The sequence below is a fragment of the Staurois parvus genome, unplaced genomic scaffold (assembly GCF_062004578.1).
Source record: "Staurois parvus isolate SC_StPar_1 unplaced genomic scaffold, SC_StPar_1.0 ptg000152l, whole genome shotgun sequence".
Taxonomy (NCBI): Eukaryota; Metazoa; Chordata; class Amphibia; order Anura; family Ranidae; genus Staurois; species Staurois parvus.
Genome location: NW_028317948.1, coordinates 918,359 through 1,062,537, shown reverse-complemented (window position 1 = coordinate 1,062,537; position 144,179 = coordinate 918,359). Strand labels below are relative to the sequence as shown.

Here is a 144,179-nt window from a genome sequence, read left to right as displayed (position 1 = left end):
AGAACAGAAGGCGTAGTATACTGCATTGAATGTGAACGCGGTTTGCAATACGTGGGCAGAACAAAAAGAATGTTAGCTAAAAAGATACAAGAACATATAAGTAACATCGTGAAAGGTTGTGGGAAACATAAACATTGTGCAATACATTATAATAAGAACCCATCAGGACTTAAATTTTGGGGAATAGAAAAATATAAGCAACACTGGAGGGATGGTAATAAGATCAGGACCCTCAGTCAAAAAGAGTCCAAATGGATTTTCTATTTGCAGTCATTGGTACCTTAAGGGTTAAACATAGATTTTAACATCAATTGTTTCATAGAAGACTAATACAATGATGTATAGAGTTTTAGCACTATCAGGCACTTTATGGTGAGAAGTGGTTTGGGACCTACATTGAAGAATTATAGGTCAGGTGGATCTGGTCACAGGAACGTCTCTTTTTTATATGTTTTGAATATATTTTATAGTATATATTTCTTTGTGTTATGACATCTTAGTACTATCATAGGTTGGATCCATGTGTATGGTCTCAATTGAATAGATGGATTATTATGTATATCTGTTAATTAGTCTTGATAATGAGCAGATTTATGATGATTTTATAATGCACTATGTATGAGCAGTAAGAGGTGGGGTCAGTCTTTTTGCTATTTGCAGTAGATTTCCTACCTGCAGGTAGAGTGACCGGCAGAGTGCATCACTATGTATTGATATTCCTCACATACAGGAGATGACCAGAGAATGCTGACTCAGTACAGGGGATTACCAGAGACTGCAGACACAGTACAGGAGATGACCAGAGACTGCGGACACAGTACACGAGATGACCAGAGACTGCGGACACAGTACAGGGGATGACCAGAGACTGTGGACACAGTACAGGGAATGTCCAGAAACTGCAGACCTTTGGGGAGGGGGTACCCACATTTGACAGGTACCCGCTCCCACTTCTGCGGAGTTGTCCTCCCTCCCCGTCTTCTGGGACACGACAGGTCCCAGACAACTGCCGGACCATTCACAAAGCACAGCCCTTCTCGCGCATGCGCAGTGGGCACCTGGCTGTGAAGCCACAAGCTGTCACAGCCGGGTGCCCACACTAAAGATGCCGGAGGACAGCGCTGGACCAAGGAACAGGTAAGGTTCTGCTCCAGAGAAGAGCTGAGCAGCCAGCCCGGTATTCTGACACGGCGGCGGCGGGAATACCGGGCCGGCCGCTCCATATTCACTCCATAAGACACGCAGACATTTTCCCCCATTTTTTGGGGGAAAAAAAGTGCGTCTTATGGAGTGAAAGATATGGTGTATTGTATATGTGATATGTTATATTTGCACATTGGTTGTTACATGTACTTTATAAGGAGGATTTGCACAGATGTTATGCACTATATACTGTAAGTTTTTAACACTGTCCATAGCACATGAGTATTGCGCTGCACTGTTTGTTAAAGTTTATTGCTCACTGTTGTTATTAATCTATCGATTGGTCCAGCATTGTCCATTTTCTGGTATGGGCCCATCACATAGTTTGTTCTTGTTTCTTGCTTTTGTTTGGAGTGGTTTGCTTTGAAGTGAATGCCCAGGTTTCTAAATTTGTCCACATGATTGTTGGCATTGTTGTCTGTCAAAGGGGTCTTAAGGAAGATAACAGTATTTTATTGAGGCCTTATGAGGTTCATTTAAATGATTGGCCCCAATATTATTATATTATTATTATTATACAGTATTTATATGGCACCAAAAAGTTTGCTCAGCGCTGTACATTGTAGTGGGGGACAGTACATGAGACAATACAGTAACAATACAATACACGAGGGGTTCGAGGGCCCTGCTCTTTGGAGCTTACAATCTAGGAAGGAGGGGGTAGTGGTACAGGAGGAAGTGGCTGTGGGGGATGGAGTGGTAAGAGGAGTGGAGGAGATCGGCTGTTAGGTGAGGGCGGGGTAGGCTTCCCTGAAGAGATGGGTTTTCAGGGTGCGCCTAAAGGTGAGGAGGGTAGGTGACAGTCTGATGGATTGGGTTAGTGAGTTCCAGAGGATGGAGGAAGTCCTGGAGAAATCCTGGAGTCGGGCATGGGAGGAGGAGACTAGGGAGCTAGAGAGTAGGAGATCTTGTGAGGAGCGAAGAGTATGTGTTGGGTGGTATTTGGAAATCAGGTTGATGAGGTAGTTTGGGGCAGTATTATGAATAGCTTTGTACGTCAATGTTAGTAGTTTGAATTTTATGCATTGGGCAATCGGAAGCCAGTGGAGGGAATGACAGAGGGGGGTGGCAGATGTGGAGCAGTTGGTAAGGTGGATGAGTCTGGCCGCTGAGTTCAGGATAGACTGAAGCGGGGAGAGTCTGTGATGAGGTAAGCTGGTGAGAAGGGAGTTGCAGTAGTCGAGTCGTGAGATAATAAGGGAGTGAATGAGTTGTTTAGTAGTGTCTGGGGTTAGGAACGAACGTATTTTGGAGATGTTGCGGAGGTGGAGCCTGCATGAATTTGCCAGCGATTGGACATGGGGTTGGAAGGACAGATTGGAGTCTAGAATGACACCTAGGACTTTGGCTTGCGGGGTGGGACTGATGTTGGCATTATCCTGATGTCCAATATGTTTAATCTCAGCATACAATCTGGCGTTGAGCAGGTGCTGACTGTGTTGCAGTGCTCGTCAGTGAACCACTGACTTGCATATGATGGTTTTGACCTTGCCAGCAATTGATGCTGCTTTATAAGCTATGCCCTGAAGTTAAATTCTGGGGTCAGTCTAATGCTTGTCTGGCACTGATTCTAAGGACAGGCCTCTTAGACTATGCGAGTTTATGTTTTATGGGTGATCACAGTATAACTGGCTGGCATTGTTGTTTGGTACATTTGGAAAGTTGTTACGTTTGGAAATTTCTTGCCCTATTTCCAACTTAATCAGCTTCCATGCCTCTTTTGGGGGCAAGGTATTGGTGTATTAGTTGATCATAAATAAGCCTATGTTTCTCAGAAGTCATGAAGGCCTCCTGAACCTCCTTTAGGGAAAAGGAGCCTTGACTGCTGGAAGCATGGTATCATTGTGGGTGTGAACCTAAAAGGGTAGTTAAGTGGCACCCTTAGGATTGGCTACAAAGACCTGAGGTGATTGGGTGGAGCCTGAACTCTAGTAAAAGGCTACACTAGAGCACATCCAACTGCTCTGAGGAGATTCAACTGTCACAAGAGTTGTCCACCCTCCTTCCCGCTGTGAAGTTTTGTCACAACTTTATTGGTGACCTTGCCAGAAATTGACATTGGTTTACGGGCTATGCCCTAAAGTTAAATTCTGGGGTCAGTCTAATACCTGTCTGGCACTGATGCTAAGGACAGGCCTCCTTGACTATGCAAGTTTTATGGGTGCTCACAGTATAACTGTCGCTGGCATTGCTGTTTGGTACCTCTGAAAAGTTCAATAAAGCTGTGGCCTTGCCCTATTTCCAACTTAATCAGCTTCTGTGTCTCTTTGGGGGGGCAAGGTATTGGTTTATTAGTTGTTCATGAATGAGCCTATGCTTCCCAGCAGTCATGAACACCTAATAATAATATTAATAATAATGTACATCGAATGTGGAAAAGAAAAACAATTATACAGCAAATGTAGTACATCTAACCAATATGATGTGTCTGTTTAATATGCTGTTGTGTGTAACAAGTCCACTTATATGCATGCTAATAAATCACTGTAATGAAATTTCATGAGGAACAGTAATAAACATGAGATTACCAATATAATGCTCTGAACAATATTCTTTTTATAACATGGACACAATAGTAAACTCTCCTCATACCAATTACCCTGCATTTATGAGGTTCAGCATAACTACATAAAGTAAGTAATTTGCATATAATGGGAGACAGGATAGCAGGTTAAAAATAAAATCTAGGTATCTTTCTGAAGGTCATTGTAGGTTTACCACAGCTAAATGCAGATAATAAATTCCTTTTCACGTGACAGTCAATTAAGCAATCAGCACTAACTAATAACAAAACACCAGTATAGCCCCTGTGTTACAGAGCAAAAAAAATAAAAAATAAAAAATTTCTGCAGAAAGGGCCAATTTTTTACTTAAATGTTGCCTATAGATGAAGTGCATTGATGTCAATGAGCAAAATTTTGGTGTTTTGATATGTTTTAGGTGATTTAAACCTTATGTTTTAATTAATAACATGTCCAGTCATAAAATATGAATGGGTGGAAACCTACTCATACTTCATGAATGGTTTTGGAATCCCATTTATTAAAATCTGAAAAGTCTGAAAAGTGAAAACTCTGGCAACCAGGGTCAGACTGACCATTTGGAAACTTGGGCACTGCCCGAGGGCCCAGGGTCAGTAGGGGGCCCCAGGAGATGCCCCTGGTACCTTTTTCATAGACTTTTTTGAGTTTGGGCAAGGACACAGGGGCCCTATGATCCCCTATTGCCCAGGGGCCCCATGAGTTGTCAGTCCGCCCCTGCTGGCAACTTACTTATGTACTCACTGCTAGCAAAGATTGTACAATGGATGGGTTTTGTCTACAAACGTAAAGTTCATTTATGGGTGGAGAAGCATAGCAAAGGCTCATAAAGCTACAGGCAGTGACAATGCCTTTGTGCTGATTGTCATGGTTCAGTTAAAGTCACGTCAGATGGTGATCAGTTTTTTCTAAGCTCCCTGTTTATCATATCATTATTATTTGTTTCCTTTTGACTTACAGTTCTATACGGCAGAATTGGCACGGGGCATTTGAAAAACTTTTCTGACCTCTGGAAACTGACTGCTAAAAAAAAGTAGGTTAAAAACGGCAGTTCAGCCATGTTTACCTACCGTGTTTATGTGCGCTTAGCCGCATTTATGCGCGTTTGCATTTAGAAGCATTTTTAAAAGATCAGGAGACCCTCCCAAATGCCCAGAATGCACTGAAAAATAGTAAAATAATTAACTATTTCAGACATTTTGTGAGAAATAGAGACAGCAGAAGCAGAGAGAGCAGTATGTTTTGAGATGACCTGTCTTTTCTGGTTGTATTCACTATGGATCCCATCATGAGCATAAGTGCATTGATGTTCTACCATTTTTTCCTGCACGTGAAACCTGGAACTGACTGCACTGGTGTACTTTTTGATGAAGGAAGAAAGGCTTTGGACAGCCAAAAAACGTGTATAAACGCAAACGCGCATAAACGCATCTACACGTGATTAAAAGCGCTTGGCGTTTGAAACGCCAGTAAACTCTACTTCTGCGTGCAATTTTTGTGCTTTCAAAAAAATGCCTTTAACCTCAACTGCCTGTAAACTACTGTAAATCGACTGTACATGGACACATAGGAAAACATAAAGGAGAGTTCAAGGGCTGCTGAAAAAAATGCACAACTGCTCCTAAATTTCAGTTTAGCAGCTGCAGTGTACATGACCCCTTAGAGGGTGAATTTTGGAATAAAGCCTGAAAAATAAAGTTTGAAAAATCATATCAACACTAACATTCATCACATTGCAGGTAAAAAGAGGGAGAGCACCAGAATGGTATGCTATATTCATGTTTTATTTTTAAAATAAAACTCCAATTTCATTAAAAATAATATAACATATACAATTGCTATTATCCCAGCCATTTTGTAATTTAATGATTTTAAAAAGTAACCTTTGATTCCAATCTGCGAGATACTCCGTAAGGCTAGGTTCACATATGTGCGGGTGGGGCGGATGCGGATCCACACTAAAATCCGTGCAGCTGCACCACCTGTACAGAGGAATGCGGACTCGCAGGCAGGTGCCATTAGTTCTAACTGGAAAACGCAACCGTACTTGGAACTGAGGTTCCTGCGCAGGCTGCGTTTTCAGGCGAAGTGCAGGGACTTCTTCCCTGCGTGTCACGGGGCACAGGATTCAATTCAAATGAATGGGCTCTTGTGCCCGCGCAAAACGTGGCCTGCATGGCCGCATATATGTGAATCGGGGGTAAGAGTAGAGGGATGCAGCTTTCCTTAATAAAACACAGAGAGTGCACCAGGTGGTCATAATGAGGCTGATCCTTGCATTTAGGAATCTGAAAAGGATTTGATGAAATGAAAAGGCCTGCAACAAACTTTGTTAAAGTCCTTGCAATGTGTATAGATCACCCCAATGGATTGTTTTTGTTATCTTAACCAAAGTAGAGCTACACTTTAACCACTTGAGATGCTGAAGATTTGAACCCCTTCCTGACCAGGGCATTTTTGCTATTCAACACTGCGCTACTTTAACAGGCTATTGTGTGGTCATGTACCACTGTACCCAAATAAAACATAACATTTTTTAAATATAGTTTTCTTTTGGTAGCATTTGCTCACAGCTGGGTTTTTTATTTTTTATTATATAATTGAAAAAGACCAACCATTTTGGGGAAAAAAATTATATTTCTACTTTCTGTTATAAAACAGAAAATGTTTGCCTATAGCAGTGCAATTCACTGCTATAGGCAATCATAATGTGTAAAAAAAAAAAAATACTGATCACCTCCCCAGAGTAGTACAATGTTTAAATATATACATTTTTATATATATCACCAGTCAGTGTCCCTGATCACCGCCACACCAGTTATATGATGACACTGTACTGCACTTGTGACCATATATATATATATATATATATATATATATATATATATATATATATATAAATATTTATTTTTTTTAAATGTCTTCATTTTCCAAAAAATAATGAAAAAAAAATTACAACTTCAAAAAACTCACCATGTTTTTTACTAAATACCGCAGACTGTCTACTTTCCAAAAAGGGGTAATTTGGGGGATATCTGTACTGTCTTGACGTTTTTGAGCCTCAAGAAATGAGATCGGCAGTCAGGACATCAGGATTGATCAATTTGGGCACAGCTGATCACATATTGAGGTAAAAGGCCAATCACAGTGGCCCTTTACCATGTGATCAGCTGTGTCCAATCACAGCTGATCACACTGTAAACACACTGCGTTATCAGCAGTCCTCTCCTAAGGCTGACAGCGCATGAGGAGAGGAGAACGGATAAGCGGCAATCCACAGAGGGGACAGCTACACTGATAATCAGGGCACTGATGTACTTCCTCTCAGTGCCCATCAGTGTCTCCTCATCAGTGCCGCCTATCAGAGCCCATCAGTGATGCCTATCAGTGCCCATCGGTGCCCATTAGTGCTGCATATTAGGGCAGCCTCATCAGTGCCACCTTATCAGTGCCCATCAGTGCAGCCTATCAGTGCACATCAGCGTAGCTTAGTGTAGTTTAACAAAAAAAAAACAGTGATGATTAAATACCACCAACAGTAAGCATTATCTCTATAAAAAAAATTATAAACATTTTGTTTGGGTACAGTGAGCACAAAATTGTAATTCACAGTGTGACAGCGCTGAAAGCTGAAAATTGGCCTGGGCAGGAAGGGGGTGAAAGTGCCAGGTAAACAAAAGGTTAAAGCATTTGCACATTTCTATTGTTTCACATTAAGTTTTGGAAAAACAAATAACTGCTCCTGGCTAGAATGGATTTATTAAACATTTTTTTGCATTGATGCATGGGCAGTGGCCCCCCTCCATGCTATTATTTTTAAACTCCCTTGCATTTAAGTCCAGACAATGGACTCTTTTTTGACAATTGGCATTTTTTAATGCAACAGATTTAGCTCCCCTTAATTTCAGTAGGGATCAGGTTTTAGATGCAAACATCTGACATTTGCCAAATCCTGCTTGAACAAAACCTAGGCAGTTCAGCTCACTACTACTCAGGAGATATTTAAAGCCAATTCCACTCTTCAAATACAGCAAAAAAACCAAACAAACAAAAAAAAGTGGTAGTAAACTTTTTTTTTTCTTTTTTAACCTACGGGTAAGCTTATAATAGAGCTTACCTGTAGGTAAAATGAATATCTCCTACACGTGCATCATTTAGGAAACATTGTAGCGGCAACTGGTGATGTCACTGGCGCATGCTCTCTGAAGGAATGGCATACCCGTGCCATATCTTCAGAGCCGTGTGTCGAAGCTGAGACTCCCGCGCACAAAAGCCACAGCCAGCAAACTTGACAGGAAGACTGGGTCAAGATGAAAGCTTCCTTAATAGTGACAGTGCGCCGCTGGAGGGCTTTGTTTAAAGGTAAGTCTTTCATAATGTGCTAATATGCAAAGCCAGGTGTCCTGGTGTCCTGGCTGGTCCGTGTGGCTGCCTGGCAAGAGGTCGCCAGCAATCTAGTAGAGTGAGCCCTCGGGTGCAAAGGAACTGAAACTCCTGACTACTCATTGAAAGGATCTAGATAACCTCCATTTTGTTAATGTACGCCATTTTAAGTATTAAGTTAGCTTTTTGCAGATATATTAGAAGCTTAATGAAACTGTTTTAGTTGTTCAAGGATGTATCAACAGAAGCTAACATGACCCTGACAATGTCTTTGTCTGGTTGTTTCTCAGAAAGTTAGCCAAAACAATTTGTACCAAGAAATGTATATGTCATGTTTCATGTAGTTAGCTCATGATAGAAATTTACAAGTTACAGTTTTGAAACTCGCTCCCCCCTCCCTTATTTTATCTGTATCCTATATAATCTTAGTAATGTCTAATAAACTTTGAACATCTCTGAACATAAGCTGCCGTTATTTCCGTGTTCAAGGGGTGTTCCCAGAATTCTGCTGATAAACCAGGAATCTCTCCACAGACTGGGGGTCTCTGAGGGGATAAAGAAAATCATCCTTTCACTCATAAGCTAAGGAAATGGTTTGTCTGATCCATCTAGTTATTGCTGCTTGCTGTCCCTTTCTCAGGGTGCTAAGCAAAATCAAAACTTGACTCGACTTCCTGAAGTCACCTACTCTATCCAAATATGTCAGCAGACACCGTCTCACATCTAAACAATGAAAACTCTTTTCCCTCTCATTCTTAGGGTTTTGACAAAAGGACAGTAAGACAATCTCTTGTGTCCTTTGAAATCATGATGACACCTAGGACAAATAAAGATGATCTTGTCTAAGCACTACCTTGTCCTCTAGTACCACCAGAAAGGGTTCCTTGATAGACAGGCTCTGAAGGTCACAAATCCTCCTTGCTGTTGTGATGGCTAACAGGAAGGCTAACTTAAAAGACAATGTCCTAACCGAAATCTGTGCCACTGGCTCAAATGGTGGCTTGGTTAACGCCCTTAGGCTTGGTCCACAGCCTCACTCTCACTTCTGGTCCTGTGCCACGGATCCCAGGCTTTTTACCTGCCTTCTTGCAGGCCTCTGCAGACCCCACTGTGGCCACCCCCTCCCCTACAGGGGTGCGCCGCTCGATTCACCTGCCAGCCAGTATTCCCATAATAAAAAAAAACAAAAGAAAAGTGCAGCGCTAAAATCAATAAATTAAAATACGGTACATAATGATACATGAATAAAAGTTCATGGGTGATTGTAAGTGTTCGTAGAGATACTGTATTCATAGTACATATATACAGTATATATATAAACTCCTGATGTCATCAAAGGTCATCCAAATGGGGCAGAAATGGGGTGGAGATCCCTCTCCAGGTATGTGGGTCCTGGGGCTTCTGATGTGGATCAAAAGGGTGCCAGAGTTCCCTTTAACCACTAGCCTACAGGGCACTTATACCCCCTTCCTGCCCAGGCCAATTTCCAGCTTTCAGCGCTGTCACACTTTGAATGACAATGCAACACTGTACCCATATGAAATTTTTTCATTTTTTGAGACAGATAGAGCTTTCTTTTGGTGGTATCTAATCACCTCTGGGATTTTTATTTTTTCTTAAACAAACCAAAAACCACTGAAAATTGTGAAAAAAAAAGTTTTTTCTTAGTTTTTGTTATGCAATTTTGTAAATAAGTGATTTTTCTCCTTCACTGATGTGCGCTAATGAGGCTGCAGTGATGGGCACTGATAGGCTGCACTGATGGACACTGATAGGTGGCACTGATGGGCACTAATGAGGAGGCACTGGTAGGTTGCACTGATGGGCATTGACAGGCATTACTGATGGGCACTGAAAGGTGGCACTGATACATGACACTGATATATGGCACTGACTGGCACTGTTAGGCAGCACTGACTGGCACTGTTAGGCGGCACTGACTGGCACTGATAGGTGGCACTGACTGGCACTGATAAATGGCACTGATTGACAGCACTGATAGGTGGCACTGATTGGCATTGATAGGTGGCACTGACTGGCACTGATGGGTGACATTGAAAGGCAGCTCAGATGGGCACTGATATGTGGCATTGATGTGCACTGGTATGCACTGATATGTGGCATTGATGTGGCACTGATGGGCACTGGCACGTGGCACTGATGAGCACTGACTGCTGGCACTGATGGACACTGACAGGTGGCACTTCTGGGGCCACACTGATCATCAGAGCACACTGATCATCAGTGCCCTGATGATCAGTGTGCATGTTCCCATCCGCGGAAAGCCAATTACCGGCTCTCCTCTCCTCTCGAGCTGTCAGCGTGACAGCTCGAGAGGAGAGAAATACCGATAACCGGCAATTCCGTGTTTACATGTGATCAGCTGTGATTGGACACAGCTGATCACATGACGAGCCAACATCTTCGGCTCTTTCCATGATCCATGATCCACTGTGTCCGAGGGACACAGCGCACCGGCGATCGCAGCGCAGAGCATGGAAGGACGTCATATGACGTCCTATCAGAATGAGAGAACCACCTTGCGCCCGTCATTGTACTATATGGCGGGCAGAAGGTGGTTAAGGGATGGATGGGTGCAGCTCAACAGTTATACAGGAGGCTCCCTCTCCCCCCAAGGGAGTTAAAGTAGAAGAATACCCATAGCGTAGTAATTACTTGTTTAATTAGGTAAGATAAAACATCCAGATAAAACATCAGACATCCAGGTAAGTTGGTGCAAGTGAAACAGAGCAAATCGCTGCGTACAGTGTGTGCAAATGGGACTAACCGTCCACAGTCAAAGATGGCCAAAGTATTCCCATACCCGCGAGAAGAGACCTTGTGGCCTGGTCCTCTCCTGGACATGCCTCTCCGCTGTCCTGGAAGAGGGTGGAAGGACGCTCTTCCCTAGAACACCAGACACACCTGCCTGGGAAGCTCCAATACATCGGGACCCTGGAGTGGGTAAGAGACCCTGGTTACTGCCTGCCCTCTCTGGCTCAGCTGGAGGGGGGACTTTCTAGCCCCAGGCCTTAGGTCTGTAAAAAACTGCAAACATTTCCCTGCAGGGAAACACAGTCAAAAAACTGAGGAGGGGAGGAAAGGTCAGGAAATTTAAACTGTGTCAATTTTGTTATTGTGTTTCCTATTAGGTGGAGCTTGACATCTCTCAGGTGTGTAAGCCTGGAAGATGACTAGAGAAAGGTCCATTCTATTTTGTATGTTTTCCTTCAATAGTACACTGTGTTCCAAATTATTATGTAAATGATATTTTTCTCATTTACCTAAATAATTGATGTAAATAACAGTCAGCATAATTCTCATGTTATCAACTATTAAGAGTACAATTCAAATTTTATTGAACAAACCTCCTAATGATAGCAATATTTTTGTTACACATAAAACACTTACAATGCACTGTTCCAAATTATTATGCACAGTAAGTTTCAAAACACTTTATAGGTTGTAAAGAACCGAAATTGTCATTTGTTGTGTTTGCAGCATATTTACTGAAATCAAAAGCTATTTCAATCAAACTTTTAACAACATTTTAACAGGTCTTGTTACATTGTAACATAGGACCCCTTATTTGATAGCAGCTTCACAAGTCTTGCTGTCAGGGCCTGGACTTGAACCTGGGACTTCTACTGTGTCAGGCAGTAACTCTACTCACTGAGCTACCTAGGATGCTGGACAACACTTTGCCTCATCTATTGGATAATCCTGCCTTGTGCCTTGTTTGCTCTTGAACCTTGAACTCCTTGCTCCTCCCATGAACTTCCTATATAAGCCATGTCCTTGGACTTCCTCCTTGCCAGATTATTGTGCCTTTCCAGCCAATATCCTGCTACTGTTCCTGCTGCTGTCTACACCTCCGCTACTGACCTTTGGCTTGTTCCTGACCACGATTGATCTGCTACCATTTGTGACCGACCCTTGGCTTGTGACCGACTCTGCTTTCGTCTGATCCCTAACCTGTTGATCCGCTATTGGTTCCCAGTCTGCTCATTCCCTGGTGGGGTGATCCTGAGATCTGCGACCTGGTATTAACACGCAGCCCAATCCATCTCCACCATTAGGAGCTCTGGTGAATACCGGTTAATACTTAGACCCCGCACCTCAGGTGAGCCTGCGTCATTCCCAGGGGGATCCGCTGGTGTACCTATCCTGCTGGTTCCAGGTAAGCCTTTTACTGCTATAGCAACTGGTCTCTGAACCTGACCTTACACCGTGACAGAATAATCTGGCCCACACATGGAGGCCGCTATAGCAAATGCCATGGCTCCTGTCAGGCAGCAAATTTCAGAGCTACAAGAGTTTGGTGTTACCTACCAAAAGAAATTTGCTGAACTGCAAAGTGTAGTAGAGGGGCAACTGGAAGAGATCCATGCTCTGCAGACACGATTGCTGGACATGTGCTCCCGCGATGTTGCTAATACACGCATGCCTCTGCCACTCAAGTTCAATGGAGACCGCTGCCACTACAGGGGTTTCCTTAACCAATGCCGCATTTATTTCCAGATGCAACCTGCTGCATTTAATACTGAGAGGCAGAAGGTATTGTTTGTTATAAACCTCCTGACTGAGGAAGCCCTAGCTTGGGCCTCTCACTATATAGAGCAAAACAATGCAATGTTAAACAGTTTTGCGACTTTTGTGACTGCAATGAACCAGGTCTTTGATGATCCCAACCGCTGCGCTACCGCTGAAGCCAAGCTGCATAGTTTGAGGCAGGGTAGACGCCCTGTTGCAGAGTATACAACTGAATTTCGACGCTGGATCTCAGACACCACCTGGAACCCAGCAGCGCAAAAGAGTCAGTTCCGGCAGGGGCTCTCTGAACAGGTGAAGGATGAGCTCGCCAGAGGAGAGACTCCTAACGATCTTGAGGAGTTCATCCAATTATGCATTCGGATTGACCAAAGACTGACAGAAAGAAGAAAGGAGAGATTGGGAAGTAATGGTGGCATGCGTTTTTCTGCTAATCAGTTCAGTCAGAAGGATTTAAACATTTCTTCAGATTATAACACACCTGAACCTATGCAAGTAGATACTGTTAAAAGATCAATTTCTACTCAAGAGAAGGAGAGAAGACGTTTGGAGAATTTATGTTTATACTGTGGGGACTCTGGGCATTACACAGTCAATTGTCCTAATAAAGCCAAAAGAACAATTGCTGCGACTGATGTTATCCTGCCTGAACGCATAAATTCAATTACCCAGTCTATCTCCCCATTGATCGATGAAGAAAATAAAGTTGGTCCTAAACAGTCTCATTTTGTTGTCCCTATCAAACTTTTTACTGAGGGCCATGAAATTCCTTGTTCTGCTATGCTGGACTCTGGGGCTGGGGGAAACTTTATGGACGTAGATTTTGCCCACAATAATAATATTCTCAGGAGAAACAAATCTGCCCCTATTGATATGGAGACAGTTGATGGTTCACCTTTATCATCAGGACCAGTTACTCATGAAACAGTTCCTCTAGCACTCCAATTTCAGGCTGACCATTTTGAGACCATCAGCTTTCAGCTGATTACATCACCTAAATTTCCTGTCATCCTGGGCATCCCTTGGTTTACTACCCATAATCCCTTCATCAACTGGGGAGCACGGACCATAAATTTTAGATCCCCCCCCCCATTGTGAGGAACATTGTAGGAAACCATGTGCTACAAGTTGTCTACCAATCAGGAAATCACAGGCTGATATGGTAACTACACAGTCATATGACAATCTGCCTCCACAATACCATGAGTTTCGAGACGTCTGTGATAAGAAAAATGCGGATCAACTACCTCCTCATCGTCCATATGATTGTCCCATTGAACTGCTTCCAGGAGCAGAAATACCATTCAGCCGCATTTTCAATTTATCAGAACCTGAGTTAAAGGTGCTAAGGGAGTGGCTTGATGAGAATTTGGAGAAGGGCTTTATCAGACCCTCAACATCTCCTGCAGGAGCAGCCCTGTTCTTTGTTGAGAAAAAGGACTCCACCTTGCGTCCATGCATTGATTTTAGGGGCTTGAATAAAATCACTGTTAAAAACCGTTACCCACTCCCTTTAATCGCAGAGATGTTGGAAAGACTCCGCTCTGCCAAAGTCTTCACAAAACTTGACTTACGGGGGGCATATAACCTGGTACGCATGCGTCAAGGCGACGAATGGAAGACTGCCTTTAGAACCAGATATGGACACTTTGAGTCCCTAGTTATGCCTTTTGGCCTATGTAATGCTCCCGCGACTTTTCAGCACTTCATAAATTATGTGTTTCGAGATTTGTTGGACCAGTTTGTTATTGCTTATCTGGACGATATCCTCATCTTTTCGGACAACCTGGTGGAGCATCGCAAGCATGTCTGCACTGTATTCAAAAGGTTAAGGATGAACCGACTCTACATCAAACTGGAGAAGTGTGAGTTTGAACGAGCCCAGATCCAGTTCTTGGGATATATCGTTTCTTCAGAAGGAGTGAGCATGGATCCTGAAAAGATCAAGGCAGTGGTGGATTGGACTGCCCCTGGAAACGTTAAGGAAATACAACGATTTATTGGATTTGCAAACTTTTACAGGAAATTCATAAGAAACTTCTCTAAGGTAATAGCACCAATTACACAGCTGACAAAGAAAGGAGTGCCCTTTGCATGGTCAACTGAGGCACAAACTGCTTTTAGTAAGCTAAAGACTCTCTTCACATCTGCACCAATATTGGTACATCCTGATCCTGAGCTACCTTTTATTGTGGAAGTGGATGCCTCAGACTCCGCCGTGGGAGCTATCATTTCTCAGCGACGAGGAGAAAAAATGCAGCTTCATCCCTGTGCTTATTTTTCTCGTTTGATGTCATCTGCTGAAAGGAATTATGACATTGGGAATAAGGAGTTGCTGGCAATTAGGGAAGCCTTTTCCGAATGGAGGCATCTGTTGGAAGGGGCTAAGCATCCTGTGACTGTCTTCACGGATCATAAAAATCTAGAATTCATCCGTTCTGCCAAGAGATTGTCTTCTAGACAAGCACGTTGGTCACTGTTCTTTTCCAGGTTCAATTTTATTATCTCATATCGACCTGGGTCAAGAAACGGAAAGGCTGATGCCTTATCACGAATGTCGTCTGGGCCTCTCCAGGAGGACACTTCTGAATGCACAATCCTGCCTCAAAAGAACTTTCTAGGGGCCACAAGTCCTAAGGCATTCTTGAATCTTCTTAAAGAGGGGTATGAGAATGACCCACTTCTCAATCATCCACCTACGGACATTAACCTGACTTATAAGAATGGCTTTTGGATTCAAGGACATCATCTTTATGTACCTGAATCTGTTCGGGTGGAAGCTCTCAAGTTGGTTCATGATTCCAAACTTGCTGGGCATTTTGGAGTCGCTAAGACCAAAGAACTATTATCACGTTCCTTTTGGTGGCCGGGGTACAAGAAAGATGTCAAACGCTATGTGACCTCATGCTTGACCTGTGCACGCAATAAGATTCCCCGAGCCTCCCCTTTGGGGTTGCTTCAGCCACTCCCTGTTCCATCAAGACCATGGGGGTCTATTTCTATGGATTTTGTGGTGGATTTACCTCCCTCAAAAGGAATGACCACCATTTTGGTAGTGGTTGACCGTCTCACTAAAATGGCCCATTTTGTTCCAGTTAAGGGGGTGCCCACTGCTGAATTGATGGTTCGAGAAATTTTTAAACTGCATGGAATCCCTGATGATGTGGTGTCTGACAGAGGTGTGCAGTTTACTTCGAAATTCTGGAGAAGTTTTTGCTCAGCCTTAGGTGTTACAATTAATCTGTCCTCTGCTTTTTATCCCCAGTCTAATGGTCAGACTGAGAGAACTAATCAAACAATGGAACAGTATCTTCGATGCTTTGTCACTTATCTTCAGGATGACTGGGTGGACTGTCTTCCCACTGCAGAGTTTGCATACAACAATTCTAAACATAGTTCCACCTCTCAAAGTCCTTTTTACTTAAACGCCGGTTACCATCCAGTTTTTATTCCTGATCTCCCTATCACAACTCCAATCCCTGCTGTTACCGATAGACTAACTACATTGCAGGAGATTCAAGAGAAATTGATTGAGACTTTGAGGGAAGCTCAGGAGTATTACAAAAAGTCTGCAGACAGACACCGGAGAACACTTCCTACGTTTCATGTGGGTGAAAAAGTTTGGTTATCAACAAAGAATTTGAAGGTCCAGGTGCCATCTGCTAAGTTGGGTCAAAAGTTTGTGGGTCCTTTTCAGATTTCTGCCCAAATCAACCCAGTCACCTTTCGCTTACAGCTTCCGGATAGTATGAGGATTCACCCTGTTTTTCATATATCACTACTCAAACCGTTTCAGGAAAATCCTTTCCCTGGAAGAATTTTTCCACCTCCTCCACCTGTTGAGGTACAGGGTGAAGAAGAATTTGTGGTGGAGAAAATCCTTGATTCCAGGATCTTTAGGAATAAGTTACAGTATCTGGTTCAATGGGAAGGATATGGACCAGAAGAAAATTCTTGGGAGCCTGAGGAGAATGTTCATGCTCCTAGACTAACAAGAGAATTCCACCAGAGGTTTCCACACAAGCCTAGTCCGAGGACGTCCTGGGAGGAGGGGAGTACTGTCAGGGCCTGGACTTGAACCTGGGACTTCTACTGTGTCAGGCAGTAACTCTACTCACTGAGCTACCTAGGATGCTGGACAACACTTTGCCTCATCTATTGGATAATCCTGCCTTGTGCCTTGTTTGCTTTTGAACCTTGAACTCCTTGCTCCTCCCATGAACTTCCTATATAAGCCATGTCCTTGGACTTCCTCCTTGCCAGATTATTGTGCCTTTCCAGCCAATATCCTGCTACTGTTCCTGCTGCTGTCTACACCTCCGCTACTGACCTTTGGCTTGTTCCTGACCACGATTGATCTGCTACCATTTGTGACCGACCCTTGGCTTGTGACCGACTCTGCTTTCATCTGATCCCTAACCTGTTGATCCGCTATTGGTTCCCAGTCTGCTCATTCCCTGGTGGGGTGATCCTGAGATCTGCGACCTGGTATTAACACGCAGCCCAATCCATCTCCACCATTAGGAGCTCTGGTGAATACCGGTTAATACTTAGACCCCGCACCTCAGGTGAGCCTGCGTCATTCCCAGGGGGATCCGCTGGTGTACCTATCCTGCTGGTTCCAGGTAAGCCTTTTACTGCTATAGCAACTGGTCTCTGAACCTGACCTTACACCGTGACACTTGCATCCATTGAACTTGTAAGTTTTTCGACAGTTTCTGCTTGAATTTGTTTGCAAGATGTCAGAATAGCCTCCCAGAGCTGCTGTTTGGATGTAAGCTGCCTCCCACCCTCATAGATCTTTTGCTTGAGGATGCTCCAAAGGTTCTCAATAGGATTGAGGTCAGGGCAGGATGGAGGCCACACCATGACTTTCTCTCCTTTTATCCCCATAACAGCCATTGATGCAGAGACATTCTTTGCAGCATGAGATGGTGCATTGTCATGCATGAAGATGATATTATTATGGAAAGCATAGTTCTTCCTTCTGTACCAGGAAAGAAAGTGGTCAGTCATAAACTCCACATACTTTTGCAGCTCTATTCCCATGATTCCGGCCGAAAACATGACTCCACCACCGCCTTGCTGACGTCACAGCCTTGTTGGAACAGGGTGGCCGTCCACCAACCATCCACTACTCTATCCATCCAGGGTTGCAGGCACACATCAGTGAACAAGACTGTTTGAAAATTAGTCTTCATGTATTTTTCTGCCCAATGTAGCCATTTCTGCTTGTGAGCATTAGTTATTGGTGGCCGAATAGAAGGTTTATGCACAGTTGCAAGACTCTGAAGGACTCTACACCTTGATGTCCGTGGGACTCCAGAGGCACCAGCAGCTTCAAATATCTGTTTGCTGCTATGTAATGGTATTTTAGCAGCTGCTCTCTTGATCCGATGCATGGATCTGGCAGAAATCTTCCTCAATGTGCCTTTATCTGCACGAACCCGTCTGTGCTCTGAATCAGCCGCAAATCTCTTAATAGTGCGATAATCACGCTTACGTTTTCGTGAAATATCTAATGTTTTCATACCTCGTCCAAGGCATTGAACTATTTCACTCTTTTCGGCAGCAGAGAGATCCTTTTTCTTCCCCATATTGCTTGAAAATGGTGCTCTGCTTAATAATGTGGAACACCCTCCTTTAGTAGTTTTTCCTTAAGTTGGGCTAACCGGCCAATCTAATTATCAAAGGTGTCCGAGATTGTTTTCAGTGATCAAAACAGCCCTGACACACAATGCCATCCATGAGTTAAACTGAAAAACAAAATATTTAATCTTTGTGACACTTAAATAGAATTTGCATAATAATTTGGAACGCGGTGTATGTTGGTGAAAAAAATCTGAATTTGATTAGTGGCTGATAGGGTCCTTTCACGTGGGTGTTCCATTTTTTTCATCAATTCAATGGCAATTTTTTTTTTCAAAGTCAGAGCTAAACAGATCAAGACTTCACTTTTTACCTCCGTTTCCATATCTGTTTACATCCGTTTTTCCTCCATTTACATCTGTTTTGATCTGTTTACATCCATTTTTGATCCGTTTACATCTGTTTGCATACATTTTTTATCTGTTTCCAGTAATTGTTTTTACAGAAGAAAAATAGAGTTTTCTTCTGTTCAAAAAAAATGGATGTTAACAGATTCGGACTTTAACGGATATAAACAGATGATCATCCGTTTACATCCGCTAGTCCATAGAAATACATGGGTGTCCGTTTTTTCATTTGTAAACAGACAGATGAAAAACTGACATACTTAACGCCCGTGTGAAAGGACCCTAAGAGAATTACCCAGAGGTATTACCTAGCTAAAGGCACTTTTCAGATAATGGCAGATGCAGTTCTAATAGAATTTCTGGACTACTTTCAATTTATTGAAGCTAGTATTTTATCAAGACCTGGAAGAGGGAATAGTATTGGGAGCTTCTAAAAGTATTATTCCTATTAGAGAAAAAAATGTGTCAAGTTGCATAATACACATGGGTAATGAACACATTCATGAATCCTTGTCCTGATTGAAACGTCAATATTAGAGTAAACATTTATAATAGCCAGTTCAGCTCTCACAACCGATACAGACAATAGCAAATTTATACTTCTGGGTCTGTTTATTCAGCAATAATTGTGTCATTATGTAACCACTTCAATACCGGATACTTTTTCCCCTTTCCCTCCCAGGCCAGTTTTCAGATTTCAGCACAACCACACTTTGACTTTTTGACAATTACTTGGTCATGCAACACTGTATTCAAATGAAATTTACATAATTTTTTAGCCAGAGTTCTCTTTTGGTGGTTTTAAATCACCACTAGGTTTTTTATTTTTTCTGCTTTATAAATGAAAAAGTACCAACATTTTTAAAAAAACAAAATTTTCTTGGTTTCTATTATAAACTATAGCAAAAAAAATTTTTTTCTTCATAAATTTAGTCCATAATGTATTACATTTCTTTTGGAAAAATAACCCAAATCTGTGTATATTATTTAGTCTGTATGAAAGTGATTTGGTTGGGATCAAGCCACTTAAACTCAGGCTAGGACAGCAAACAGAAATTGTAACTTGTTAGTTTCAGAACAGTTCAGACACAGTTCCTACCAATCTTTTAGGAGATGACATTCTGAGCCAAATTTTAGATAATATAGACTATACTCCTACAAGAGTCCAAGTGGTCAGTAGTCTGTTGGGAGAAGTTTTAAATTCTGCCTGTAGAGTATTTTTAATCCAAGACTCCACTCCGCCTTTTCCACTAGAATTGGAAGTGATTCCCACTGAGTTATGAGCCACCAGCAAATATAATGTAGGGCTGATGGACTGCACCCCAATTATGATAAAAATCAAACCAGGAGCCCATCTCCCACAGAGTAAACAGTATCCACTGAGCATTGCTCAGACTGAGGGGATAAATTATCAAATCACTCAATTGAAAGCAGAAGGGGTTGTTGTGCCAGTTAAGTCCCAAGCCAATACACCCCTACTCCCAATTGCAAAGAAATCAGATAAGAAAGGTGGGCACCCTTATGGTGCCCAACCCCCTCACTTTACTAAGTGGAATACCTGCCTCCAGTACCTGCTTTACAGTGATTGATCTTGCGAATGCTTTTTTCTTAGTGTCCCTTCACCCAGATTGTTGGCATTTACCCACAACAGCCAAAATTTAACATGGACCAGATTGCCACAAGGGTGTGTGAGCAGCCCTTCTGAATATAATACTACATTAAAGCAATTATTGGACCGATGGTCCCCCTCACACCTAAACACAGTTTTGCTTTAGTACATAGATAATTTGCTTGTTTGTTCTGATACAATGGACATATGTAGCAGAGAAACAGTAAGCCTTCTCATGTTTCTCTACAACAGTAGCAACAAAGTCAACAAAGATAAGTTACAATACTGCCAAGAGAAAGTAATCCTTCTGGGTCACTGCATTTCACATGGAATTCGTCGCCTAACCCCAGATCGAGTTAAAATTCTACAAAAATTTTAAAAGCCAAGAAATGTACGACAATTACGTGCCTTCCTGGGGTTAGTAGGATATTGTAGGAATTGGATTCCAAATGCATCAGAAATTATGGCACCTCTTTATGAGACTTTCAAACTCACATGGGACAATGAATTGCAGATGAAGGAGTTTATTAAAAGTATATCAGAAGCTCCCACCCTAGGACTTCCTGACTATACTAAGAGCTTTCCATTGTTTTGTCATGAAGTCAATGGATGTAGGTGTACTCACCCAGCTACATGGAGACAAACAGAGGCCTGTGATGTATGTATCAGCCTCATTAGACCTTGTCATCAAAGGCTCCCCCCAGCAGTATGCGAGCCATTGCAGCCTGCAGTTTGCTGCTAGAGAAAGAGACTGAGCTTGTACTAGACTAGACTCTGCTCCAACCCTGTATGTGCCACATGCAGTACAGGAAATCCTGAATCAAGTAAACATCAGACATGTATCTGCAAGTAGATTTGACAAGTACCAGCCTGCTCTTTTTACTCCATCAAATTTAACAATCAAACTATGTGTTACTTTAAATCCAGCTACTCTTCTTCCTATAACTGATAAGGAAGATGCAACAAATGGTACTGATGCAGAATCTGAGAATTTTTCTCATGATTGTATGGCTGATGGAGGTAGATAGGTCATCTGTCACACCAGCAAAAGATGATCCTTGATCAGATTGTGACACACACCTATTTGTAGATGGTTCCAGATTTTACACTGATGATGGTCAGCCACACAGGCAGAGTTGTCAGTTGCAGTAATCAAAGCATGTCAACTCCTAGAAAATCAAAGGGGAAACATTTACACTGACAGCAGCTATGCTTCTGGAGTAGCTCATGATTTTGGGCCCATTTGGAAAGCATGCAACTTTCCGACTAGTGCAGGGAAGCCAGTGAAACATGCAAAACTTATAGAGTGCCTATTTGAGACCTTTCAGAAACCATCAGAAGTTGCCATCTTGAAAGTAAAAGGACATGCAAGGGGAAATGACTTGACAGCCAAATGAAATTATTGAGCAAAGGATGCTGCTCTTACGACACTTGGAGTCACACCCACTGTAGGGGTCGCACAGGTAGCAGGGAACGATTCACTTCATCAGAGTAGTGGGATTTGGAAACTTTGATTCAGTTTCAGAACCAAGATGAAGAGAAGGATAAGTGGATCAAATGTAATGCTACCCAAAATGAGAAATGCCTATGGAGCTCTGAGAACAGGTGGTGTTTACCCAGGAGTTTGTACAGAGTTTTAGCACAACTGGCACATGGTGTCAGTCATCTTGCTAAGGGCGCGATGGTGGCACTTATTGACGGCTATTGGACAGCACCTGGATTTAGTGTGTTTGCAGCCATGTTTTGTGCTTCATGTCTCACTTGTGCTCTGTACAATGCAGGGAAGCCTGTCCATGTTCTCCAAAAGCATTCTCCTATGCCAGATTTCCCCTTTCAAAGAATTCAAATAGACTACATTCAGATGCCCAGCATAGGCACCTATTGTATGCTCTAGTGTTCATTGACATGTTCTCAGGTTGGCCTGAGGCCTGGCCAGTAGCTAAAGCAAATGCAAAAACAACAGCAAATACATTTTTGAATGAAAGTTTGCAGATAAGTAGTTCCTGAAACTATTGAGAGTGATAGCGAACCCATTTTACAGGAGAAGTGGTGAAAGAGATAATGGAAGCCCTTAACATACAGCAAGCTTTCCGTACACCTTATCATCCACAAAGTAGTGGTAAAGTTGAGAGACTCAATGGAATTTTGAAAATAGATGTGCAAAAATAAAAGCAGATACAGGGAAAGGATGGGTGGAGGCTTTACCAATAGCCCTATATTCTGTTTGAACTACCTCTAAACAGCCACATAGGCTATCCCCCTATGAGATTTTATTTGAAGGTCCACTCAAAACAGGGATATTTTTTCCTCAACAGTAGCAGGCTTCTAACTCTAGTCTGTTAGAATATGTTCAGAATTTGCAAAGAACATCGAATAAAGTACATGAAGGTGTTTATAACTTTATCTCCAACCAAGATTCTGTTTCAGTTGTTCATGGAGACTGGGTGGTGGTCAAGCAACACATCAGAAAGCCTCTAGAACCAAAATTTGACAGACCAAATTTGGTGCTTTTGACAACAGGTTCTGCTGTCAAGTTGGAAGGAAAGCCCACCTGGATTCACGCCAGTCATTGCAAAAAAATCCTAAAGCCATAACATCCTTTGAAATAAAAATGATGTTTTGTTTTTTGTGAGAAATGAGGCATGGAAAAATAACCCTTTCATCCAAATGTTAAAATTGTATGCCAGCCATAGCAACGCTAGTAACTGCTGTGTGTATTCTCACTTATATCCCCAAACGGGAACAAAGCCCATGAGAGCAGTGCCTCTCAACTTCACTGATCTAAGCAGGATCAGAATAAATGGCTCTCGCATGGTATCCACAGTTAATGAACACAGATCAGTAACTCTGAAGGTTTCACAACAAATAGATACCCTGCAGATTTGTCTAAACACTGCATGCCCATTTAACACTAAATGTACACAGTTGGGCAATTCAGATTGCACTGCAGCAAAGATTACAATTTATGGAGGAAATTATAGTCAATATTACTGTATTCCAGATCCAGAGATAAATAGTACCCTTTACAGTACAAATTGCTCACAGTTTTCAATATGTGGACATCTTGGTTACCTGAAACTCCATGTTCTTGCATCTAGTTTTTTTAGGAGCAGGAATACCATCCATACGTAGAGGGCTATATTTTATATGTAGAGATAAAGCTTATGCCTGGATTCCTATAAATGTTACAGGTACATGTTATATTGGGAAATTATTACCTGCTTTGCCTGTTCGCAAAGATACAGTACAACCAGCTCAAAGTCCAGAATACCGTTTAGTGTTCAAAAGACAGCTGTTTACTGAAGATGACATGGCATGATCATGGTTCCCTTCTTGGACAGGATGGGCAATTGAAGCAATGAAAAGAATAAATAATTACACTAGAATTTTAGATGAGATTAATAACCTTACTACCATAGGCTTTTAAAATGAAGAAATAACTCAGCTTAGAAAAGAAGTATTAAAGCATAGATTAATGCTACATTATCTCCCTGCCGCCATACAAGGTGGGATGTGTAAGGTTATTCACACTGACTGTTGCATATACATTTCTGATAATGAAGACATTATTAACTACTTGCCCTCCTGAGGATTTACCCCCCTTCATGAACAGGCCATTTTTTGCATTATGATGCTGCGTTACTTTAACTGACAATTATGCAATGCTGCACCCAAATTAAATTTACGTCCTTTTTCCCCCACATATAGAGCTTTCTTTTGGTGGTATTTTATCACCAGTGTGTTTTTAATTTTTTTGCGCTATAAACAAAGACTGACAATTTTGAGAAAAAAACAATAATTTTGACTTTTTGCTATTGAACATGTTCAATAAAAAAAATGTTAAAAATCTAATTTCATCAAATTTAGGCCAAAATGTATTCTGCTACATGTCTTTGCTAAAAAAAAAAATTCCAATACGTTTAAATTAATTGGTTTATGTGAAAGTTATAACATTTACAAATGGCGGTATATATACTGGAATTTTTTTTTTAATTTTTCTAGTAATGGTGGCGTAAACCAGGACTGCGGAACTGCGGTGGGCATTCTGACACTGAGGGGGACTAACTTGGTGTCACTGACATCCCCAGTGACACCAATAGAATGATCAGTGCTAATAAAAAGCACTTACACTGTACTAATGGCACTGGGCAGGAAGGGGAACATCTGGGGTGATCAAAGGGTTAACTGTGTGCTCTTTTCACTACTTGGGCTGTGTAAGCACACTGCTTTGTATGGCTCTGCTATCCAAAGCTATACAGCAGTGTGCAGAAGCTGACAGGGGAGAGATCTGTGTTTTTTATACGCAGGTCTCTCCCCCATCGGAGATACTCGGCAGCACCTGGTGATTGACAGCCGAGGCCACGAATGGGAGCTCTTGCGCACTCCTACCAGGAATATATATATATATTGTGACAGGAAGGCAGGAAGATCTAAGGGATGTGTCCAGGATGGGAGGTATATTTGTCCCAGGTTCATGCTCTACACCGACTGTTTCTCCTTTTGTGCTGTGTAATGAGCCTGTTTGGCTCACTGATGATTTCATGAGCTCAGCTGTAGTGAGTTAGGGCTCTGGGCTCTATAAAACTCCCAGGCTGCTTAGAGAGAATGCTCCAACTTGGAACCAGTTTGCTGTGCAGGACAGACTGGGGAGCAACCAAATTATACTGTGGTGAGAGTAACTCTGTGTGATTTTGGACTATGTGAACACTGTCTGAGCTGCTGTATCCAGACAGGTAGATAGGAACCTGTGTGTTCAGTTAGATGCCCAGTGTGGCAAGGCTTTATTTTCTGTTTTTATTTGTTTTGCTGTTTTTGAATATATGCACCTTGTGTTCACCAGCCTTGTAAAAAAAGCACAACTTTATTCACCAAGATCCTGTTGTCGGGCTGAGCCTCTTTCGCCGTGCTCTGACTCATCCAGGGGGTCAAGCACAACCCGCTACTGGGCTAATCTCTCACAATATATATATATGATTTTGCACACCCCTGCCGCCCTGTAGCAGTATTTCTGCTATAACGTAGAGGGGGAGCGGTTAAAGGTCATCTAAATGACATGGACTTTCACTGTTTTGGTCCTTGAAGCACAAGAGACTTGCTTGCAATGTTGAAATGTGCCTTGTTCCCTTCACTTACAGACACAACAGACCTAGATGTTCTCTCTCTCCCCCTCTCTTCTTGAGGTTTTAGTTTCGTAACTGTTAAGCATAGCCTATAACATATGAAATGTGACATTATTCTATTTGCTCATTTTTAATAACTTCTCACACCACCCCCTTTTTATCTTCTGTATAAAATAGAATGTAATAATACATTTTGTCAGAACTAATACTTAAACCGTGGTGACTGTGTCCTGTGAATCTGTTCCTGCAATTGCAGTGTTAAACTTTTATTTTCAGTATCTCAACCAGAACTCTTCCATAACAAAAGATAGTCTACAAACTATGGTGTATATACAGTATATTTTAAAAATTGATCAACCATGATGAACTTACGGCCAGTCTAATTTCCCAAGTCCCTAAAATGCCAGGACAGCAAAAATACCCCCAAAATAACTCCTGTTTGAAAAGTAGATACACCAAGGTATTTAGTAACAGGCATGGTGTGTTTCTTTGAAGTTGTAATTTTTTTGTAAAAATTTTTTGGAAAGTAAAGAAATTGAATAAAATCAGTTTTTTTCCACAAAGTTGTAACTTTAACAAGTTATTTCTCACACACAGCATAGACATACTTACAAATACACAGCATAGAGGGGCCCAAAATCCAAGGTTTTAAAAGGAGCATAAATTATACATACAGGGACAATGTAACTGGTTTGAGGGTGATCAGGAACACCGATTGGTGACCATATTAAAAAACAAATTCTAATTACTTTTTACATTTTTTTTTTTTTTACATACTGTCACCAGAGCAGTACAGTGTCACCATATCAGGCACACTAACTGGGACAGTATGCAAACAAAAACTTTATATAAATTTTTTTCTTTATTTAGATTTTTCATTTACTTTTTTTACATACCGTCACCAGAGCAGTACAGTGTCACCATAGTGGCTATAGTGATCACCTTGGGGGTGTCTTTGACTTAACTATCAATGTAAGTCAAAGATTTGGCCAAATGTCAGTCTCATGTTTATTTCTTTCATCATTCATGAATATAACCCTGAGATAACTGATGTCTTACAGGAGGTTTCATGTTCCAAGAACGAGGCAGAAACACATCACTATTTTCCAAGGGAATACAGTGATCTCACCATCATAGGTAGAAGGTGACTGCTGTCCATATCTTGGGGTTTTAGGAACTCCTGGAGTGAAGGCACTCCATGTTAGTTATACAGTAGAGAACAAAGACAGGAACAGAAACATGGGCACAGTGCAGACTCACAGAAAAGCAAGGGAGACAACATAATAACATATGCCAGATGATAATAAATGTTCCTTGATGGGGAACAGGGACCATGAACACCTAGTCTTCATCATGGCTGCTGAAAGCACAGATCGATTTGCTTGGCAGGACAATTCAATTTAAAGGATTATGTAACTCAACAACTGCACAGACAGAAACAGAGGATGGAACCAACTCAGACAGATGCGCCATCATTAAATAAACATAAACATTGAGCAGGTTAGATTAGATGATGGATGGCTGACAGAACCGTCTGGATAGGAAAAACACACCAGAATTGTTTTGGAACATCTATTATTTAGAATGAAACACTACAAAGTTTAGATTTAGCAATGGAATCAAACCAACATTTTTATACAAAAGGAAACCAAAACAGTTTAACAGGAAATTGTTTTATTGGATTAGCATAGTTAAATGCGTAAAGCCATGGTAACATTTCAAGTTGTGTGTGTGCTATTTAATGAAAAGTAAATGTGAAAGAAAGTCTGCATATATTTAGCTAAAAAAAACTATTGTGCAGCAAAACAATATAAATTTGCACCTAAGCAACCAAGGTGAACAATCTTGTAACAGTCCTTAAAACAGTCTTTACCGTCTATATACTAAAAGGGTGAAAGGGTGTGTACTTAGTGAAAGACACCTCAAAAGTGAATCGGAATATTTTAACAAATGTCCTTTATTTACCCATGCTCCATAGAAAACTGGTTAATATGGATGTGATTTAATATTCATCCTATTTATCATAAGTTGTGACCTTTGAACCACTCACAGGAGGCTGGTCTTCAGCAAGCTTTGAGCAAGGCTGAGATTGACGTGGATCCTTCTGTAAAAACCTGAATTGATGAACACATAGGATAAGATTTTAGCATTCTGTTTTAAACAATACACACATTTTAATTCACTTTTACTCCTCACTCTGTTACATAATCTGAGTTTCTATTTGCACCAGTTATGGTTGTATAACTGAACTTTACCCATTTTTGGAGATCAAATCCAACACCTGGGATGTTAGCATTGTTAGCATCAAAAAATTAGTGTTAGCAACCATGACCACTATGGGGATCTAAGGGCAAAGGAGTAAGGTGTAGGATTCCACCCTTTTCTTTCTGATGGACAAATATTGTGCAGTTAAAGAAAGCTTCTATTGGTTCATGGGAGCAGAGTTTTTTTTCTTTGCATTTCATTTTATTCATACATGCTGAGTAGGAAAAGTGGCCATCCACATAATAGCAGGTTGACTTAGTGGGTCTGGGACCTGGGTAATAATCACAACCCTTCTAGCATTAGTTGCGCCAAGACAGGAGTGATGTCCCACTCCTTCTACGGGATTCTGCAGAATGCAGAGCAGCTCAAATCTTGCACTGGACTGCAGGTCTTCTCGGAGATTTGTGTTGCTTTGCAGTCTCCATGAATCTCACTGAAGAATAGCGTCACACCCTGTAATGTGGAGGATAGGGGTAAGGCAGATATAACATCAAATTGTTTTCCTTACCAATACCCTTTTTAAGCACTATCATGCAGCAATTTTTACAAGGGAAGCAAACCTTTCATTGCAGTTTGAAACAGGAATTTATTTTTATCTTTCACAATTTTTTCACTTGCATACAGCAGCAGCAGCCGGCAGGTGTTTTACTACAAGAATGAAGAGATCACAATCGATAAAGAAGCTTAAAAATGTCCAGCAGCAGGACAGTTTTATTGAGCAAGACTAGGCCAAAATATACTAGAGACATAGGGCACATGCAGGTGTTTTACTAAAAGAAATTGGAAGCTGCAGATGATAAAGCAATGTACACTTGGCTAGCAGCATGTCAGTTTTACTGAGCAAGACTAGGCTAACCCGCATTAACCTCCCTGGAGGTATTCCTGAGTGTAGCTCGGGGTAAAGTTTCAGCATCACAAGCGGTAACCCCGAGCTACACTCTGGGAATACCTTGCAGCTCTGCTCCGGAGTCCCTTCTGCACTTACCTTGTCCTGCGCTCCCGCGATGTCTCTCCTGCAGTGTCCCCAGAAATGTCCTCTGGCCAATGCCAGCATCTGTCTTCTGGGTTCCATCCCCTGCGAGCGTCGGGACGTACGGGGACGGAACGGCAGGAAATTTAAAAATGTGAAAAAGTGACATTCACTAAATTCACTAAAATCACATAGTAAAACATTACTGTATCAAACCATTTCACATACATTTTGTCCCGAGTGCTTTGTCCTGTGCCCTGCCTGCATTTTTACTATTCTTTCTGCCTGGAAACTGAGAATTGTCCATGGTGTCCAAAAAGCATCCCTTTAGGTTAAAAGCAGTTTTAGAACAGCGATAGTAAATTAGAACTACTTGCAGAATTGAGTGATGATTCGTGGGGAAATTTGTCATCAGACACTGAAAACGATTTTGCAACTTTGTTCAATGATGTGCGAACTTGGCGCTATATTTCAAATATCAGTGTTTTTGGTTTGATTATATTATTTAATTAAATTTATTATTATATTATAAATGATTATTTATTAAATTATAATTTATGATTTTGTGTTTCAACTTTTAACATACCCGGGATGTTTACTAGACTCTTGTTCGGACAGATATCAGTGAGTTATTCCTAAAAATTACAGGCCTACAATAAAAAAAATACATATTTCCATGCAAAAAAATGTACCGCTTTGAGCACAGAAATAATGACATAATCAGACCGCTAGGGGGGTTAAAGCACATTGCTTTACCAAACCAATTAATAGACTATAGCAGATAAGCAGTGTAAAATTGGCCAGTGACAGGACCATTATAATCAGAGGCCTAACCAGTCTTTTGCCTAACTTGTGTTTTTACTATGGTAGAAGGGGTGCAGTGAATGTGATATAGGTGAATGTAAGTGAAGTGATGTAGGTACACACTATTCTTGCACTGTGCACAACTTTATTGTTCTTTTGGCAGACTCATATCGAAAAGAAGGCTACAATCAAAAGTGATGAAGAACTGAGAGTAAAAAAAGAACAAACATCATGTGACATGAATCCAACAAGGTACAGAGGTCAAATATAAGGAACATATAACATAATGCCAGTGTGGTACAAGCAGTGCATCATTCATAACAACTATAACTGAGCTACATAAAAAAAGAAGGGGGAAGGGAATGGAAAAGCATGATTAGATAAAGTAGAGAAGGGGGGGTTTTATGGTGAATGTATTTTTCTTTAACCAGTCTCTGCCCATCCACAGTACATCTATTACGGCAGGGCGGCATGAACATGTTGAATCATGTGCATGATCCAGCCTCTTCTGGGTTAGGGGGGTGGTGCGGTAGACACAGCGGATTAAAATTACCAGTGACCAGGTACCGGATATCATACGATCGCTATGATTAGTCATAACGATCACATGATAACAATGTAAACAAACTTTCATGAATGGATTTCCATTCATGAATGGCTGTGATCTGTGATTGGCCCACAACAGTCACATGGTACTTGGCTACCTGTACCATGTGATTAGCTATTGCCAACATACAGCAAATATTCACTGGCCAGGACCTGGCGACTGACAGCAGAGGTTGCAAATAGCAGTACGGCTCAGCCGCACCCCTTACCCGGAAATTCTAAATCACGTATATATATGTGATTTTGCGCACCCCTGCCTCCCTGTAACAGTATATCTGCTATAGGGCGGCCGGAAAGCGGTTAAAGGAAAGCCTTCAATAAATGTTGTCTTTTAGAAATTTTCTCTGATAATCAACAAGAACTCTGATCCTAATTTTAGCATCACTAGTCTTTAAATGTATTCAGATTCATGAATCTTTATCCTGTTTTGTCCATCATTTTAGTGACCCGAGCTTCTGCTGTGGGGATCATGCCAGAGCTCTGGAGCAACACATTTGGTTTTATGGCTGACATGTTATAAGGCCACTTTTGGAGTCAGTGAACTCAGTCTCTTTTTCCTAAAGAAGATTTTTGAAATATGTCAGGAATATCCCACTTCCTCACCTTGAGGACAAGCTCAAAAATATAATACGTCATAGAATTGGTGAGACAAAAGAGACAGGGTTCAGTGGCTCTTTGAGGAAAAAGTGCTGTTAAACTATAGGCCTTGGTAACTACAATCTAATCACTATCCTAGATATCAGGTAGATCAGAAGATTTGAAGCTCATCACGTTCGATGGTGGATGATGACTGGAGAAGAATTTTACACTTTGCACTTTAATATTTCATGAACCTTCACTTTATTAACAGCTATTTATTTATTTGAATTTTGAAATAATGTGTATACATTTATATATATTTTCAATGTATTGTAATGTTGCAATGCCTCATGGGAAATGTAGTTCCACAACAGCTAGAGAGCCACAGGTTGCCAACCCCTGGATTAGGGTAAATGAATTACCCGTGTTGCTATAAATGCTGAGTATAATCCTGATGCTCACTAGAACTGAAAAAAACTGCTTGCAATTAAACCTCTTCAACATTATAAAAAAGTCCAGTTAAATGTGACCAATTATTACCAGAAGTACCATGGCCTGGATAAATGAGAACCTTTACCGAGGGTAAGATGTTGTTTTTTATTTAAAATAAATACAAATATTTTATTAAAAACCTGTATATGGGTTTATTCATTTATAACATGTCAGGTGCATAAGAGGTCCTTTTATTGTTTACCTAGGACAGGTAAGTTGTACACTACCTACTCAATTTCCTCACCACTTTTGGGCTGGTATTTCCGAAGGCACTTTGTTTTAGGTGGAGGGTTTTTTCATACATTTTCCAATGCTGGAGGACACACAAGTTAGTAAAAACATCAAACGGGGTATGAAAGCTATTAGCTTTCTTTGACAGTATAACCCATGTACCTGGTGTGCTTTGCTGTTGTAAATCTAACAGAATGGATCATGGGAGCAGATTCCGAGTTTTAGAAACTTTGCTGATTGATACAATGCTCCATCCAAATGCATGTACATGGTTAACTGTTATAAACAGATGCAAATCTATGTAAATTATTACATTCTACATAGAATCCCCTTTTAACTAATCTAGGCTACAGACATTGATAATGTCACGGGACACAGCACGTAAATTGTGTTGGGCATGGATGCTTAGGAATCTTACTGTGCTGTCAAGAAGACGTTTATGCATTCACTGTTTATTTGTATCGCCCTGCTGTATGTGTCTTATGTCAACTTTTTTATCTGTAATACCATCTTTTGTCTGACTTTATATTGGAGATTATAATGCAGCAATGAAATGTATCAACATGCACAATATCTAAAATAAAACATTTTTAAAAAATAGACGCAAATCCAAGTGGCAAGTATAGTCATCAAGCCAACTACTAGTGCTATAAAATCTCATGGGTCTCATGGTATGGGCTAAAGATTACCTGCCAAGTGAAAGTTATGGAACTGGAAGGATTTATTATGCAAGCCATTTTTTCACTCTTGCGATATGAGTCTGCCAAAGAAAATCTCTAGAGAACTATAAAGTGTCACACTACGCCTACCTCTGCAGGCTAATAGCACTTTAAATGTCAAACAACCATTGGCATACAGAATAAAGCCACAAACAAATGCCTTGTTCTTGGATACAGAATGTAGTGGGAATATGAAAAACTGCTCTTGTAAACAAGAGAGGGATTAAAGGTAAGTGTTGGAGATTACAGTTGGATAGAAGGGGAGATAATGTAAAATAAACAAGGCACACCTCCTTTTGCCCACTTAACTCTCACACGTGTCTTTGTATAATGAGTATATTCATTACTCCAAGTACAAGCCATTTTAGGCTTATCATCTGGATTTCCTACATGCAAAGCAAATATCAAGATGGGTTTAACAACAAATTACTTTAATTCAGCAGCTTGCATGTGGCCCAATGCACACTTTATTTAACACATTGATTTGTATAATAGTTTTTTTCTGTTGATATAAACTGTAGGCATATCGCTTAAAATAAAATTTTAACAAAATGTGCCACACTGCATTACAGGAAAATAAAGGGAAGAATTTGGTGGCAATTCAGTGTGTCAGTTATCACAATAAGGTAACCTTGTATTCAGTTATAAACACGCTGTCTATTAAAGTGAACCCGACTTGGCCTGTAATCTTTAGGTAGGCCCTCACATTACAATTTTATTAAATCTAAAGCAGGCATTGGAATTGCCTGTGTTATTCTTTAAATTGGCCCATGTTCCTCTAGAGCTCTTTGGATCCAGGATGTACAGTATATGGAGCCATGACCTCTGTCCTAGTCAAGAATAACTCATGCACCTTCTGGGATTCAGCCCATTCTCTCTCATGCCATTGTTAAGAACCAGAACTTCAGTGGGCATCAGTGGTTGTGGTATTTTACAGCGGAGTGACTGGGCTTAAAGCTAAGTGCAATGCTTCATTCAGGACCGCCGACAGGGGGTACCCCAAGTCCTCCTGTAGGGGGCCCAACACACATGGGGGCCTGGGCAGGGATAATTATCGGTGTGGTGAAGTGGGGTTAATAACAGGAAGAATGCCCTGTGTGGCTCTCCCTGCAGCAGCTGAAAGACGATTTCTCCCCCTCCTGCAGGCTTTCTACTGCAAAGGGGAGAGAAACACAGGGCACTGTCCCATAATTAAATCCCAGGGCCAGGATTGAAATGTAAATTGCCCACTATTTATATGTACATTACATGTGCATTTGTATGTAAATTAGGTTGGCATTTTAACACCTTCCAAGATTCACATGCAAATCATGCCCCTTCTCTGCATGCCACCCACCTAGAGGGCCTAAATAGGTAGTTTCAGTCCTGCAGCAGAGGTGAGTATAGTGAGGGGGATTATTGCTTGGGATGCAAAGGTGAACAGGTAGGGTGCAGAGGTATACAGTGAAGGGATCATCATTTAGGATACAAAGGTAAGCAGAGGAGGGGTTAGTATGCCAAGGTAAACATATTAACATGTAAGGTAAGTATTTAGAGGTAAATAGGGAGGGGGGTTGGAGAGCAGAGGTTAGTAGAAGAGTGAGGTAGGGACAGAGGTTAGCTGTGGTGAGATTTGGAGTGCAGAGGATAATAGAGGAGGGGATTGGAAGGCAAAGGTTAGAAGAGGTGGGATTTGAGGTGCACAGATTAGTAGAGGAGGGGTTTGGGGGCAGAGGTTAGAAGAGGTGGGATTTGGAGTGCACAGGGTAGTAGAGGAGGGGTTTGGGGGGCAGAGGTGGATTTAGGGTGAAGAGGTTAGTATAGGAGGGGTTTGGAGGGGCAAAAGTTAGAAGAGGTGGGATTTGGGATGCACAGATTAGTAGAGGAGGGGTTTGGGGGGGGGAGAGGTGGGATTTGGAGTGCAGAGTTTAGAAGAGGTGAGATTTGTGGTGCAGAGATTAGTAAAGGAGGGGTTTGGGGGCAGAGGTAGGATTTGGGGGGCAGAGGTTAGTAGAGAAGGAGTTTGGAGCTATAGGTTAGAAGAGAAAATATTTGGGGTGCAGTGATTAGTAGAGGAGGGGTTTGGGGGCAGAGGTTTGAAGAAGTGGGATTTGGGCTGCACAGGTTAAGAGGAGGAGTTTGGGGGGCAGAGGTGGGATTTGGGGTGCAGAGGTTAGTAGAGAAGGGGTTTGGAGCTATAGGTTAGGTGATATTTGGGGTGCAGAGATTAGTAGAGGAGGGGTTTGGGGGCAGAAGTGGGATTTGGAGGGCAGAGGTTAGTAGAGGAGGGGTTTGGGGCCATAGGTTAGAAGAGGTGAGATTTGGGGTGCAGATAGTAGAGGAGGGGTTTGGGTGCAGAGGTTAGTAGAGGAGGGGCTTGGGGGGCAGGGGTCAGTAGAGGAGGGGTTTGGGGCCATAGGTTAGTAGAGAAGGGGTTTGGAGCACTGAGGTTAGAGTAGAGGGTTGGGGTGCAGAAGGTAGCAGGAGGATTTGGGATGCAGAGGTGTACTGAGGAGATAAGAATGTAGAGATGAGCAGACAGATGGGGTAGATCACTGTAAATGCACCTGTTACATTGCTGGTCAGTGTAAATGTTTCAATTACATTGGTGGTTGGTGTAAATACTCCTGTTGTGTTGAGGTTAGTGTAAATGGCAAAATTACATTGGGGGTCAGTATAGGGTCCCTCCTTACCCCCATCCACACAAAACAGATAAGGGAATCTCCTCTGGTGGCCATTGTATTTGGACAGCAGCAGCCATGGCTGTCTGAATACCCAGACAGTGACTGCATTTGATTATATGACATGCTGCTAATTTTCCACCCAGTTCCTTCAATTTTGAAGCCCGATTTGTTGAGCTGTTTGACTGATTCAGCAGGAATTTTGTAAGTTATGTTATGTTTGTGTCCGCTAATAACGATTTTAGTGTTTTTTTTTTCATTTTGATATTTGGGGGGGTCCTGTTAGATAGAAATCACAGGGCCCCGTATAGTCTGACAGCAGCCCTAGCTTCATTGTCCAATCACAGGATGGTCTAGTTCTGGAGTAGGCAACTTTCCCTAAACTCTATATAAACAATAGATTTCTCTTATTTGCTCCCTTTTGGTCTGTTACATTTACCTTTGAAATTGTTTTATTGTAACACACTGCATTAATACTGGTTGCAGGATGTTGGTTAAACACAAGATGTTAGTGTTCTGCAGTTCAGTTATCCAGACTCTATTGAAGCAAAGCCTTGTTAAATTTGTATGCTGCCTAGAATAAAAGTATTAATCTCAAGAGTTAATCCCAGTTACTAGCAACCAAGTGAGTTAGCCTGACATCTTGATCACATCTTGATGTCATCTTGACATCTTGTTCACTTCAACTCACTTGGGGAAAGATATCTCAGAAGCTGGAATTGATGTTCAAATTCTGACCCTGCAGGACATTTGGGTTTGCTTAAAGTGATACTGTGCCTTGTTACTTTGTTGAACATTTAATAATTTTTTTCTTAATGCACATCTACGGTCATTCTTGTTGTGCTTGCACTCTTTATACTTTGACCTCAATACAATTAGAATATCTGCTCACCTTAAGCTGTGTGTTTTATTTTATGGTTCAAAGCTAGGGAGTCCTCTTGGTCAAATTTTCACAGTGGTGTCAGCAGGGATTGTACTTCCAAAGCAGGCTCAAAACAGACAGGGAACCCAAGAATACTCAGTGGCTCTTAAGGCGGTAGCGCTACATTATTATATCAGTTTGACAAGTGCAATAAAAATAGCTGTTCATCCAGTTAGATAAGCCAGTCAGCTAAGCTAATAACTTTTGTATTCTATGCCTATAGACTGGGTTTAGTTTGCATTGTTCCCTGATATCTCTTGACTATAAAAAGTATTCATACTTGCATGTTATGGAAGGAATCCCTTCTAGACTTCTCTGCTCCAACACTGACAGGTCAATATTCACGGCCACTGCTCCATCACCGTTATCTTGTCCAGCATTTCATTCACACCAGTGTCTCCTTGCTTTGACCATATAATATAACTCATATGTTTCTATGCTGCATTTTTACAGATGCCTTTAATGGTTCAAGAACACATATGCCACTGCAGATTTTCCACAAGACAGTGTACTTCAATTCTGCTTTAACTGGAGTGCAGTATTCATGGAGTTACAGAACCTGGAGTGCTGTCTGGCAGGTATTGAGCAGCCATTGCCCCACAGGCATAAAGCACACTCCCACACCATCCCACTCAGGCATCACCAGCAAGGCTCCCACTTTTCATCCATTACACATCTGCATCAGAGGCTGGTCATTAGCTCTGAGGAAAGGGATTTGTCCCCAAAACGCGTCAGCCATTTCACCGCACTGACAGTGAGGACACCTTGCCTACCGTTGTGGCCATCGTAATTTTTCTATGCTTTTTAGATACATGCTTCGTTTGTGAGTATGTTTTTATTACTTTTTACTCTTTACAATAAGCCTTGAATAATGCACTAGGTGTGTGCGCCACCTGTTTTCTCTTTACTCTGTCTGGCAGGTATGCCTGGATCATGAGACTGGCTGAACAGAACAAATTCTGGCAGTTAAAACAGTTCATATGTATGCATTCCTTAATTGTGTATTTTGCTGTGTGCCAGGAGGCTCTTCTTTGTTCCTACATCAAGGAAGCCTAACATATCATAGAGGCAGGACTAAGAAACATCACATTTAAACCTGTTTTTGGAGGTTTGAATTTGATTTGCTGCTCATCAGACAGGATTAGAAATGTTATACAGCTTTCATTAAGGAAGTGGACCTTCTGTGTTCCCAGTCAAATGTAGGACCTAAAGAGGGCCCAGGTCTAAGGAGCTGCCCAGTGTTTGCAAGAGCACCCTGCAAGGAATGAATGGTTTTGCTGAGAATGACTCCTAGCTTGAGGCATCAATTTACACACAGAGTGGCAACAGCAAACCTGAAAACAGGTAAAAATTCAGCAGACAAGGTAGTGGTAAAACAAGCAAAAGGTCAGGGCATAGAGATAATATGGATCATACAAAAAACAAGAAGAGGTCATAAACAGGTATCAGAATTCAGAGCTCACAAGTATAGGAGTCTGGAAACAGATTCTTAGAGAGCTCTTTGCTCAGTCAACCAAGCAAGTGAAAATAGGTTTCTCAACATGACCTTAAAGGGAGTGGCCGGCAGCACTTCTTTCTAATAACCAGATGGAGCGGGGGGTCGCTTGGTCTAGAAAAGACCAAAGAGGAATTTAGGGGAGATTGAAAGTAATTTCACAGCTAAACAGTAAATAAAGCCCAGGACCCAGGTGCAACACTGCACACTGATACTGCAGAGACTCAGGTGACAAACCGCTGTGGACAGTGGTACAGGTTGGTTTTGGAGACACTGAAATGTAACAACACAAATTCAGGAAGCATGCACACCCATGGTTCACATATGGAGCTGTGTGAATGACTATAGTGGATTGAAGGACATTTGGATTAAAGAAAATTAAGTGGACAGGCTTTTAATAAAGTTGCAGTCTTTGGAGATTAACCTTAGAACACAGGTGTCAAACTGGCGGCCCTCCAGCTGTTGCCAAACTACAAGTCCCATGAGGCATTCCAAGATTGACAGTTACAAGCATGACTCCCAAAGGTAGAGGCATGATGGGACTTGTAGTTTCGCAACAGTTGGAGGGCCGCCAGTTTGACACCCCTGCTTAGAACTTTACCAATTGATCCCACTTGTTACTTGAAACTGCTCTTTGCCCAATTAAAGACCATTTTTGTCAGTGGGACCCAACTATTCATGACAGTCAGATCCTGCCCTTTGTTTAGGTGCACTAGCAGTTACTACTATGCAAATAAAGCCTGCAAAGAGAATTTGCATGTTTAATTTATAAATTCATTGGAACAATATTGTATTTTGTAAAGTGCCTACAGTATGTGCAGGTCAAAGGCTTGTCCATTAGACTTTCAGAGTTTTTGAAAAAACAGTTGCTCTCATTTAATCCTTTTTATGTTTTTACCTTAGTTAACAGCAACTAACCCTAATTTAGTCCTTCTTCCTGTTATTTCTTGTCTAATTTTGAATTCCAAAAAAGCAGGAACAAATAATGATTTATTTTGTTTGAAAATAACTCCTTAACTTTAATTAGCACTGGTAATGTTTATAAATGGGACAATTTTTACAGTAACAATGTGTTAACCCTTTTACTGCCATCGATGTAACCATTACAGCAGTGTGGCACATAAACAAACTCCCAGATGCTAAGGCAGCCAGGAGTTTTTGCATTTTCACTCCTGGTTGCTGGCTATGTAGTAAACAGGAGTCAAGAAAAACATCAAGAGATCAGAGTGAACATCCATTTGCTGATCTCCCCTGTGAAATATGAACATGTGTATATAAAGTGTTCAGCTTTAAGCACTTCTGAATTTAGAGCTGCCAGGCCCTGGCCTTTTTGTGCCCATTCAGCTTCAGCAGAGTGCAGAGGTGACATTATTAGTCCAATGGACTCCTGATGTCTCCTTTAAGAGAACTTGTAAACTGCACTATGCTATCACTTTTCAGTCCCCTTAGAAGAGCAATAAGATTAAGGTAAAAAACAAGTTTACTAAACTAAACTTACTAAACTAAACAAAACACCACAAAAAAAATTTTAAAGTCCCCCCACACCACCTATTTTAATGGCTTGAAAGTTCGGTTGAGGGCAAAAGCAAATGTGACAGGTATCATTCATGGCACGCCTTGAATTTACCAGTTTAGAGAAACCATTAAATTAGTTTTCGTTCTGCTTTAAATCATTCTCTATGGACAATTTTGAAAAACATAGGTTTCCAGTGTTTAGCAGGTACATGCAATTGTGAGGCTTGACATATTTGGTATTTATTTACTCAATACAGCCTCATCTTTTATACATTGCTCAAAAAAATTAAAGGAACACTTTGAAAATACATAAGATCTCAATGGGGGAAAAAATCATGCTGTATATCTATACTGATATGGACAGGGTAATGTGTTAGGAACGTAAGAATGCCCCATCGTTTGATGGAAATGAAAATTATCAACCTACAGAGGATTGAATTCAAAGACACCCTGAAAATGAAAGTGAAAAAATGATGCAGCAGGCTAGTCCATTTTGCTGAAATTTCATTGCAGCAACTCATAATGCTACTCAGTAGTTTGTATGACCCCCACGTTCTTGTATGCATGCCTGACGACATCAGGGCATGCTCCAAATGAGATGACGGATGGTGTCCTGGGGTATTTCCTCCCAGATCTGGACCAGGATCACTAAGCTCCTGGACAGTCTGAGGTGCAACCTGGTGGTGTCGGATGGATCAAAACATGATATCCCAGAGGTGTTCTATTGGATTTAGGCCAGGTGACCATTCAATTGTATTAATTCCTTCATCTTCCAGGAACTGCCTGCATACTATCACCACATGAGGCTGGGCATTGTTCTACACCAGGAGGAACCCAGGACCCACTGCACCAGTACAGAGTCGGCAATGGGTCCAAGGATTTCATCCAGATACCTAATGGCAGTCAGGGTGCCATTGTCTAGCCTGTAGAAGTCTATGCGTCCCACTATGGATATGCCTCCCCAGACCATCACTGACCCACCACCAAAATGGTCATGCTAAATGATGTTACAGGCATAACATTCTCCGCGGCTTCTCTAGACCCTTTCACATCTGTCACATGTGCTCAAGGTGAATCTGCTCTCATCTGTGAAAAGAACAGGGCGCCAGTGCCAGACCTACCAATTCTGATGTTCAATGGCAAACGCCAATTGAGCTCTATGGTGCCAGGCAGTGAGCATAGAGCCCATTAGAGGACGTCAGGCCCTCAGGCCACCCTCATGAAGTGTGTTTCTGATTGTATGGTCAGAGACATTCACACCAGTGGCCTGCTGGAGGTCATTTTGTAGGGCTCTGGCAGTGCTCATCTTGTTCCTCCTTGCACAAAGGAGCATATACCGATCCTGCTGATGGGTTAAAGACCTTCTATGGCCCTGTCCAGCTCTCCTAGAGTAACTGCCTGTCTCCTGGAATCTCCTTTATGCTCCTGAGACTGTGCTGAGAGACACAGCAAACCTTCTGGCAATGGTACGTATTGATGTGCCATCCTGGAGGAGTTTGACTGCCTGTGCAACCTCTGTAGGGTCCAGGTATCGCCTCATGCTACCGGTAGTGACACTGACCCTAGCCAAATGCAAAACTCATGAAAAACAGCCAGAAAAGATGAGAAGGGAAACAAATTTCAGTGGCCTCCACCAGTAAAATCATTTCTGTTTTGGGGGTTGTCCAATGAGACCATTAACACCAAAGCAGCTGAAACTGATTAACAACCCCCTCTGCTACTTAACTGACCAGATCAATATCCTAGGAGTTTAACTGACTTGATGCTATACTCTGATTAAAAAGTGTTCCTTTAATTTTTGTGAGCAGTGTATATTACAAACAATGGGTATTGTGTTTGTGTGTACTAAATTTCATGTGAATTTATTTTTTTACTGAAAATATATATAGATTTGATAAACACCACAAATATTGTGTGCATAAAAATTGCAACTTTCATCACTGCATTCTACAGGGTCTCTGCTTTAATATATAGCATCTTTTGCAGATTTTAAGTAATCTTCAAGCCTGATATATGCATTTTAACTTGTGTGCAAAAAAGAAAATATGGCTCAGGCAGCAAAAGAAAAAAATATACTAGATTACTAAATATACTAGAGAATATACTAGAATGTAGATTTCACAAACAGTAGCACAGTAATTTTGTAACATTAAAAAAAAAAAAAAAAAAAAGAAAACCGTTGCTGCCATGATTTGATTCTACGCGGTCTCTCTTTTCAGAAAATATAGAATGTTTAAGGGTTACTGTATAAGAGTTTAAGAAATCTTCAGGTTTAAAATGTGTATTTTAGAATGAAGGAAGGAAGAGCTGCCCTAGCAGCAAACAGGTTAAAACTACCACAGGTCAATGCTTATAAACTGTTACTTGCAACACAAGTAATTTTTGGTAGATTGGAAAGTAGAAATTGGAGATAGCCTTAACCGACAGACAAAAGAGCAAAAAAAACTAGACAAATATATATACAGTCATATGAAAAATTTACTACACACTCCATGGAACTCATCTTTTTTCTTTTAACAGGTAAACATTAGATCTTTATCAAAACAGAAGAAAATTGACCTTTCCAATAATTAATTTAAACTTTCAAAAGATGTAATAGTGTCCTGTGTAAATAGTAAATACACCCTTGACATCAGAAGCTGATGTTGCCCCTTTAGCAGAAACTACTTCTTAAAGGCATTTTACATAACTGCCCAGCAGTCTCTGACATTGGTTCAGGGAAAGTTCTGACCACTTCTTCATGCAAAATTCCTTCAGTTGCAAGATGTTTGAATTTTTGTAAGGGATTTCAAAATGGTCAGCTGATACAAGAAAATCCACAATGTGAATAAAATCAGGGCTTTGACTTGGGCAGTATATAGCCTACAATTGCTTCTTTTTGTGCCATTCCTTGATGGACTATCTAGTGTACATTAGATCAAGATGTTGAAAGACCTGTTTCTGGTTTAACTTCAACTTTTGAATAGATGGTCTCACATTCTCATCAAGTACATTTTCACAGGATGCAAAACATTTAGCTGACTTTTCCCATATGGCCAATTGGCATTTTCATTTATTTCAGGTATTTATATACCACTGACCGTTTTAAGCAGCAATTTACATATATATTGTACATTTTCATAAGAACCTTCAAGTAACTAAGGTCCCTAACTCACATTCATAAAGACACATACTAGGGCCAAATTAGACAGGAGCAAAATAACCTTCCAGCATGTCTTTGGAGTGTAGGAAGAGTACCCAGAGGAAACCCATGCAGGCAAAGGGAGAACATGCAAACTCCAGGCTGTGGTTGGGCTTTGAACCAATTACCCTAGTGCTGCCAGGCAGAAGTGTTATCCACTTAGCCAATGTTCTAAGAGAATAATCATGAAAATGAATACACCATTTAATTGCATGTGTCATTTTTTTTCTAGTACATAACATATGTATGTATGTGCTATTTGAATTAGAATCTAATGCTTGTTTGTTCAAATCTGGTGACGTCAATAATTTTCATGGAGTGAACTTAATTTTTTAAATGACTGTATTATCCATAGCACCAAACTGTAAGAGATATGTTATAAGTTTTTCTCAAAGTGGTATAGAGTGGGGGATAGACAAGTGCTGAAGTATTCCAATATATCTCGGCAGAATTCTGTTGAGGCTGTGGCTAAAGGGGATCTTGCTGTCATGTGTAGGGGGAATGTTCAATCAAATTGGCATTGGGAATGAGTCAGAAGGTATTACAGATAGCACTTTGAGGGGTACCAAATGACCCCCTGATTTTATCTCACATTACACTAAGTCTGACTGATAAATACAAAAACTCTGTAATACCCTACCTACTGAACACAAACAAAGGAGTAATCCAAATTCTGTTGAAGACAAAAAGGAGTGCGCATTTAAATGGAGTGAACAAAAGTAATAAAAGCATAAATGTAAACTACTAAACGTAGTAAAAGGAACTTTTTTTTTTTCATTTTAGATAAGAGTAAGGGAGGGTTATAATCCCTGTAAATTGCCCCATTGGGGAGATTGCACCCTGTGCATTCTGTGACTTCTTCCATTACACAGCAAATCAGCAAAAATGATTTTGCAGAAATAAACTAAACAATTTTCTACTCCAGTCTTTGCTACACTATACTCCCAATTTCTATTTGACATTAAACCTGAAGTATTGAGCCACTGTGTATTTAACCTGACTAACCTTTTTATCAAAAGCAAATACTATACATTTCTATCAAAAACTAACACTACACATTTCAAACAGGTTTTTATTGTGTATTTTGTAGAAAAGCAAATCTTAAAGGCTGGATGTCTCATTGTTTTGACAATCAGTTTGAAGATAGAATACAGTTAAATGATGTTACAGTTTTTTCTATGTAGCACAATCTTAGATAAATGATCTCACACAAAAAAAATAACAAGAGTGTATTACATGGTAAATTCATTCCTGCATTCACTTCTATTTCCTTTCAGAGATCAGTACTTGTGAAGGTCAGACATTATTAATAGTGCTGCTTGTATTGCACAGCAGGAGTTTTCATCTTCTGAGTAACAAAGAAAGAGGAAATAAAAAAACTTTAGCGGACAACACTAACTGATTCAATTTTAAAAGTTTTTCACTCTTCACTACCAAGACAGCTTTTCATTATTCCTGATGTATTACCTTGCACATATTTTAGATTCCTGTGTCAATCAGCATCATGTTCTTGGGAGGGAAAGTGGGTCTTTTGGCAATATATTTTGGAAGTGTGAGGTTCAGAGTGAGGTTTTATGGCATGAACTTTGAATATATAATTACATGGAAAAATGTGAAGTGTTTTAGGCATCATATGCACGTACTACTTACACTGCTCTTCTGTAGCTGTATTAATGGAACAATATAAATGTGTGGTAACATCTTATACAGGACACAGAGTGGTAGGAGACACAAGAGATTGCCACTCCTTGAAGTTGGTTTCTGCACAGAATTTAGCAGTGTAACTCCTCTTGATCAGAGGAGCAGGAGAGGTACTGTATGTACATTCTTCTTTACAGGTTCAACATTATTTTACATATTCAGTTTAGCAACAGTTGCTTTAGTTATAAATAAATTGGAGGATGACCACTTCGATCATGGTCCTATTGGATTTTTTTCTCACTTCCTGTTTGACCATTATGACGGGAAGTGCTGTACTGTTGGGTCATTAGCAATACTGAAGCACTGTACTGTTTGGTAATCATGGCAGAAGTATAAAGACATTTTTAACAATAGGGACACCAACAGCAATAAAAACATACTATATGTTCTTATCTAACCTTTTTTCAACCAGATTGCCATGGCACCCTAGCATGCCATCTGGGTTCATCAAGGGTACTGTGACAAAATGCCTAAAAAATTGGTAGGTGAATAAAGCCTACCTTTTTTTTGTTTCACAAAGCCACACGTTTTTTTGAGTAGCATCACCACCTTGGGCACTATAAACCAGATGCAACACCTGATGACATCATTGATTTGATAAGGATGCACAGCATCCTTGTTTTCCCCTCCCCTGCCACTCTGTATCAGCACTGAGGTCACATTAGCTGCGTTTAGGAAAGAAACTGAGGAAGAAGAGAAACATTGGGATACTAGTCAGTACCATTGTGAAAAGTTATATTTTCATTGTAAAAAACAAATAATCACCTCTGATGTTGATTGCTTTACATACGTGGATGTTGCTGCATTATGTAAAATTATTAGCTTAGTTTTTAACATTTTAGAATGGATTTTGCATAATTTTAAAGGCTGTCTTGACTGAAAAATGAGAAACACTGCTATAACCTATCCTCACTCTGTCCACTGTACGATCTGTCTCATAGCAGAACTAATGTTAAAAAACATGACGCCCCTCATCTTTGCATCAACATCTTCCTTCCAGCTCCTTTTAGGTGCCAATCTTCAGTTATCAGAGAATGCAGTTAAAATTGAAATATTAAACTGTCATCTATGACTGACACAGCCCACCCCAACAATATTGAGGTACTGTAAATGCCACATTAACAGTATTAAATATCATGTAAGAAAAAAAAAAAACCTTAAAAAAGGGAGTCACCGCATGGCCAATAAACTAATGATTTTTCATGGTTCTATATCTTTTGATTACATATGCTAATGTATAAGCACAGTTAGTTGTATTGCCATTTATGGGACTAGCGGACCACAACACAACTGATAGTTTATTGCCAGAGGTTACTCCCAAGGCTAAGGTTTTTTTACATTATATTTTACATCCGTGATGTGTCACTTCATGACATTTACAGTATAATATATATTAGGCTCTGAACAGGTGCTGTGTGCTTAGATTGCCTTAATAGCAGTATATTTTCAAGATAACAATGAAAGATTGCTTTACTGTTAAGGTGGCCTGCATGTAGTTTGATTTTTAAATTTTTTTTCACTTCATTGTGTAAAAGGTTAAGTCATTAAGGTGGTATAATCTATAGTGTTGTACAATGTGTACTTTGAGATTTTCATTTGACTGAGCTCCCCTATGTTGACTTTCAGCGACTCACAACAGTAAAAAGAGGATCTAGACTGTGATTATAAGAGTTAGTTTGTTATTTAGAAAAAACAAAAACAAAAAACTAACAGATCATACTTACCTGCTCTGTGCAATGGTGTTGCTATGGGGGAAGTGGTGCAGGCTCACTCCAGAGTCCTGCTCTATGAGTCCATAAAACACAGAGCCGTGACTCGGACCCACCACCTGCTCTCTCCTCATTGGCTCACTGGCTTTGATTGACAGCAGTGAGAGCCAATGGCTACCATTGCTGTGTGTCAGCCATTGAGGAGAGAATGACCAGGGACAGCCAAGGCTCCCATGCACATCGCTGAATCGAGAGAGGGCTCAGGTGAGTATTGAAGGGTCTGTGGCAGGAGCAGCACACAAGTTTTTTTTTTACCTTTGTGCACAGAATGCATGAAGGTAAAAAAAAACCCTTCAGCCTTTACAACCACTTTAAATGCCTAAAATTATTTTTGTATATATGAGCGGTTTCTTTTTCTCAGGTAATTACAGATGTCTGTGTAAGAAATATTTCAAATTTGAAATTAGAAGTGAACTAGCTGTAAAGTGAGCCATACACAGCTAGCAAACAACATATCACCTCCTCTTGTATAAAATAATTATTTGATCCCCTGCAGATTTTGTAAGTTTGCCCACTTACAAGGAAATGAAGGGTCTATAATTTTTATCATAAGTGTATATTAAATGATAGAGACAGAATATCAAAAAAAACAACAAAAAAAACACATGATACAAATGTTATAAATTGAGTTGCAGTTCAGTGAGTAATAGAGGTATTTGATCCCCTACTAACCAACAATAGTTCTAGCTTCCACAGACTGGCTATGTGCTGATGTGGTACACAGATTAGTCCTGTCAATTTAAGAAGGTGCTCCTAATGACAACTTGTTATGTGTATAAAAGACACCTGTCCTCTGAATCTCTTTCTTGGGCACCACCATGGGCAAGACCAAAAAACTGTCAAAGGATGTCAGGGAAAAGATTGGAGACCTGCACAAGGCTGAAATGGGCAACACGACCATCAGCAAGATGGTGAGAAGGAGACAACTGTTGGAGCAATTATTCTCAAATGGAAGAAATACAAAATAACCATCAATCGCTCTCGGTCTAGAGCTCTATGCAAGATTTCGCCTCATGGGGTAAGCATGATCATAAGAAAAGTGAGGGATCAACCCAGAATAGCACAGGAAGCAGTTGGGACCACAGTCACCAAACAAACCACTGCTTACACAATACATCGCCATGGACTGAAATCCTGCAGAGCCAGCAAGGTCCCTCTCCTCAAGAAGGCACATGTACAGGCCTGTCTGAAGTTTGCCAATGAACATCTAAATGATTCAGAAAAGGATTGGAAGAAAGTGCTGTGGTCAGATGAGACCAAAATTGAGCTCTTTGGCATTAACTCGACTTACCGTGTTTGAAGGAAGAAAAATGCTGACTTCGGCCCTAAGAACACCATCCCTACAGTCAAGCACGGAAGTGGAAACATTATGCTTTGGGGCTGTTTCTCTGCCAAAGGTACAGGCCAACTTTGCCGCATTGAAGGACCAATGGATGGGGTTATGTAAAGTAATGTAAACTCTTGGTTGAGAACGTTCTTCCCTCAGCCAGAACACTGAAGACGGGTCGTAGATGGGTCTTCCAGCATGATTATGACCCAAAACATACCAAAAATGCAACAAAGGAATGGCTCAAGAAGAAGCACATTAAGGTCATGGAGTGGCCTAGCCAATCTCCAGAACTTAATCCTATAGAAAATTTATGGAGGGAGTTGAAACTTTGAGTTTCCAAGCGACATCCAAGAAACCTTAAGGATTTAGAGAAGATCTGTAAAGAAGAGTGGACCAAAATCCTTCCTGAGATGTGTACAAACCTGGTAACCAACTAGAAACGTCTTACCCGGTGGTGTATTTTGGTTTTGTGCTTCCCTAGGCACCCCCATCTAAATTTGTCCTACCCCTTCCTGTTTAAGATCTGCCTCTCCAGGCAGTGTGACATGGGGGGCCACGGGACAGGAGGGAGGCAGCGTGATGGAGGGAGGCTGCAGGACAGGAGGGGGGCAGCGGTACAGGAGGGGGGCAGCATGACAGGGGGGGGTATTTGGAAAGGAGTAGGCCATCATGACAGGTGGGGGGTAGCAGGACAAGAGGGAGGCAGCGTGACAGGGAGAGGGCAGCATGATGGGTGGGGGCAGCGTAACAGAGAGCAGCATGGCAGGGGACAGCGTGATGGGTGGGGAGGCAGTGGGACAGGTGGAGGGCAGCATGACGGGGGGGTGCATGGGACAGGAGGGGGAGCAGCGGGACAGGAGGAGTGCAGGACAGGTGAGGGGCAGTGGGACATATGGGGGGCAGTGGGGTATGTGGGGGACAGCGGGACAGAAGGGGGGAAGTGGAACAGGTGTGGAGCAGCAAGAAAGGAGGGGGCAGCAGAACAGGTGTGGGGCAGGAAGACAGGTGGGGGCAGCATGACAGGGGGCAGTGTGATGGATAGGAGGCAATGGGATGGGGGGAGGGAAGTGGGACAGGTGGGGGGCAGTGTGTCAGGGGGGGCAGTGAGACAGGAGTGGGGAAGCACCTGTCCTACAAGCTCTTACCTGTCCAGCAGCGGCTACTCCAGATGGTGTCAGGATCACTCCAGAAGGGGTGCCTGTGTCCCATCTCCCCAGGATCTCTGGCAGCAGCTTCAAAAGAGTGGGGGGCTCCTCCACCCTGTCCTTGTCCTCTTCTTCTTTCTCCTCTACAGGCCCTCCGCTGGCACCTCCTGGCCATCCTGCACATCCCGGCGCACACTGACAGTGGGCCCTGTCCCTCACACGCTCCCAGCGCACATCAGGGATCTGCCCACCACCCTCCTCCGCAGCTGGTCCCTTGGCTCGGGTGACCCTACTTGTGTGTCGGCTTGGCTGTACCCCCACCTATGGTGGCACTACCGCTGATACACACTGTGTCCCGTCTAGGGGGCAGCGCCGCCCCCCTGTAAACTGACACCCAAGGCAAATGCCTTGTTTGCCTCGTGGCAGATATGCCCCTGGTCTTACCTCTATGCTTGCCAACAAGGGTTTCTCTACCAAGTACTAAGTAATGTTTTGCTTGGGGATCAAATGCTTATTTTACTCACTGAACTGCAACTCAATTTATAACATTTGTATCATGTTTTTCTGAATTTTTGGCTGGTATTCTGTCTCTATCATTTAAAATATACCTATGATGAACATTATAGACCCTTCATTTCTTTATAAGTGGGCAAATGTACAAAATCTGCAGGGGATCAAATAATTATTTTCCCCACTGTATGTTTATCCAAGTTTTAAAGCCAAACCAGCATGAATGTTCTAAGTGAAGTCACATACTGTAGAACACTGGCAGTTTACAACTTGAAATGACAGTATCATTACTACTGAATATTTATACAATCTGTATGCCCTCTCAAGCAAACTGCAAGTATATCCTTTGGAGAAATTGATTGGAGTTAATCTTGTTTCTTATTAGCATGAGTGTAGTTGTTTTCTACGTGTAATATCAAGAAGGTGGAACTGCTAAAACAATCTATGGAAGATCTCTGGGCTCTACTGCTGCATATTATATTCATATACCCTTTTCCTGTGTTTTTCTTTATAAAAAAAATGGGGAATAGTTATCTCTTGTCCATGGCAGGTTCATTTATTCTGTTCATTCATTAGCTGATTTCCTTGACTTAAAAAACCGCTAGAAATACTCCAAAATCATTTCGCCTGACACACCTGTTCACTTCCTATGGGCCAGAGCAATTTTTATGTTTCTGCTGTGGATCTCTTGATTTGGCAATAATTTTGTCATTACTAAAGATAATAAGATACACATCTTTTTTTTGTTCGTTTTTATTTATTTAAATTGTTTTTAGAGATAAACAAGGCTTTCTGTTCATGATATTGTCTTGCAACAATGCTTTTTTTTCTCAATCCTTAGACAATAAAATTCAACAAAACTAAACAAAATGCACTCTTTTTTTGAACAGTGTTAAGTTTAAAAATAAATAGTGTTACTGCAGACAAAAGTGCATAGTTTATTCAGTAATTTTTCCTGTGTAAAATGACACTAAAATTATGATACTGACATATGCACAAAGCTTATTAAAATGGAAAATGTGTAAATGTATGGTAAATGTGTAAAAATATTAACAAAAAAGATTAAATATTAATGATTAATAAAATAGAAACAAATAAAAAATCAGCAGGAAAATAACAGTTGAAGAGAGAAGGAGACTAAGGAGTTAATTAGGGTTGATTAGAGTAAACGAAGGGTTAATAAGGGGTTAAGGGTTGGTTAGAGTAAACAAAGGGTTAATAAGGAGTTAAGCAGAGGAACATTTAATTAAAAAAAATTAAAAATAAACCTTTTTTTTTTACTAGTCAGGCTTATCCCTGACAAGGTAATCCCTTTGATCTGCAGATGAATGAACAGAATGATACAAAAATAACAATATGTTACTTTTTATTTTTGTATAATCATATCTGGAGCAGAGTTTATAAACACTGATTCAGACTGCTTTTTTAACAGTTACAGCTGCCGACTTCTCTGAATAAACAAAGCTGACATTTACTGTATACTGGGAGGGGGTCCCAGAAGCAGGGCAGAGATACTGAACATGCTACACACTTCCTGGTTATATTGATGACATTTTTTTGGGCATGCTACACAAATGCACACGGTACTGATGTTTGAACATCTGCTTCTTTGGCAGTAAATTCAGGCATTTGTTTTGCGCGTATTCATGCACATAATATATTCTTAGGGAAAATGAATTAATATTTATGCTCAAATGCATGCATTTGCAAGCAAATGCACAAATTATGCATAAATTACTGACAAAAATGCAGATTTTCCTATTTTTTTTTATGAGGAATATGAGGCGCTTGTTTACGCGCCTGTGTGCCCAGGCACAGTGTATATAATGGGCTACATTGTAAATGATATGTTGAGCTTTTTCAAGCTGTAGTGTGCAAGAGGACTAAACCAGTAAGTTAAAATAAGATAAGAAATTAAATTCAGTTAATTAGTATATAAATGGCTTACCTGGCTGTGTGTATGTAGTTTAAAATGCTAGATATAGCAAAGTAAGAGATGCTGAGTACTCCTGATACCCCAAACGACAGAATCACAAGTCCACACAGAACACAAAGTAATGTTACTCCTCCCACTGCTATAACAATTCCTAAGAAACAAGACAAAAATAATGAAGTAGCACAAACAGAATTGCACTGAAAATAGTATAACTGTTAATATATTTAAAAAACTTCTCAACATAACAAGGCTAAAAAAATGCCATGTTGAAAGTACAAATCTATAACAATCAAAAATATTTTTTCACTGTTCTGATTCTGAAATCTAACTGGTTGCTGTGCATTACTTATACTTGATAATTGCACTGCCTTACAAAAGTTGTATTTGTGAAGTGGATGTGTCAGATTTCGGTGGTACTCACTTCCCTAAAGCAAAGCTGCAGTCATTTTTGTGTTTATTAAAAGTCAGCAGCTACAAAAACTGTAGCTGCTGACTTTTAATAAAACACACACTTACCTGTCCCAGGATCCAGCGATGTGCTCACCCACGCTGTCCTTTCTCTCCCTCTTCTCTCCCTGGCGCCAGCATCACAACTGTGGGCACCAGGCTGTGACAGCTTGCAGCTTCACAGCTGGGTGTCCACTGCGCATGTACAAGTTGTGCTATGCCTCCTGATTGGTGCAGCAGTATTCTGGGACCTGTGAATGTCCCAGAAGACTGCATGGGGGAAGGAGGGAGGCCAAACTTCTGGCTTAGTTTGCTATGACGGAAGTGCCTGTCAAAACCAGGTATCCGCTCCCCCACAAAAAGTGCCAAATGTGGCAGTAGAAGGGGGTGGGGGAGGGAGGCAGACAAGCGGAGTAATTGTACAGCTGTAGCATGGATGCCAAATACTTCACACAAAGAGCTTTACAGAGGAGGAATAGAGGTTAAAATCAATGGCCACGAAACTGGCCTACTATAATGAAAGCAGATTATTCTGGGCCATTGGATACTGAAGATACTAGAGTGTTCCACTGGAATTCGGAGCAATGAGTGTTAAAAAGGAGACATCAGAATTTAATGAGTTATTAACAGGGACTGTGTCACGGAGTCCAGGAACAGTGGAATTATTGCTGGGGACATGGGAGATGGTGCATGGAATTTTTGCTTGTAATTGTTTAAACAAAAAATAGGGCCACTGATCCAGAGTTAGTGGAGATGATACTGATATTTGGCGTGGTGCAACGAATTAATGTTAGGGATTACTTCACATGTGTTGTGGACTGTGGAGTGCTGAGAGGTTAAAGCACATCCATTTGATACAGAATGTTGATGGTTTAACATATATGAGCTGGGTACAGATAATGCATATGGACTGAGGACTAGACATTGAGGAGTTATCAGATATGCAAAGAGAATAGGTGTTGAGGGGTTAATGTACCTGTGCTGGGTAATAGAGTGTTACAGCATATATGTGAGGACAGGTCCCTGAGGAGTTTATGCACAATAACTGAATATGTATCACTGAGGGGGGAATGCACATGTTTTTGAAGATGCTTACATATACAGCTTCACTGAGGGAATAATGTTTATCAAACCGGAAGGTTGAGGGCTTAACACTTCTACTGTGACAGCTTATCACTGAGAGATTAATGCACAAACACTGCAGATTGGTCACTGATGTGTTAATGCACATACACTTTAGAATGGCCACTGATTAGTTAACGCTGAACTCTAGGGAAAGGAAAAGGCTCTCTTACCATGGGGCTGCCTCAGCTCTACGATAGCAAATATTATCGAGGTCTAGGGGGGCACAAAGAGAATTTTTGTGTACTTGATCTTCCTTGCCTGCAGGCTCACTCCAGGCTATAAGACTGGTCCCCGTAACCTCTTCTCCAGTAGTCGCAGGTTCTCTGGTGTCATCAAGTCTGATGCAGAACCCAAAGCCCTGCATTGAACCTGAGGAAACAAGGGACATAGGGGGGAAGAGGAGATTGCCATCTGCTTGGGAAGTGGAGGACTGGGTAAGTAAAACTGATTTTGCAGCCCCCTAGACCTAAAGAGCATTTAACTCTTTCAGGGGAGGGGAGTTTTGGTGGTTACTACTGCAAGGGAACATTTTTCCTTTTCTCAGAGATGGGATTCAATGCACATGCTTTGCTGTTCTAAAACTGGCAATATCTCTGTGCACTGGAGGGTATCTTACTGCTGGTTGCTTATTGTTTGGGGAGTCACGTTTGTGTGCTAGAGGCAGAATACATGTGAAAGATGCGTATACAAACTCAGGCACACACAAATGCACACACCCTGATGCATGTACAAATACACCCCTGGACTACACAATGGGAAGCAATGAACAACTTTACTTCTGAAGAGGGGCAGAGACTGCTGCTAATCTGAGCTTCATTCTCAGTGCTGAACCTCCAGTCTATGTGTCAGTGTGTAGTTTGCAATGTATATGAGAAGGACATGGACGGTGTTTAATATGCTAGTGTGCTGGAGTAGGGATCTCACCGAGAAAGATCAATCTGTATGCTGGAGTTGGGATCTCACCGAGAAAGACTAATCTGTATGCTGGAGTTGGGATCTCACCGAGAAAGACCAATCTGTATGCTGGAGTTGGGATCTCACCGAGAAAGACCAATCTGTATGCTGGGGTTGGGATCTCACCGAGAAAGACCAATCTGTATGCTGGAGTTGGGATCTCACCGAGAAAGACCAATCTGTATGCTGGAGTTGGGATCTCACCGAGAAAGACCAATCTGTATGCTGGAGTTGGGATCTCACCGGGAAAGACCAATCTGTATGCTGGAGTTGGGATCTCACCGGGAAAGATCAATCTGTATGCTGGAGTTGGGATCTCACCGAGAAAGATCAATCTGTTTGCTGGAGTTGGAATCTCACCGAGAAAAGGTGTGTGGTGTGTGTGTACTGAAGATGGGATCTCATTTGGAGAGACCAATCTGTGTGCTGGAGGTTGGATCTCACTGGAGAGAGACTAGTTTGTATATGTGTGTCTGTGCATGTGTATGTCTGCTGGAGGTGGGACATAACTGGAGAAAGATCAATATGTTTGGGAGGTAGGAACTCACTAGGAAAAGACCAATTTGTATGCTTCTTTGATAATTTGCAGGTATAAAGTTTCTCCGTCAATCATCTCTCCCTGCAGCTCTGATCTAAACTGTGTAAGAAGATTTTGCATTGAACTTTGACTTTCCTACTTGCAGTATGTGGGATTTCCTTTTGTTTGGCAGTAGGGTTAACAAGCAGTGTCAGAAGCAGAGCCAGAAGGAGTGGCATTGAAAGAAAAATGTTGATGGAACTTCACAATGAAGGTATGGAAGCAAATACAACCTGCCCACTGCTCTTTCCCTTATTTAATATGTAAATTCAGTCCGAATTGATCTTTTAGCTGGTTGCCATTGGTTGAACATTAGCTTACTATTCTGTAACTCTTCATTGATTATGGATCACGCCTCTACCCCAAGCTAAATTATGAATTTTTGAGTTAAGTGCTTCTAAAACTAGGAACGGCTGAAATTCCAAGTTAAAGTGCTTTGCATAAGTCATTTTCTACATTTTGTAGTGATACAACCTAAAATTAAACTGGATTTACTTGAAATTTTACTATTTGATTCATACAACATACTTGAACTGTCAATGTCCACATATTTTTTTCTTTGTACAGAGACTCAAAAGATAACCAAAAAAGGACAGTCACATTCCGATTCAATTTTTGGCAGAACCACCATGTCTAGAATTACATCTGCAAGCTTTCAGGACAAGTCTACACTAGCTTTTCTGGATCTTACTTTTTTCTCTTTTTTTTGGCAACATTTTTTCAGCTCTGTCAGAATGGGTGAGGACCATTGGTGAACAGTTATTTTGAACTCTAGCCACAGATCCTTAATTGAATTGAGGTTTGGGCTTTGACTGGGCCATTCTAAAGCTGACCATACATGTAACAATGTTAGATCTACCAATAAATATGTAATGCCAAAAAGTAGAATTTTGGTCTCATCAGATTTGAAAGATTATATTTCCTGTTTCTTTTATTATATTCTAAACAGAATTTGAGATATTTTAACAGTGTTAAAAGTGGTTTCTTCTCATAATTCTTTGATTAAAAAAAAAGGTTTTGTAGGATCTGCAAACTGAAAAAGGATCTCCAAACTTCAGCCCCAGGGATGGATAAAGCCCTTTGCTAACCTTTATCTGGCCCTTGGGCACTACTCCTACCAATGATATGAGGCACTATTTCTTACACTGATACCAATAATGGGACACTATTTATCCCACTAAAACCAATGATGGGGCACTATCCCTCCCACTGACACCAACGATGGGGACTATTCCTCCCACTAATATCAATGATGGGGCACTATTCATCCCACTGACACCAATGATGGGACACTATTCCTCCCACTGACACCAATGATGGGGCACTATTCCTCCCTCTGACACCAATGATGGGGCACTTTTTCTCTATTTGACACCAATGATGGGGAACTATTCCTCCTACTAATACCAATGATGGGGCACTATTCCTCCTACTAATACCAATGATGGAGTACTATTCCTCATACTAATACCAATGATGAGGCACTATTCCTCCTACTAATACCAATTATGGGGCACTATTTCTCCTCCTACTGACCACCAACCCTAAGACCACGTTTATTCTCACTAATGCTGGGCCTAGGACATTTTCTACCTTCACTGGCCACATTCCGCCCCCCCACCATAATACTTTAGATTTTTATTTGTTAATAATTTGGATAACAATGTAGCTTTCTCCACTACAATGCTATGGCTCCTTTTTGGTAGATCAGCAACATAAAATCCCAATTAAAATAATTTTCAGTTTTAATTTCCTGTTCTGACACAAAAAAAATAAAGTCTAAAGAGGATAAAGGCTTATGCAAAACACTCTAACATCTCTTTCTTATCTTCTGTCAACAAAATAAAAGTGAACAGGCAATACATCTGAATACCTGTCAAATTCCGAGTAAAACAAGAAGGGCTTCCCAAATGTTTAAAATTCAGTTGGTAATATTGGAAATCAACTAGATGCAACATTCACTACAGCAGGTGAATAGAAAATAACAAAAACAGTATTATCTTTATCTGGGTCATCTTTGCTCATACCTTATAAATAATAATATATTTTGAGGAACTGAAGACAGACGAGATTGAATATTCTATTATCTCCGGCTGCCAGAGAAAATTATGGGAAACAAATATAACAGAATTGTGTTGAGTAGATGCTAAAAGAAAACATCTCCAACTGAATGCATCTAATTATGTTAAGGACAATGAGGAATAAATATCATGTGATGTTGAGTTGACCAGAAGCAATCAGGTTGTTGCTCCAGCAAGAGCACTTACTTGCTTTTTGCTTTCATGATAATTCCCTGAACACACTGTGCAGTATTTGAATCCCATTATTCTTGCCCTGGTTTCCACACACTTAGACAAAGAATCAAATCAGAGCCATATGTTCAGATATACCTAGACATTATTACTTGAATAAATTTATAGAGCTGGGGTAATTAAATAGTTCTACATTACCCCTGATAAACAAAATCACAACTATATTTTCTTACTTTGCCAAATATAAAATGCATTCACTGCTGGCTTATAAATAACACTTAACTTTGTTTTGAAATGTTTACAAAAAGTTAAAAAGGACACAAGAATTCTGACAGAATATTCTTCTTTGCTTTTAGAAAATGAAAAAAAGAAAACTAATGCAATTATCTCATCTAAAGAATGGTGAGCTGCAATCTCCTGTATATATTTTTTGCTCTCGGGTTTAGGTATGCTTTAACCACCCTTATGCAAACACTAAATCCTTACGTCCTAAACGGAATCCAAACACTTGTCTTGACCTTGGCTCTTTGTAGTATCAAAGGTTTTTTTTTCTTCCATTAAAATTTTATAAAGAATATACACAATACAAAAATGTAAAAAAGAGAAACGAATAATGAAAAATAAAAAAAAAACAGGAAACAGTAACATAATAAAAAAAAGTGTACCCCAATGAGGGTGTTCCCCCTAAACAATCATTAGTTCGGTCTCTTGGAAATAAAAAGAAAAAACATCCCTAGAGAGCTCGGCAATAGTATCAGAAAACAAAAAGGAGGCCCCCACATTGTGATCATACATTTACAGCCACTATAATGAAGGTCATCCTGAATCCACATCCTCGGTATCAGAATAGAGACTTAGCCAAGGAAGTAAGCTTCAGGGTAACCACCTTGGCATGGCACTCAAGAGGAAAAAAAGGGGGGGGGGGTAGTATCATAGGTTTACAGTAGCATCTATAAATTATAAAGTTGATTCACTGTAAGCTGAGGCACAAAAGAGGTTTCTAAGACATCTATAAATACAAATAAAGTATTTCTATATACAGGGTCGATGCTTCCACTAGACAGCCTCCTAGGGCGCAGTGCTACCTAGGGGCACCTGGGTGCAGCACAGGCTAGCACTCTCTGTGTTGCCTATGGACCTTTTGTATGAATTCTTCATTCTCTGCAGAGTCCTCCTCTCCTCAAACACAGGGAATGATGAGGGAATGATGGTATCTTTACTCTGCACAATTGTCTCACAGCCTGTCCACACACATGACCATTTAGTGTGTATATAAAGTTATGTTCAAAATAATAGCAGTCAGACATCACTAACCGGATCAACCACTGTTTTTGGTAGAAATTATATATTTCTACATGTCAAATAATTTACTAGCAGGTGTAGTAGAGTAATAGAAATCCAACAGACCCAACAGTCATGACTTGCATGCTGCTGATTCTGTGTAATTGAATCACTAATTGAAAGGGGCATGTTCAAAATAATAGCAGTGTGGAGTTCTATTAGTGAGGTCATTCATTCTTTGAAAAACAGGTGGCAATTATTGCCCTTATTTAAGGAGGGAAGGCAGCAAATGTACATGCTGGTTACAGTGCAGTTCTCTCTGAAATTCTCAGGAAAATGGGTCCTTCCAGACATTGTTCAGAAGAACAGCGTGCATTGATTAAAAAGTTGATTGGAGAGGGGAAAACATATAAAAGAAGTGCAGAAAATGATAGGCTGCTCAGCTAAAATGATCGCAAATGCTTTAAAATGGCGACCAAAACCTGAAAGACATGGAAGAAAGCGAAAAACCATTCGAGTGGATAGAAGAATAGCCAGAATTGCAAGGACTCAGCCAACAATCAGCTCCAAAAAGGTCAAAGAAGGTCTAAAGTTACCTGTGAGTACTGTTACAATTAGAAGACGCCTATGTGAAGCCAAGCTATCTGCAAGAAGACCCCGCAAAGTCCCACTGTTGAAAAAAAAAAAACGTGCTGAAGAGCTTACAATTTGCCAAAGAGCACATTGACTGGCCTAAAGAGAAATGACGCAACATTTTGTGGACTGATGAAAGTAAGATTGTTATTTTTGGGTCTAGTGGCCAGAGACAGTTGTCAGATGACCCCCAAACACTGAATTCAAGCCACAGTACACTATAAAGACAATGAAGCATGGTTGTGCAAGCATCATGATATGGGGATGTTTCTCATACTATGGTGTTGGGCCTAAAAGGGCGAAAGAAAAACAAAAAGGAACTGGAATGCATCAAAAACAGGCATGCAGTGCTTGCCCAGGATTTGCACTGCAGGTCACCATCACAAGCAAAGGCAAGGTGAAACTTCCAGCAAGGAAGTCTGCACAAGCAAAGAGGGGAGAGACTGGGAAGACCAAGTAATATTGGCATGTGACATCATCAATAACCCCCAGACACAGTCGGGAGTAGGCACAACTCTCCCTCCTCTTGCTCCAGGCCAGTCACAGAAATGTTGTTTAGATGGATTACCATTCAGTAGCCCAGGCTGCGGACACCATTATTAAAGCTGGAAAGAAATCAGGAACACATTCTTTTAACTGGAGTAAGACATTGAGGCCTTTTTTCCCTCAGGGACAGTCCCCAAAAATCTGGGACTGTCCTGGGAAACTGGGGAACTCTGGTCACCTTAAGCAAAGGAGACACCCCCAAACTGGCAGCCAAGGACAGTGGCTTTGGACTTCTGGCTACAGGAGGTAAGGGATATTAAGAAGAAATGGACTACACATAATAGGTATGTGTGGACCTCCTCTTCTAAAATAAAAAAAAATAAAAAAAAAAAAAAAGGAAGAGGATATCACTTTACTAATACAGTTATTTTTTTACATTTGTGTTCCACTGGGGAGATCTCTTCACCTCCTGTCCCTTAGCTGCAGCAATAAGTGAGAGGAAATCCATTAAAAGCGAGGGAACCCCTGGCTGTCACCAGGTTCTAGTGTCCCCACTGGAAGATTTCCCCCCCATTCTTGTTCTGGTGACCCCTCAAAATTTGGAATTTATTTCACTCTCAGTGATAGCGATGACCAGGACAAATAGAGAGGCTGAATCTTCCTAAAGGGGACACAGACAGCAATAAGAACCCCGACAGGTTTTCTAATCCCTCTCCACTCTACCTCCAATAGAAGACTGGAAAAACATTCCCTGGTCTGATGAGTCTTGATTTCCCTAGAGATGGTTGCGCGTGTAAATCCCAGTAGATCAGCAGTTTTTTAACTACTCAGACCAACCGGTCTGGCACCAACAACCATGCCACATTCGAAGTGGGTCTGAGAAGGACATGTAATGTCTGGGGTGAAGGTCTGAAGGTCGAAACTCACTTAAATCCCCTTTCCTCCCCATTCTGATGCTCAGTTCAGGGGCGGACTGACAACTCATGGGGCCCCCGGGCAATAAGGGATCATGGGGCCCCTGTGTCCTTGCCCAAACTCAAAAAAGCCTATGAAAAAGGTACCAGGGGCATCTCATGGGGCCCCCTACTGACCCCGGGCTCTCGGGCAGTGCCTGAGTTTCCAAATGGTCAGTCCGCCCCTGGCTCGGTTTGAACTTCAGCAAGTAGTCTTCACCATGTCTACATGCCTAAATGCATTGGGTTGCTGCCATGTGATTGGCTGATTAGCAATTCGTGTTACCAAGCAATTTAACAGGTGTACCTAACAAAGTGGCCGGTGAGTGTATCTAAGGGCTCCTTCACACCGCCTGCATGCTAAATGCTCTGCTTTAGCGTGCAGGCAGCTGTTAGTTTTTGGCTGCAGTGACCCATGAACAGGAAGTTCCACTTTATGTCCTCCTCCCCCCTCCTCTATCATATTTCCACAATAATTTGTTTTGGAGGGAGGGGGGGCAGGTACTTAGTTTTGATAAATACCCACTTCTGATTTAATCGCCTAGGCAATCCAAGCAGAAGTTGCCCCACCCTCTTTGCCCGCAGCCTTCTGGAACATGTAACAAGTCCCAGAAGGCTGCAGGATCATTTACAAAGTGCAATGTAGCTCGCGCATGTACAGTGGGATACCAGATGTAAGTCCACATGGAGTCACAGCTGGCTTCCCTTAGTAAACATGCCGTCACTGAGAACAGCGCTGAATCCCTGGACAGGCAAGTGTCCTTTTATTAAAAGTCAGCAGCTACAGTATTTGTAGCTGCTCACTTTTATTTTTTTCCTTTTAGGGTGAAGATCTGCTTTAAACTATATTTAGCCTTTAAGTATAGATCAACTTTAGGTTAACATTTCAGTATAAGGCTGTGGTTAAATGCTGTGTGTTGGAATCTTCATTCACTTTGTATAAATGATGCCTATGATTGATATGTTATTTGCAGATTGCAGGAATTCTGTTACATACAGTTACTAGAATATAAAATGTTGCCCATTTTAAAGCAGAATACTGGCCAAACATTTATACAAACATTTGAAATAACTATATGTAAGCTGTTTCATAGCTACGTAAAAACACAATATACAGTAGTTATAAATCATCTTTTCAAGTATCTATTCATTACCTTCAATTATTATGACCCCAAGGCATGCAATTACTGCTGTCCCAACGATCATAGTCAGAAACAGGCCAAATGGAACTGCAGACAGTGCTACAAAGACCAGAAGTGAGAGGGACATGAATGGGTGCTCTTCCAAATACTGTCCAATGGGGGAGTTCATGAAGGCGACCACCTAAGTGAAGCAAAGTAGCAGGTTGAAGAAATGCTAAAACTACTGAAAATTACAGCAGACTACTGCAGATAAATCAAATATATGCTAGAAGGGATTTTAGTTTTACACCCACACAAAAAGAGTATTTTGCTTCCAGCAAATGTTGACACAAGCAAATAAAATTCACCCACTTACAATAATATCTGTTTTATAGTGGTTATCATTCTCTACGCCACTTTATTCATAAATGTATGCTAACAGACAACTTGAACAGCCAATTACAAAATAAGGGACGAATCCCAACCACGGCACTACCTGTTAAGAGTTTGCATGTTCTCCCCGTGCCTGCGTGGGTTTCCTCCGGGTACTCCGGTTTTCTCCCACACTACAAAGACATGCTGGTAGGTAAATTGGCTCTTGTATAAATTGGCCCTAGTATGTGTATGTATGAATATGAGTTAGGATCCTTAGAGTATACTCTCTTTGAGGGCAGGAACTGATGTGAATGTACACTATATATGTAAAGTGATGCCTACATTGACGCCGCTATGTAAGTACCTGTAATAAATAAAATAAATAAGGGTCTACCTCTACCTGCCACTGATGTACTATGGTTTTTAAAGTGTTCAGTGAAGTGCAGGCCAGGAGTTCTCCTTTAATATATTCAGGCTTAAAAAAATACTCAAATAATGTAATGAGAAGATCCCCCCTACAACAAAGATTACGGACCCTTCTTGGCAGAAAAAAATTATAGCAAGAAAAACTGTGTGGCCATTTGTTGGAGGAGGAGGAATAAGCAGAGTCTCACCCTCTCATATGGTGTCTATTTAAGTGCCATGGGAGTGGATGTAACTCTCCTCTCCCTTATTTTCTTTTTACTTTTTCTGGAAACACACAAAGTGGTTGTAAAGTCTGAGGGTTTTTTTACCGTCATGCATTTTATGCATGAAGGTAAAACAACCTTCAGTGCACAGCTTCCCCTTCAGCTGCCCCAGTACTTACCTGAGCCCGATCTCGATCCAGCAATGTGCACGAGAGCAGCAGCTCTTCTGAGTCTCTTTCTCCTCTTTGGCTGAGCCATTGGCTCCCGCTGCTGTCAATCACAGCCAGTGAGGAGGGAGTGGGGGGTTGGGGCTGAGCCGTGCTCTGTGTGTCTTTCAGATACACAGAGTCGGCTCAGGAGCGAGCAGACATGAGTGCCTCAGAGCAAGTAGCTTGCTCTGGGGGCACTCAGCAGGGGGAGGAGCCAGGAGCACAGAAAGGGGACGCAAGAAGAGGAGGATCAGGACTGCTCTGTGCAAAACCATTGCACAGAGCAGGTAAGTATGACATACAACATGCAAAGCAGGGAGAAAGAACAAACACATCTAGTAGTAAAAGCAGCACATATAACACATTGTTAGGCACACCTAGATATTAACCCCTTTCCAGTCAATGTCGTTAGTACAGTGAGAGTGCATAATATTAGCACTGATCATTGTATTAGTGTCACTGGTGATGTCAGTGGCAGTTACTCAGTTCCCAATTAGTGTCATGTTGCCCGCTGCACTATCCCAGTCCCACTATAAATTCCAGTATATATATATATCTATATATATATAGATATATATATATATCTATATATATATATATAGATAGATAGATAGATAGATAGATAGATAGATAGATAGATAGATAGATAATCACAGTTTGTAGGCACTATAGCTTTCACACAAACCTATCAATATACACATACTGGATTTATTTTTAATCAAAGGCGTGTAGAAGTATACTTTTTGTCCTAAATTTATAAAAAAAAAATTTTTACATCTTTTTATTGGATATGTCTTATAGCAGAAAGTAAAAAATATTGTTTTTTTTTAATTTTCAGGTTTTTTTCATTAAAAAAAAAAAAGTGGTGAAAAAAAGCAAGCTCTATTTCTGTGAAAAAAAGGTATGAATAGCAAAAAAAATGCTCTGGTCATGAAGGGGATAAAATCATCTGGACCTCAAGTGGACAACTCCATCTCATTTTGGTTTTGGACCAAGAATACTTAATAGGACTAGTGTTTTATACTGTTACCTGTCTGCAAGAGATAGGGTTAACAGTCTACTCTCATTCCCTCTCCTTTCACTGATTTTATTCATTATTTCATCTGAAGCTTTCTTGCATTCTGTGAGATTAAACCCTGATATGTGTGGTGTACATATTAATCATCAAAAACACAAGCTGGCAGCCTATGCCAATGCTTTTCTTTTCTTTATCCAACAAGTATCCATATCCATTCATAATCCTTTGAAAGAGCTAGAGTGTTACCACAAACTTTCAGATTTTACTTTTATGGAAATCTGTAGTTATGAATATTAGTTTCTTCCGCTCTAAAGCCTCTTCTTTGGGCTCCTACTTATTTCAGTGACAGCAGGAAAAAAATGGAGATATTTGGAAATACTACATGCTGGGTCACTATATTTAAAATGAATTACGGTCCAATCTTACAGTAAGTATAAGTAACCCTAGAGGTTCACACCTAGGCGTTTTCTGCAGCATTTTGGAGAAACGTAGTACAGTCCATTTAACATGATTTCCTATGGGACATGTTCACATCTGCGCGTTTTCACCCGATTCCTTTTCTTGGAAAGGGTCAAGGACTTTTTTTTAAATGCACAAAGTTGAGCTTTTGGTTCCATAGACTTTGATTGATATGCTGCAGAAAAGCAGCGTTTTGCGTTTTAAACCTGCGTAGCAGGAAAGAGTTAAATCAATGAAAACAAAAGCAAAACGCATCAAAAACACAGCAAAAACACGTAAAAAACACAGGTGCAAAAACACAAAAAGCAACGCAAAATGCAATGCATAAACAGCTCAAATGCAACCTGCATAGGTGTGAACCTAGCCTAGGTACAGTACGATCCTGGAAGAAAATGTTCTGTTCATGTGTGGGGAGAATAAATATTTTAAAAAAAGGAAATATACAATGCTTCCCTTGTTTATTAATATCAGTTGCTACCTATATAAAATTGTGCTTTTTTAAAAAAAAACTATAATTAAGATTTCAAAACAGTTTTTTTGGAGCTCAAAACATCCTGGAATCTCCGCTTTAATAATATCTGATATAGCAGACTATGCCTGATTTTAGAAGATACTTCATTCCTACATTGTTGACAAGATTTATAGACATTAGACAATAATACAAAAAATGGGTTGCTATGGAAATAGTGGAATAAATATTTCAGGACTTTTTGATTACCTCTTTGTTGTAGAAACTTACAAGGCTGGTGCTACGTCAGTGGGACTTTCTCCATAAGTGTGTCATATGATGCCCTAATTCACCATTAATGGCCATAATATGTTTCCTTCAGGCCTGAATGATAAGTGTTTTTTTAAAATGGACACAAGATAACATATTGTGCCTTCATTGTTTTTAAGCCCCTGGTCACATCGGGTGCGACTTCGCATGTAGCCCTGCGACTTACAAATCGTCTGCCAAGGCGCACTCTATTGTCCGCTATTAAAGCAGTTATATTGGTGCGGTTCCAACTTGGTCGGAGCCACGTCGATTTCTAAAGTAGTGCATGCATCTATAATCAGATGTCTTGCAAATCGCAATTAAATTGTCAGGTCACCCGATTTTGAAATCGTGCGACTTCACTGTAAGTTGCATGATTTCAAAATCGGCTTTGATGTGACCGGTGGGTAAGGGTCATTTGCTGCTTTCCTTGGTAGATTTAACCACTTGCCTACCAGGCACTTATACTTTCAGCGCTGCCGCACTTTGATTGACACTTGCACGGTCATGCAACATTGTACCCATATGAAATTTTGATCATTTTTTTCTCACAAATAGAGCTTTCTTTTGGTGGTATTTAATCGCCACTGGGCGCTTTACTTTTTGCGCTATAAATAAAAAAATTGCAAAAAATTTGAAAAAAAAAAGTTTCTTTGTTTCTATTATAAAATTTTTCAAACAGGTAATTTTTCTCCTTCACTGATGTGCATTGATGAGGCGGCACGGATGGGCATTTATAGGCGGCACTGATGGGCACTGATAGGCAGCACTAAAGGGCACTGATAGGCAGTACTGAGGTGGCACGGATAGGCGGCACTGATAGACAGCACTAATGAGGTGTCACGGATAGGCGGCACTAATATGCAACACTGATAGGCGGCACTGATAGGTGACACTGATGATGGGTACTGATAGACGGCACTGACTGGCATCACTGCTGGGCACTGACTGGCGGCACTGACTGACACAGCCGCTGGGCACTGACTGGTGGCACTGACTGACAGCACTGCTGGGCTGCACTGGTGGGTGGCACTGGTGGGCAGCACTGGTGGGTGGGCACAGGTGGGTGGTACTGGTGGGCACAGGTGGGTGGGCACAGGTGGGTGGCACTGCTGGGCACAGGTAGGTGGCACTTCTGGGCACAGGTGTGTGACACTGCAGAGTGGCACAGGTGGGTGCACTGCTGGGCACAGGTGGGTGCACTGCTGGGCACAGGTGGGTGGCACCTCTGGGCACCGGTGGGCGGAGCTAGTGGGCACACTTCTGGGCACAGGTGGGCGGAGCTAGTGGGCACTCTGCTGGGTACAGGTGGGCGTAACTTGCGGGTGGCACTGCTGGGCACCGATCATCAGGGCACTGATCATCAGTGCCCTGATGAGCGGTGCCGATCCTCGCTCTGACAACTGCTGGTTCTCGGCAGTACTTTCCTCACGATCTGACAGCGTGAGGAAAGTGCAGCCGAGAACCGGCACTTGCATTTCCCTGTGATCAGCGTGTCATTGGACACCGCTGATCACGTGGTAAAAGGCCGCTGTGATTGGCCTTTTACCACATCACGTGATCAGCTGTGTCCATAGGACACAGCGATCACGGAGATTGATGGGTGCGCGCCCCCTGACGTCCACCCAGAACTGGCCGGCCGCAGTGCAGCCGTCATTCGGCTATCTGCGGTCGGCAACTAGTTAAGGGAAAGGTCAGGATTTTTTCCTAGGAGATTCAAGGATGTACAGCCCAGTCAAGCATTTTATACTCTCTTCCTATCATGTAGATATCGGATCTAAACCATATAGAGTTTTTTTCTTGTATGTATTGTGCTATCTTAAAATGAGGGTTGCCAACTTTTCCAGGCTATTTGGGAAAATGGGAAAGGGATTTCGGTAATATGATTAATGATCAAAAATGTAAGATGCTAAAGTTAAGTTACACCTCTTCTATAAGCATAAAATATGAAGATGTGAATATTAAACTAGCTGCAAACTGGCACCTTTCCCTGTAACAGATTCGACCCATCTCCATAGCTTACTTATTAAAGTTTAAATGTTATACAGAAGGAACCATTGGATATATATTGCGGTTCTGCACAGTTATGCAAACATATTGGTCTAAAGCAGTGGTTTCCAAACTGTGGCTCGGCGGCCGAATGCGGCCCTTTTCTTGCCTTTATCTGGCACTTTGGGCACTGTTCCTCTTACTTACAAGACACAATATTCCTCCCACTGACACCAATGATTGGGCACCATTCCTCCCACTGACACCAACAAGTGTGCTCTATTCCTCCCGCTGACACCCACAATAGGGCACCATTCCTCCCACTGACACCAATGATTGGGCACCATTCCTCCCACTGACACCAATGATTGGGCACCATTCCTCCCACTGACACCAATGATTGGGCACCATTCCTCCCACTGACACCAATGATTGGGCACTATTCCTCCCACTGACATCAATGATAGGGCACTGTTTCTCTCACTGACACCAATGATGGGGCACTAATTCTCCCACTGACATCAATGATGGGGCACGGTTTCCCCCACTGACACCAATGACGGGGCACTATTTTTCCCATTGATACCAATGACAGGGCACTATTCCTTCCACAGACACCAATGTCCAGCCCCCCTAAGGTTTGATGGACAGTAAACCGGCCCTTTGTTTAGAATGTTTGGGCACCATTCCTCCCACTGACATCAACAATTGAGTGCTATTCTTCCCACTATCAATGATTGGGCACCATTCCTCCTACTGACACCAATGACAGGGCACTATTTCTCCCACTGACCTCAATGATGGGACATTATTTCTCCCACTGACACCAATGACGGGGCACGATTTCTCCCACTGACACCAATGACGTGGCACTATTTCTCCACAGACACCAATGTCTGGCCCACCTAAGGTTTGATGGACAGTAAACTGGCCCTTTGTTTAGAATGTTTGGGCACCATTCCTCCCACTGATATCAACAATTGAGCGCTATTCTTCCCACTATCAATGATTGGGCACCATTCTTCCTACTGACACCAATGACAGGGCACTATTTCTCCCACTGAGCTCAATGATGGGACATTATTTCTCCCAATGACACCAATGACGGGGCACAATTTCTCCCATTGATACCAATGACAGGGCACTATTCCTTCCATAGACACCAATGTCTAGCCCCCTTAAGGTTTGATGGACACTAAACTGGCCCTTTGCTTAGAATGTTTGGGCACCGTTCCTCCCACTGATATCAACAATTGAGCGCTATTCTTCCCACTATCAATGATTGGGGACCATTCCTCCTACTGACACCAATGACAGGGCACTATTTCTCCCACTGACCTCAATGATGGGACATTATTTCTCCCACTGACACCAATGACGGGGCACGATTTCTCCTACTGACACCAATGACGGGGCACTATATCTCCATTGACACCAATGAGAGGGCACTATTCCTTCCACAGACACCAATGTCTGGCCCACCTAAGGTTTGATGGACAGTAAACCGACCCTTTGTTTAGAATGTTTGGAGACCCCTGGTCTAAAGTTACAAATGTAATATTTAGGATCTCTGATGGTGTTATCCACCTGGATCCCTGGCTTTATTTATTTCAAGTCTCTAATGTTTCATATGGAGGTATCATAATAGTTTGATTCCTCATTAAACTCACGCAAAGAACTGAAGTATCTTCGCACTGGAAATTACCATTAGCACCATCTATTTTGTCTTGGTTTAATAAGATAAAATGTTTCTAGAGTAATTAAAGTGTAACATATAGACTTGTAATTGCAATATATGGGTGTCTTGGAGATTTTTTTTTAAACATCTATGCTTTAACTACTTTGTGGTAAATTACATTGTTAAGAAATGAATTGAAACCGAGAATTCATTTCTTTGGGGTAATTTGTGTTCTAATAAAGATTAAACTAATAAAACGTAAAAACGCACACACATATATGCACAGGCTAAAATCCAGAGTAGTTTGCATCTTTAATAATGTTCAATACTTGAAAGACTGCTCTACATGTTATGAGTGAATGAATGTAAGGTTATTGTGCTTCCCACCATTAGGAAAATATACCCCTAGCTTTAATAATAACTTATACAACCCTGCTGTAATAATAGAAAGGTATATTTTCCAGAAAATTGCTATCATTTGAGTGGCAATCATTATCTAAAATCAAGTATTTTTTTATAATGATTCATATTTTAAACTGTCCACCTTCGTATTATATCATTTATCAAACTATAAATTCCACAAAATAGTGCAAGGTTCGAAATTGGTTAATTAGTAAGGTTATAATGAGTGGTTTCATTTACCTGAAGTAATTTTTTTTAGCTGACTGACACTTTTATGTGTATGGTTTTATTATTTCATATATAGAGATTGGTAACTGCTCCCTCTACTTACCATCCATAGATCAGTGAACACAATTAGCAGCTCTGCTTAAAAACCTGTACCTGTAACCTGCAAAAAGCAAAGGCGTATTTTACCCTTCAACGTCTGGTAACTTGCTGATCACATGAAGTTGAAATTTGCATGTGAAGCATGAAATTAATTTCTGGAGAAACAAACAGTGCAGAAAGGTGGTGGAATACTTGCTGTGCTCTCAGGATGCATTAGGCATGCATACGTACTGTTATACTACCTGACATGACAGCAGGTGTAATTTAAAGGGAATCTATAGTGGTTTGCACATACTTCATTTACATGTTTTTTTCCTTTGAAACCCAAGCTTTTTGGATATATTGGAGAAGAGTTAGAATTTGTGTTTTGTATTTCCTGACTGTGCTTCTGCTGAAAGATTTCTTCTCACTTGTTGGACATTGACATTAAGTAATGGGAAGTCAACAAAAATGATCCAGCTATTCTTAATAAATGCACAAAACAATACAAAAATGTTTTAAAATAACCCCTTTCTGCTGTGTCGAAAGGCAATTTTCTTTACAGTTTTTGTAAAGCGGAATAAAGCACATTTTTTCAGTACTTATTAAATGTGAAAATCATGTGTCTCAATCACAAAGTCATATCGTCTTCTGGAACAAACAACCTATTTGAGGAACCTCCTGACAGAATCATGGGGTACATTTTTGTTTTTTCCTGACATCAATGAACTCTAAAAATATTTCTTAATAGGATTTCACAGTTCCATGTGTGTTATATAGTGACACCTCTCTCTTTTCTTTCACACTATACTTATTTTCTGTGTGAAGGAGCAATGTGTACACAGACCATGGTGCTTTAGAATACAAATAATTTTTCTGTACAATGTTGATTTCTGTACTTTGGGCTTAGTTGAGCGTTACCAACTATCCATTCTCATGACGTGTATTCTATTTCTCCATTACATTCATGCTGTTCCGTTCTCCTATATTCAGCAACTCATAATCCACATATAATAAAAATTCTCAGACGTTAGTAAGGGGGACTATGATTGGGCAGGTGATGGCACCAAACTATGCAAGCCCCCCTCCAATCTTTTCGGATAGGACAACCACTCACCTGTTGAGAAACTCTCTGCCACATTGTATCATACTCTTGGCCTGAGGCTTCCCCACGACATCCCCTCACTCACTTAAAGTGGTTGTAAAGGCTCAAGATTTTTTACCTTCATGCATTCTATGCATGAAAGTAAAGAACCTTCTGTGTGCAGCAGTCCCTCCAGCCCCCTTAATACTTACCTGGGCCCCATCTCGATCCAGCAATGTGCACAAGAGCAGCAGCTCTCCTGGGATTCTTCCTCCATTGACTCCAACTACTGTCAATCACAACTAGTGAGCCAATGAATAGAGAGTGGGGGTCAGGGCCAAGCTACACTGCATGTGTGAATGGACACACAGAGCAGCGGCTAGGGAGCGGCTTGCTATGTGTACACTTGGCAGGAAGGAGGGGCCAGGAGAGCCAGCAGGGGACTCAAGAAGAGGAGGATTGGGGCTGCTCTGTGCAAAACTAATGCACAGAGCAGGTAAGTATGACATGTTTTTTAATTTCAAGAAATCTGCCTTTAACCATTTCCATACAGGGCACTTTTACCCCCTTCCTGCCCAGGCCAATTTTCAGGTTTCAGCGCTCTCACACTTTGAATGACAATTGCGCGGTCATACAACATTGTACCCAAAGTACAAAGCTAGAGCTTTCTTTTGGTGGTATTTAATCACCGCTGGGGTTTTTATTTTTTGCTAAATTAACAAAAATAGACCGAACATTTTGAAAAAAAAAAAAAACACATTTTCTTTGTTTCTGTTATAAAAGTTTGCAAATAAATAATTGTTCTTCACAAATTTAGGCCAAAATGTATTCTACTACATGTCTTTGGTGAAAATAACTCAAATTAGTATTTATTATTTAGTTTGTAGGAAAGTTAGAGTTCACAAACTATGGTATATATCTGAAAATTGATCGATCCTGAAGTACTGATAGCCAATCTAATTTCTCGAGGTCCAAGAATGTCAGAACACTACAGATATCCCCCAAATGACCCCTTTTTGCAAAGTAGACAGTCCGACGTATTTCATAACAGGCATGGTGAGTTTTTTGAAGTTGTAATTTTTTTGTCATAATTTTTCGGAAATGAAGAATGATTTTCACTATTTTTTTTTTTTTACATACTGTCACCAGTGCAGTACATCGCCATCATATAACTGGCATGGTGGTGATCAGGGACACTGACTGGTGTCAGTACGAAAAAAAAAATTGATAATTTTTTTATTATTATTTATTACTTTTTTCTCTTTTTTAAAAGTTTTTTTTTCATATTTCACTATGACCAAAGTAGTATAATGTTACTGTAGTAACATTGTACTACTTTTGGGAAGTGATCTATATTTATTTATTTATTTTTTTTTTTTACACAATTTGCTTATAGCAAAGAATTACTTTGCTATAAGCAAGCATTTACCTGAATGAAATCGATTCATTCAGGATTTTTTTGTTTTTGTTTTTCCTTTAACTGTGATTTGGCCACAGCTAATCACATGACACAGCTGGGCTGTGATTGGCCCAGCTTGTGCATGTGATCGCTGTGACCATTCACAGCTAGCCACACTTGTATATAATGGATGGCATGATAGGAAGCCATCCATTGTATACAACTGTCATGTGCCCTGCTGTGATTGGTCACAGCAGGTCACATGGTACCGGCAACAGGACCAATACACAGATCTGTCATCGGCCGTGTCTGAGGTACACGGCCGGTGACAGATTGCGCCACTGCGCGGCTCTGCTGGCATGCAAACTGCGCATGCCTGAAAGGACGCCATATGGCGTCCACCTGGAGGGACGAGGTTTTTTGCCAGCCGCCATTCAGCCATAGGCCAGGCGGGAACCGGTTAAATTCACTTTAATATTTGAAAATAAAGGAATGTCCATGCACAAATGCATTTCCCGCACTTTACTGTAACTTTTCCATGACATATCACATGGACATACCAGCAGAAACTTTGGCATGGAATGCCACATGCAGGGTTAGACATTCTGTTTCTGTAGCAGTCATTGCAGAGCACAGGATCTTTCAGCCATCTTCTCTCTACACCTCCATTCCTCTCCTGGGGAGCACAACAGAGTTTGGACCTGAGTATACTAAGTCCACAGCATTAAGCTTCAATCCCCAAACCACAGGACCTGCAGCTGAAGGTCAGGAAGATCAGAGTGCTTTCTTTAGTATACCATTCTTTTGACAATGTCCCTTCCATAGCTCTGCCCAGCCAGGCACTCTCCCAGATGGCATACTTATTCCCAGGCCTTCACTAATACGTTTATCAGAGGACTCTGTCCAGGCCTTCTGCAAGACCTGCAGAAGAAGGTCAGGGGAGACAAGACAACTACAATTATTCCTTCCATGCTCTGTACCACCTCACCTGTGACTTCAGCATTGCAAAAAGCCCTTTAGATCAGCAGTGCAAGAGACTACATCTTAGCAACCTCCCATGTCCTGTCTCTTGGGCCCGTCCTACAGCTGGACTTTATATGGCCACTCCCTACACCCCTGACATCAAAACGGAGGAACTGTTCTAAAAGGAGAACTAACACCCACTTAGAACTTTCCTCTTTACAATACTCTAATGGCAATAGGGCTATCTAGTGACAGGCAAGCCAACTGCACCTGCCAACAAGTTAGGTCTGTGGAAAAATCCTATATAGTCTTAATGACATTAAGGCTAGGCTAGATTGTTGCTTTAAAGGATAAGTTCACTTTTCCCAACAACTGGTTATGTGGGTAAGGGGTGCCTGTATATAAATACAAACTGTGCAGCTATGACCAAAGCTAAATATTGTCCATGTCCCAGAGAAAGCATCATCCTATCCGGACACTCCTAGCCAATTCAAACCCCCTCACATGCCCTCACTCTCCCCTGTTGCAGAAGCTCTCAGCTCAGTGATGCTGTGATAGAGGAGATAATGGACCACACGTGTGGGGGTTCAAGAGCACGCTCCTGTGCTGATGGGGGTGAGCAGTAACAGCTTGGAGTGTCTTAGCAGTGTGGCAGAATGGCAGGCAACTATAGTCAAACTTGCATAGTTTGTTTTTTTTATCTACAGGCACCCCTTACTTGCATAGGCACTTTTTTAGTAAAGGTGAGCTAACCCTTTAACCCCTTGGTGCCGGCTCCTCCCGGTCCTTTAAGGGGTTTTTGATGCTGGGAAGTGGGGCTTCTGATCATGTGATCGCTATGATTGCCTGTCACAGTGTTTACATGATCAGAAAGCTCCCAATCACAAGTAGAGATCGGTAGCTTTCTGTTAGTCCCTGGTAACTGTGCCGAGAGCATGCAGCGTGTGCGCTCCCGGCACAGTTCTGTTTACATTCTGGCACACATGTATGGCCATTAAGGCCCACATCCTGAGAGGCCATATATATGCGCACAGCTGGTGTGAAGGAGGTAGCTGTATGTTATGTTGCATGTGAATGATCCAATGTTCTGTTGTTGCACCTTGACACATGAAAAAAATGGACCTTCACAAGGCAGCACACCACAATGCATAGTCCAGCTTCAAACACATGCATTGCATTAATGTGTGTTACCTCAATAGATGTTTGAGCATGCAGTGCGCTGTCAATGTTAAATGGCACCCCACTGCACCTGAGACGCAGTGGACCACAATGTACAGATGGGAACAATTTTTTTTTAAATGGTGTGCTTTTTAAGAAAAATGTTAGGGCACATTCAGACTTATGCATTACCACTACACAATCTAACTATTTAACTAATTTAATTGTGGTGCATGCTATACAATCTTCAGCAAGCTTCGCAGATGGCTGTGTAGCAAAATTCTCCATCAATTCCCTTCCAGCAAGTTATTCACCATCTGGATTGCTTCCATAAACATACTGTAGAGGCTTTTCATGATAAAATGCATTCTTAGCAGAAAAAACGCCAACATGTTTCAGGGGCCAAACACATTCTCCCATCATCAGGGCTTAGATCTGTTGACCGTGCTTAAATCAACTCAGGTAAGCAGATACCAAATACAGTTGCAAGAAAAAGTATGTGAACCCCTTGGGATGACGTGGAGTTTTGCATGAATTGGGCATAAAATGTGCTCTGAACGTCATCTATGTCACAACAATAGAAGAACACAGTCTGCTGAACATAAAACTACACAAACATTAGATGTTGCCATGGTTTAATTGCACATAACATGTAAACATTCACAGTGCAGGGAGGAAAAAGTATGTGAACCTTTGGACTTAATAACTGGTTGACCCTCCTTTGGCAGCAATAACCTCAACCAAACGTTTCCTGTAGTTGCAGATCAGACCTGCAAAACGATCTGGAGTAATTTTGGACCACTCCTCTTCACAAAACTGTTTCAGTGTAGCAATATTCTTGGGATGTCTGGTGTGAATCCCTCTCTTAAGGTCATGCCACAGCATTTCAATCGGGATGAGGTCAGGACTCTGACTGGGCCACTCCAGAAGGCGTATTCTGTGCTGTTGCAGCCATTGTTTTGTTGAATTACTTGTATGCTTTGGGTCATTGTCCTGTTGCATCACCCATCCTCTGCAGAGCTTCAGTTGGCGGACAGATGGTCGTACGTTTTCCTGAAAATTGTCTTGATAAACTCTAGAATTCATTTTCCCATCAATGACAACAATCCGTGTAGGCCCTGAGGCAGCAAAGCAGCCCCAAACCATGATGCTCCCTCCACAATGTTTTACAGTGGGGATGAGGTTTTGATGTTGGTGTGCTGTGCCTTTTTTTCTCCACACATAGTGTTGTGTGTTCTTCCCAAACAACTCAATCTTGGTTTCATCTGTCCACAGTATATTTTGCCAGTAGTGCTGTGGAACATCCAGGTGCTCTTTTGCAAACTTTAAACGTGCTGCAATATTCTTTTTGGACAGCAATGGCTTCCTCCGTGGTGTCCTCCCATGTACTCCATTCTTGTTTAATGTTTTCCTTATTGTAGATGTGTCAACAAAAATGTTAGCATGTGCCAGAGATTTCTGTAGGTCTTTAGCTGACACTCTGGGATTCTTCTTTACCTCATGCAGCATTTTGCACTGTGCTCTTGCAGTTATTTTTACAGGACGACCACGCCTAGGGAGAGTAGCAACAGTGCTAAACTTTCTCCATTTGTAGACAATCTGTCTTACCGTGGACACACGAACATCAAGGATTTTGGAGATACTTTTGTAACCCTTTCCAGCTTCATGCAAGTCAACAATTTTTGATCGTAGGTCTTCTGAGAGCTCTTTTCTGCGAGGCATGGTTCACATCAGACAGTGCTTCTTGAAACCAGTAAACCCAAAACAGGCGTGTGTTTTTTAAGGGCAGGACAGCTGTCAGCAACACATCCAATATCATCACACTGATTGGAGTCAAGGTTGGCTCACTCCTGGCTCCAATTAGCTCTGGGAGAAATCATTAAGCTAGGGCCTCACATACTTTTTCCTCCCTGCACTGTGAATGTTTACATGTTATGTGCAATTAAACCATGGCAACATCTAATGTTTGTGTAGTATTATGTTCAGCAGACTGTGTTCTTCTATTGTTGTGACTTAGATGACGTTCAGAGCACATTTTATGCCCAATTCATGCAAAACTCCACGTAATCCCAAGGGGTTCACATACTTTTTCTTGCAACTGTAGATCTGCACTGTGATTTACTGCTTGGAATTATTTCAGGAGGGCATGTCAAGCCAATGTCAGTAAATGTAACAAAAGACTTGAAAGAACAAATTTCAAGGAGCAGAAACTGCATTTATTTTTTGACATACTCTACTACATTTATACACTTATCCCAGAATTTAACTAATTGAAAGCTAGAAATATTTGTCAGTACGCTTGAAACATCCTAGGACAGCCTGCTTCACTTTGTGAATGATTGTGTTCACCGTTCCCACAGAAAGATTCCTCTCTTGTGCAATTTCACAACAGGTTATACGTCAACTATCCAGGATCAGGCGTTCCACGTGCTGAATGTTCATAGGAATGACTGCTGTGGTCTGGGTACCACCATAGCTGGGATCATCACTGAAGGACGTATGGCATCTTTGAAATGTTTCCACCATACAAATGTCTTACTGTGGCTGAGCGTCTCATCACCGTACTGTACTTGAAGTCTTCTGTAGATATCCTTGGGTTTTACATCTTCACTCACAAGAAACTTCATCACCACATGCTGTTCTATGCATGCACTAACACTGTTGTCTGCCATCTTGAATAACGGTCTCTGGACTGGCCCACAACATGTGCGCCGCCTATCAGTAATAGGGCACACTTGCCACTTACAACTGCATGTAGTACTGCCATGATGGCATTCCTTTTTATAGCTGTAAAATTAAAAGTCCCAGTTTGACATGAACGCCCTCATATGTACTGTATGTAGACACTCAACTCTGGGCTCCTTTCCCTGTTCCCGAGAGGAGTCCCTATGTTGTTGAATGCTGCCAAACTGGAGCCAGTGTGCTCTGTGACAATTTTGGCAAACTCTTAGAAAATCTGACTCTAGCACTCTGTTTATACTTGGATTTGGCTTCCCTAGACATGACACTGATCATATATCCTCTTCATTAGTATATAGACAGGGGAACTGACAAGCAGGGTGTAGACAGCCACTGGCAACAGAAGAACCATCAGGCTCTCCTGAAGAGGTGGCTACTGTGATTTGTTTTTCTTTCCCTCTAAACAGACAACAAAGGATGGCAGTTCCTACACAAAAAAGTCCCAGGGTGTGAAATGTAAAAATGTTAAATATCTTGACATTTATTAGTAGAGATGTAAAATTTCTAGAAATTCTGAAGCCAAGGGAAAAAGTAAATTCCCTGTTTTTTTGGGGGAAAAAAATTTAAATTTTCAAAAGAATTGAAATAAAAAAAATAATTCAGTGCAGAATAGTTTTACAAATTGAATGTAATTTTGTTACACTGGGAATGTTAAATGCAGTGTATATAAAAGTATTATGTTTGAACCATTGGCCCGCAATGAAACATCTATTTATTAAAGACATTATTTATAATAAAAGGTATTCAACCATTGTAATACTTATCAGATTCATTATTGCTTCCCGACAAATAATTTCTACTTTACGCCTCTTTACAGTCTTATTTTAGACTTCGTCCACCCCCGTCTCTAACTAAACCCTCTAAAACCTGGCTATAATGGAATGGCGCTCGCTCAATAATTAAAGGCATATCTACGATTTATGGTTTATTACAGAACAAAACTACATTCGCCAAATCACTCCCTCTTATCAAGTGAAAATTAATACTACAACACCCTATTTAGGAAAATCAATGGCACAAAGCCATAATAAGTAATTTCTCCTTCTCTAAATGTTTTACATAATGGGAGATGTCTCAAAAAAATCCACCTTAGATGGTATATCACTCCATATGTTAAAGCAAAATTTGATCCATCCAATAATGATAAGTGTTGGAAAGGATTTGGACAAGTAGGATCTTTAATCCATATGCTTTGGGCTTGTCCTCACCTGAGAAGCTTCTGGAATGGTATATACAGATTGATAACTTCTATTACAAGCTTATTCCTTACACCTGCTCCAGAACTTGCAATATTAAGTATTGGCATAGATAACAATCCAACTCAATTAAGACTATTAACTATACATATATTGATGGCTGCTAGATTAGCTATAACTAGGCGCTGGAAATCCAATGAGCCCTCAAGCACATTGGAGGTTAAACAACATTTAACATATGAATATAAAAAATGTATTGCATATAATCAGTCTCAAATACGTATATTTCATGCACAATGGTCTCCTTGGGAAAAAGTGAGATAACCTATTCATTTGTTCTAGTGTCATTACAATCCATAGTACCCTTACTACCATTTCTCTTCCCTAGTACATTTAGAGTGAAGCTGTATGATAAGAAAAAACATAGCAGTTTGTTCTTACCTTTTTCTATTTTTGGTTTAACAGTTATATTAAATTTTATACATTTTTCTAAAATCAATTTGCCTGTCAGGGCTAAAGCTATAAGGAACTTAATGCCAAATGTATTGTTTGAGTAGGCCGGACGACTACAATCCTGGTATGTTGTAAACAATGTTAAAAGGTTACTACCTATATTGTATTAACCATGTTTGGCTTAGTAAAACGGATGTGTCCCTGCTATACCTGACAATGTATGTACTATTAATCTTTGTGAAGATCAATAAAAATGAATATAAAAGTATAATGTTTGCAATAAAAGTATAGTTAATTTAGTAAATAAATTAAACTTGTTTATTTTTTTATTACAAAGAGAAAGACAAGGACTGTATATGTTAAACTGGAGTTCCACGCAAAAGGGGAAGTTCCGCTTTAAAGATTGGTCCCCCGCTCTTCATTAAGGATTGGCACCGTTGGGGAGTGGGCGGAGAACGGGTACCCGAATTTGACAGGTACCTACTCCCACTGCGATCGCCTAGGCGATTGGAAGCGGAAGTTGTCCTCCTACCCTCCCTCCCCAAAGTCTTGTGGGACACATGACAGGTCCCAGAAGACGACGGGGCGCTACTCACGCAAGCTGTCACAGCCAAGTTCCCACACTGAAGATGCCGGCGCCTGGAATACAGGACGGCTGGTGAAAGGGGCTGCGGTGGGGGCAATGCGGGATCGTGGAACAGGTGAGTGGCTGTTTTTTAAAAGTCAGCAGCTACAGTTTTTGTAGCTGCTGACTTATTTTTTTACAGAGTGAGTGGAACTCTGCTTTAAGAACATTTAAACTATACATGAGAACATGTAATCATCTCCTTTTTCCTCATAATAATTTAAAAGCTTCCTGCCAATATGTATTTTCAGTTATTGACAATGCTAATCCAAAAGCATATATTGGTCTTGCAATAGCTTGATCAATGTTTTTCTGATTTTCAGGTGTCCTTATCTATGAATAAAGGGATTGTGTATTTTTGGGAGGCAGCAGTTTCCTTCCTTGAAGATGCTGTTGGTGAGGAAACACGTGATGTGATGATCCCGAAGCAACAGAAAGAGTATTTTTGAAATGAGAACTCTGGAGGGAAAAGTTACTTGCACTTTCATTCTGGTCCTCATCATTTAGTTTCATAAATTATTTTTTAATGTCCTTAGGACATCTCTGCATGCAAGGATGTGTTTTCTCATCCTTGTAGCATTTGGAAAAGAATATTTCTTCTCACAATATTTGCAAATTGCAGCTTTGCGCGCAGCGGAAATTGCACTGTGGAAATGTTCCCAGTTGGTCTCACCATTTTAGAGGAGGATAAGAAAAAACTATTTACTGACCAGGCTATAGGTTAGCACTATGCTGTGATTGTAGAGAACATTAACAGGAATAATTTAAAGGTTAAAAAAGAAACCAATTTGTCAGACAAAATGTACCCTATTACATGTCAATTAGCCTGAGAGGGCAGAAGCTATCATCTATTGCAGGGTTGTCAAACTTCATTTCATCACGGGCCATATCAGCATTATGGTTGCCCTCAAAGGGCCGGTTGTATCTGTAAGACTAGATATCCAGAGCACTCCACCCCCCATTATATCAGATGTCAAGAATCCCACACCCTCCGTAACATCACCGTGCACCCCCTTTGGGGGAAAAGCTGGAAAGCAGAAAGTGCAGGGTCTGGAGGAGGACCAGAGGAGGAGTGGAGTCAGTTACCATAGTCTGCTGAATGCTAAAACCAGGGGAGGCAGAGATGAGGGGGTGCTACAGCTGCACTGAGAGGTGCAGGATTTGGCAGAGTTCTATTCTCCTCTCTGCTGCTGCCTGATAAGACAAGGTGGGGGTGGAAACAAGAGGGTACCTGCAGGAGAGGTGCAAGGCCACATGAATAGCCTGGAGGGCTGGATTTGGCCCGTGGGCCTTGTGTTTGACACCTGTGATCTATTGTATCCCAACATTCACCCAGCTGTGGGAGGTACAAGATGGAGGCCACAAGCAAACTAAACTGGAGCCTTTCCCCTACAGTGCCCCCTAGTTCAAGAAATGCAGATTACTCTTGTTTGAGAACTGCATTGAGAAGTACAGTGTTAGTTGAATTATATACCAGGATTTGCTTGTCTTCAGCTAAGAGAACTTGTAATAATGTAAGACTTTACATAAAGTCTCAGAAATCTTTCAAACAGGTCTTCATGTTATATATATTGTAAAGCGCTGAGCAAACTGTTGGCGCTATATAAATCCTGTATAATAATAATATAGTTTGAATAACATGTCAGATATATTACTTATTATTTTAAAAGAACATATTCCACACATCTTTTTTTTTTATTTTTTTCCTAAAAAAAATGGGTTTGAAAAAAACTGGGAAAAAAAAAACTTTTTTTCCCCAATTTTTCGTGTTTTTTTCCAGGTCTTTACATCTCTACTTATCAGCAATAGAAAAGTTTAAATAGAGATATAAATATGATTAATAATCAGAATCATAAGACATATTAAATATGTACAGTATATTGATGCATCTAGTGATATTGTAATGGATAGGTATAGATTATAAAAGAAAAAAAAACATTTTATATGGAAATATATTCTGAGAATTGTCATCTTTGTTTCCACAGCTATCAGTAGTACAGATAATAGCAAACATTCTCTACTGTGGCTATAACCCCGTTTACTGCAATTGTTCTTCCACATCATATTGCAGTTCTCAGAATACAATTTTCTATGGTTTATCCTGAGAGAGAAATACTTGAAAACTAGTTTAGAATGCAAGATCAGGAGATCGAAAAATACAGACAGTGGTTATGTACAGAATAAAGAAAGTCCACTGAGGCATGGTTCACACCAATGAGTTTTTAGTTCTTTTTTGCAGAAACGCACTACAGTCCATTTAACATAGTTTCCAATGGAAAACATTCACATCTATGCTTTTTTGAGCAGCTGCATTTTTGGAAAGGGTCAGGGACTTTTTTTAAAATGCAAAAAGCAGTGTTTTTGGTTTTTGCTACAATGGTGTTTAACCACTAGCCTACAGGGCACTTATACCCCCTTCCTGCTCAGGCCAATTTCCAGTTCTCAGTGCTGTCACACTTTGAATGACAATTGCGCGGTCATGCAACACTGTACCCATATGAAATTTTTATCATTTTTTTGTGACAGATAGAGCTTTATTTTGGTGGTATTTAATCACCTCTGGGTTTTTTATTTTCTCTTAAACAAACCAAAAACCACTGAAAATTTTGAAAAAAAAAAGTTTTTTCTTAGTTTTTGTTATACAATTTTGTAAATAAGTGATTTTTCTCCTTCACTGATGTACGCTAATGAGGCTGTAGTGATGGGCACTGATAAGATGCACTGATGGACACTGATAGGTGGCACTGATGGGCACTGATGAGGAGGCACTGGTAGGTGGCACTGATGGGCATTGACAGGCATCACTGATGGGCATTGAAAGGCAGCACTGATATATAGCACTGATATATGGCACTGATAGGTGGCACTGACTGGCACTGATGGGTGACACTGAAGGGCAGCTCAGATGGACACTAATTTGTGGCATTGATGTGCACTGGTAGGCACTGATATGTGGCATTGTGGCACTGATGGGCACTGGCACGTGTCACTGTTCAGCTGGCACTTCTGGGGCCACACTGATCATCAGGGCACACTGATCATCAGTGCCCTGATGATCAGTGTACATGTCCCCTCCGCGGAAAGCAGATTACCAGCTCTCTTCTCCTCACGAGCTGTCAACGTGACAGCTCGAGAGGACAGAAATGCCGATAACCGTCATTTCCCTGTTTACATGTGATCAGCTGTGATTGGACACAGCTGATCACATGACCGGGCCGACATCTTCGGCTCTTTCCGTGAATCGGTGATCCGCTGTGTCCGAGGGACACAGAGCACCGCCAATTGCCGCGCATGCGCGGTGAGAATGGCAGGATGTCATATGACGTCTTATCAGAACAAGAGAACCACCTTGCGCCCGTCATTGGACTATATGGCGGGCGGGAGGTGGTTAATGGAGATGCTTCTGAAATGCAGGTAGTGTGTTTTTGATGCATTTTTGTCACAATTTGCAGCAACGAAAACATGTTCTCTTTCGAGGGACTGTGCCTGATTTGGAACAAAGTTCATCTATCCCTCATCCCTCCTCATAAGTCCTTCATTTTGGTCTCATCCATAAAGTTGTAATAAAATTCATTTTTATCTTTCAAAAAGTGTTTCCCAGTGCTAAACCTTTCATCCAATTTCTAAATTGCTGCATTCATAAATTTCAAAAGCAAGTAAAAGGAATAGTAGTGGTAAAAAAAAAAAGCACTTGTGGATTTAAAAAACCATTTTTTCTTGTATATATCTCCCCTTACAGGCGTGGCAGGGGGTGTGTCTTTTGTCTACATACTTTTGCTACAAGGTGTCCCTCATCTCAAAAAGTTGGGAGGTATGATATTGTCACAACCACACAGTATTTACTATGGGCCAACACCAGTACAGCATACATACAGTGAAAGCTACAGCAAATTCATCAAATCCAATTACCTAAGCACTCTATGCACATGTGCTTGAATGTACGCCAGCCATTTTTACATGCGCACGACATGCAGCATTACAATATCACTAAAGATGACTGCAACCACCTCACCTATCATCATTCAAAAACATTTGAACTATTCCAGTCTACACTGTTCATGAATTGATCACAAAATGTAAAAAAAAAATACTTTGTGTTCATATGATTCCATCAATATCAGAAGCTATAGTAACCCTAGGTTCACAACTAAGCGTTTTCCATAGCATTGTGCAGAAACGCACTACAGTCCATTTAACATGATTTCCTATGGGACACGTTCACACCTCCACGTTTTCACTCAGTGCGTTTTTGGAAAGGGTCAGGGACTTTTTTAAAAGCAAAAAGGTTGTTTTTTTGGTTCTACAGACTTCAATGGAAACACTGCAGAAAAGCATGTAGTGCATTCTTGCTGTGTTTTTGATGCAATGTGAGTTTTAAATCTGCCTAGGAACAAGAACAAAAATTAAAAAATAGCCTCCCCCGCAAAATGCATCAAAAATGCAGTAAAAACGAATGGGCAAAGGCATAATGCAAAACGCACTGCAGAAACAGATCAAACTCAAACTGCACAAGTGTGAACCTAGCCTAAAGAATAAAAATGCTTAAAATCTACCACAACTAATCCTGTTTTAATTGACTGATCTGAGCAAAAAAAAAAAAAAATTGCAGTTTGTTCAAGATAAGTTTCTCTTTCTTAACCTTCATGGACGCTAAAGAAAAAACAAACAAAAGGTGAATGTTTGCATCAGTGTATGTGGGTGGTGTAACCACCTGCCCTCAATATCTATCTACAGTATCTATCTAGGAATTTCTAGATGATGAAGCTACAGAGTATTGTCCCCACCTTCCATATTCATATTTGCATCACCACTAAAATCACACAAACTCATATCTAAACCCCCAAAACAATTGCTATATTGTAGCTTACCAGTCCTTAGATGTGGTGGTTGCATTAGTTTCCTTTGTTTCAGACTCTTTCTTTTCATCTGATCACCCCGACAGATGTAGTGATGTGCATGACAGACACATTCGTTTCGTTTTAACTCATTAATAATTTTGTTGTACCATATTCGTTACGTTCGCTTTCGGAATTAGATTTGTAGATTTGGATTTGTTTAGTATAGTTGGTAGTTGTTATTTTTTAATCGATTTGAAAATGATTTGAATTTTGGAAAACAGCTGTATTTGTTCTTTTATTCTATTTTATTCTAATCAGTTTTATTCTAATTTGTTCTATTCTATTATATTGTATTATTTTCTAATTTTTTATTCTATTGTATTCTAATATATTCAATTCTTCTCTATTCTATTCCTTTCAATTCTATTTTATACTATTCTACTATAGTGTAGTGTAATCTAATCTATTCTATTCTGCTGTGTACATGAACCCTATGAGAGGACAGGGAACTATGGTAAGCTTTGCGTTTTTGTCGTGGTGCATTTTGTTTTTGATGCACTTGCATTGGATTTTTCTCCTGGACATGTGACTGCACAAAGCACTGCCCACAGGTGCATTGCACTGTTGCCACATTTTCCACTCATTTCAATAAAGAGGTGCATTTTTGGTACTGTTTTTATACTGCACCAAACATGCTCCAAAAATACAGCAAGCGGGACTTTTAAAAATGCAACTGAAACGTAACAGCCAGCATAGGGCTTAAAGGTATGCATTTTTCATGCATTTGTTTTCCACTTTTGTGACTGAAAACTAATCAAAAACTGATAAGTGTGAAAAGCCCCTTAAAAGTTCTGCTTGTTGCATTTTTGGTGCATGTTTGCTGTGGAAAAAAAAATGAACCAAAAACACACCTCTCCATTGAAATGAATAGCAACAGCAGCAAAAAGGCATCAAAAAACACAATGCATCTGTGGAAAGTGCTGTGTCCAGGGGAAGAACGCAAAATAAACTAGGCAAAAATGCATCAAAAACAGAAAGCACCACAGCAACAATGCGGCACAAAATGCAGCAAAAATGCATATGCCTTTTTTGATGCGTTTTTGCAACGGAGCAGTGTAAAAGCAGCTTAAGTAGGAATCATCATCTTTTTTCACTTTTATTTCCTTACTGTATTAAATGCAATATGTTTCTATTTTGAATTCGAATTAATTTTCAAATTCATGTTCATATTCATTTTTCAAACTGAAATATATTACAAATACATTACTGGCTGTTGCCAGTACCAAAGACAGCCCAGGTGTCGTGCTATCCCTTGACGCTGAAAAGGCCTTTGATTCAAATGGGAACACCTGTGGGAGGCTCTTCGGTGTTTCGGATTTGGCCCCGATTTCATCTCATAGGTTAAGTGCCTTTACAACTCACCATATGCGAGAGTCCATACTAATAATGCTTTATCTCCCCCTTTTGCTCTCCACAGAGGCACTCGACAGGGCTGTCCCCTTTTGCCTAGTCTCATTGCTCTGGCAATCGAGCCCTTGGCCTGTCTGATCTGCTCCTCTAAGACCTTGCGAGGGCTTCCTGTGGGTGAATGGGAAGACCAGGTTTCCCTGTACGCAGACGACACTCTTTTACACCTGGAGGACTGTGATCTGTCGCTTAAAGTGGCACTTGGCATTATCAATCGCTTCGGGCATTATTCTGGAGTGTGCATAAACTGGGAAAAATCAATATTATTCCTTCTTGTATCGGGAACCCTACCTCTCATTCCTTTTGTCCCTATAAAATTGGTCTCCAAATTTAAATATTTAGGTGTGGTGGTTCAGTGCGACCTAAATATGTTACAGACAATCTGCTTCCCCTTTTGCAACATCTGCAGTCTAAATGTAGTGCCTGATCTTCTCTACCTATTAGCACCATTGGCCACATAAATCTTTTTTAAATTATTTTTTTAACCTAAATGTCTCAATTTTTTTCGACAAACTCCTCTGCAGATTCCACAATCCTTTTTCCGTCGTGTGGATGGTATTGTCTTTGTGTTTCTCTGGGCTGAGGGAACTCCTAGTCTCTCCCAAACTACATTACAACTACCAATAAATTGTGGTGGCCTGGCACTGCCTAAGCTCCTACTTTACTACTGAGCGGCTGTCTTAGTTACGATGCACTGGTGGTTCTCCCAGCCTAGGGACAATGTGGCAGTGATCCTGGAAGCGGCTATACTGGGCTCCTATGCAGAGCTCAGTAACCTTGTATATAGGGGCCTGAAATATAACCCGGCCATCACTACCCCTATGCAGCTGACCCTGACAGTATGGAGGATGGCTAGGGTTCAATAGGGCATAAAAACCACTTCCTCATCTGCTCACGGTGCTGGATCCTGCTGTGTGGGCTTGGTATGGCATTAAGAAATTGCTACACATCATGCCTCGGGGTGTCTTTCTCTCCTTCGACGAGCTCAAACATGCTTACGCCATGCCTAACTGGATGTTTTTCCAGTTTCTAAAATTGTGCCATGCGATTGCTGCTCAATTACTGTCTTCCTCTACTATACAGACTGACTCTATGGAAAGTTTGTTGATAGAGGAAGACCTGCCTAAACCTTTGTCCTCTATCCACTCCTTGCTATCCCCTCTGACTACCCCTAGAATGGAGTCACTCTATAAGTAAATGGCACAAGGAAGACAACTGGGAGGACTGCCTCTCCCTACTATGAGCTCTGCCAGAGATCACTTTATACAATTGAAATTTATCCATAGAGTATACTATACTACTCAGCGACTGGATACAGTTTATCCTGGCAGAATGGCGGCATGTTCCCGCTGTGATATGGCCTAGGGCACGTTTAACCATATGTTTTGGTTATGTTTGAGGCTGCATCCCTTTTGGACTGGGGTATTGCACACTATCAACGCAGTTGGTAACCTGTCTGTTCCTATGGACCCGCTGATACTGCTGTCGGGTCTTGTGGAGGCACCTAAGCATAGTAAGCGCTTTGTCTTCTTCTCTACTTATTACGCTAGACGAGAAATTTTGTTGAGATGGAAGCTGCCAACCCCACCCATGGTCTCTGGTTGGAAGGCAGCAATTATTGGTGCTCTTCCTCTCTATAAGCTTATGTACATAATCCGCAATTGTCCAGCAATTTGATCAAATCTGGGCTGGGTGGGTGGAAGCACTGTTTGTCTGTACCACTGTACATCTTCAATAAATGCAACCGTTAAAAAAAAAAAAAGTATTGTGGAGGCAAAGGTTTTCCACCTAAGGCATATGGTTGCCATCAACTTGGTACTATACATTTATAATACAGTTACGCATGCCTGTAATGTCTGCACAAGCATCCACCAAGGCCACAGTAAAGGCATCTCTAACTGAAGCAGAAATATTAGAATGGAGGTCAGCTAAACAGGTTTCTAGCTCCATGGAGTGGTCATTTTGAATGAGGTACAAAAGTGGAGGGAAGGTTGAGGACTACGAGTGACAAATGCTGAGTATTTCTCCATTTTCAGCTTTGTGGTGTTGGCCAGGGGCTGACCTCCTTGGAAATAGTTGCTTTTGGGTAGTCTAATCCTTATTTAGGAGGGAGAATATTTATACCTGGGAGCAGAGCTAGGTTCTTAAGCCACCAAACTTTTTAGTGCCACGCATGATGAACCCCCCCTTCATTATTCATTCACATTTGAACTAATAAATGTGGGAGCACCATTATGAAACCTGATCAATCAGGATTAATTTAAAATAAACAAAGCAAAGGCAACTTGACTAAGACTAAGTCTTCTAAAATGAGCAAAAAACAAAACAATAGAATAATTCTTACTAACCACAGATGCAGAAAAAGCATTTGGATTGTATAAATTGGACATTTCCAAAACAGAACTCTCAAACGATTACATTTTTCTCCTATTTTTATTGAACAAATAATGGCCCTGCACACCCACCCAAGTGCTAAAATCACAATAAAGGGATCCCTTTCCAAATTTTTTGCAATACAAAACAGAACTTGACAACTTATAAGCCGACTTCAATGCACTGTTTAATTGGGCAACTATGTGGCAAATGAGGTTTACTGTTGATAAATGTAAGGTTATGCACTTGTGGGCTAAGGATATGCACGTATCATACATACTAGTAGGAGTACAACTGGGGGAATCAGTAGTGGAGAAGGATCTGGGAGTTCTGGTAGATCATAAGCTTAATAATAGCATGCAATACCAAGCTGCGGTTTCTAAAGTGAGCAAACTCCTTTCTTGTATTAGGAGAGGTATGAACTCCAGCGAGAGAGATATCATTTTACCCCTGTACAAATCATTAGTAAGACCTCATCTGGAATATGCAGTTCAGTCTTGGGCACCAATTTACAAAAATGATATCGGGGAACTGGAGAAAGTGCAGAGAAGGGCAACCAAACTGATAGAAGATATGGAGGAACTTAGCTCAGGAACTGAATTTATTCTCTCTTGAGAAGAGTAGATTAATGGGGGTATATGATCAACATGTAAAAATACATAGGTGGTCCATATAGAGATCTTGGTGTAGAGTTATTCGCTTTAAGGTCATCACAGAGGACAAGGGGGCACTCTTTACGTCTGGCGGAAAAGAGATTTATACGCTAAATATGGAAAGGCTTCTTTACAGTAAGAGCGGTGAAAATGTGTAATAGATTCCCTCAAGAGCTGGTTCTACCTAACTCAGTAGATTGTTTTAGAAACTGGCCTGGTTTCTTTCCTAAATGTACACAATATAACTGAATACTAATATTTATAGGCAAAGGTGATCCAGGGAATATCTGATTGCCTTTTGATCAAACAGGAAGGAATTTTTTCCTCTGCTAAAGCAAATAGGATCAAGCTTTAATTGGGGATTTTTGCCTTCCTTGGGATCAACTGTGGGTACAGGACTGTATAAATTTTCTTTTTTTTTCTCCTTTTATTGGTTAAATTAAATGGACTTGTGTTTTTTTTCAACCAGACTAACTGTGTAACTATGTAATGTTTTCAGCTATCTACAGCCCATTTTATCCTTATGTTAGAAATTCTTTTATACAAACTAAGAACCAATAGATTCAACAGAGGTCTCACAAATGGCAGCAAGAAATATTGTATAAAGGATTTGATTTAGCGTGTTTATTTTGCAAGGGAATTTGCACTTTAAAAGAGAGTTTTTACATCTTGGTGAATATGGTGAAAATTCACTTTGCAAAGTATACCCAATCACGGGAAAAATGGAGAAGATAGAAATTCTATAGATAAATGAAAATTCCCTAGCAAACTGAACATGTTCTCCTTTCATACATCAGCCACAAGATCACAGCATTCTTACTTTCTGATTTTTTTGTCATAGAACCCCTTGTTCTCTCTTCCGAATATCGTATAAGAATTAAGAGTTTTGGTACTGTGTCAGAGTTCAAACTCAATTATATAAAGTCAGAGCTGTTAAATATAGTCTCTACTAAAGAGAAATATGAAATACGTAGGGATCATGATCGCTAACTCCATAAAAGATATATGTAACCTGAAACAGATGAAAGAGATAGGAAACCTTTTCAATAATTGGTGCAATCATTTAATTTTATGGAAAGAAAAAATAATGTCAGAAAAAATATATATTATCTGAAATCCTAAACCTGCTGATCAGCACTCCAATATGTATTTACCATTTTTTCCAAATCTCAATGAAAATGTTCCTCAGAATATATAGGATTCAAAGAATTATTATAGAAGCCCAAAAGCCCAAATCTAACAAAATATTATCCAAAATATACAGTATACTCTTAAAACATCAAACAATTAGAAATATAGGAATGGAACTTAAATATAGATGTTCCACTAAATGAAAAAGAAAAAGGAGAGTGATATTAAATTTAAAATCTAATTTCACGAAGTACCACATATCTGCAGCTTTGCTGCTAATATGTCACTTTTATTCCGTAAGACCAACATGCATGTTGGCACATGTATTTCCATAGCTTTAATTTGCGGAGTTCTGCTGTTACCTGTTATTATACACAACTTGTGTTCAAGATTGGTTAACCACCTGTGTGGATTCATTTAGTTACACTCCCAGCCAGGTCATATCCCTTTTTATTTAAGCTGGACTGATTCCCACAGGTATTACCAGAGCAACAAGCTAGTTTTCCTAGTGCCAGGTCCCCCAATAATTTTGTATTTCTGAAAAAATGTGTAGTCTCTACTTGTGTATCCTAGCGGAAAGGATTCCTAATGTTACCCCCAGGACTTTCTAGCATCCCTGACTTTCCAAGACAATTTCGAGTGACCCCATGACTACTTGTTTTCCTGGCTTTCTGAGAAGATTCTAAGTGACCCCTATACTCCTAGTATTCTATTTACATTCTGAGGGACTCCTAGTGACTCTGAAATTCATAGAGTTCCTGTAGCCATATCCCCCTTATTCCTAGTGTCTGTCTGCATCTCCCAGTGCCTTCCAGTGTAAAAACTGGTATTCCCAATATATTTCAGCCTATCCCTAGTGACTCTCAGTGTGTTCCTGCTTGCATACTGTATATACCGTATATACTCGAGTATAAGCCGACCCGAATATAAGCCGAGGTACCTAATTTTACCACAAAAACCTAGGAAAAACTATTGACTCGAGTATAAGCCCCATCATTAGTATCAGTGGGAGGAATAGTGCCCCATCATTGGTGTCAGTGGGAGGAATAGTGCCCCATCATTGGTATCAGTGGGAGGAATAGTGCCCCATCATTGGTGTCAGTGGGAGGAATAGTGCCCCATCATTGGTGTCAGTGGGAGGAATAGTGCCCCATCATTGGTGTCAGTGGGAGGAATAGTGCCCCATCATTGGTGTCAGTGGGAGGAATAGTGCCCCATCATTGGTGTCAGTGGGAGGAATAGTGCCCCATCATTAATATCACTGGGAGGAATAGTGCCCCATCGCTGGTGTCATTGGGAGGAATAATGCCCCATCATTAGTATCAGTGGGAGGAATAGTGCCCCATCATTGGTGTCAGTGGGAGGAATAGTGCCCCATCATTGGTGTCAGTGGGAGGAATAATGCCCCATCATTAGTATCAGTGACACCAATGATGCGGCACTATTCCTCCCACTGACACCAATGACACTTGCTGACCCCTGTTGCAGTATGGTGCTGCTGCAGCCAGCATATGTGGTTGCAGCAGCACCTCTGCACTGCACACTTACCGGCTTTTCCCTCACTCGATTTTCGTGGGTCCGCTCGGCTCCGCCTCCTCGCCCGTGATTGGCCGCCTGTGTACCTTTCCTGAGCTACAGTTCTGGCGGCCAATCACCGGTGAGGAGGCGGAGCCGAGCGGCAGGAGTGAGGGAGTGGCCGGAGTGACGGAAGGAGCAGCGCTTCCTGGATGGATCATAGTGGGAGCCAGGTAAGAGACAGCAGCCCTCTGTCCACCCCTGTACGCGCCCCCCTTGACGCAGCCTCACGCCCCCCCTGGGGGGCGCGCCCCACTATTTGAGAAGCACTGGCTTTAGAAGCAGCGCCCCCTGCTAGACATCTGCAGACGTTGACTCGAGTATAAGCCGAGGGGGCTGTTTTTCAGCACAAAAAATGTGCTGAAAAACTCGGCTTATACTCGAGTATATACGGTAGTCTAGTGTCTGTCTCCTTCGTGTACCTTTGCCAGCTTTTAACTCCCTGCACCACTGAGATCTCCTATACATTTCAGTGTTGCTGTGCACTTACCGATTCCTGTTTGTCTCTTTGCATTGCTACTCAATCCTAGTAGTCCTGTGTGTATCCCTACACTACTACCCATTCCCAGTGGCTATGTATTTCCAAGTACACCTGCCAGCATGGGCTGTGCTCTACTGTGGCAAATGAGATTTAATGTTGATAAATGTAAGGTTATGCACTTGGGGGTTAAGAATATGCATGCATCATACATACTAGGGGGAGTACAACTGGGGGAATCAATGGTGGAGAAGGATCTGGGGGTTCTGGTAGATCACAAGCTTAATAATGGCATACAATGCCAAGGTGCGGTTTCTAAAGCGAGCTAAATTCTCTCTTGTATTAAAAGAGGTATAGACTCCAGAGAGAGAGATATCATATTACCCCTGTACAAATCATTAGTAAGACCTCATCTGGAATATGCAGTTCAGTTTTGGGCACCAATTCACAAAAAGAACATTGGGGAACTTGAGAAAGTACAGAGAAGGGCAACTAAACTGATACGAGGCAGGAGGAGATCAGCTATGAGGAAAGATTAGAGGAACTGAATTTATTCTCTCTTGAGAAGAGGAGATTAAGGGAGGATATGATCAGCATGTATAAATACATCAGTGGTTCATATAGTGAACTAGGTGTAGAGCTATTCACCCTGAGGTCAACACAGAGGACAAGGGGGCATGCTTTACATCTGGAGGAAAAGAAATGTAATCTCCAAACACAGAACGGTTACTTCACAGTGAGAGCTGTGAAAATGTGGAATAGACTCCCTCAAGAGTTGGTTCTGGCCAGCTCAGTGGATTGCTTCAAAAAAGGCCTGGATTCTTTCTTAGATACACAGAATATAACTGGATACTAACATTTATAGGTAAAGTTGATCCAGGGAATATCAGATTGCCTCTCGGGGGATCAGGAAGGAATTTTTTTCCCAGCAGGTGAAAATTGGATCTTGCTTTGCTGGGTTTTTTTTGCCTTCCTCTGGATCAACTGTAGGTATAGGATTATAACTTTTTTTTGTATGGTTGAACTGGATGGACTTTTGTCTTTTCAGCAGGACTAACTAACTATGTAACTATATATACTGTCCTGTGATTCCTATGCATAGGCACTGCAATAACACTTACTTGCTTATCAGTCTTTAGTTCCCAGTAGCTGTCTGCTTTGGTGTTAGAAAACTACAATATGAGAATCATCTGTAACACGACCCAACTCCACCTTCAGGAGCTGTGGAGAAGACAAGTTGATTTCGTAGACTTTTTTCTTAATCAGCTGTTCCAAGGGCCTTCACTTTCACTTTGGGTGTAGGCAGACTGGGTTCTCCTACCAAAATATCAAAAGGTATCCTTTCTGTCCCAGATTCCTCATGTACCCCAACAGTACCTGCATTCCCTGAAACCCCTATGACCCCTGTGTTCCTGTAAACTCAGTATCCCACTGCTTTAAAATACTTCTGTGCTCCTGTAGTCCTGTGAACCCTGCCCCAGTGCTGTAAGGGTCTCTTAACATTCTGCACCACTACTATTCCAGTGATTCCTTTATTTGATGTTTTCCAAGTTCCTCATCTCTAGTGTCTTCCTGTACCAGATCAGCTGTAGCCTGCAGGGAGGAGCTCCCTGAGCACACCTTCATGCTGCGTGCAGGCTGCATGGAAGGTTCACAATACCAACCGTATGTGACAATCCACTTCATGACAGTATGTGATAGCCCCAGTCATTAGATTACCTTTTAGGATCTTCAGTATAAAATTACACATAGATGGTATTTTTTCAGGTGGATGTAGCCAAATATGTTCCAGAAAACTCCTCATACATTTAAAGAGGATGCCCACACCAGGTAACCTACAAACATATGATTTACTTGCCTTAAGGCCCCTTTCACATAAAAGGGTCCAATCAGGTCTACCTACCAGTTTTTTAGGTGGACCTGATTGGACCCTTCATTCACCCGTATGGACTGGTGGATGTAAATGGACTTGTGTCTGTTTACACCTGCCTACCTCCAATACAATCCAGTCCGCTAAACAAAAACGGAAGGGGATCTATAACCCTCCATCTAGGCAAATCAGACCAGATGGTAGTCGGGTGTCCAGACAGGGGAGTCCATGAAGTGCATAAACTGAGCGGACATCTACCCCCTCTGCTCTGATCAGCAAGGGAATAGCGGACAGATCCCCTGCTGATCTAAACGAGTCTGCCTCAAGTGAAAGGGGCCTTTATTTACAGAGTTTAAATTCCCTGGCCTTTCCTCCCCTCCTCAGTTTATGCAAGAGTATTCCCACACCCCAGTGCATGAAAGGTATTCTACCTCAATTTAATCAACACCAGATATGAGTGGGAAGTAGAACTGCCATCCTGGAAGATTTCCCAGAAACACAGTTACCGATATATGCAACTGGTACTTTTCTCCAATCATCTTCCAGGACGGCACACTTGAGACGATAAGCAAGGAACTCAGGCCTACCTTAGGGCAGGACTACTGCCTGTAATATTATTATTATTTATTTATTTCAGGTACTTATATAGTGCCGTCAATTTACACAGCGCTTTACACATATATATTGTACATTCACATCAGTCCCTAACCCTCAAGGGGTGTACAATCTAAGATCCCTAACTCACATTCATACATACACATACTAGGAACAATTTAGACAGGATCCAATTAGCCTACCAGCATGTCTTTGGAGTGTGGGAGGAAACCGGAGTACCCAAAGGAAACCCACGCATGCACAGGGAGAACATGCAAACTCCAGGCAGGTGGTGCCATGGTTGGGATTCGAACCAACGACCCTAGTGCTACCAGGCGGAAGTGCTAACCATTTAGCCACTGTGCTAAACACCAGGTCCTGTGGTGACAACAGCTCTACTCTGTAGTGTCTCACGAAGGCATTCTGGCTTGTCCATGTGGCTGCTCTGCAGATGTATTCAATCGATGCTCCAGCCCTCCCTGCCCAAGAGGTCGCCAGCGATCTAGTAGAGTGAGCCCTCAGATGTAAAGGAACTGAGACCCCTGATTGCTCATAAGCTAAGGAGATGGCTTGTCTGATCCATCTAGCTATTGTTGGTTTAGATGCTTGCTGACCCCTCCCTGGGCCGCTAAGCAAAATCAAAAGACTCAACTGTTTGAAGACACTTTCCTTGATCTAAATATGTCAGCAACACCCATTCTGACATCTAAAAAATAAAAACGTTTTTCCCTTTCATTCTTAGGGTTTTGGCAAAAAGATGGTAGGACAATCTCTTGTGTCCTGTGGAATCAAGAGACCACCGTGGACAAGTAAAAGGTGATCCTGTCTAAGTACTACCCTGTCCTCCAATACTACCAGGAAGGATTTCTTGATTGTCAGGCTCTGGAGGTCGCCTATGCTCTTTGCCTGTTGTGATGGCTAACAGGAAGGCTAACTTAAAAGATAACATACTAACTGAAATCTGTGGCACTGGCTCAAATGGTGGCTTGATTAATGCCTCTAACACCAGGGTTAGATCCCAATCCGGAAAACTAAAAATATTAATAGGGTTCACTCTTTCCCTGGCCCCAAAAACCCTCTTAACTAGGGGCTCTGATGCAAGTCTCTTGTCCAAATAGACCAATAAGGCCACCACTTGCACCATTAGGATGTTTACCGCTATTCCTTTATCCACTCCTACCTGGAGAAAGACTAAGATCACAGGGACCATGGGAAGAGAAATCGCTTTTTTTGACACCAACTAACAAAAACACCCCACACCTTGGCGTATATATTTCTAGTCACCTGTTTCCTACTGAGGAGAAGAGGGTCTATCACTTTCTCACCCTCTTCTCCTAAGGATCTCCCTTTCAAGAGCCAGGCTGTTAACCAAAAAAACTCCAGATTGGGGTGCAGTGTTGGCCCCTGCAAGAGAAGATCCTTCCTGACTGGGAGATGCTATGGGGGAGCCATGGACTACCTCTTCAACGTGGCAAACCAGGCTCTTCTTGGCCACCACAAAACTAGCAGGATCAATCTGCAACTTCACCGGCTCAACTTCTGTAGCACTCACGGAATCAATGCCAGAGGGGGAATGCATATGCCAACTCGAAGTCCATTCCTGCGCTAATGTGTTCAGACCCTCGGACCCTTATTCCCAAGGCCATGGAGAAATAATGACTCACTTTCCTGTTTTTCCTGCAGGCAAAAAGGTCTAATTCTGGGTTGCCAAAAACCATACTTAACTGCAAAAAGACCTGATTGAGTTCCCACTCTCCCTGGTGGATTAACTGTCAGCTGAGAAAGTGTGCTTTCGTGTTGGCCAAGCCCTTTATGTGGACCACAGACACTGAAAGGACTCTGCTTTCTGCCCATCCTAGAACCTCCTGAGCTAGGTCCAGGAGTTTCTAGGATCTGGTGCCCCCCTGATGATTCAGATATGCTACTCTCGACATGATGTCCGACAGAATTTGGACTTCTTTTCCCCCAATCCTGTTTCTGAAGGACTTCACAACCTGACTGAAGTTGGAGGAGGTCCCCCTTAGGTGTGTCTCTCAAGGGCCCTGAGCTTGTCAGTCCTCTAGATGAGCTCCCCAGAACCACTGGCTTGCATCCGTGTTTACCCGCACTGGGTCCCACTGCGCCCACGGTTTTTCTTTATCCACCATCTTCGTGAGTTTTTGATATTCTGCAGGAGTGACACCCTCTCATCCAGCAAATCAGTCTTCCTGTCCCACAAGGACAGAAGGAAGAACTGAAGCTCAACTGAATGTAGCTGCACCCACTCCACAGCCGGTATACAGGATGTCATGAGCCCTATGACTCTCATGATGTGCCTCCAGGAGCAATCTGGAGCAGTTATCAACCCAGAAGCGGCCCCCACTACCTTGTCAATATTTTCTTTGGATAAGAAGAGCCTCTGGACTCTGGAGACCACTACATACCCCAGGAACAGCTTGGTCTGGGAGGAAGTCGATGAGGACTTTTCCCGATTGATGGTCCACCCCAGCAATTCCAAGGTGAGGATCACTTTCTCCAGATCTCTCGGGATTTGTTGCTGTAAGAACTCATAGATTAATAGGTCATCTAGGTAAGGGATGAGTGAAATTCCCTGGAGGTGTAAATATGCCACTACCTCGGCTAGGACTTTTGTAAAGATTCTCTGACTTGCCGCCAGCCCAAATGGAAGGGCTCAGAACTGCCAATGACTGACCCCCTGTTCCGTTAACAAAGCGAACTGTAAGAAGGCTTGGTATTTCAGGGCAATAGGAACATGGCAAGAGTCCCTGAGGTCCTCCATGGCCATAAACACTCCTCTGATTAGAAGTTTGCGTACACTGTAAACACTCTCCATACGGAACGTTTTGTACCGCAGAAACCTGTTTAACCTTTTTAGGTTTATGATGAGTTGGAATTTCCCTGAAGGCATTGGGACCATGAAGATGTGGGAATAACCGCATTGGCACCGGAACAATTACCTCCTGATCCTCCCAAGAGACCCTCTGCCTTTGCCCTGTCTCTGCGGGGGATAAGGCAACGCAAAGGCATGAGGGGGAGTGAAGAAAACTCTAACGGATACCCCTCCTTTATCAACTGCAGGATGTATGGGCTCTCTGAAATTTTCCCCCATTGCTGAAGGAACCTGGAGAGCCTTCCACGCTCCCTGGGATCCATGTCATTGGGGATCCTTACTGGTGGGGTTAGAGCCAGAAAAAAGGAAGCTCCCTTTCTGTCTCCCCTTACTGGCCAACCTATTGGGGAGGTTCCTTCCTAAGGTTTTGTTGACTGATTAAGAGGGGCTCAAAAAAAACTTATAACCCTTATTCTTTTTAGTCTTGATGGGAAAATTCTTTCCCTTTTCAGCAGACCTTGATTAAACCTGGTCCAACCATGAGCCAAACAACAAGGAACCCTCAAGAGTTAGACCGCAGAGCCGGGCTCTTGATGTGTAATCGCCCTCCCAGGGCTTAACCCACACCGCCCTCCGAGATGAGTTGATAAGAGCTGCCATCTTAGCTGATCTCATGAACATCTCTACTGCAGCATCTGCTAAATAGGCGACTGCCTTACTGACCGCTTCCAGGGATTCTAACACCTCAAGACAATATCTTTGAGAGTTTGGTGTACGGGTAAGTACCCTAGTTTGCAACTTCACCAATCTCCTATACATCTTATCCTGAGCTGAGGCCTGCATAGGCAGTTCTGGGATGTCCTGTGAGGCATAAATAACCCTTAGGAGCTCCTATATCATCCACTTCAAAAAGTTGTCTACCTGGTCTAGACTCCTCACCAGCCTGGCTATCACCTTCCAATTCTTCCCCCTCATCCAGGGAGATTTGGTCAGAAACCTCAGCCTCCTCCAGTTCTTCCTCCTCTGAGGCCCTCTCCGGCTCAGCTGCTCACCCCCCAGGGTGGACCTTTCAGCCCTAGGCTGCAGGGAAACACAATCAGAAACTGAGGATCGGAGGAAAGGGCGGGGAATTCAAACTCTGTAAATTTTTGATTGTGTTTCCTGTCAGGTGGAGCTAGTCATCTCTCAGGTGTGCCGTCCTGGAAGATGGCTGGAGAAAGCTTGTTTTCATATTTTAAATAGGAACTTTTCCAGAGATTCCAAAGATTTTTCAACTTGTTGTTTAATAATAATGGATAAGCCAATGATACCCACACCCAAAGAATGGAAAGAGCACATATCAATCATATATAAAATAATTGAAAAAATTGTCCAAGAGACTAGTACTGATCTATTTCATAATATATGGAATCCCTAGAATGTACATAGCAATTAATGATAAGCCAAAGGAAATGGGGAGCTGGACACTGCCCTTGAGAACATGTACCAAAGCAAAAATGTGAACATTACGTGTAGCAGAGAGTTTAATAATGCTTCAAGAGAAAGTATACAACAAATGCAAAATTTCTTTATATAACATGCCTGGGGGTTGCTTTTACTGTTTGTGAAGTGACAGAGCTATACAATGTATAAAACCTACCACAACAAAACAAATCAGTTTAAATTAAAGGTAAATGATCCTCTTAATTAAACTGGTTGGTGACACCTTTGGAGCTCTGAAAAAGTGATTTGGCAGTTACTTTTATTTTAAAGCCCCTCTCCGGCTGTAAAGATCAATAACATGTTCACAGCTGCAGCAATTGTGAGCTTGTTTTAACCCCCCTTTTTACCATGCCATTTATAAACATACCTTGGTAAATAAGTGGTTAATATAATTAACAATTACATTTGCTTTTTAATGTTCAGCCAGTTAAAAAAAATCTCAAACTGCCATAAAACTGAAAATTGCTTTCTTGTAACCATGGCAACTATGACAACATGGGGGAGGGGCATTCAGTACACTGTGTACTGAATTCCTCCTGAAATGATTGCAATCCATGTGTCAATTTCAGCAGAGCAGCAGAGGGCAAGACTCCGCAACAAACTTTATTATAATCCTTGTTTTCCTGACGTGATCTAAATAGGAATATCGGAATAGGTGCACTTAGTCCTGGTTCACACCAATGCGAGATGTTATGCGATTTCACAATTCCAAATTGCATGACAAGTCAAACCCTATTGTCGGCAATGAAACAGTTCAAAACGGTGCGACACTGACTTTGCAATGCTGCACCAATTTGAAGAAAATGTTCCTGCGCTATTTTTTGCAATTTCAGGTGGAACTTGCATATACTAGATGCAAGATGTCAGACAGATCGCACATGAAATTGCACTGACCTACGGCTTTGAAATTGTGCGGCTTCAAGTGAAGTCACATGATTTCAAAGTTGGATTCAGTGTGAACCAGGGCTTACACCTTAAGGAACAGTAATGCAGAATATATGGATCACCTTGGAGTTGGTATTGATGGCCTGCTTAACGGAATTCAGCTGCTTCTGTAGTTCCTGCATTTTCTCTGCATAGAAGCTTTCTGGACTAGTCATTTTTTAATATTACGATTCCAATGAACAGGTAATGCTGGCAGCCTCCTGGAAATAAAAGAAAATTGAATTAGGTTGCTTCTGCCTTTTTTGCTTGAGATGATCTATTAAATTATCTCAGAGCTGCATTTTACCCATAATGTTTAAAATCGTACATTTAAAGAGCAAAAGTGACTGAAAGAAGAGCAGCTGCCTACAGCAACTACATTTACTTTTTCATACTTCACAAGACATATGATAGGACACAACAAGCAGTGTAGACAGACAACTAATAGCATAATAAAATGTATAATTTTTACCTTCTTCTTTCAGCCTTCCAATGTGATCTACTCTATAGCTGTGGCAAGAACATATAAAAGGTAGGGTCAGAGTCCCATCACTGGAGCCTTTGGTGTGTAATGCCACATTCTTCTCCTAGATTAATTTCTTTAACATTGTACAGGTCCTATTCTATCTTACATTAGTGTGGTAATGTGTAAATAGGTTTATATGATGCTACTGATGGAAAAAAAATGCGTTTTTAATAACAGTACAGGTAAAAGCTGCCTGGTACACCAAGCCTTACACCATACTTTTTCTTAAGGTCCCTTTTACACAGCTCCGGTGAGGTTTCCCCATAGCGCAGGTGCAGCACAGCTTACCCACATTTTTTTGTGCAGGTTACCCATGCTTTGCCATAGACTTCCATGAGATCAGGTGTTCTTGATGCATTTTCTGAAAGCGCACCAAAAGTCCTGTGTGCTGCATCTTTGCATCTATTGCCATTTGGCACAAGGCTTTGAGTTTGTGTCATTGAAAATTGCTTGGCAGCAGTTTGGGAAGCTTCTGATATCATTTAGATTTCATTGACAGGTGCATTCAACCTGAAGTTGCCCTTTTTTAACATGCATTTGACCTGCTTCAAGCAGGTTTTGCATTCCAGTAGATGTGTATGGAAAAACAAATACCTACTGAGGCTAATAAAAGCCCTTTGACATATTGGATTCTGAGTATACATCTACAGATGTTAAGTGTATTTGCAACAAACCAACTCACACTAAGGGTTTGACAAACACTTCATTTTATAAAGCAGACACTTTTTTCGCCAAAAGTTGAGAATTAATGCCTTAGGCTTTAGTGCAGCTGCCTGACCCTTGCTATACTAGCAGCTGAAAATGAATGGCGGATACTGTAGGCTGATGGGTACACATTTCAATCTAACAATAGCAGTCAATTGCACATTCAGAAGGGGGGCTACAGTGCTGCTGCTTAGTTGTAAAGGCACATTACTTATATTTATAGAAAGCACTGTAGTAGTCTGTCCAAGGCAATATCTTACAAATGTTCCAATTGTAGATGGACAGTACCAGTTTTTGAATTTCCCTAGCAGTGGTATATAGGTGTGTGGTGTGCAGTCATTAGCTGGCAACCATGTTATAGTGAGCAGCAGGTAAGTAAGCAGCTGCCACTATGGTTTTACCCAATCTAAGAAAAAAAAAGCAGACACCAAGGTGTAAGCTTCCAAAGACACTGATGACACCAGAAAGATGTAGACTTTCCATTTCCACATCATTAGGTTTGTCAGTAGAAAGAAGTCCTTTGTGGTAAAATACTTCTTGGCCCACAAGGGAACTCTTGGAGTGTGGAAAGAAAAATGGCAACAGAAGTGGGTTTCTGATGCCATGGTCCTGAAGACTTCTCCTAAATTGGTGAAACGGCATAGAGAAGAAAGGAAGGCACAGCACAGATCAAATGAATAGACAGTTGAGGAACAACACAAATTTGATTGCAAGCATGGATAAGTGAAGTGTGGGTAAAGGTTCATTCACATTCTATACTTAAGTACTGTACATGTTAAAATAGCACTGAAAAGTGTACATATACTTTTGTAATAAAATTCAAGAATCATCTCTGCTCACCCAAATTTCTTCTCAAAGCACGGTTTCTAATAATGTACACTTTAGTCAAGTTTGCACATTTTCCCTTTTTACTGAGTCAGGAGACACAGCCTTTTTACTCAGTGATCTAATTTTTACACTGGCCCCAATCTTCTGTATCTGGCAGCCCTGATTGATAAACCCCTAGAGCTGACAATGGCATTTTCTTCTTAAGGGTCCTGAATATGGGCCTGCAAATAGCAGTTTGCAGTATTTTGGGCTCTGATTATCTGTTTTCTAAGAGATCAACACAAAGTAAAGTATCATGTGTGCTGCACTGTTCAACCAGTTTTGAGTTTGAAACATTTTTGTCTTATCCCAATACATCAATGGGCTGGGTTGCATTGTAAGGAATTTTAAGTACCCAGCCTTCCCAGGAGTTCCATAGAAAAGTATATATACCTCATATTCATTGTGAGAGCAAAAAAGCTGCCACAGCATATCAATAGGCACCAGTGGAAACCCTTAGGTATACAAGCTTGTCCCAATCTAACCAAATGGTAGGAATATCTAAAGAGAAATGTTTGGCTGCTCACCTTATATGAAAGGCCAGCACTATATGTCAAGCCTACTAGCTGTTTTACACATAGATGTATGCCGCCACTATATAATGTGAGCAAAACCATATCCAAATCCATCATTCTATAGTATACATTGATATATTTAGAACCACTAGAAGCTTTCTCCCAAACACTTCTCTTCAACTGTTCTAGGACTGCAGCAGTGAGGCGTGATTAGATCACCTGCACCTCCCAGAAGAATGAAAAGCTGAGACCAAGTTAAGTACTTGCTTGCAGGAATTTTTTTAAGAAAGGCCCGCTTTAAAAAAAAAAAAAAAAGAAAAAAAGGGATTTAGAATAGCATTTTAGCCAACATAAGTGTGCAGAGTTATGAAATACTAACATGTAATTATGGCTAACGATCATTGCATTCATTTACTGTATGTAAATTTAGAAATCAGACATTTATCATTTGAAACCTTATTTACATTACAGACTATTTAAAAGCTTGCAAGGTAAACCTCATCAATAAAGCAGACAAATAGGGTAAGAGCATAGGAACTTATCAGATAGCAGTTTGAATCTCAGGTCAGTTTGACCAATATTTTTAACCTATTTAAACAGTCCTCTTCGGTCCAGTTTAATAACCAGTGACACTTTACATCATTACACATTTATGAAGTTTACGGAGCACCTCCTAACTTTATTACATGCCTCCCTCCCTTTTCACTCTGTGCCCTGATATAAATCCATATCAACTTTCCACATGCAGGGCCCTGTGATTTATCATGGTTGCAGGTTAGGGCTCTGTAGGTCTAGTCAAACATTTGAGGCCCACGAGACATGAAAGCCCGAGCCACCTGGCTTATGGCACGCCAAGGAAGAGTCCTTTTTGCACTGCCAAGGGGTACCACTTCCCCCAACTACTCGGCTGATCAGGTTTACACTGAACACATAAAGGTATTTCTTCAGCTCCTCACTTTACTCTTTTTCCTTGCCTGTACATTGCAATTCCTTTCAAATATATAGCTTGTTTCTCTTGCATACATGTACAATAATGAGGCATTGCATTGGCTTTCATAACTTTACTGAACATTCTGAAATGGTTTACAAACATTTAATTCCATAATGTTCTCAAGGGAACTAGGTGATTGACATATTCCCAACACTTCCTATTTGTTGAGTAGGGAGGGTGAATAAAGTTTGGCCAAAAACAAAACTCCCTGTATTAGTTAAAGTAGAAGAAAAACCTAAGTCTAATTATTCTTTTTAAAGTTTAGTGGTGCTTTAATACAATTCCAAGATAAACAAAGTAATCTTTTAAAATGCATATGAAAAATACTTTTTGTTAAAGTTTATAATAATGACTCAGGATGTGTATTCAATGGAAATTCAGTATACTTTCCTCCTAAAGTCTCTTCCAACAGTTTGCATAGAAGAAGGGGGAAGATTGCATTTTCATACATCTTAGAACAAACACTGTGTTCTTGACTCTCAATTGATTTGATCTGGCTCTTTTTGATCCTTCTTGTGAAACAAAAAAGTTCAATGGACTTCAGTGCTTCTTTTTTTATCACATACCCATCTCAGCAACAACTGTACAGTAAGAATCCATTTTATGTTATCTAACAGAAATACACTGAAGTCATATTTGGGCAGAAATACCGTAATATATAAAAGCCTTGTGACCAATGTAGGGGGTATACAGAACCCTGCATATGTTCTATATGAGAAGATGGGGGACTTCACTGTTATTAATAGAACAAAATGGCAGATGCATTCGTAGTATACAAAAATCTTCACCAGCTCTCAGGGGTTTGGAGACCCAAAATGTGCCTGCAGAGGTTCTCTGCAGTCTCAAGAAAAGTACTTCTGCTCCTCTTACAGTGAGACAGAATATTTGCAAAATAATTGTAACAGCAAACCCAATATTTCTGTATTCTGTGGAGAGCACAGAATGCCCAGATCTGCTTCTGCAAGGTGACAGCTTCAGGTAAAGTGCAATGCCAAATACGTTAGGAAGATACTGGAACCTTGTGGCATGCTAGTAAATTATTAGTAGTTCAATCAATGTTGTTCAATTGATTTATATTTCTATAGTACTTTTCTTCCTTAGGACTGAAAGTGCTTATCAAATTGGTGCACAGGCAGATAAGAGGAGAGGCAGTTACATTTGGCGCACTCATTGGAATATCATCCGATGGCCAATGTTTTAGATATATGCCAAAAAACCTGCCAGCATGTTTTTGGAGTGTGGAAGTAAACCAGTATAGAAATGCACAAATGTAAACCAGTATAAAAAACTCACAAGTGCACAGGAAAAACAATTATAGAACAATGTTGTGTCCTGTCTGGGATTTGAACCAAGAACCCCAGCGCTGCAAGACAGAAGCACTAACCACTAAGGCACTGGGATGCCCAAATAAATAATATGTTACTGGTTGGGCAGTGTGCCGTTAGCGTGGCATATTTCCCTACAGATATAATTCATACTCCGCCCTGAATAAGCCCGCTTCCTCATTATTGATTTAACCAGTTGCCATCCACCCTATAGCAAAAGTACTGCTACAGGGCGGCGCGTATGCACAAAGTCACGTATATATACCCCTACCCGTGCCACTATTGGCACAGCAGAGAGATACAAAGCAGCATTTCTTCCTAGTAAAACACTACAGGCACACAATGTAAAACACAACCCCTTCCTGCCCAGTGTCATTAGTACAGTGTCAGTGCTTTTTATTAGCACTGATCACTGTATTAGTGTCACTGTGGATGCCAGTGGCCTTTAGTTCCCACCCAGTGTCAGAATGCCCGCCACAGTCCCGCTATAGTCGCTGATCGCCGCCATTACTAGTATATAAAAAAAAAATTCCAGTATATATACTGCCATTTATAGACGCTATAACTTTAATGTAAACCAATTAATATACACTTATTGGGTTTTTGTTTTAGCAAAGACATGTAGCAGAATACATTTTGGTCTAAAGTTATGAAGAAATTAGATTTTTAAAAAATTTTTTATTGAATATGTTTTATAGCAAAAAGTAAAAAATATAGTTTTTTTTCAAAATTTTCAGCCTTTTTTTTTGTTTACAGTGCAAAAAAAAAAAAACGCAGAGGTGATCAAATACCACCGAAAGAAAGCTATTTGTGGGAAAAGAAAACGACACAGCGTGGCATGACCGCACAATTAGTTAAAGTAAAGCAGCGCCATATCACACCATATGGCCTGGTCAGGAGGGGGGGGGGGGGGGGGTAAAGCCTCTGGAGGGAAAGTGGTAATGTATAGCTGGAAACACTGAAAAAAAAATTTTTGCTTCAATTCCACGTTTCATAATTACAGACAGTCAAATTGCTTTGATGAATAAGATAAAAGCACAAAAAGTATACAAGCCTTTATAGTGGCTCCACCCAAAACTATCTCCCATTAAAATTATTTATTAACCATACTGTAAACTAAGCAGTCAAAAAGCCTATGAATAAATGTTTAAAAACCATACGGTTACAAATAAATTAATTGAAAACAACTCTCAAGACTTCCAGATAAATGGAGACACTATTTCATAATAAGGTGCATGTCCCACATGACTGAATTTTGAATAACTACAAAAACTGCACAACCACTGCAAATTGGAATGACAAGAGTTAGCAGTTTTGTACGAAAATGAAAAGTTGCCAAGAATTCCTAAAACCTTGGGAATATTTTTATTGTCTAATATCATCCGATATAAATCAGGTTACAGTAACATACACTGTACAGTCTAAGGATTCCTTGAACATTGATGGATCAGGCTTCCACTAGAAATCAGATGAACCTAAGTACAGACTTCATACAAAGGAATTGGTAGGTAGCTGTCTATGCAAGTATGAGGGATGTGGGCATATTTTTTTTAATTAACTTGTTCAAGCTTCACATATTGGTAGAGCAACTTTTCCTTTATAATAACACTGTTATAGTTAGTCTAGCAGTTAAATAATGGATTCCAAGCAGAAGCAACCTGTCATCATTGAATTCTTGATATAAGGAGGGGTGCAGGCTGTCCAACATCCACAGAATGTTTATGGAGATGATGCTATTGACAAGAGTCACCAATGACAAGAGAATGCTCTTGTTAATGGTGTCATCTCTATTAAAAAAATGTAGCCTTCTGTAGATGCCAGACAGCCTGCATCCCTCCTTTGTCAAGAACTCAATGACTGTGTGTTGCTTCTACTTGGAATCCATTATTTACATGCAATGAAAAAAAAATGGAGTTAACATGGAGGAAAAGTCACTCTGCCAACATACACTATATTTCCAAAACTACTGGGACGCCTGCCTTTACACACACACACATGAACTTTAATGGCATTCTAGTCTTAGTCCATAGGGTTCAATTTTGAGTTGGCCCACCCTTTGCAGCTATAACAGCTTCAACTCTTCCATAAAGGCTGTTCACAAGGTTTAGGAGTGTGTCTATGGGAATGTTTGACCATTCTTCCAGAAGCGCATTTATGAGGTCAGGCACTGATGTCAGACGAAGGCCTGTCTCGCAGTCTCCACTCTGATTCATCCCAAAGGTGTTCTATTGGGCTGAGGTCAGGACTCTGTTCAGGCCAGTCAAGTTCCTCCACCATCATGTTGGAACAGGAAGGGGCAATCCCGAAACTGTTCCCACAAAGTTGGGAGCATGAAATTGTTCAAACTGTCTTGTATGCTGACGCCTTAAGAGTTCCCTTCAGTGTAACTAAGGGGCCAAGCCCAAACCTTCAAAAACAACCCTATACTATAATCCCCCCTCCACCAAACTTTACACTTGGCACAATGCAGTCAGGCAAGTACTGTTCTCCTGGCAACCGCCAAACCCGGACTTGTCCATTGGATTTCCAGACAGAGAAGCGTGATTCGCCACTCCAGAGAACACGTCTCCACTGCTCTAGAGTCCAGTGGCGGCATGCTTTACAACACTGCATCCAATGCTTTGCATTGGACTTGGTGATTTAAGGCTTGGATGCAGCTGTTCGGCCATGGAAACCCATTCCATTAGGTTTTCTAAGCACTGTTGTGCTAATCTGAAGGCCACACAAAGTTTAGAGGTCTTTAGCTATTGACTCTTCAGACAGTTGGTAACTTCTGCGCTGACCCCACTCTGTCATTTTATGTGGCCTACCATTTTATGGATGAGTTGCTGTTGTTCCAAGCTTCTTCCACTTTGTTATAATACCACTAAGAGTTGACTGTGGAATATTTAGTAGCAAGGAAATTTCACAGATGGACTTATTGCACAGGAGGCAACCTATCACAGTATGATGTTTGAATTCTCTGAGCTCCTGAGAGTCACCCATTCTTTCACAAATGTTTGTAAAAGCAGTCTGCATGCCTAGGTGCTTGATTTTATACACCTGTCGCCATGGAGGTGATGGAACAACTGAATCCAATGATTTGGAGGGATGTCCCAATACTTTTGACAATATAGTGTATGAAATTTGAAAGACTTATGTAAGTTAATAAAAAAGTCATGCCCACTTTAGTATCACTTTTGGTACAGCCCTCGTATGTTATTGGTGAGATACTGTACTTGATAACGATATTGCACCATGCAAGAAGCAACAGACAAAGTAATGCAGAACTGTATCTCTAATAGCGCTACAATCCTATCATAAATGCATTAATAGTCCATACCAAAGGTAAGCTCAGCTTAGTCAATGAGGCAGATCATGGGCTACATAGCTGTGTGGAGCCTGATGCAATAAAATTATACATGAATATTTCTCAGGCCTGCAGCTCTTCTGTTCTATAAAGTGTCGGTAAGAGCATTATATTATCCCATATATGATTTGCAGAGGACACAGGTTAAAATTATAGCCACTCCATGAAGAGTCAATATACCACATTAACGTTTTTTTAAAAAGAAACACTGTATGGAAGCCACTTAGCTATCTAGAATCTCCTTCTTGCAATAAGACATTGTTCTCTTCCAAATACATGCAGTTCCAGTCAAATATCCCGATCCTTCTGGCATGTCGATACACAATAGACAATGTGGTTCCTTCAGGAGGGTGAGTAATAAACAAGTCGATGGACCAATGGGGCTTCATCCTCACTGGTTACACCAGCACAAAGGCATGATGGCTTGTTCAGGTAAATTGATAAGGTCATTAAGTGCACTTTATAAATAGACCTTATTACAGTCAGTTAAAAATTACAACAGACTGAAAGCCATGAAAAACAGCCCTAGGTAACCTGAACAATATTCTGGAAGGAGGGATAGCATCTTGAGTGGTATAATGGATCCTGAAAAACAAATGCATCTGAATTCCTGTACGCTAACAGCTCTTCACCCTGGCTAGGAAAAGGATCCTGACTTTTTATCTGACTAGAGAAGCCACAGGTATTTTAAGGAAAAAGTGTTGTTGGGGGAGTTCCTGTTTATCACTAAGAATAGACAGATGGAGAGAGGTTCTAGTCAGAAGGATAAAGCCATACTGGTGTCTTTCCACAATATTGTCAGCTATTGAAACTCTTCTTTATAGTGTATAAAAATGATCACTTATAGAACCAAAACCCTTAATATGCCTTTTTTTTACAATGAGAAGAGTTATGTTTCAATGATACGGGATTATCTAAGTGGAAACACCTTTGTCTTTGAGGAGCTGAAGTACTCCTTTATTGCATACAGTCTCAACCACCAACTATTGAGGACCTAAAAACTACTCTTAATAAATGAATGTTACTCTATACATTGTAATGAAAAGTAAAGAATGTCTGTTATCCAACTTCAGGAAATCATGGTCAAATTCAGGAAAACTACATGGTATAACACGGAAAATTTTAGAGGTACACTGGGAAGACTAGAAGAAATTAGACAAGATACTGCAACCAAGTGATCCTGGGATGACATGACCATAAATCTCAAATTCTTTGTTAGAGGCCACATCTTACCTCTGAGAGAATGTCATATTTCATTTTAGAGCTGGTAGTATGATTACGCCTTGCTTTTCTAGTGTGGTAGTGCTGGTACTCTATTTTCTTGTATTAGTTACAAACGTTTTTCATGTTTATTAAAAAAAAGTTTAGAAATTATTACTCATTTTACAGCATAGCTCCTGAGCCCCTGCCCCATATTATCTCAGGGCAAAGAGGTTCTACAACCATGTCTTCAATTACAGCATACACTGGCAGTTTGTGCTATCATATGCTGTACAGATGATCCTTTTCTTGATGTTTTCAGCTTGGTATTTACTCTGCTGTTTATGTTGTATAACACCTGTATTTTATTTGCAATTATTCTGTTTTAGTTATCCCTGCTATGTGGGTAATCAAATATCTGTTGAAAACATACATACACATAAATAGTTATATTTATATTCGTTAAAAAACTGCTTTATGGTGACTGCTGGATGTACTCTTCCATGGAAAAGGTTTATTTATGGATGAAAAAGGTGGAATTGAAAGCCCTAAGGCTCCATTCACACTTGTAGGACTCAACTCTGGATGGGTGCAACTTGGATGTGACTGCAAAGTTGGACTGACAGTTACACCACTGTTGCCTTTAAAACATTCAGGTATGCTTTTCATGTCTCTTTTGAGGGTTAACATTGAAGTCTATGGCCCTCAAGTTGCATGAAAGTCAGACCAAAGTAGTGCATAAACTACTTTGAAGTTGCTGCAACATTAAATCGCTCATATATGAATGGCTATCATTGAAAAACAAAGGGAATGACTTGCCATGCGAAGTCATTTGACAACAGTAGAAATTCTGGAAAAACCCTCTGCATACGGCTATATACCCTTTCCGAAGTCGCATGACAAGTCACACAAGTGTAAAAGGGGTCTAAAAAACTGACACTGTTGAATAGACTAAGCATTGTGTGCTTGTCTGACAGCAAAAATGAAGAGAAAGAGCAGAGGTAGGAGAAGGGGTTTAGAGTTCCATAAACTACAACTTTTCTTCTGACTCTAGAGGAACAGGAGTGTGATGGGTAGGACGGCAAGCAGTATAACCAGAAGAGGAGTGCAAAGAGTACAGAGGAAAGACGTGTGGAGGCTATAACAGCAGACAGTGCAGTAGAGGAGTGCAGAGTATGACAGCAGTACATATCTACAGAAGAGTGCTGTGAGAATGACAGTGGGCAGTATATGCAGGAGAGCGCAGAAGGTATGGTGATGGGCAGTATGTGCTATAGAAAACTGTGAAGGGTAGGACAGTAGGCAATATGTACAGAAAAGGATTGTGATGGGTACCATATTTGTTTATTTTGTGTGCACAAGTATTCTTTTTGGAGACATAAGAGGTCTATTAGATGCCTAATGCTTACCATCAGATAAAGATCAAGGATAGAGAAACTAAAAATAAAAATCTCAGCGCACAAGCACCCTAATATTAAAAAGTTAAAAGTACAGAGTAGATTAGTGAATAAGAGTTCATCAGTCTTCTCCTGCTCAACATCTTGATAGCAGCTCACTGTAGGATAGTATTCAAAGTGATAGCTTACCCCTGCACATTATTCTGGCAAAGAAGCTGTTTGGTGCAATATACAAGGCCCAGCTTTCAAATTGACAGTCATTTCTGCAGGCTAAGGACCCACTGTTGTGGCAGGCTATTGAGTAGGTTGTGCAATGAGGTGCAGAGAGAAAGTCATGCACAGGTAACTGCAAGGGATGCCACACTCTCAGGGTCTCGCCATCCTTTTCTGAGCAGAATGCTGGGTGCAGGCAGAATGGAGTGCTGGAGACACATTGGCCAGCTGGGTCAGTTCCTGGCTGGGATAATTCTGCTGATGTAGTGGCGCAGGGACAGGTGGTGGTGGGGGAGCTTCAAACCAGAAGCACAGTGTACCTGTGCCTATGTTTCTGACCAAAAAAGAGAAAAAAGTATGGCCAAAGCTTTTGGGCCACACATCTCTTCTGGGTCACAGGAATGCTCTTATTTGCACTCCTGTGACCCAGATTCAGCTAGCAGCAGGCTAAAGCCATTTGTCATCTGACATCAGGCCACTCCAAGCTCTGGAAGCATCCTGACTTTAAAGTCAGGGTCCACCCAGATCCTGACCTGTAACTGACTCAGCCTCAGCTGAGAGTCTGATCCCGCCCCTCCACAGCCGGCGCTCCTGTGAGCTCTGGAGGGGCAGAGCAGAGAGCCAGTGACTGACAGTCATGACTCTATGCTCAGTGAAGACTGAGTGATCAGTGTTCATGTAATCGCTCAGTTCCTGATCTTAGAGCTGGCGGGGGACAGCCGCAGCATTGGACCCAGTGGTGTATTTACCACAAGGCACTTGTCTAGGGTGACATTTTTCAGGGGGGCAGCACTTCTCCCCCAGAAGAAGAGATGGAAGAAGGGACACAGGTGCCATGGGAACCAGGTGGGATCTGAGAGAGGCTGCAGGCTGCTTGATGGTGTATGTAGAGCTTGACTCTCGTTCCTAGGGATGTCCGGAGCTGTGAAAATGAGTGTCTTTCCTTCTATATATGGGGGGCAGGGGTGTTGTTGGTCAATGTCAGGCTCTCTCTGTGGAAAGGGTAAGGGGGGGGGGGTGTTGGTCAGTGTCCCTGGGGGCAGACATATTTTGTGTTGCCTAGGGCAGCACAAAACCTAAATACACCACTGATTGGACCACCGCTACAGCCATAAAGCGGGTGTATGTATGTTGGTTTTATTTCCCACACTTCTCCTTTATTACTAATAATGATAAAATATTCCATATTTCTGTACTGAGAAACTAGAACAGTTCACATCAGTTTCTACACTAGAGCAACAGGAACAATTGAGTACTGTCCGTGATACTTTTTTTATTTGCACTAACATACAATTTTGAGGACAAGCTTTCAGGGACATTCCCCGAAAGTTTGTCCTCAAAATTGTATGTTAGTGCAAATAAAAAAAGTATCACGGACAGTACTCAATTGTTCCTGTTGCAAATGCACTAATATGGCTACAATCACCTCAATATACACTAGAGCAACTAACATTATAATCTCCTCAAAAGACTTACACAGTATTATTATTACACATTTATATAGGGGTGACAGATTTAACAGCGCTGTACAAAAAGCACTGAACTGATTTCTACACCAAAGGAGCTTACACTCTAATGCCCCTGCCATGCACTATTATGATTGTTATTATCATTACATTTTCATTAACAATTACAGTTTCACTAATCCACCACCAATGGAATTTGTTTTAGTTATATTTGTATTCCAACATTTTCACTTTCTCTGTAGGAAAGAAAATCTAATTCAGCTGTAAATCTGTCTTCACTTTTAGGATTTAACTGCAGACATGTTTTCCATCAGTGGTTTGTTCTGTGGTCAGTAAACCTTAAGATCACGCTTCACCAAATCGTTGACATCTTTAATATGGTAAAGTTTGTCTCATAAGCTGACACACTTGATGGTTACTGAAGCATTTCTATCAAGGTAGAGGCAACATGGCATGTGACATACCATAGGAGCAGAAACTAGCAGACTTTGTGGAAGATCAAAATCTGAGAGTAAAATGACTTTGGAAAATGTGCTAAATCAATAAGGCCTTCTTAAAACAGCATACGCTTGTTTCAGGATTTATCAATCATTAGAGAAGTGTATGAAAACCCACAGCTCCTATGAAGTAGGGCCTAATGAGAAAGTATAACTGAATCAAAAAGTAGACGTGCATAATGTTTCATTATGAGTCATTTTTGGAGCTTCAGCTGTATACGTATCTCCAAATGGACATAGCAAGAAAAGTTATAAACAAAATTAACTTATGCATTCATTTAATTTGTTTACTTTGGATGACATCACATGACGCAATATTAGTTCAGGCCCATGGGGAAATGAAATGAATTTTCAATTTTCGTCTTATAATTTGGATTCGGATAATGAATTGATCCAAATTTCGTTCCACTCCTTCAAGTGGATGCACGACACCATTTGATATTCCCCAATCAGCTTTGAATCCATTCAGTTTAATAATATATCAAATATATAAAATATATATCAATCCTTCAGAAACACTGCAAAATTTTTTTAATCCACCTGGACCAATGAATATATAAAACAAATGTTAAAGACACTAAACGAATCCTGAAAATGAATCGGTTCACCATACCGAATATGACTAAATGAAACTGAACAAATGCATCCTAAACAAAAGGATCATTTAAGGCGTGCACATGCCTATCAAAAAGTTTGAAACAAATGACTCAATATTCGCATCATACCCATGACTCCTTTAGTCCTTTCTCACCACAACATTATTGGTTATACTGTCTCAAAAATATAGAAGGAAACCCTGTAAAAAATGGTGTTTATCTTTAATGTTTTCACATGATAGTCTACTTTATTATTATTGCCCATGACGGAGCAGCAGAATAGTATGCTGATTGATTACATTCACTAAGAAACTCATAAAAAAACCTTACTTTTAATACGAATCAATATTAAATATATCAAATGTAATTGCTAATGCATGTAAAGTAAAAAAAGAGCCTTGGATACAGATGCAGTCTGAACATAGTGAAAGCTAGTGTCAATCATCTTTGACTCAGCCTACACCATATTAATGAACAGAAAATACACATTTGATGTTCAATAAAGATTTATAGAAAACTATAAAACAGTTTTTTGATATTTATAATTTAACTTGAATTGCTCTTCTGAAACGGTTTTCTTTTCATGTGACTGGCACAGAACCAATCAGGGCGGTGCAGACAAACTACTGCAGGAATAAGGTACTTATACACGATATATAGGTTTTATGTGAATTAATTATGGCAAGTATCACTTCAGGGGAGTGGCTCTGAGGTCACAACGCTTAACCACTTCCAGTCCGGACACTTTTACCCCCTTCCTGTCCAGACACTTTTACCCCCTTCCTGTCCAGGCCAATTTTCAGCTTTCAGCACTATCACACTTTGAATGACAATTGCGCAGTCATGCAACACTGTACCCATATGAATTTTTTAGCATTTTTGTGAGACAGATAAAGCTTTATTTTGGTGGTATTTATTCACCACTGGGATTTGGTTTTTTTTGCTATATAAATGAAAAAGTCCAAAAAAATTTTAAAAAGTGTTTTTCTTATAAAATTTTGCAAATAAATAGTATTTCATCATAAATCTTGGCCAAAATTTATTCTATCTTTTTAGTAAGAAATAAAATATTTTATAACCAAAAATTATACTTTTTTAATTTTTTTTATTTTTTTATATTATTATTTATGTTTGTTTTTTTTTTACATACTGTCACCCTAGCAGTACAATGTCATCATGGTGACACTGTACTACTTTTGGGGGGTGATGAAGATTTTTTTTTTTTTTTACACTGATTGCTTTTACACCCATAAAGGCTATAAAAGCAATCATTTCTCCTCTCTAGCTGCATTCTTGCAGCCATTGAGAACTACTGAGTGAGCTGTGATTGGTCACAGCTTGTCACATGGTACAAGGCTGTTGTGAATAGCCTTGTACCATGTGACCTCTGTGATCATTCACAGATTTCACACGTAGTAAGCAATGATGTCAGAAGTGCCATCTTGCTTACTACTCTGCATGCGATCACTGATTGGCCAATCAGTGATCACATGATCGGGACCTCGCACAGAGGTCCCGTACGACGATTGGTGTTTCACTGTGTCCGGAGGACACAGCGGGCACCGGATCGCGGTGCTGCGCGCTTCCAGGGAGCGCGCACAAGCAGGGTGCGGGGAGGCAGTTTATAAACGGCCACCCGCCCCTGCACTGCCACCGTCTGGTCGTTTCTATACAATGGCCGGACAGGAGGTGGTTAAGGAGACAGGTAACACACAGCAAGTACACAGCAGTGATTTCTAATGCACACTGTGGATTGATTTTTAAGCGGTTTAAAGCGAATTTACCTACAATTACATGTGAGTGCACTACTATTTAATAAATGTTTTAAAAGAAGATAAGGCACTATGTTTTTATTACTGTTTATGACATATGCACCTATGGAGGAAGAATCCAAAGGAAGTGAGGGGATCCCTAACTTTGGAGAGTGACATTCCCATCCAATTCTAAGTCCAATTTAAAGGGACTCAAGCCTTATATGACCTCACTTAACGGTTTGGTCTACCTACCAGGTGAGAGTACAGCCGGTAAAGGTGCACATTTGGTTGTTATCACAACATATTATTGGTGTATTGCACACAAATCATTTCTGTTTATGTCACCCAAAGGAGTGTGAAGTCACGGATTGAATAAAGGCACTTTATGTTGCAATAGTGATATTATATTTGGATACAGAACTTGTTTGGCTAAATATTTGATTTTGAAACCACCTATTTTGTTTGTCAGTGGAGCGCAACACTATTATAGATTTCTTTGATGAGTAACACTTCTTTGTTTAGAGTCACTTTAAATTTTTTAGACTGCTACACTGCATTGTATATTCATACCACAAGGCATGAAGGAAAAGTGACACTGTTGCTAATATATTTTTAAAGTGTACCTTTATCTATAACCTTTTAAATACTGTATAGCAGGGCTTGAAATTTCCACAGGCCTGCTCGCCAATGGCGAGTGGAAACTATCGTGGGGGCAAGTGTGTCCCCCAGGGCCGTCTTGCTGAGCAGGCTTGGAGCTCAGGCTTGATCTGTCATTGGCACTGGGAGCAATCAGACTGCTCAATAGCTGCGCGCAGTGAAAGCAAAAGCAAGGAGTGTGTGCTGTGCTCTCTGCCTCCCCATAGAGTGCAGTACTTTTATGGTGTGTGTGTGTACATGTGTGTGCGCGTTTGTGTGTGTCTGTGTATGCATGTACAATTGTACATGTGTCTGTGTGTATGTACATGTATCTGCTTGTATGTACATGTATGTATGTATGTACATGTGTCTGTGTGTGCGCATGTACATGTGTGTGTGTGTTTGTGTGTCTGTGTGTACATGTGTCTGTGCGTACATGTGTCTGTGCGTACATGTGTCTGTGTGTATGTACATGTGTCTGTGCGTGTGTATTTCTATGTATGTACATGTATCTGTGTGTATGCATGTCAGTACGTGCCTGTGTGTGTATACATGTGTCTGTATGTGTGTACATGTGTCTCTGTGCATGTGTGTACATGTTTCTGTGTGTGTATGTACATGTCTGTTTGTGTGTACAGGTGTCTCTGTTTGTGTGTGTGTGTGTGTGTTTGTTGGTGGCAAGTAACTCTAAGGCCTGGCTAGTAGCTCAGGACTTGAAATTTTAAGCCCAGCTGTATAGTATAAGTATATAGTGTTGGAAATAGTTAGATGCTCTGTCAGGTTCTCACTGCTTTGTGTCCCCACAGAGGGAATCTTTCCCCCATATCTTCAAATGATATACAATCTATAATTGTGTGTAATCACCAGTGTACCCGAAATTTAGGCTGGGGCAAAGCAAACTACATTGCACAGTAATGTCATGTTTCAGTCACTGTGATGGGAGGGGGCAATGTAAAAGAGAAGACGCTACAACACCCCATTACACTGGATAGGGACAGCAGAATGGGTTAGCATGGGTTAGGACCATTGTATGTTAGTGATCCGAGACCATCCAGCTCCCACCAATGTCTGCCAGTAGAAATCTCTGCGCCCATTTACACTTTTTATGTAATATGTCCTAAACTAAATTCAACTATCTGCAGAAGAGAATACAGAAGTCCCTGAACAGTTTGTTGGTTGCTATGGCAATGTTGCTTCAGTTGAGAAAGACTGCAGGATAGTAGCAAATCCCAAGGGGCTGGGGTGCTCATTAAGATGTAATATCACCAACACTTCATGTTAAAATAATCAGGAGAAAATAAGTTGCAGATAACAGTTGTTACCAAATTGGAAGACAATTAAAAGGACATCTAGAGACACAGCCAAGGTTGTTGGGAAGATAAGCAATTGTATGCAAGTGGCACTCTGCAGCAACCCTCTAAAACGTGATCCATGGTGGATCCGTTTTCTGAGGTTGGTAGAGCATCAGCTGCCATGCATTCATGAGACAAAACTGCCATGTCTGAATGCCAGGATTTTTTCAAGTGAAGGGGGATTTTCTGTTAAAATGCTGCAGCCGCAAGCCATGTGTTTGACTTGCAGTTGCAGTGTAGCGGCATTCACTTGAATAGGTGCCAATGACCATCTGGCTCAAGAGAAGCAATGTGGGACCTGGAAGAAGTGGCAGGGAAGAAAACTGGAATCTAGACCCATCATTGCTGGAGGATGGCACATCAGGAGGTAAGTGTGCCAGAATGTGCATACCTGCAAATTATGGCAAAAACTCACCCCCATCCTGTGGACTTTAGATCCACTTTATTCTTCAGTTTGAACCTTAGTAAATATAAAAGTATACAGTATGTAAATCCTTAGGACTCATGCATGCTGAGCTTAAAAAATGCCACTTTTACAGGCTTTTTAGTAGATTTTTTCCTGCCAGGAGTAAATAGTGAAAATAATAAAATAGAAATAGTGAAATCTCTCTGCTATATCTCTCTTATGGAACACCCCATATGGTAAACAAGAAAGAAAAAGGGGCTCCAATAGTGAAAAACTGTTTTACTAAAATAAGCTTTATTTTACTCATAAGAAGCTAAAACAATCCAGCATTACTAAAGTGACTCAGTCTGCATGATGTATTGTGCCAGAAAGAATGAATATTAAACCGAAGTCTCAGCCTCACCTGATGTCCACTTCTCTATGCTACAATTCTGATAGGCGGAGCTCTCCGAACACACTGTACCGGCTGAGATTAGAAAAAAAAAAAGCCCACGCATACTATAGGGAGCAGTGCCGGCTGAAGAGGTGGGGGAGCTGTGAACAGGGGTGCAGAGTTGAGCTGTGAACATGGAAAAGAAGAGGTTGTGGAAGTAAGCAAAGAGATAAGCAGAGGTGAGCATTTGATGGTTACTTTGGAGGGGGGTGGGGGGCAAGAGATGCTTGAGGAAGGGGAATTTTTGCTTGGGGAAGACCAGGGAAAATTGATAGGAGACAGTAAAGCATACAGAGTTCAGTAACCAAGAGTATGTAATGTATAGCACAGCATGCAGGTTGCATTGGTGAGAATTTTGTAACATACTTTGTACATCACATACTCAGAACCTCTATACTCTGTATGCTGTGCTGTAATGTTACATATTTGTTACAGTTATATGTTACATATTAAAGGCCTCTGGACGGTACTGCCTGCACAATGGATTTTGCTTTACATTCTCCTGAACCCTGCATTCTGGACTGCATATTACATACGCTTTACCACTGCACTCTTGTGTGATGGCATCTATGTTATATATTCCTGCCCCCTGCCACATGTTGCATATTCCTGAGCACAAAGCATGCCTCGAATTGAATGTAAGCACTGTCCCTTTTGCTGTTTTTTTTCCTGTGCCCTTTGTGATATGCACTCCTCACCACTGCACAATACACAGTCCTGAGTCCTGTACTTTATGTGTTACACATTCCTGAACCATGTGCCTTGTGTGATATGCAGTTCTAAGCCTCAACCTATTACCATTATTTGGTGCCACTGTACTTCTGTCCTGTAAGGAAGATGTGGCTGGGGGCAGGGTTGGGGTGTGGTAGGGGAGTGGGAAGTTGGCTGGAACAGGTGAGTTCCTGCACCTTTTCTCCAAGAAAAAAAAAAGACTTGCCCATGTCCAAATTCCCCCCCCCCCCCAAAAAAGTCCATCATCAAGACTTTTTAACATTAGTATATTTTCAATAACATGGCTATTAGTAACTGAAATATAGTGTCTTTGGTAGTATACATGACACCATGTGAACATACTCATGTGAAGCATATCACATGCATTATTTATAAAGACTGCCAGTAATCATAAGACAGATTTTTTTCACTAATGAGGCCAAAAACTATGAACATACTGAAACTAATATGAATTTTCCGCTCATTACTGCTTCTCTGTTCTGGTTTTATTTTCCAGACTAAAAGCATTTCATGTCAACTTCCTTAGAACCTTACAGATAAATAGAAGCGTAGATGGTACAGTTGGTCTGTGCCCCTTTAATAATCAGGCAGCATGATGAAAAAAATACAGCGTCATTAAAACGGAAGAGAGACCTGCTAAAGTCAGTGAAACGATTACGAGGACATAACTTTTAACTGCCTGCTGTGAAAATAGGACTGCCCTGGAGAGAATTCATACTACAACAGAGCTGTGTTCTGCCTACAGGCCTACAGATTGCTCAGAATAATAAAAAAAATAGCAAGTCCATGCAATGCTGCTTCTATCTGCCCTGACTGAAAATATAAACAGAATATTAAAGCTATCTATCTATATATTTATACATATACACACACACACACACACATATATATATATATATATATATATATATTTTTTTATTTTTTTTTATTTTTTTTACACACTGTTATGCACTGTATAGATTTGTCTGTCTAGAAAAAACAAAATATTAATGCCATATTATATATATCTTGGTCTAGGAAAATTTGCCAAGGCTATAAACTTACTCAACACATTTGTTAATTTAGGATTACTAATAATATTTTGAAGGAAAACAAACTATAAAATTCCGTTAGACAGGTCTTTCCTTGGGGACTAATACAGACTTCCCCACCAATCAGCAGTTTGCAGTTGTTGCAATGCAATTACAGCTTGGAAAGTAAATGAGCCAGGGCTACACAGAAAATGCTGAGCTGTTCAGTGTACTGCAGAAATTGCTACATACACTTTAAAGTAAACCTGTCAATTCAGTCCATTCTGCGAAAGTGGCATGTCAACGTGATCAATTTATCCAGAGATATACTGTACATACTTGAATTTATATGTAAATCTCCACTTACTGTAAGTGAAATTAATTTACTTATAGTCTAACTATAAACCAAATAACTGGACAGTGCTTTGTTTTAATGTCCAAATGCAACCAGGGTCCAAATCCTAGGTTCTTGGGGTGTTGTGTCTCTCTCATAACAGGTATGTACATAGTTAGGTTGAAAAAAAGACATCTAGTTCAATCAACAGAAAAAATAAACAGAAAACATCTATACAGTATACAAAATTCTATATCCACAGTTGATCCAGAGTAAGGCAGAAAAACCCAATAAAGCATGATTCAATCAGCTCCAGCGCGGGGGGGGGAATCCTTTCTGACCGCCCTATAGGCAACGGGATATTCCCTGGATCAACTACCTCTGTTATTGCCTGTAAATTTTAGTACCAGGGGCGGACTGACCATTCGGGCACTAGGGCATCGCCTGAGGACCCGGGGTCAGTAGGGGGCCTGTGAGAGGAACACTGTCCAGTGACAGTGTGGGGAGCGGGGGAGGAGGCAGTCTCAGATCCCGACCCAGAAGTAGCTCACCTGTCACTTCTAGTGGCAGTGAGTCGAGTGACAGGTCCGGACAATGTGCTGGTGATGGAGCTGGTGGGCAGTAGGAAGTTGAGAGGCATATCATCTACGGGTGCTGGGTGTTCACCGCACACACCCTGCACACCACCTCCCCCCGGATGATATGTATCAGGAACAAAGTCGGAGGTAATCGGTGCAGTGGAGGGACAGTGACAGCACCGCACAGCACCGATCTCCCTGAATGGATTTCAATGAAGCAGCTAAAAGCTGCGGGAGCGAGAGACTTCCAGCTGCCTTGTTGAAATCCAAGCAGGGAGATTGGTGCTGTCACTGTCCCTCCTCTGCACCAATCATCCCTGGCTGTGCATCGGATTTCCCTCCTGGGCTCCCCTCTCTGTGCTCCTCAGCCCCACCCCTCCCTCGCAGGTCTCTGATGTCTCGTCTTCTCTGACAGTGTCCAGCCCCTCCTCCCATCCTCCATGGCAGGGCAGAGCAGAGGAGAGAGGATCTGCTCTGCCTCCCCTGTCCAGATCAGCCACCAGCTCTATGATTCTTCTTCTTCTCCCTCTCTCCTTCCTCCATCACACCCCTTCTTTCCTTCCTTTCTTCCTTCATCCATTTCATCCCTCCTTTTTCTTCCTTCCTCCCCTCCTTCCTTCCTTCCCTCCCTCCCTCTCTTTTGCTCTCCCTTCCCTCCCCTTCTTTCTTTCTTCCCTTCCTTCCTCCATTTCCTCCCTCCTTTTTCTTCCTTCCCTCCCCTTCCTTCATTCCTTCCTCCATCCATTTTCTTCCTTCCTCCATTCCCTCCCTTCTCTTCCTTACCTTCATTCCTTCCTCTATCCCCTCCCTTTATTTTTTCATTTCCTCCCTCCTCGTCCTTCAATCATTCTTTCCTTCTTTCCCCCTTCCCTCCCCTTCCTTCCTTCCTCCCTTCCCTTCATTCCTTCCTCCATCCCCTCCTTTAATTTCCTTCCTTCCTTCCTGCCCCCTTCTTCCTTTCATTTCCTTCCTCCCTCCCCTCCTTCATTCCTTCTATCCTTCCTTCATTCATTACCTCCTCTTCCTTCATCCCTTCCTTCATCCATTTCCTCCCACCCTTTCTTCCTTCCTCTATCCCCTCCCTTCATCTTTTCCTCCCTCCCCTCCTTTCATTTCCTTCCTCCCTTCCTTCTTTCCTTCCCTCATCTTCCTTCATTCCATTCCCTCCCTCTCTTTTCTTACTTCCCTCCCTTCTCGCCTTCCTTTCTTCATCCATTCCCTCCCTTTTCTTCCCTCCTTCCTTCCACCCTTCCTTTATTCCTTCCTCCATCCATTTCCTTCCTCCCATTTCTTCCTTCTTCCATCCCCTCCCTTCATTCCTTCCTTCCCTCTCTCCCTTCCGTTCACTCTCCCTCCCTCCTCTCCTTTCCTTCCTTCCTTCATCCATTTCCTCCCTCCTTTTTCATCCTTCCTTACGCCCTCCCCTCCTTCCTTCCCTCCCTTTTCTTCATTCCTTTCTTCCTCCATCTATTCCCGTCCTTTTCTTCCTTCCTTTCTCCTTTCCTTCCCTCCCTCCTTTACCTTCATTACTTCATCCACCCATTTTCTTTCCTTCCTTTCTCCATCCATTCCCTACCTCCCTTTTCTTGCTTCCTCCATCCCCTCCCTTTATTCTTTCCTCCCACCCCATCTTCCTTCCTCCCTCCATTTCCTCCCTCCTTTTTTCCTTTCTTTCTCGCTCTCTTCCTTCCTTTGTTCCTCCCTCCATCTATTACCTCCCCTTTCTTCCTCCCTCTATCCATTCCCTCCCTTTTCTTCCTTCTTCCCCTTCCTTCCCCTTTCTTCCACCATCCATTCCCTCCCTAACCTCCTCCCTTCCCTCCTTTTCCTTCCTCCATCCATTTTCTTTCCTTCCTTCCTCCATCCATTCCCTTTCTCCCTTTTCTTCTTTCCCTTCCCTCCTCCATCCCCTTCCTTCATTCTTCCCTCCTACCCCTCCCTTCCTCCCCTCCTCTGTCTTCATTCCCTCTCTCCCTTTTTATTCCTTCCTTCCTTTCTTCCCTCCCCCCCCCTTCCTTTTCCTTCTCCATCCATTTCTTTCCTTTCTTTCTTTCCTTCCTTCCTCCATCCATCCATCCCCTCCCCTTCCTTCCTCCATTCTTTCTCTCCCTCCCTTTTCTTTCTTCCTTCCCTCCATCCATTCCCTTCCTTCCGATATAAGGGGGTACAGGTTCTGTTTATTCATCCCAATCTAATGACAGCCCAACATATATTAGTGCTCCCTGTTCACTCCTTACTGACACTGTCCAATGCCCCCACAAAATCATTGTGAAAAAAAAAAATACAGAAATAAATTGTAAAAATAATAAAAAAAATTAGATAATAAAAATAAAAACATTCTGACACCTACACCATTGCTCTACTGACACCATCCACTGTCCACCCAAAAGCATTTTGAAAAAAATTATAAAAATAAAACATACATTTTTAAAAAACATAAAATAGTAAAAAAAAAATACTAATAAAAATTAAGAACTACTGACACCATCCTACACATACTACCCACAGCCATACACGCCGCATTCCTCTCCCTGTACATACTACCCACTGTCATACACTCCACTTTGTAATTACCTATTTAATATTACCTCATTCAGCACTATAGAAGTCATCTCAGACACTACTTAACCCTCACCCCACTCTCTCTTTCACTTCCTCCACATAGCAGACATCTTTAAACCTGAAAGTGTTTAGTGGCTTCTACAGAAAGAAGCTGGGAACATTCATGCAGTCTTTGCTGCAGTAAATATTTAAATGCCCCTTCTATGCAGCTGAGCTGCAACATGTAGGAAGGGTGTTGTGTGGGTGTAGGCGGGGGCACAGGGGGCCCCATTAACTCATACTGCCTGGGGGTCCAATGAGTTGTCAGTCCGTCCCTGGTTAGCACCCAGTTGTATTTTGTGGGAAAGAATCAGTTCTTTAGGGAATCTCTTCCACATTTTCACAGCTCTTCCAGTGAAGAAGCCTTTCCAAATATGGAGGTTACAATGATATTAAAGGCATTTTTTTTATAACAAACATGTCATACTTACAGCTCTTATAGCGAAGAAGCCTTTCTGTATGTGGAGGTTAAAATGATATCAAAGGCATCTTCTTTTTAAATAACAAAACATGTAATACTTACATGCTCTGTGCAATGATTTTGCATGGAACAGCCCCAATGCTCCTCTTCTCGGGTCCCTGGCACTCCTGGCCCCTCCCTTTTGCCAAGTGCCCCCACAGCAAGCAGCTTGTTATGGCGGCACCCAAGCTGGCTCATTCCTGAGATTCCTGCGATTGACAGCAGCAGGAGCCAATAACTCCTGCTGCTGTCTCAGTCGATGAGGATGGGGGAATGTCTGGAGAGCTGATGGGGCTTAGGTGCGTATTGGGGGCTGGGGGCACTACTGCACACAGAAGGTTTTTTTTACCTTCATGCAAAGAATGCATGGAAAAACCTTGAGCCTTTACAACCACTTTAAATCTCTTTTCCTCCAGACATAAAGAGTTCCCCCTTGTCCTCTGTAATGACCTGAAAGTGAATAACTCTACACCAAATTCACTATATGGATCACTTACTGTATGTATTTATACATGGCGATTATATCCCCCTTGATTGCCTCCTCTTAAGAGTGCCTTCTTTGTGACACCACCTTTGGTTAAGTTCAATATAAAATTGGATGCACAAGCTCATTCCTCACAGGTGTGTGTCCAGAAGCCTCGGGTTCCCATGTACCACTGGACATTGCAGAAGTGTTCAAATTGCTCAAGTTTACTAGACTGCAAAACATGGGTATGAAAACTGTTAGGGTCATATTTATAAAAGAGCAAATATCACTTTCACCAAACATTCACTGGTGGTGAATCATTCCCTGTAATCCAAAACACATTCAGCATTAAGATTACTATGGAGTGTATGTTTGGGTATTGTTACATTCACTACATTATAAACATGTCCCTTAAAGGGCCTTTTCACACAGGCGGACAACGGATGGTCCGATCAGGTCCACCTGAAAAATGGACAGGTAGATCCGATCGGACCATCCATTGTTCTTTATGGGGAGGTGGATGTAAATGGACATGTGTGTTTACACCACCTGCATCTGATCAGATCTGCTAAAAACAGACAGATGGGGATCCATTTCCCACCCATCTAGTGGAGCGGATGACAGCCGGATGTAAACGGACAGGCAGCCCATTTACATCTGAATGCCCTATAAAGAACAGCGAGCTTGTGCAGAGCAGACACAACTGGCATGTGCCTGCTCAGCGGGAATCAGTGGACAGATCCCCTGCTGAGTAGGTGGACCCGCTTGGCAGAGTCCGTCCATGTGAAAGGGCTCCTAGTGTTTATAAACCCTAAACTTATACTTTTTAGTATGTCTAGGAAAGAATGGTTCGAAGAAGCTGTCTGGAATATTTCTCAAAACAGCATTGAAACCTGTCAGTATCTAACAGGGTTTTGGTTATTTTCCATACATTACAGAGAAACTTGTTACATTGTACATGACATTGTAACAAAATGGGTGCTTTGTTACTTGTAACGTTTGTCTTGTTTACTTATCAATGTAAGTGAATCCCAAATTTTGGGTTGTCACCAGAATAGAAGGGAAATCTTTCAATGGAACCCTAGTTCTGGTGACCTGGTAACAACCAGGGATTGCCTCACTTTAGAGGGGATTTCATCTCACTTCCTCTCTGGACTACGGGATTACAACCCCTCCTTTAGGGCCCGTTCCCACGCAGCATTCCAATTGCACTGCCCTTGCAATCTGCAGTGGGTGTCAGTGCAAAGTTAACACCCCAAATGCTCCAGTGATCCAGTTGCAGTGCATTTCAAAAAGTAGTACTAATTTTGTTGCGGTGCAGGGCGATTTCAGTGATTATTCAACATAAATGGGCTGAAATTGCAGCGCACAGACCTGTTTGTTTTGTGTTTCTGTGCGATTTCAGTGCAGTTCCAAAATGGGCCCTTACTCTATACAAATTAAAAAATAAAGTTTTACCTTTAGTTCTGCTTTAGGTTGAATTGGACGTGTGTGATTGCTCATGTAGTACTACTCCCTTAGGAATTGCTGAGCTTTGGGTCCCCCTACAGCTCTGCACAGCCAGGCAACACGCACTTTCTTCCACAAGTTGCATTCTGAGTCAGTAAGTGATTTAGAACTTGGATGGGGTTGAGGCATGTATTGGATGCCCACAGAAACTGCAAACTTGATGACAAATTCCATAGCAACTATGTACAGATGTGGACAAAAATATTCTCTCCTTTAAGAGCATTCCAGCTCTCTGGTGTACTTCAGACCCCAGATGAATCCTCCTCTTTACCCAGCTGCACTGAGGGTATTCCCTGGGCAAGGGGGCCCAGAAGCTGCCAGTTTAGCACAGCAGCCCCGGATGAGAAGCTAGTTGAGTTTTCCACCTTACTGCCCTCTCCCCTTATGTGGTCCAGGGGGTGTAGAAGTACTCACACTGTCCTTCCTGATAGCTTAATGGGTTGGTGGCTGCCTTCAGGCCTTTTGCAGGGCTGGCTCCTTCCCTGCTGCTCACAATATCTTCCCTTGAATATAGTTGTGCAGTGGAGATACTCTTCTCTAGCATCTGCCTGTAGGTAGGCCCCTTCCTTGGGCCCCTTCCCAGGCTCCACACTCTAGCCTCTCATTCCATGTTCCACCCAACACTGCCCTTGCAACTCCCAGGCTCTGTGATTCTTATGGGGTTACCTTGATCACCATGCCCAGCCTCCTGCCAGGAGATTGGCCAAGGTCCCTAGAGCATGCAAAACTGAACTTTCTTCCCTCCTCCATCCGTCCTCCAGAAAGCTCTCAAGTCTCTGGAGAGGTGGGAGGGCTTCAGAAGCTCTGACCTTCAGAAGCAACCAGCTTGTGCGGAGGTGAACTCCTCCCTCGCTCACAGGCTGACTCATCCCAGGCTGCTACTCAGCCTATGACTGAAAAATAAAAACTGCCTAGCTAACCTGGAGGGTGTTACACTAATATTCTGTAATTATGTCTATTAATTACAAGGACACTGTTACACTTCTCTGCTGTTAATAGGGACTGTAGCAAGGAATCACTCTTGGAATTTCCCTTAATGTTAATGCGTGATGGCATGAAAGATTGTCCAGGTGTAGGGCTGTGGTGAAAATCTGTACTTGGGGTATATGGGCTTGGCAGAAATTTGTATTTGGAAAAGGGGTAATTTTTGGTTGTGCTCTAAACACTGACCATTACACACTCATGACCCCTGCATTGTATACATTACGCACACCTGATCCCTGCATTCTGTGTGATATCCACACCTAGACCCTGCACTCTGTGCGTATGCATTCCTAACACCTTCATTCTCTGCATTACCCACTGCTGACTCCTGCACTCTGCATGTTGCACACTCTTCATCCATGCACTCTCTACAACCACAGACCCCTGCACTTTTGTGCAATATGCACTCTGTGTACTACGAACTCCTGACTCCTGCATTCTATGCGCCACACCCCTGTACCCTGTGTGTTTTACCCACTCCTGACCCATTCACTTTGTGTTTTACATACTCCTGACACATGTACTCTGTGTAATATTAACTCCTGAGCCCTGAAATCTGTATATTACACACATCAGAGACTTGCACTCTCTCTGCTATGCACTCCTGAGCTTTTATTTCCCTGTGACACCGACTCCCGGTCCCTGAACTCTGTGATATACTCATTCCTGACCCCTGCAATCTCTGCGATACCCACCCCTTACCTCACACTCTCTGCTATACCCATGCCTTTCCCCTGCATCCCTTCGACATCCACTCCTGACCCCTGCACTCTCTGTGATACCCACTCCTAACCCCTGCACTCCCTGCCATACCCACTCCTGACCCCTGCACTCTATGATATACACTCCTGACCCTGCATTCTCTACAATACCCAATCCTGACCCCTGCCCTCTCTGCGATATTGCAGAGAATACAGGCCTAGGAGTACATATCACAGAGAGAGCATGCCTAGGTGTGCATATCCACTCCTAAGCCCTGCACTCTCTGCGATATACAGTGAGGAACAGAAGTATTTGAACACCCTGCGATTTTGCAAGTTCTCCCACTTAGAAATCATGGAGGGGTCTGAAATTCACATTGTAGGTGCATTCCCACTCTGAGAGACAGAATTTAAAAAAAAAAAAATCAGGAAATCACATTGTATGATTTTTAAAGAATTTATTTGTGTTGCACTGCTGAACATAAGTATTTGAACACCTGAGAAAATCAGTGTTAATATTTGGTACAGAAGCCTTTGTTTGCAATTACAGAGGTCAAACGTTTCCTGTAGTTCTTGACCAGGTTTGCACACACTGCAACAGGGATTTTGGCCCACTCCTCCACACAGATCTCCTCTAGATCTGTCAGGTTTCGGGGCTGTTGCTGAGCAACACCGAGTTTCAGCTCCCTCCAAAGATGTTCTATTGGATTTAGGTCTGGAGACTGTCTAGGCCACTCCAGAACCTTGATATGCTTCTTACGGAGCCACTCCTTTGTTATCCTGGCTGTGTGCTTTGGGTCGTTGTCATGTTGGAAGACCCAGCCATGACCATCTTCAATGCTCTGACTGAGGGAAGGAGGTTGTTGCTCAAATTCTCACAATAAATGGCCCCATTCATCCTCTCCTTAATACAGTGCAGTTGTCCTGTCCCCTTCGCAGAAAAGCACCTCCAAAGCATGATGTCACCACCCCCATGCTTCACAGTAGGGGGTGGTGTTCTTGGGATGCAACTCATCCTTCTTTTTCCTCCAAACACGACGAGTGAAGTTTAGACCAAAAGTTCTACTTTGGTCTCATCTGACCACATGACTTTCTCCCATGCCTCCTCTGGATCATCCAGATGGTCATTGGCAAACTTCAGACGGGCCTGGACATGTGATGACTTGAGCAGGGGAACCTTCCATGCAATGCATGATTTGAAACCATGACGGTGTAGTGTTCTACCGACAGTGACCTTTGAAACTGTGGTCCCAGCTCTCTTCATGTCATTGACCAGCTCCTCCCTTGTAGTTCTAGGCTGATTCCTCACATTTCTTATCATCAGTGATACCCCACGAGGTGAGATCTTGCATGGAGCCCCAGTCCGAGGGAGACTGACAGTCGTCTTTAGCCTCTTCCATTTTCTAACAATTGCTCCAACAGTTAATCTATTTTCACCAAGCTGCTTGGCAATTGCCTGTAGCCCTTTCCAGCCTTGTGGAGGTCCACAATTTTGTCTCTGGTGTCTTTTGACAGCTCTTTGGTCTTGCCCATGGTAGTAGTTGGCGTCTGACTGACTGTGGGGTGGACAGGTGTTTTTAAAGAGCTCCGACAGGTGCTACTAAGTTAGATTAATAAGTGGAGTAGAGGTGGACATATTAAAGGCACAGTAACAGGTCTTTGAGAGCCAGAATTCTTGCTGTTTCTTAGGTGTTCAAATACTTATGTTCAGCAGTGCAAGACAAGTAAATTCTTTAAAATCATACAATGTGATTTCCTGATTTTTTTTTTTTTTTAATTCTGTCTCTCAGAGTGGGACTGCACCTACAATGTGAATTTCAGACCCCTCTATGATTTCTAAGTGGGAGAACTTGCAAAATCGCAGGGTGTTCAAATACTTCTGTTCCTCACTGTATCCACTCCTAACCCCTGCACTCTATGTGTTATGCACTCCTAACCTCTACATTCTGTGTGATATGCACTCCTGAGTACCTCACTTTCTATGTTACCCACTCCTGATTCCTGCTGTCTGTGTGTTATGTACTCCTAACCCTCACACTCTGTGATATACACTCCTGAGTACCTCACTTTGTATACTTTATTGCCAAACGTATTGGGACATCCCTCCAAATCACTGGATTCAGGTGTTCCAATCATCTCCATGGCCACAGGTGTATAAATGCATGCACCTAGGCATGTAGACCGCTTCTACTAACATTTGAGAAAGAATGGGTCGCTCTCAGGAGCTCAGTGAATTCAAGCGTGGTACCGTGATATGTTGCCTCCTGTGCAATAAGTCCATCCGTGAAATTTCCTTGCTACTAAATATTATATGGTCAACTGTTAGTGGTATTATAACAAAGTGGAAGCAACTGGAAACAACAGCAACTCAGTCATGAAGTGGTAGGCCATGTAAAATAGCAGAACGGGGTCAGCGCATGCTGAAGCGCACAGTGCGCAGAAGTCGCCAACTGTCTGCAGAGTCCATAGCTAAAGACCTCCAAACTTTGTGTGGCCTGCAGATTAGCACAACAGTGTGTAGAGAGCTTCATGGAATGGGTTTCCATGGCCGAGCAGCTGCATCCAAGCCTTACATCCCCAAGTGCAATGCTAAGCATTGGATGCAGTGGTGTAAAGAACGCCACCACTGGACTCGAGAACAGTGGAGACGTGTTCTGTGCAGTGATGAATCACGCTTCTATGTCTGGCAATCCGATGGACGTGCCTGCGTTTGGCAGGTGCCAGGAGAGCGGTACTTGCCTGACTGCATCATGCCAAGTGTAAAGTTTGGTGGAGAGGGGATTATGGTGTGGGGTATTTCTTTCAGGGGCTGGGCTTGGCCCCTTAGTTCCATTGAAGGCAGCAGCATACCAAGGCATTTTGGACAATTTCATGCTCCCAATTTTGTGGGAACAGTTTGGGGATGGCCCCTTCCTGTTCCAACATGACTGCACACAAGTGCACAAAGCAAGGTTCATAAAGACATGGATGTGCAAGTTTGGTGTGGAGGAACTTAACTGACCTGCACAGAGTCCTGACCTCAACCCAATAGAACACCTTTGGGATGAATTAGAGTGGCGACTGTGAGCCAGGCCTTCTTGTCTGACATCAGTGCCTGACATCACAAAATACACTTCTGGAAGAATGGTCAAACATTCCAATAGACACACTCCTAAACCTTGTGGACAACCTTCCCAGAAGAGTTGAAGCTATTAAAGCTGCAAAGAGTGGGCCAACTCAATATTGAACCCTACGGACTAAGACTGGGATGCCATTAACATTCATGTGTGTGTAAAGGCAGGCATCCCAATACTTTTAGTGTATGTTACCCACTCCTGATTCCTGCAGTCTGTGTGTTATGTACTCCTAACCCCTACACTCTGTGTGATATGCACTCCTGAGCACCTCACTTTGTATGTTACCCACTTCTAATCCCTGCACTCTGTATGCTATGCATCCCTGAGCCTTGTACTCTGTTACGCACTCCTTAGCCCTTCACTCTGAGCTCTGTACCTTGTATGACACACATTCGTAAGCCTGAGCCATAGCAGCTCATGCAGATGCCATAGGGCTTAGGGTAGGAGGGGACCCCATGAGGGAGGCTGTTATGGAAAGCTAACTATAGAAGTTCAGAAGTCAGACCCCAGGATCATCACTAGTCACAGACTCCTCTGTAGAGTCAAAAGCCTTTGCTTAGCTGTTTTAGGCTAGCCATAAATTGGCAGATTTTTGTACAAACATTCATATGAAAAATGTCAGTACATTCGATAATGCCATCAGAGACTTAGCAAATGTTGTTCAAAAGTACTTCACAATTTTGTCTGCTTTCAACATTCAATTTTGGAAGGAAGTTCTGAAACAAAAAACACATTTACTACTAGAATTTCATTCAAGAAGGTTTTCCACCCTGCACATTGAATTTTAATTACTATGGTCAAAAATTATCACTGATTTGACCCCATTAACTTTTAGAAAATTGAAAAAAAGTTACAAAATCCGATTTGTTCTAACCAAATTCTACCCATGAATGGTCAGTTTTACCATAGTAGATTTATTGCCCTCTGAACTTCTGCTACAGTGTGAAATGAAATCTGTATACACAAAGCTGTCAAAAATGCTTCCTTAGGTTAAAATCTAGTTGGACAGCTGATATTTTATTATTATTGCTTCTACAACTATAACTTTTATCCATGGCATTGATCCTTTGTAGTGTACTGACTATGCTGACAACTCTCTTGCTGCCTGTCATTTATTTAGGTATATTGATGTTAACATCAATGATATGTATTGTCACAATTGACACCACAAGCTGCTAGAAAGATAGCCTGGGGGATCCATCAAAATGTTGCTGTGGGGCTCCCCGTTTCATAGTTACTCCCCTGGGTAGGTGCTTTTCTTTACACTGTATACAGTATATGCATTGATATGTCACTCACAATAATTGACACATATGACTGCGTGCTGTGTATTACTGTACATCATAAAGCATGGTAAAGTGCGCAGGAACACACATGCATAAGTGTGAAGGGAACTCAAAAATTCTGAGTCATATAGACAACTTCAAATATTATATGAATATTGTGATCATTACCATTGTAACATACATTACAGCTTATAAAGTAAAGTATATCATCTACAGCCCAGTATACAAACTGGAACAGTGAAAAGTATTCTATCTACAGCACAGTATATAGAGAGGAATAACAGAGTGTCCAGAGTAATTGTGTGATGTACTTTGTCACAATTATACAAAATAAACTTTTACATATTTGCCTGAGATTGATAGAAAAGGGGGAAAAATGTTGGTAACTAACATTTAAAGCTGAACTCCAGAAATTATCTTTATTGCATACCTATTTTGGTCCATCTTGGACCAATGTAAGTATGCACAATTTATACCTGATGCTCTGCTGGGGAAAGTGACAATCAGTGTAGTAGCTGGCGCTACTGCAGGGATAGCCTCCATCTTCCATGTCTTTTGGCTGAGCAGCTTCCCCTCTGCATACTGACCACAGCTTCTGCTAGGGAAGCTGACAATCACTGTAGTAGTTGGTGCTATTACATGGATAGCTGCAATCTTCCAGGTTCTGTGCCGAACAGGGGCGGACTTACCATTTGGAAACTCGGGCGCTGCCCGAGGGCCCGGGGTCAGTAGGGGTACCCATGATATGCCCCTGGTACCTTTTTCATAGGCTTTTTTGAGTTCGGGCAAGGACACAGGGGCCCCATGATCCCCTATTGCCTGGGGGCCCCATGAGTTGTCAGTCCGCCCCTGGTGCCGAGTGGCTTTCCCTCTGCACATTAATCATAGCTTCTCCTGGGGAAGCTGATAATCACTGTAGTAGTCAATGCTACTACAGTGATAGCTGCCATCTTCCAGGTTCTGGGCCAAGCAGCTCCCCCCATGCACACTGATTACAGTGGGTCACTCACCCAGCACTGCTGCCATTCACAGAATACCTTGTATTTCTTTTAGGTCTTGTTCACACCAGAAAATCTGTGTACTGTGCTCGTTTCCTGCACCAGGTTCAAAACACACTGGGTATGTGATCTGCTGCGGGTGTCAATGTATTCCCAGCGACACCCCAAGAGCAGATCGCAAACGCAGTGTGTTTGCCTGCCACGGATCAAATGATAGTGCAGTTCTATGCAATCCACTGTAGTAGTGCATGTACTACTTTGGGTACAATCCAGTTCAATTTAAATGCATGGGCTGAAAATTGTTCTGCACTGAATCGCACTGAAATGCAGACTGCGTTCCTTAGCAATTCAGGTGTCCTTAATGAAATCAAGCTGTTCTCCTATTAGATGAGGTGGAGTCGAGGGGTGGTAATGTCATGATCGTCACCTCATCCAATAAAAGAATGGCTTGTATTCATAAAAATAAATTAAAGTGATAATAAACCCAGGACTCTGCATTCACTATATCTGGTCTCCCACAGTACACACAACATGGAAATGCAATTATTTTAGTAAATATAAAACTACTAAATACCTTCTCATCACCAGTTAGAGCAGTCTTGTGACTTCAGCAGAGCACTGATTAAAGCTTGTAGGAGGAGTTTTCTTTCTACTCTAGGAGGAAGTGAAGCCCTTGACCCTTTGTCTGGACAGTACTGATTGGCCCTGTGCTGATCACATGCACTCTCCCAAGAAAAAAAAAAAAAAAAAAAAACCTCTCTAGCAATACACATCAAACTGAGCATGTGCACGTGACTACAGATTCAGTCTGCATCAGGTGGTCATTTCAACAAGAGGAAGGGCAGAGAAGAAAGGATTAAACAGCACACAATGCAGAGGATTAACCCCTTAGGTTCCACAGGGAGTATAACAAGCATGCTTTACTGCATATACAGATTGATTTTACGGTTTTGTGTTTAGTAATACTTTAAAAAGAAATTAAATATATTTCTATATGTATACACACACATAAATGCACAGGGCCTTCTGCAATTGATGGCAGTGCCAAACCCCCCACCAACTACAACAGTAATTGTCAGCTTCCCAGACGGACCCTTGGGTATGAGATACACATTCTTACCTTAATCCTAGCTAGACCAATGTAAGATCTTGTTTACATGGGGCAATTTGATGCACAGTGCAGGGCCATGTTTTGCTGGTAAGGGGATACACAGGTGTTGCATGCAACCCTGTAGCTTTCTATTGGGATGCAAGGGCTGCAGAGCCACAGTAGCTGCTCCCAATGGGAAAGCCATGTGGGTGCACAGCCCAGAAAGCACCTTAAGTGAGTTTGGAGACATGTCTAATAGATGTCTACGGCACTACCTCCCCAAAACCGGAAAAACAAAGCCCTGCATGGGGCATGGATTAAATTAACAAGGCAGATGTGTACAATAAAGATCACACCTGGAGTTCAGCTATAACATATTAGACATTCTAGCCTAATTAACCGCTTTCCCATTGCCCTATAGCAGATATACTGCTACAGGGAGGCAAGGATGTGTAAAATCACGTATACATACGTGATTTTGCATTTCCAGGTAGGGGCTCTGCACACGCCGCTATTTACAGCCTTGGAGGTCAATCACTGGGTCCCAGCCAGTGATTGCTCGCCGGCACCCAGTGATCAGCGAGCATTACTGATGGGGGAGAGAACTGTATGTAAGCCATACAGTTCTCTCCCCTGTCGGCTCCTGCACATTGCTTTGTATGGCTCTGCATAGCAGAGCCATACAAAGCAGTGTGCTTACAGTTGAAAACACACACAGGTTACAGTAAAACAGCACACAGTTAACCCTTTGATCACCCACATGTTAACCCCTTCCTGCCCAGTGCCATTAGTACTGTGTAGGTGCTTTTTATTAGCACTGATCACTGTATTGGTGTCACTGGGGATGTCAGTAGCCGTTAGTTCCCACCCAGTGTCAGAATGTTATAAACAACAAAGATCTTTCCCATGTCAGCTCCTGCAAACTGTTTTGCATGGCTCTGCATAGCAGAGCTATACAAAGCAGGGTGCTTACAGTGAAATACACACACAGCCCACATAGTGAAACAGCACACAGTTAACCCTTTGATCACCCCACATGTTAACCCTTTCCTGCCCAGTGCCATTAGTACAGTGTCAGCGCTTTTTATTAACACTGATCACTGTACTGGTGTCACTGGGGGTGTCAGTGACACCAAATCAGTTCTCCCCAGTGTCAGAATGCCCACTGCAGTCCCGCTATAAGTCGCTGATCGCCATTACTAGTAAAAATAAAAAAATCCCAGTATACATACTGCCTTTTGTAAATGCTATAACTTTCTCATAAACCAATTAATTTACACGTATTGGGATTTTTTTTTAGCAAAGACATGTAGCAGAATACATTTTGGCCTAAATTTATAACGAAATTTGATTTTTTACCTGGACATGTTTAATAGCAAAAAGTCAAAAATATAGTTTTTTTCTCAAAATTGTCACTTTTTTTTAAATTGCTCAAAAAATAAAAACCGCACGGGCGATCAAATACCACTGAAAGACAGCTCTATTCATGGGGAAAAAGGACAGAAATTTCATTTGGGAGCAGCGTTGCATGACCGCGCAATTGTCAGTTAAAGTAATACAAAAAATGGCCTGGTCAGGAAGGGGAGTAAATCCTCAGGTGGTCAAGCTTGAAAGTAAGATGCTATAAACATTGACATATGTTGATCTGAATTGTGAACACAGTTTAGAGCTTGGGTACCTGCCGCACACAATACACAGGTATGGAAAGCCGTCATACCTAACTAAACCTTAAGATAAGCATATCGTAGAGCTTATCATAGTCTTACATATGTATTGCTGTAGCAGCACACACAGCAGAATGCCTAGCAGCTACTGCAGCAACAGTTCTATCAGCGTGTATTCAAACAGCAGACTGTAACTAGCAATGGACAGTTTGCTCCCCTTCTCTGAGCTGCCTTTCTATTCTTACCTCTCAGCACTGCCTGTCAGATCCCTCCATACTCATTAGAACACCAGAGCAGGCTGCATTTCCTACTCACTCCCCGCCCTATACTCCTAGTCACACAAGACCAGCCTTCAGTCTACACAGGGAACTCCTTACAGCGCCTGCCCTAGCTGTCCTCCTCCTTTGTTTATTTGGCTTTGCTCACTTTCTTTTCCATGACTATGCAGGCACATGCTGTTATTAAAGTCGCTGCCAACGCCTCTATTTATATGCGTGCTAAATAATAGGGGAAGACCTTAGCAGTCTATTGATAAAATGTATTTGCATTCACATGTTCTTGAATGTTTTAAAAAGAGGGAAAATAGATAAAAACTTCATCTCATTCTCACCCAGAGAACAAAAAGTGGGAGAGTTTTACTGCTTTCCCCCCAAAATATGTCCAACTCACCAAGTGTAGGGAACAATGGATTCCGCCCCGTATCAGAATGCCAGCCATGGAACAAAGGTCCTATGTTCTGTAGGACAACTGTATAATTTGTGCTCAAGTTATAAACAGGCTGGCTGTCATAATAAGTGCATGTTTCACAATGTATTTCAAACTCATTGAAGAACTACGTATGTAAGGGCTCATGTACACTGCAGCTGATAAACTCACGTTTAGGAGCTTTTCTGCGTTTTTTTTAGCAGCCCCTGAACTCTCCCTATGTGTCCATGTACACATTGTCGTTTACAGGCAGTTGAGTTTACAGTCGTTTTTTTGAACGCAGAAAACTTGCGTTCAGCAGTAGATTTTATCAGCTTTTCAAACGCAAAACGCTTGTAAACGCTAACCCTTTGAAATTGAAAATTTATTTTAACTCTTCCATTTCCAGATGCTGTCCAGAGCCTTTTTTCATCATGAAAAATGCATGCAAAGCGTTTTCCCGGTACTCAAATGGACCTGGTACACCATACTTTGAGGTTTTCCATGAAAACAAATATGTTAGACACTGCGGCAATAATTTCTGCACAGAAATGAGCTGGAACACATCCAAACACCACAAAAAAAAAAGACAGCTAATCTCAACAAATACTGCTCTCTCTGCTTCTGCTCTCTCTATTTCTCTCAAAATGTCTGAAATAGTTATTTTTTTTTACTGTTTTTCAGTGCATTCTGGGGATTTTGGAAGGTCTCCTGAGGTTATCTTTAAAAAACGCTTTTAATTGGAAACACTCGTAAATGTGGTATGCAAACGCAGCTAAACAGATGTTTTTTAACCAGCGTTTTCAAGCAGTCAGTTTCCATCTTTCAGAAGTGTCCCGTGTACATGGGGCCTAAAATCTAGTAGTGTCTCCTCCTGCGTTTATATTTCTAATATAGCTGTAGAGTGATGACTTACTTTTTTTTTAACCGCTTGCCCTCCAGAGGATTTACCCCCCCCCCCCCCCCCGACCAGGCCGTTTTTTGCATTATGGCGCTGCGTTACTTTAACTGACAATTACACTGTACCCAAATGAAATTTACATATTTTTCCCCACAAACTTTCTTTTGGTGGTATTTGATCAACTCTGCGGTTTTTATTTTTTGCGCTATAAACAAAAAAAGACCAATAGTTTTGAGAAATGAACAATATTTTTGACTTTTTGCTATTAAACATATCCAGTTATAAAATTTAAAAATCAAATTTCGTCATAAATTTAGGCAAAAATATATTTTGCTACATGTCTTTGCTAAAAAAAAAATCCCAATACATGTAAATTAATTGGTTTATGTGCAAGTTATAGCATTTACAAATGGCAGTATGTATACTGGAATTGTTTTTTTACTAGTAATGGCGGCGATCAGCGACTTATAGCGGGGCTGCGGCGAGCATTCTGACAGTGGGGGGAACTGACTTGGTGTCACTGACATCCCCAGTGACACCAGTACAGCAGTGATCAGTGCTAATAAAAAGCACTGACACTGTGCTAATGGCACTGGGCAGGAAGGGGATAACATGTGGGACGATCAAAGGGTTAACTGTGTACTTTGTGCTGTTTCACTATGTAGGCTGTGTGTGTATTTCACTTCAAGCACACTGCTTTGTATGGCTCTGCAGTGCAGAGCCATGCAAAACAGTTTGCAGGAGCTAACAGTGGAGAAATCTGTGTTGTTTATACACAGGTCTCTCCCCCCGTCGGTAATACTCAGCAATTGCCGGGTGCTGGCGAGGAATCACCATCCCTGGATGACCCGATGATTGACAGCTGAGGCCACAAATGGTGGCATGGGTAGGACACGTGCACGCCCCCTACACAGAACTGCAAGATCACTTGATACATGATTTTGCATACCCATGCCGCCCTGTAGCAATATTTCTGCTATACGGCGGCGCGAAAGCAGTTTGTCATGTTTCACATGACTGTCATATGCCTTTATGTGTTCTCTATATTTTGTCTCTGCTCCTCCCTTTCCTCTGGTTTAGTTCTTGCTGTATAGAAAGCCTACCCCTTTTCCCAGTAATGCATTGCAGCTTCTAGCCTCATGTCTCATGAAGCAGGTCACATTATGATCTTTTGACCTATCAGATGTTCATTGTTGTAAGATTCTCTCAGTTTATGGAATAAACTTCACAAGATCTACAAGATGTCTTTTGTATGGAGTCACTGACTATGGTATTCAACTAAGATTGGAGTTATCGCTATCTCATCACAACTGTAAGTTACAGAGATCACACTTTCAATGCTTAGATTGGAGAGACAGAACATGATTAATAAGGCTGCAGTAGTCTTTGAGGAAGAGAAATATTGGTATCAAGTAGACTATACGAAAATGTGATATATAATGCTGAACCCGACAAAAACAAATATTATTCCTTGTACACAATCAAGCAGCCCATTTATTTTTGTAAGGCTTAGTTCACACAAGGCTATTACATTGGTGCCCATGCAGAGCTGGGTTTACCTGCACAGGGATGCACAGGTGTTCTGTACATCCCCGTGTGGGCAGTCCCATTCATGTCTATTGGGAAGCAGTAGCTGCACAGACACATCTATAATAATAAACTTTATTTTATTATTTTACGTAGCACCTTTAAAGGTAGCTTCTCAAAGAGCTTTACAAAGCGCATCTGCTGTGCCCCAATATGAAATCAGCATGGGTACGTGTCCCTGAACTCACCCTGGATGCGTTGGGGCCATGCAGTTACATCTGCATGGATACCAAATCAGGAGCAGCGGCTGGACTACCCACATGGTGATACCCAGAACATCTCTGCATCCCTGTGCCAGTAAAACACAGCCCTGCATGGGACACAGATGTAATCACCCCATGTGAACGAGGCCTGATAGGCTTCTACTTAATTTATGTAGGACCTATACAATGCACAATAAGTGACCTATGTATGAACAGTGATGGTGAATTTCCCTAAAGGGGACACTGGCAACAATAAAAACCTGACAGGTGTTCTAATCCCTGTCCACTCTGTCCTAAACTAAAAAAAATGTCAGCAGAATCTCTTTAGCAGGGTTCACACAGTAATAAAACATTGGGAAAGGGTGAGAACCTCTGTCTGGTTTTTTACCATCTGTGTCCCTAGTGGGCGTGTGGAGAGGTGCAGTCTGGTGAGGCAGCAGTAATGACACAGAGTCCAATGGCAATGAAAGTTGGAACTGAAGAGAATGCCAAATACAAACACCCCAGCAGGGGAATGCTGCTTGTGGAAAACACTCACAGTTCAGTTCAAAGGCAGCGATGCACCAACAGCATCTGTTTTAAAGGGTGAAGTGTGGCCTGGCCAGTCCAGTCCCAAAGGGAAGGCTCCCTTGAGGATAGTGGATCCCTAACCTGTCCCTCCTCATCAGGAACCTTTCCCTGGCACTGGTCATTTTTCCTGTCAGACAGGGTCTTTCTCCCTACTCAAAAACCTTGCAAAGGCGTGCCAAAACCCAGGGGCAGGGACTTATAAAGACCCTGCTGACCCAAGATGGCTGCTAGGGGTCACATGGATGCAGTGCTACCAACCAGTATGCTGCTCCATGACCCAGGAAACCACAGAGAGACCAGGGCTCCTCCTGACTTCCTCTCCAGGCTTTAGTTGCACTTGTTTCGGCGTCACCTACAGTGGAGTAAACAGACTGCACCTGACTACAGGGAGATCTTCTCACCTCATCTGAGGTTACTTGAATAAAAATCAGCCCCCCCATCACAAGGGCAATTAGAGGCATTAAGCAGTTTGCAGCAGTAAGAATGATCAGATTATTGTGACTGGGATCAATAGGGACACTTATGCCGGCCATAGACGGGTCAAAAATCGGCCGATTTTCGCACCGTTAGTGGGTTAATTGGTCGGTCGTTTTTCGGGGGTTTTTGCACATGTTGGAAAATTAGTGGCCAATTTTGACGATCAGCCAATTTTCCCAGCAATGATGGGCAAATTGGCCGATCGTTTTACCGATAAAAAATCTGGGAGGAGGAATTTTTTTCTGCTAAAGTGAATCAATCATAGGAGTGGGAGACACCTGAATCCTTCCTATGAACTGGAAGTCCATATATTATATTTTATATGAAAAAGTCTTGCAGTTGCAACAAATGTATCCGTTTGTATCCAAATAAAAACATCTGTATCCAAATAAAAACGTAATCCAAATAATGTATTTGTATTGCTACCACATTGTATGGTGTGCTCCCCTGTCTCTGCAAGGGACAGAAGTTATAAGGTTAATGCCGGCCATAGACGGGCGAAAATTGGGCCAATTTTTTAACGTTGGTGGTAACGTCGGCCGATCGAACGACCGATTTTTCGGGTTTTTCTTTTTTAAATCGGCCAGTGTTCGACCCATCTATGGCCTGCTTTAGCCTGTATGAAGCAATGATAGATTGAGAGTAGTCAATGTTGTGTACATGTATCTGCACATCCAGCGATTAACTGCATTTAGGGTCTGATGTCTGACCCTGGATGAAGACTGGTGTGTCCAGGGTGAGAAATCTCTCTCTAACTGCAAGTATACACTGGATGGGCAGATACATGCGAAAAGCATTGGTTACTCTCAACCTGTAATTGCCTTGTACAGGCTGAGGACATAAGAAGGTGCTTCCAAGGGGTTATCTGTATTATGTGTTTATTATATACTGTATGTTTTAATTATTGTAGTTCTGGTTAATTGCTTGCATTTTTTTGTGAAACCGTGTATGTGAGCGTATTTGCACTGTTAACTCACTTGTCTGAAGTGGTACTCACTGGGAGGTAAGGGTTAACACTGCTGGCTAGGTTTTACTGCACTTTTTGGGGGAAGCACCACCCTCTGCCAGGGCAAACATACAAAAAGGAGAGGGAACCACCTCTCGGAGGCACTGCAGATAATAGGACAGTTGAAGGTTAGGTTCCAGATCTGCCCACCTAAAGGAACAAGATGCTGCTAGAAATGTAACTTTTGCACTAAACCACCCCACCCAGCCAGGGTTCTAGAGATATGAACTCTTGCTTACCAAAGACTATTGGACTTTCCCCCCTGAGATCCAGCAACATACCTGTATGTCGCTGGAGTTGGACCCGATATACCAGGATGATGAGGTACCCAGTACCGTTTTTTTTGAGCTGATGGATGCTCTCTTGTAATAGCAATCAGAGCGGCTAACTAGCTGCTCGATTGCTATTACAAGCAATGTGACCCCCTCCTGCCACCTTTTATGGCTTTACCAGGATCTCCCGTCCCACTGGGAGTCCCGATCGACCAGACGGTACCTCCAATGGCTGATCACAGAGCCGAACAAAGACCGGATTGGCTTTCTTCGGCTCTGTAATACAGCAATCCAGAAGCGATGACCTTACATCACTTTTAGTTTACTCAGATAAAAACGCCATATTTAAAAAACAAAAGCATTTGATCCCACCGATCTTGGCTTTTAAGGGCAGAGAAGGGTCTTATTGACCCCAGATCTCTCTATAAAGAGTACCTGTCACATGCCTATTGCTGTCACAAGGAATGTTTACATTCCTTGTGACAACCATAAAAGTGATTAGTAAAAAAAACTTTTTAAAGCTACAGTGTAAAAATAAAGATAAATAAATAATTTTTTTTAAAAATGAACATGCCCCCATGCTTGTGCACAAAAAAATGCTGATTGTTACATGTAAAGAAGAAGTGCTAGAAAAGGCTGTTTAAGGGACTTTCACACCTATGCAACCAGTTGACGTCCTCCCCGGAACACAGCTCATGCGCAGTCTATCACCCACTATGTCCACCAGAACCGGTACCATGTGATCGCTGTGACCAATCACAGCAGATCACATGACAACTGCACACAATGGATGGCATTCATTCATGCCATCCATTGTGTACTATTGTGTTGATCTCTGTGATTGGTCACAGTGATCGCATGGTGCAGAAAACTGAAAGCTGATTGGTTTCAGTGCAGAACTGCACCAGATTCTGCACTTTCTAGTTTTAGTAAATATACACCATAGTGTAAAATCTTTTTTTTAAGAAAAAAGAAAAAATGTAATTAAAAAAGAAAAAAATTAAGAAATATATTTTTTTTGTATGCAGTCACCAGTCAGTGTCCCTGATCCCCACCACACCAGTCATATGATAACACTGTACTGCAATGGTGAAAGTATGCAACAAAAAAAAAAAAAATACTGGGAAAACATTCTTCATCTTCTAAAAAATTGTTACAATTATTACAACTTCAAAAAACTTGTCATGCCTCATAATAAATACCTTGGAAAGTCTACTTTCCAAAAAGGGGTCATTTGGGGGATATGTGTACTGTACTGGAGTTTTCGGGCTTCAAAAAATGAGATAGGCATCAATACATCACGACTGACCAATTTTCAGATACATATCCCAGAGTTTGTGGGTTCCTACAGACTAAATAATATACACTGATACATTATGGCCTAAATTTATGAAGAAATTATTTAGAAGAATTGTTTATTTGCAAAGTTTTATAACAAAAACAAAGAAAAACACAATTTTTGTTCAAATTTTTTGGTCTTTTTTGTTTATTTAGCAAAAAAAACTAAAAAAAAAACCCAGTGGTGATTAAATACCACCAAAAAGAAAGTTCCATTTGTATGAAGAAAATCATAAAAATTTAATTTGGGCACAGTGATGCACGACTGCACAATTGTCATTCAAAGTGCGACAGTGCTGGGAGCTGAAAATTGGCCTGGGCAGAAGGAGTGAAAGTGCCTGGTATTGAAGTGGTTATGGTATGACTACCTCAAGGGGCACCAGGAAGAACTGGTTCTGTAATAAACCTTTATTATTTATGCACATTTAGTTTAGTGCATGTATATATTTGATATGTACTTTATATTACAATATACTTTATATTTATACAATTAACATACTGGTGGTACACTGAATGTACTTTCATTGCATTAGGCCATTTTTTCTTAAGGTATGGACTGGGACCTAAATTGAGTCATGGACAGGCTTGTAATTGGTCACCACTATAAATGAGATCAGGGATCCTCCATACTAATCTCTAGCTAAACTCTGAACATAAACTTTTTTTTTACTCCAAGGAGCTGCAGGCCAGGTCATTCCTGCCCTGCAGCTTGCTTCTTTATTTATGTGAGCCCTGGGATGGGTATGACCTGGCCTGCAGCTCCTTGGAGTTAAGAAAAGAGCACGAGTTTGGAGTTCGGTTAGAGATGATTTCAGGGGATGCCAAAGCTCATCTCTAGTCACCACACGACCATAATAAAAACCTAGTTTGTCCAGGTGCAATGTCAGTGGCAAGAAAAAAAAGTTCACTTTACTTTTTGAATTCATATATCTGAGACAATGCAGTAAATATGTCACAGAACAATGCAGTTAATGTAACACAGTTAGTGTTAATTTTATGGTATGACTTGATGATAAACTTGTAAAAACCGGTGAAACAATTAAATTGACATGACTGACATCACAGACACATAAGGGACTGGAGTGCATGCAAGACAAAGACTGGAGGCAATTACACAGCAAGGTTGTGAAGTGGAGAGACTTCAATGCTAGTTGAAACAGAATTATGTAACAAATTATTTATTTTTCTCGGCTTTAATAAAGCTTACAGAAAAAGTGAAAAGAGCTTGCAATGTGTTTTGCATTTATTATTATTTGTCTTTTTTTGCCTAAAATTTTGATAATTGTTTTCTTGGATCCCACTACAGAACCAACTTTATAACTTGAGTCCTTGGATTAATAAGTTTAAAACTCCTCCCCACTGGCCCCTCAACTAAGCAACAGGAATAAGCTGCGTGTGTCAGACAGGACCTCTGGATTGGGGATGAGCGGGGTTTGGTCTAAACTGATCCAGTTTGGCAGAAGCCTTGGAAAGCTGTCACACAATTGCATCCCCAACCACCCAATCAGCTGCGATCAGGGCATTTTCTGCTCTTCAGGTGCACCTATACAAATGCTCATGACATCATTTACCAGATATGAACACTTGGCCATATTTGTTCAATGTCATTGGAGTTTGGATAAAACCCAGCTCTGGACAACATTGAACAAACATAACAATTTTTTTCCCAGAAATACAAAATTAGGTGTCACTCAGGTAGAGAGGTCCAAACTAGACCACTGTGAGTGTTGGTAGGGATAGGGAGCTCGTCCTAACTCCAAGATGCAGCAATCTCAGGAAGAGAGATCCATAGGCCGCACATCAAAGGCAGATCCATGTGCATGAGCTGAGAATGAATGGCAGCCTCAGCCCGGATTCCAGCCAGGCCACGCTCCCAATGAATTTCACCCCGCCCCTTGGAGCTTAATCATGGGAAACATGAATCCCATGATTAAGCTCCAAGGGGCGAAGTGAAACACGTTGTGGGCGTGGCCTGGCTGGAGTCCAGGCTGAGGCTGCTGTTCATCTCACTTCATGCACATGGGTTTGCCTTTGATGTGAGGCTTATGGATCTTTCCTTCTGACATTGCTAAATTTATCCTAGCACACTTACCAGCTAGCCAGCATTAAAAACAAAGGTTTTATTTGCACATTTGCAGATGTATTTGGAAGCCACACTGCCTTATAAGGCCCATCCATATAATGTGGTCCCTAACTCTAATCTGTAAGATCCTCCATATTGGAGCATTAATAGCATATATGGACACATTTAGGACAGATATGCCTGCCTATTCCTCTTTCAGTTGCCATTCTGCCTTTAGCTACCATTGTGCTTTGCTGGGCTTCTTGTTTGTCACTGCACTTTTAAGGAGAAACTAAAACCTCTTTTATTGTATATTTTTATATGGTGTGATTTTTGCCGGTTAGCTGGTAAGTGTGAGGAGATAAAACATTTGTTTTATTTGTTCTAAGAACAGCCCTTCATTGTGCAGCTCACTCTATGCTACATTCACAAGGTTATAAGGCTATAAGACTATATAGTGCATTCCTAGGATAGGTTACTACTAGAGATGAGCGAATTATTCAAAAATTCGATTCGACTGATTCGGCGAATTCGTGAAAAAATTTTGATTCGAGTCGAATATATTCTCGGCGAATTTAACTTATAAAAGGGTGTTTCTAGGCTTCAGAGAGCCTTTATATTAGTGCAGAACACTGTACCTTTAATTTAAATGCCCTTGGAGTCTGCTGGGGAAGAGAAATAATACTGTCAGTCAGTATGACATGCAGATGAGTGCCGTCGATCTTAGAATCACCGCACACTTCACTCATTTGGGCAGTCACGGGGCCAAAACCAGAGTGTGGAGCCACAGTGTGGCGGTGGAGGCAGCAGCAATGGGAGGCCATACAGCACCCTATGACAAAATGGAACCCACCAGCAGTGTGAGGAGACCTGAAAGTGGCACATGGCAGAGTGTGGCGATGGAGACAGCAGCAATGGGAGGCCGTACAGGGACCCATGACACACTCTGGACCTGGCAGCAGCATGAGGAGTTGGTACGGGGGCCCATGGCAGATTACGGGCCTGGCAGCAGCAATGGGAGGCCGTACAGGGACCCATGACACACTCTGGACCTGGCAGCAGCATGAGGAGGCGGTACAGGGGCCCATGACAGATTACGGGCCTGGCAGCAGCATGAAGAGTCGGTACGGGGGCTCATGAAACACTCTGGACCTGGCAGCAGCATGAGGAGGCGGTACAGGGGCGCATGACAGATTACGAGCCTGGCAGCAGCAACTTGGACAGGAGGACGTTCAGCTTCTGCACCGTCGGGTGCGTGCTCGCAAACTGTTGTCTCTTGGAAACGGATTCCAAGAAAGACTGCTGACGGAATCCGTGAAGAGGAGTAGCAGGAGAAGAAGCATCTGAACGAGCGGAATATGCCAACAAGCGACAACAGGGGCCCATGACAGATGACGGGCCTGGCAGCAGCATGAGGAGTCGGTACGGGGGCCCATGGCAGATTACGGGCCTGGCAGCAGCAATGGGAGGCCCGTAATTTGCCAGCACCCTATGACAAAAAATGGAACCCACCAGCAGTGTGAGGAGACCTGAAAGTGGCACATGGCAGAGTGTGGCGATGGAGACAGCAGCAATGGGAGGCCGTACAGGGACCCATGAGACACTGT

At 41.6% G+C, this 144,179-nt stretch overlaps 1 protein-coding gene across 3 annotated transcripts; it reads right to left on the bottom strand.

Moving 5' to 3' along the window:
• Positions 1-27,059: 27,059 nt before the first annotated feature.
• On the bottom strand, positions 27,060-133,845 carry LDAF1 (lipid droplet assembly factor 1). Of its 3 annotated transcripts, none has more exons than XM_089674784.1 (5): positions 133,718-133,845; positions 97,799-97,936; positions 60,095-60,263; positions 50,245-50,383; positions 27,060-27,516 (listed from the first exon to the last, which is right to left on the bottom strand). In XM_089674784.1, exons 2-5 carry the CDS (start codon positions 97,889-97,891, stop codon positions 27,417-27,419), a joined length of 501 nt encoding a protein of 166 aa, XP_089530910.1. In that variant the 5' UTR covers positions 97,892-97,936; positions 133,718-133,845; the 3' UTR covers positions 27,060-27,416. The 3 variants fall into 3 exon arrangements, with proteins under 3 accessions (XP_089530910.1, XP_089530913.1, XP_089530911.1); XM_089674787.1 differs by lacking the exon at positions 27,060-27,516 and adding an exon at positions 27,847-28,120; XM_089674785.1 differs by lacking the exon at positions 27,060-27,516 and adding an exon at positions 42,898-43,189.
• Between the last annotated feature and the right edge of the window lie 10,334 nt (positions 133,846-144,179).

Bases quoted from the DNA above. Each gene is read 5' to 3' on its own strand.
- LDAF1 (XM_089674784.1), bottom strand. From the start codon at position 97,891: ATGACTAGTCCAGAAAGCTTCTATGCAGAGAAAATGCAGGAACTACAG. The intron at 60,264-97,798 runs GTGATCCATATA...TGCTTCACTTAG, and splicing joins CCATCAATACCAACTCCAAG to GTGGTCGCCTTCATGAACTC. The intron at 27,517-50,244 runs GTAAGCCATTTA...TCATCAATTCAG, and splicing joins AACTACATACACACAGCCAG to GTTTTTACAGAAGGATCCAC.